We start from the raw sequence: 132,283 nt of genomic DNA, 5'->3' as shown, positions 1-132,283 counted from the left end.
ACATATTTGCAAATTGTTATCATGTCCCACCTCAGCCATCTCGTCTGTGGACAACACATGCCCAGTTCTTTCAACCTTTCCTCACACGTCATGTTTTCTAAACCTCTGATCATTTCTGGTGATCTCCTCTGGAATCCGTACAATTTGTCCTCATCCTTCTTAAGCGCAGCACCCAAACCTGGACACAGTTCTCCTGCGACGAGTAGAGGAGAACAGTCACCTCCCATCTCTGACCCACCCAACCCCTGTCAATACATCCCAGAATGTATCACACTGCAGACTCACTCCATTTGTGGTCCACCAGAAACCTCACACCCTTTTCTGCAGTGCTGCTGCCGAGCAGTGAGTCCCCATACCTCTCCTGTAAGTAAGGACTTCCAACTTCGCACCTTCCTTGTGGTAGCTTCATCTAATCCATATTTCCTAATTTGAGTAGGAAAATGTCATGAGGGACTGTGTCCAAAGACTTACTAAATTCAAGATACATCACACCCACCTCTTCCCCACATCCACGAAACTGGGTACCCAATCAAAGAAGGAAATTATGTTTGTTTGGCATGACTTGTTCTTGACAAATCCATGTTGGTTATTACTTATCACCTATTATTCTCTAGATTTTAATAAATTTGGTAGTTTAATAATTTGTTCCAGTATCTTTCTGGGTATTGAAGTTAGGTTCTCTGGTCTATACTTCCCTAAGAGTTCCTTTGTACCTTTTTTTGGAGTTTGCCCTTGTTATGAACCTCACCCATCCTCCATGAGTTCTGGAAGATAATCACTAATGGTTCAGAGATTGCTTCAGCTAGTTTCTTAAGTACTCTAGCGTGAATTTTATCTGGCCCTGCCAAGTTGCATAGATCTAACTTAGCTAAATATTCTTTATCTGTTATTTCCCTATTCTGGCCAGTGTTCCTTCCCTCTTGTTAAAATTAACTCATGTGAAGTATCTGGTCACAACTAACCTTTTTAATCCTGCATTCAGTAAAACGTAAGAGGTGCCCATACTGAGTGGCTGGTTGCTAACATAATGGTCAGAGATGTCAGTGCCACTGAGGTTGTTAATGAGTCTTGCTGTAAATAGTCATCTAAGGTGGTGCAGCTGTAATGCCGAAGTCACTTTCTGAGCAGTAGCTCTTCTTAACAAAAACCAAACAGAAGAACAGATCTTCATCCAGATCACAGTGCGGCTCCCTATGCATAAGATGGTGTTGTCCAAGTCTCAGCTGTGATTATAGCTCTTGTCTGCAGCTGTCGTCTTGGAGACGCAGACAGAACATCAGTCCTGGTCCAGGTGGTGCCGTAGTAACAGGGTTAACACAGGAAGAAGATGACAGAGGCAGCTAATGACTATCCATGCTTGACGGTGTCAGAGAGCAGGATGTGGGGGGTCAGGTCTAGGGGTCAGAGCAGGACCTGGTATCCAAGAACCAGAGCCACAGGTCAGACCCAGGAGCCAAATTCCAGCCCCAAGGGTCAGAGCCAGGGTCAGGAGCCAGGAGTCGGAACCCAGGGTCAGAATCGGGGTCGGAGCCAAAGTTGGAGATGAGGAATCGGAGCTGAGGGTCAGAACCAGGTTACCTGGAGAGAGGCCAGGCAGGAGCAGGGCTGGACCAAGGCCGGAGCTAACATAGCTGTGAGCAAAAGCTTTGAGCAGCTACTGAACTGCTACTGCTGGGCTTAAAAGCCTGTCTACTGACCCTTCCCACCAATCAGGCAGCTTGGTACAGGCCAGCTGCACTCGTTAGGTTACCTGGAGACTGGCTCTGCTGCAAGCTCTGATTCCTGACAAATGGTCCTTGTCAATGGTCCCATACAGGTTCTTCAAGGGAGTGACTGCTCAGGATTTGGGGCCCTCCAGTCCTCCCATCCAGTTGTCTGTGAGCTCAAGGTGAAGAGAGGCAAAGAAATACACTCAGGCTCCTCCTCCTATGATCACTCTCATGTGTGGGTCTTACCAGGTCCCCTTTTCTTGGAGCCCCCTCCTAGAGGAACAGCTCTGGTCCAATCAGTGTCACAAACATGCTTCTTCCAAATATATCAACCTTCCACTGAGAAAAAACCACTGCACACACATGTGGGTTTTACCCATATAAAGTCAGTTTCTGCTCAGTGAATTCCCCTTTCTCAGATGTTTCCTGGTGGTTCGCTCTGTCCTGTCTAGATTGTGGTGAGCAGTGGGGAATGGTTCACCTGCCTTATTTCCTCCTCTGTCTGCATTAGAACAACACATTCCCAGTGGCTAAAGAAATGTCTTTGCTCTCCTGTTTGTCATTGGCCAGCGGAGTATATCATAGAATCATAGATTATCAGGGTTGGAAGGGACCTCAGGAGGTCATCTAGTCCAACCCTCTGCTCAAAGCAGGACCAATTCCCAACTAAATCATCCCAGCCAGGGCTTTGTCAAGCCTGACCTTAAAAACCTCTAAGGAAGGAGATTCCACCACCTCCCTAGGTAACCCATTCCAGTGCTTCACCACCCTCCTAGTGAAAAAGTTTTTCCTAATATCCAACCTAAACCTCCCCCCGCCCTGTAACGTGAGACCATTACTCCTCGCTATCACTGAGAACAGTCCAGATCTTAGGCGCCAACTTTCTCCAGCGCCGGTGGGTGCTTGCGTCCCCGCGCCCCGACTCCACCCTACCCCCAAACCTGCCTCGCCCCCATTCCAACCCCTTCCCCAAATCCCCACCCAGCCCCTCCTCTTCCCCGAGCGCGCCGCGTTCCTCCTCCTGCCCCCTTCCTCCCATCCCTGTTAAACAGCTGTTTCGCGGTGCAAGCACTTGGAGCTAGGGAGAAAAAGTGGGCACGCAGCACGCTCAGGGTAGGAGGTGGTAGTGGAGGTGTGCAGAGCAGGGAGCTGCCAGTGGGTGCTGAGCCAGATTTCTACCCATCTTATAGTCCATTCATCCACCCCATACTTCTTTAACTTGGCGGCAAGAATACTGTGGGAGACCCTATCGAAAGTTTTGCTAAAGTCAAGGAATAACATGTCCACTGCTTTCCCCTCATCCACCGAGGCAGTTATCTCCTCATAGAAGGCAATTAGGTTCCAGGGACTGAGGTGAAACTGACTGTCCTCTAGTTCCCTGGATCCTCCTTCTTCCTTTTTTTAAAGATGGGCACTACATTAGCCTTTTTCCAGTCATCCGGGACCTCCCCCGATCGCCAGGAGTTTTCAAAGATAGTGGCCAATGGCTCTGCAATCACATCCGCCAATTCCTTTAACACCCTCGGATGCAGCACATCCAGCCCCATGGACTTGTGCTCTTCCAGCTTTTCATAATAGTCCTGAACCACTTCTTTCTCCACAGAGAGCTGGTCACCTCCTCTCCATACTGTGCTGCCCAGTGCAGCAGTCTGGGAGCTGACCTTGTTTGTGAAGACCGAGGCAAAAAAAATCATTGAGTACATTAGCTTTTTCCACATCCTCTGTCACTAGGTTGCCTCCCTCATTCAGTAAGGGGGCCACACTTTCCTTGACCTTTTTCTTGTTGCTAACATACTGTGGTGGGGCAAGTGCCCCACCCCCCTGTGAAAGTGGACTAAGACAGGCCAGAGAGGCTGCCCAAAGCGGCAGCCAATCAGGGAGGGCCTGTTAGGGAGCCAACCAGGGCTGGGCAGGAGGCGGCCAATCAGGGCCAGGCTCAGCCCTATATAAAGGCTGCCCATGAGAGGCTCAGTTAGTCTCTCCCAGACCTCCAACAGGGAAGGTCTGTCTCCTGAGCTAGGAGACTAGCACCTGGGACAGCGCAGTGCTGCGCAGGCTCAGGGGAGCCAAAGGGAACTCCAGCCTGCTACCTGCCAGGCTGCAGGCCCTGAGGGAAGGGCCTAAAGGGTGCAAAGGGTCAGAGGGGAAGTGACCGAGGGAGAGTGGAGAGCAAGGGAGGGGAGAGGAGGAGGAGGAGGGCAGGGAGGCTGCCATGCAGGAGCGGTGCCAGGGTTTTTGCTGCTCTAGGTGGCAGTGCTCCTCCTCTGAGTATAATAAATAATATATGGGGATATACCTATCTCATAGAACTGGAAAGGACTGTGAAAGGTTATTGAGTCCAGCCCCCTGCTTTCACTAACAGGACCAAGGACTGGTTTTGCCCCAGATCTCTAAGTGGCTCCTTCAAGAATTGAACTCACAACCCTGGGTTTAGCAGGCTAATGCTCAAACCACTGAGTTATCCGTCCCCTTTGTGTCTTTGGGGCACTTCGGTGGTGGGTCCTGGAGCGAGTGAAGGACCCGCCACCGAATTTCCACCAAAGACCCGGAGCGGAAGTATCCCCCGCTGCCAAATTTCCACTGAGGGCGGCAAAATGTCGCCCCCCAAATCCTACCGCCCTAGGTGTCCGCTTAGGGTCGCCTAGTGGAAGCGCCAGCCCTGCACTTGAGGGTCCCTGGGTCAGGACCCCGAGTAGCGGGTGGGCCTGGGTCCCCCCTTCCCCTTTATATTGCAACTGGCCATGAGAAGTGGCCATATTGGACTGCACCATACCCCTGAGGGAAGGGGTTAGACTTTGGGAGTTTCTTTTGTGCGTTTCATTTCCAAAGTGTTTTTCATGTTTCACTGGAGGTTGCAGTGGGGGAGGGGGAGAAGAACAGCTGTTGATGGAGAATGCTTGATCCAGCAGCTGCACGAGCTCTTCTCTGCTGGAGGAGACACTGGCAGGAAAGCCCCGAACAGATTTTATATCCCCATCCCCATCCCCACAATCAGGCTTGGGTGAACCCGCTTCCCCCATCAATCAGGTTTTGAGCACCCAGCGTCCAATCACCCAGTGACGTTTGTGCAGCCTGGCCTCCATCCGTAAGGTTTCCATGTACAGTTCCTGTTACAGCCAGTGAGAGTGAACAGGGAATAGCTACCATGATGTTTGCAATATGCCCTGTGGTCTGAGCCTCTGATCCACTCAGCTCCCTTTGTACGGACACTGACTGCATGTCCCCGAGGGAGGGGAGGCCCCAGAAGGGTGGAGCCAGCGTATGTAGCCCCTGAGCCATATTACATTAAAGTCACCTCCTTCTTCCTCCCTCCCTCTAGCTGCTGGCTCAGCCTGGAGAGCGGCTTTCATTGGAGCTTCCTTTGTCCAGTCTGCGCCATAATCCTGGTGGGTACCTCACAGAACCACAGGGCCCCATTCTCCTCTCACCTCTGCCACCCCATTGATTTCAGTGAAGCAGGGAGGAGAATGTGTCCCATAAAACACAAGCAAAGACCTAGTTATGTCTCACTTGGCTCATCTGCTGTGGTCAGTCCCGGGATTAATCCCTGTGCTGTATCCCCAGACCTACAGCCTTTACTCGGGCACAGCTCCCATGGAAGTCAATAGGAGTTTTGCCAAGTGAAGACAGCAAGAGTTAATGACCGAAGGAATGAGGAATGGAGAGAGCTGCACTCTGCAGCGTTTTTTGTAGGGAGGGAAACAAATGTCCCTACATGTTCCTCCCTACCCCTTGGGGAAGTTGAGCGGGGTAAGGAATTTCTAACAGCCTAAAAGTGGCAGGAAGTATTCTAGAGGCAGGATCTGGAATCTCTGAGCCAGATCCTGCTCTCAGTTACCAGTGTAAACCCAAAATAACTCCTGACTCCACTGGAGAGGCTCCATATTTAACTCTGAGCAGCATGTGGGCTCTGTGATCCCATTGATCCATCTCAGCCCTGGCTGTGCTGTCAGCTCCACGCATGGGGAGGGACCGAGAGCTGCCAGGGGATATTACAGGAGAGGGGATGATTCCCACCCGAAATGAGCAGTTCCCGGTTCTGCAGTGTTCGGCTCGGTCCCCTGGGATCGGTCTCTGCCTCATCTGGAGTCACCGGCCCCGGATGGGATGTTTTACAGGAAATATTTCCCACTCATCCCACAGATAAATATAACGTTCTTTGCCCTGACCCTGTGGATCCTGAGAAACAGACTCTCCTCCCTCAATGCAGATGTGTCCACCCTCAGAGACCACAGGTGAGAAGGCACAAAACAATCCTGGAGGGTCAGATGTCTTGGTTTGGAGGGTACTTGGCACCGGGAGGGTGTGAGGGATTGCAGGAGGGGAACAACATATCTAGGATCCATAGGAATGAATTCCCAGTGTGTTTGCATTGACAGTAACCCTGTCCCACACAGGAAAGCCAGGGCCGGTAGCTCCACCCCACTCTGCCCAGATCCTCCTGACCCAATTGCTCTCAATACGGTTATTGTAACAGGATCTCTCCATCTGCCTTTATCCAGGTTACTGACCTTTAAAGCCATCGCCCAGCTCTTCATTCTGGGCTGCACATGGAGCCTTGGTCTCCTCCAAGTCGGCCCAGCAGCCACGTTCATGGCGTATTTCTTCACCATCGTCAACAGCCTGCAGGGAGCCTTCATCTTCCTGGTGCACTGTCTCCTCCTGTCCATGACCTCTGTGACATAATCGTAGCCTTAGCCGTGAGCAAACTCCCATCCCAGAATATATTGGGCAGTGTCCTTTGCCTCAGTTTATTCCCTTGTGGTGTGAAAGCATAACATATGCTCCTTTTATCTGCCTTTGCCCTTGCCCTCCCTTGCACCCCACTCACAGTTGCTGTCCTTGTCCGGTGAAGACCCAGAGTTCAGAGCCTTCATGTGATTTCTACTCCCACCAGAGGGGGGGAGATGGGGTTGAGAAATGCCTTGGCTGCGGCTACCACCACCACGTACACAACTGAGGTCTGGTCTGAACTACAGACCTATATATGTATAACTACGTCGCTCAGAGGGGTGAAAAATCCCCACACCCCTGCCCCCCATGTGATGTAGTTATACCAACCTGACCCCCTGTGTAGACACCATGTGTTGGCAGGAGAGCTTCCCCCATAAACAGAGCTACCACCTTTCGCGCAGGTGGATTAACTACACCGATGGGAGAAGCTCTCTCCTGTCAGCGTAGAGCGTCTCCATTAAAGCGCCACAGTGGCACAGTTGCCTCAGAGCAGTTGTGCCGATGCAGCGTGTTAAGCGTAGACGTGCCCTAAGGCTCAGCGGCTAGACCTGGTTCTCAGTGATTTCAGCTCTAGCGATCACTTAACAAAACAAGGACTCTCCAGTGTGTCTGATCAGCTCTGCCTTTACACAGTGGTGAGGGAGAGGGTCAAATGGCATCTGGGACGCTTTAGGCAGAGCCCACACCCCTGGATACAGACATCTGCCCCCACCCTCTTTCTCTCTCACTCTCACGGGGATTTGGCATCCCCACCCCCCTGCTTAGCGAGTGAGCGTCAATTAGGACAGTCTAAGCACCGTTCTTCTGCCCTTTCCTCACACAGTCAGGGTGACAACATGCCATTCCCCTGCACTCCCCACTAAAGTGATTTGTAACCCAACACCCGCCGAAAGGGATCACTTTGCCAAAACAGTTCTATCCGCTGAGTTCCTAGGCACAGTAGGGTGATTAGGCAAACAGAGTCTGTTCCTGAAGTCTGTTTCTCCAGTTCATCTCTCCCCGTCAGAGGGGAGCTCAGTCCAACCCCACTTACACAGCAATGAAGAACATGGAGGAAAAGGGGAGCATGTCTGAAACATCTCCTGCCCATCACCAGACACTGCAGCCTTCGCATGGGAGAGGAAGCTGCTGGTTCATTACAAACAGCTGATTGGTGCTCCTCGAGGTCGGAGAAGGGAGCAGGTTCAGTCTTTCCTGGGTGTGGGAATCCTGTTAGAACCACCACCAGCAGCTGGAATATTCCACAGAAAAATCAGGAGAAACCCCACTGAGTTCAGTAGAGTTACTCCTGCCCTGCACCCGGGTAAATGAGAGCAGTAGCTGGCCCACCTCAGCACCACACTGGTGTCCCGCAGCTCTGACTCATCTCTCAAAACCCTGGGAAGTGGCCAGTCTCCAATCTTAACGGTGGATTCTCAGGGGAAGGAATAACCGACATCCTGGTCAGGAACCCAGAGGGGCATTGTCCCTAGGACATTACAGGGCCTGGAGGTTGAGGAGATACCAAGAGCCTTTCATCTCCAGAGCAGCAGCTGACCCCTTGTTGAGGAGAGGGGCCAGACCAGCCTGTGTTGGACTTGCGCCCTAAGACCACCTACCTCTTCTGTAGCTCATTTCCTCAGAAGGTCTCAATGTCCTTTACAAAGGAGGCCATTATCAGTATCCCCATGTTACATAAGATTCCTGGGAAGCAAGTGGCAAGTTTTGGAATTGAAGGGCTAGGAAGCGCAGTCCCTGGGGATTGTTAGATAGTGTTTGCAGATTCTCCACACCCGAGTCTGGTGACATGGAGCTGAGCTGCATCCACACTACAAAGCATTTGGGCTCTGACTTGCATCACAGTGGGGCTTCGGCTCTGACCCCACCCCCTAGCAGGCTGTGCAAGCCTGAGTCAAACTAACTTCTGTGTGGACAGAAGTGGGGCTTGGTCTTAAGCCTGAGTCACAGCTCTGGCTTAGTATGCTGTGTAGACATACCACTGGGATCTACCCTCCAGCAGGGCCGGATTTCCAAATAGGCATAATAGGCACATGTCTAGGAGCACCGGGCGTTCTAGGGGCACTTTACCTGTCTAAAATTGTGCAACACAAAGGTCAGTTGTAGGTGGGGGGAGGGGGGGGGCACTGAAGATGCTGTGCCTAGGGCTGCATAAGGTGTAAATCCGGCCCTGCCCTCTGGGGTTTGAGATTCGCCATTTTAAAGTTACAAACAGAGGTGGAAACACATCTCAGGTGCCTGAGTCACTGTGATTGTCCCTGCATTTTAAGTGCAAAGCTTGTAAGTTTTTTTCCACTGCTGCCTCCATTGCTGTTGCTCAGTCTGTTGCTTTGGACCAAGTTACGTCCCCTTCTGCCAGCAATCGGCTTTGAATTCCCTCATTGGTTTGTGGTGTTACTAATCTGCCCTGCAGCACATAGGACATTTCCAACCGAGCGCTAGTCAGCTAATAGTTTAACTCTTCCACGTACACAGCTACGGTTTCACCTCCTCACTGTGCGATGACACTTGAAATGTTCTACAATAACGCTTGGCTGTGGTGTCTGTGCTTGCTCTGTTCAGATCTCTTCCAGATCTTCTGAAGTTTTACCTCCTGTTTCCAGGGAGTGCAACAAACTCCTGAAGAGAGAGTAGGTTGATTTAAGCAGCCACTGAGGAATATCCCTCCATTTGTCTTTTATTTATAATCTCATTTACAAGGAAATCACTGGCTTTCCATAGATTAATGCCAATCATCACTTTCTACAGGAAACTTCAATTTTCCCATAAGTCACCAGTCTTAGGTTTTTCCACATTGCCAATGTTGTAAAGTGACTGCTCAGTGCAATGAAAATAAGTGCTCAAGAGTGCCCGCTGGGAACTCGCTGCTTCACTTAACTGCATCCTCACAGAATGTGTGTACGGGCCCTGGAAGCCCCGTGGATCAGTGCCTCCCCCACCCTCCCAGTGCTTCCTGCCCTCGGTGATCAGCAGCATGCAGGAGGCGCTGGTGGGGAGAGGGTGGAGGGGGAGGGAAGGGGTGGGAGGGGGTGGGGTGGGTGCAGGAAGAGTCGGGGCAGGGGTGCGTGCTTGGGGAAACAGGTGGAGTGGGGCAGGTCCTGGGGCAGAGCTGGGCTGGGAAGAGGAGTGGGTGGGGGTGGAGGTTTGGAGGAAAGGGTGGAGGGGGGTTGAGCACCCCTCCAGGAACTGAGGAAGTTGTCACCTGTGTGTGTGTGAATTCCAATGGGGGGTGTAGTGTTGTATGGTGTGTGTGTGTGTGTGGGGGGGGTTCCCCCTGACTAAAACAGGAAGTAAGTGGCACAGGCTGTGATCTAGTAATTCAAGGCAGATTAGGGCAAGGTTATATCCCATAATATTCTGGGCAACTCTGCCAAGACCACTTTACTACACCCCCTCCTCCTGCCCCAGAGTGATGGGGAAGAGTCGTGGGCCCCTCTTTCCCGCCTCCAGGAGCAGCAGCAGCAGCGTCCCTTTTCTCCCACAGAGCTCGCAGTAGGGCCCTGCCCATATTTACCTCAGCAGCCTGGGTGTCTCTGGGGCTGAGCTCTTACCCTCCTGCCCCCACCCCACAAAACCCCCTGCCGGGGAGGGCTGGCAGATCCCCTGCTGCAGGGCTCAGAGTTAATGCCCCAGTGAGAGGAACCGTGCAGCTCTCCCCTCTCTGAGCGATTGTCTCACAGCCTGGACGAAGGGTGGCTGTCACATGCACCAATGTCAATAATGTCTGGCGCAGGCCAGAGCACCCTCACCCCTTGGCAGGGCCCACCACGATCCCCTCCCCCCACGGTTCTCTCCCACCTGGGCAGGGCCCACCACGAGACCAAGCGCCTCCCACTCCCTCCCTGAGCCCACCACAAGGACAAGCCCTTCCCCCCCTCCGAGCAGGGTGGTCAAGCCCAAGGCTGCCAACTTAAGCCCCTCCCTGATCTGTCACACCAGGCAGGACCCAGCACAACCCCCCTACTGACCCCTCTGGCCTGCTTAGAGCCCAGAATGGGACTGAGGGCCCCTTGCCCCTGCACAGGGTGTTCTGCTCACAGCCTATGCACAGAGCAATAGGGAAAGGAAAAAAACTCTTCCTGGCAGGTTGTCACGTAAACCAGAAATCTAACTGTGACCCAAGTCCCTGCTGATGCCAACTGGTCGAGGGCACAGGGGCACGCCAGGGTTACATGGATCCCCTTGGACATACTAATATATCAAAGCATGTCACATGATTAATCCTATTTATGTCCCTATGCCATGCTACAAGGTCATATTACATGTTTGCTCCGTAACAGTAAAATATTTGTTTTGAATAACTCACCAACCAGGGAAAAAGCTTCATCTAATGTAAAATGCTGAATCCTTACAAAAGGTGTTATCTCCTGCCCATTAGGAAGGACAATTGAATCCAAAGGGGCCATTGTGGGACATCACAACACAAAGGCTTTGTTAATGACCCCATCACACCTCTGGAGGGGCTCCATGCAAAAGGGCTCGACCCATCAGCTTGAATTGTGGAAGAAGGAAATAAAACAAGATGACAAAAAACTTTTTCATCTCTCTCTCTCTCTCTCTGGTGTTTGGACTCTCACAGGGCTGGAGCTAGGAAACAGGAGCTGAGATCCCCTGAGTCAACCTGGGTTAGCCCTAAAAGACATTCAGTGCTGACAGGTTGCTACAACTCTGTCACCTTTCGGAACCACAGAGTGTAACTCATTTGCATATGCAGCTGCCTGCTTTAACTCTCTTATTTCATTTGCTAGTTAATAAACCTTTAGTTAGTTTATTACAGGATTGGCTACAAGCGTTGTCTTTGGTGTGTGATCTAAGGTCCAGCTTGCCTGGCAAGATAGACTGGAATGCCCACAGGGACTGTGACTCCGCGGTAAGACTGTTATAGTGCTTCAGGAATTCACTCTTTTTACTGGGTTAGTGAAAGCTAATCATAGAGCAACATAGCACCAGTTTGGGGTCTCTGCCGAGGTTGGCACTCAGAGTTGTGGGCCGCTCCAGACAGCCTGACAGTGACCATTTCTTTCCAATATTCTCACTCTCAATTATGGGAATCTCTGTTTGATGATAAACTTATTCTTGTTTTCAGCAGAACCTCAGAGCGGTTAACCACACACCTCATTTGGAAGCAGAAATACGCAATCAGGAAGCAACAGAGTTCATGCCTTTGCTAGTGGTTGTGAGATTGCTTCAGCAGCTAGTTCCTTAAGTAGGACAAATTGCACTGGGCCCTGGCATCATAACTTATCGAACTATTCCTTAACCTGGTCATTCCCTAGTTTGGCTTGTGTTCCTTCCCCCTGGTTGTTAATATTAATTCTGCTGAGTACCTGGTCTCTGTTAACCATTAACCTGAAGACTGAAATAAAATAGGCACTGAGTCAATGTTTGGGGGAAGGGGGCTGTACCCCCTCACATTTTTCCAGGAATGGTGATTGCATGAACGTTCCCTGCTGCTGGGGGAGACCTGACAGGGACACGGATCTCTGCAGTTCTGAAGAGAGGAAGGATGACTGGGTGCACGTGTTTCCTTTTCAAGGAAAGCTGCTCGGAGGCTCAGCAGATATAAAACCCACTGGCGCAGAGTCGGGAGACGGAGTGTCACAACCCAATTGCCCTCTCCCTCAGGGAGTCCCTGGGAAGGCAGATCATCACTGTATATTGCTAACGCGGTTGCAAGCATTGCAAAGCATTTTGGGGAGGGTCAAAGGCGTGTGAGTGGGGAGTGGAAGTTTCCTTTGCAGGTACGAGACACCGGGAGGAGGGGGGAAGGAGAAGAAGAAGAGAGCAAAGTACGGGTTAACTCAAAATTTCAGCTTGCTCAGTCTCAGGTTGAAGATAAGACGCCGGCCCCCACCCAAGGCCAGAGCTCACAGCCGGCACTGGCTGTCAGCTGAGTAAGACGGCGGCTTGAAAGTTTTCTGAGCGGCCGTGAGAGAAAAATCCAACTACACAAACCTGCACCTGCAGGACAGTAAGGCCAGCGGAGAAGATAACAAAGCCCAGGGCTACAGTGTCTGAAAACACAGAGGAGACAACAAGAGGGAGAGCCGAAACAGGGATCCCTGAAACTGGGAAGTTTTGGGAAAGGGAAAGAAACCACAGAAAGCGGTTTGGACTGGCACAAAGAGCACCAGAAACAGAGGTCACAGAATGGAACACCCCCAAAGGAGCCCAAGACTTAAAACCCTCCTGAGAGCTGGAGCAATTTGGAGAGCACAGCAGATCCTTGGACGACCTGGGCCCAGGACAGCACTCCTGTCCATCCTTCCCCCCTCTTCTTCTGACATTACACCCAGGCCTGGCCAGTCTTGGGTCGTGCGTGTGTGACTATGAACGTGGGTTGGGGCTTGGGGCACTAACGCTTTCTTTCTTCCCCTGAGTGACATGGGAACGGCCCCAGCACCCTCTGCTGTTATTTTATTATTTTTATTAATAAAGCTTTAAAGTTCAGACACTTGGTGTGCCTCGTCATCTCCTCCCCAAAAAGATCTTGTGGTCCCAGCCTGATCAACTGTGGGCCCAGGCAGATTGGTATTGAAAATCTGTCACAGGAGAAGCTCAGAGTGATGGCTTTAGACCGCATTTACCAGAAGTGTGAAGAGTCCGACCGAGTGGAGCTCAAGGAACAAGAGGGAGAAATAGTGTCTGGAAGAGCAGGTAACACCCGGGCTGCAGTAGTGGGAGATCCCACCATCGCTTCCTCCCAATCAGCTGAGTCCTTAATAACAGGCCCCGATCCCGCAGACCCCACACACCACTGAAACCAAGGGCTGGGCAGTTTGAGTGAGCTCTGTGGAATTGGGCTCAAGATACAGAGCTGTGCGGTGCTCACCCGCGAAGGGGCCCCTGTTCTCTGGAAGGGGATGGGGTGGGAACTGAGCAGGTTTCTACTCTGGCATGTGGCTTTTCAGACATTGCAGCTGGAGGGCGCTGGACAGAACCAGGCCGAGACTTCCCAACTTGGTGCAGCAACATTTTGTCACATGTTTGTGTTTGGTGCTTGGGTAGTATAGCAACGAGGGATCTAAAAGTAGATAGATAGATAGATAGATCTGTATCTGTATTGGTCCGAGGATGTGTGAGAGACAAGGCGGGTGACAACACTACCTCTAACCCTTTTCTTGGACCAACTTCTCTTGGTGCAAGGGACAAGCTTTTGAGCTTCACTGGGCTCGTCTTCAAGTCTGGGGAAGGTAAACAGAGTGTCCAATACTTCACTCTAATCACCATCCAGTCCGGCTGTCTGGCTGCAGGTGTTGGCTGGGGTGGGCACAGCTACAGGTGTCCGGGGGAGTTGTTTTTCAGGGTCCTCCTTCTCCTCTCTCAGCCTAATTCAGTCCCTTTTTCCCCCAGCACACTTTCACCTCCTCATTTCTCTCTCTCTCTCGCTGATTCATTCCTTTCTTTTCCTAACATGCTTCCCTCACCCCAATTCCATGGGGCACTGAATCCCCCCCCAAAAATTACAAGGGCTTGTGTGATTTAATTTAATGAAAAGAAAAAAAAAATTAGGTAGATAGATGGGGTGTGTTGGAAGGAGAGGGGAGGTGAATGGGGATGGCTAAGGAGAGAGAGATTTGGCACCTATCCTGCACTCAGCAGTATTGCTGCTGATACACAATTTGCTAGGCAATGGAGCCCGTTATACACATTAGAGCCCTGCAGAGGGGCTGGGATCCCACAGGAACCCCTGCCATAATGGCAGGAGCGGGTAAAATGTATTGTGTTGTGGGCGGAATTGGGCGGGTAAAAAATACAGCCTGCGGGAATTTATGGGAAAACACAAAATCTCTCGTCGGTTTGCAATGAATAGAATGTCAGCAATGGAAAGCAAGATGGATTTTTTTAACTGAAGGTTTTAAAGTGATATTTAAGCAAGGGCTAGAAAGAGATTTGATGTCTGTTATAACAGGAGTTAAAATATTTTTTACACGGTTTAAGCAAGATTTGTTTTAGTCTTTTAGTGCTAAAAATTGTATCTCAAGGCACGGCTACACTTGAGGATGTAGAGCGCTTTGAGTTAAACCCGCCTTCAGAGAGTGCAGTAGGGAAAGCACTGCAGTCTGTCCACACTGACAGCTGCTTGGGCACTGGCGTGGCCACATTTGCGGCACTTGCAGCGGCATTGGGAGCGGTGCATTATTGGCAGCTATCCCAGCATGCAAGTGACTGCAACGTGCTTTTCAAATGGGGGGTGGGGGTGGGGTGGAGTGTGACAGGGAGTGTGTTGTGTGTATGTGGGGGGAAAGAGAGTGGGTTTTGGGGGGGCTGAGAGCATGTCAGCAGGCTGTCTTGTAAGTTCAGACAGCAGCAGACCCCCCTTTCCCTCTTCTCTCTCTCACACACAGCTTTCCACGGTAATGGTTGCTTTGTCTCGAAGCAGATAAGCAGCCGGCTGTCAGAAACGGAGCTTTGAAAGGGCATATCCGCATTCCTGCAGCGATTCGAAAACAATGCCAAGAGTGGCCACTCGACTTAAGGGGATTATGGGACGTTTCCGAGGCCTATCAGAGCGCAGTAATGCAACACCTCGTTCACAATGATGCCCAGGTGTTGTAGCCAAGGCGCAGCAAACGTTATTCCACTCGCCGAGGTGGAGTATGAGGAGCGCTCTAGCTCCGGAGTCAGCGCGCTCTACGTACCTTACCAGTGTGGACGGGGAGTGAGCTAGGGCACCCGGGGCTGCTTTAATGCACTTTAATTCGCAAGTGTAGCCAAGCCCTGAACTTCATTTATATATATATATAAAACCTGACTGTTATTTTTGTTTGTTTGTATTTTTATAAGCATGGGGAGATCTGTGTCTCTTGTGGGATTTGCGGGATCTAAGGTTTTTACGGGTCGGAGTGGGATAAAAACACAAGAAACAATATGGGAGCGGGTGGGCCTGCGTATTGCAGAGCAGGACTAGAGTGGGATTAAAATAATAGTCCCACGCAGGGCTCCCATACACATCCCAGGTCGTGCCATCAGCAACCTTGTCCCCAATGGCTTTCCCAGGCCCAGACATACATGTCTTGCCTGACGTGTTTCAGCTCCGGAGTCCTGCTGACCAGGCAGCACGTCCCTGGGTTGTGCAATGGGAAGATGTCACGTGCTCCCTGGGTACAAACAATTCTGCATTTACAGCAGATTTTCAGTTCTTCCTCTTTTTTATTTTCATTCCTGGGAAGCGAAGCGGGGGGATGTGTGGGATGGGGCTGATGTGGGGGTTGGGGACACAGCTGCTTCCTTCCCCTCCCCAGCCCCACGCTGACAGGAGCACAGTGGGCTGAGGCTGGGGGGTGGCTGGGGTGCACAGGGCACTGTGCAGAGAACAACCTTCTGAGCCAATGACTGGTCCCTGCCTGTAGGAGGCTACAGCAGAGGGGACAGCACAGAGCTGGGGGCAGCCTCCCTGGCTGGGGGTCTTCATGGCACATGAGTTTTTGGCACGATGGGGAGGATTCTTGGGGGACAGTGCCGGGGAAGCTCAGGGCACTGGGAGAGGAGGCCAGGGCTGGGGGATCACAGGTCCAGCAGGCAATGGGGCCGGGGGAGATGTACGCAGAGAACTGAGCCATGGAGCTGGATTCTGATGGTGGAAGCTAGTCAAAGGGGACAGAGGAGACGGGGCAGGGGCGGAGAGTGAAACACCTGGGAATCCTCACAGCATCTCACATGCTCTGCCCAGCCCGGATCCCCGAAGGATCCTTGGGAAAACACAGGGGACTCCCAGGAAATGGGGTTCTCTTACTGCTAGGGCAACAGGAGTGATGGAAGCCTGAGACGGTGGATGGACTCTAGATATCCTGGAGACAGAGAGATTAGATAGAACGGAGATGGCTGGATGGAAATACACAAAATCATGTTCCAAATCCTACTTGATGTCCCTCCCGAGCTCTCGGTGTCAATTGCACTTTGGTGCCCAGAGGTACCTGACCCCAGAGGCACATCCATCACTCTGAGTTAGTGAAGGCTAATAACAGTGACTGCTGATTTCCCTAATGCCTTCCCCATGGGACAGGGATTCATGCTCTAACCGCCCTGTCTCTGCTGTTCCCTTCCAGGGAGTGCCTGGCTGCAGTTTCCCAGTGGCCGGAAGGGGGCAGCAAAGTCCATATTAACCCTTTATGCCCTGCATGCCGTGTCGTTCGTGCTGTGGGCCGTGCTCCTCGCTGTGGCGATTGCGAAGTGTAAGTATCCCGGAGAGTGTTTAGGACCATGACAGAGGAACCGGCCCAGTGGAAAAGCCCAGGAGTGCAATCCTGGCTCCATTAAGTCAATGGTCAAACTCTCATTGGCTTCAATGAGGCCAAGATATCACCCCACATGTCCCTCCCAAGCCGAGCCGTGTCTCTGTCAATGGCCAGCGTGGGGTGTTGCAGGGGTTGGGGTATAATCCCCCATAATGCACTTCACTGTTCCCTAATACTGCTAATTGTAAGACAAAACTCATTAAGTCAGGTCACCCGACCTCCAGCTCACAGCAGTGGGGCCGATAGGCGCTGACTCTGTGGATGCTCTGGGGCTGGAGCGCCCATGGAAAAAAAATAGTGGTTGCTCAGCAACCACCAGCAGCCCCACCAATCAGCTCCTCCCCATCCCTCCCAGCGCCTCCTGCCTGCCATGACCAGCTGTTCAGCTACCTGCAGGAGGCACTGGGGGGAGGGGGAGGAGTGGGGGCAGGAAGGGGTGGGGTGGGGGTGGGTAGAGGCGAGGCAGGGCCTTGGTGAAAGGGGTGGAGTGAGGCCCACACTTTGAGCAGGGACACACTGGGGTTTGATGCTTGAATGTATCCCCATGTGCGACAAGCTAGTACAGTGTGTGTTGGGACCCCCTCTGGCAGCTGCTCCACATAGGATGACAGCCCAACTACTGCTGCCAGCTAAAGAGTTACTCCTTTAGCTCAAGCGGTTAGAGGTCTTTGCTGCAGGGGTCAGCTATTCAAACCCTGCTGATGACAGCTGGTGGGAGATTACACACAGCTGCAGCGTTGCCAACTCTAGGTGGTTGAATTAAAGCCCCAGCTCCTGGAGTCATGTGAGACTAGGTGAGACTCTCAGCTTTCATTTAAAAAATTGAGACAGTTTCTAGTTGCAAAGAAAAGCCTGAGAAAGTGACGTGACAGCTCAGGAACGAGAAGGCAAAGAAAAGGATCAAACATTTATTATTTTTTACAAAGCTAATGATTTTTAACCCAATATCATGGGTTTTTTTAAACATTTGGGTTGGCCAGACTGCGCCAGGACAGGGGTGGCTCAGAGAGGACTGGGAGATTGTCTCCCCTAGACACATGTGAGCAGTGGGAAGCTGGGAAATGGAAATGCAGCATTCCTCCCTGGGCCGTGACTCCAAACTGAAAACCCATCCCTACTCGGAGTCCCCCAAACCATATAAACAACAGCTGACGTCAGCCCCGCTTTCTAGATGCAGAGATGTCGGAGGAGCTGCAGGAGATGTGGACTGATCAATCCGTGCTCAGAGCCAATGGTAAGAATTCAGCTTACTCCCAGGTGTCCATTTGTTGGTATTACTGTTGTTACGCTTTTGGCCCAAGGCAAAATCTGAGACCTTGCTGGGTTTGTTCCCGTTAGGGGGAGCAAACGCTGCTCCCAGGCAGGTCTGTTCTCACTGTGATCTTGTTTAGTTACTCGGGGTCCTGTTCCACTGGGCAGGACAGGAACTAACAGAAGCAGCTAGGTTCCTTGCTCAGAAATCCCCACACCTGCCCCTCCAGCGAGCTCTGTGCCCGGGGAGCTCTGTCTCCGCTTCCTCCCAGGGTCCCACTCACAGCTCCTTCAGAAGTGAGGGCAGGCGGGGGTGTGGAGCAGGGCTCTGGCGGAGGAAGTGGGGGGGAAACAGCAGCGGGAAGCTGAGATGGGGCTGCAGAATCCCAGCCCTGGGTGGTCATGGCAACCTGGGATCCCCCCCACACTCCCCTCAGCCTGAGCGAGCGACATTTGTGATTCGTTCCCTGAGATGGAGGCACCAATGCAGGAAACCCAGGGCCAAGCCCCACCCTTGTGGACCCCAGCGGGGATGCAGCCAATACCCCCAGAGCCTGCGCTCAGGGCTCTGTGTGCACCAGGGCCCCATTCTGAATGGGGGGAAGCCAATTAACCCTTTAGTGCCAGGGATTCTCACCCCAGTGTGTTCCCAGTCTGGCCTTCAGGGAACAGTCTCGGCTGGGCTGCTATTGACCACTAGTGTGGACTGGTCAGAGTTTCAGGAGTCTATTCCTATAAAGGGAGTTGAATCCCCCATTGAAATGCAATGTTTAGGTACAATACCAAAATGCAATTTAGGATACTGCCCAGCCCTGATCTTACCCATTAGGCTCCTCTCGGGTGTGGGACTGGGGACCACCGGTGTAACTGAGCAGACCCCCAGTGTCAGCCTCGGGGATGTCACTGCAGATGTGGCACGCTTCGACAAGCAGCACCTCGGTTTGGTCCATTATTGTTGTTGCTGTAGTTGGGATTGGGGCAGGAATCCCATTATGTGTGTGGGGGGGGGAGGAGGGGGCTCTCCATGGCCCATCTGGGCTCTAGACAAGGGGGGGGCTCTTGCCTCCTTGGGGCAGGAAAGAACAGGATTTGGGGAGGAGGGGATGTCACCTCAGATCCCTGCACCCCATAATAATCTCTAGCTTTTCACTTCATGTTGCAAAGGTGGCCTGGTCTCATGAAGTCCCCACCCTTCACCAGAACATCTCGAAATCCTGGCTCATGCTGGACCCTCACGGACGAGGAGACCCAGGACTGTTGGACGCAATTTGGTGGCCATGATGACCGGGGTGAGGCTCACAGGTGGCCAGTTCATGAGCAGGAGGGATCTGGAAAGGGGGGAATGGTTCTGATAACCCTGTCCTGGCCACACCCTGGCTCTTAACCCCAACCCCTCAACACTGAGCGGGATGACTTTGGATCAAGCCTGACTATAATTAAAGGGGCAGAGATCTGTGTGTAGCAGCTTTAGCTAAAAGAGTTTTTCTCCCCGCTGTGTCTCAGGCATTTGAGTTAAATGGGCATCCACAAAAATGAAAAGGATGATGCTAAAGGGCCAAACTCTGCTCCCAGTTACACCCGTGTAAATCTAGTGTGAAGGCAACAGTGTGACTCAGGATTTACACGGGTGTAACTGGGAGCAGATATTGGATCAAATAGGTTCAAAAATGTTGTCGGCAAATAATCATGTCCCCTGCCAGGTAGTGAGGTTTCTCTTGCACCGGGTGTGATGCTGTCAGTCCTGCCAGCTCCTCAGTCACCCCCAGGCTTCCAGGGATGGCAGGGTAGGTGAGACCCCCATTTCTGATCTGTTTTTGAAAAGAGGAAAAACCAAACTGCTTTTTGAGCTTTCCCCCAGCACCACAAAGGAGCAAAAAGGGAAGGAACCCGACTGCTACCCCCAGAGAATGAGCAACACACGGAGCAGCAGGTTCCTCATTAGCCAGCAAAGGAGCTGACTTGTTTCACCGCTGGGAGTGGACAGTCCCCAGCCCATGTTCCTGGGTCCTCCTCGTCCTGCTGAGGTTCTCCAGGTGGGTTGGGCATCTGCTCTGGATCCCCTCGGATATCTCACTCATGCAGGCGTCTTCCTCTCTGGGGCCAAGGGTAGCGGGCTGGGTGGGTGCCCCGTGTGCTCTGCTGTTAGCGCCACTGGGCTTCCTGCCCCATAAGGGGGTGTCTTATACACGCAGTGACTCAGGTGCTCCCGTGGTGCAGCCTGCGTGGGCAATGCCCCATCACCCTGCCTCCTGCGCTGGGCAGTGGTGACCCAGAATGAGTCACAGTGTCAAAGAGGGAAGAGCCCTGCTAGATCCATCTGGTCCATTGTCCCAGAGCAGGACTGTTCTCCCCAGGCTAGTTTTAAATATAGCATAACCGGGTCGGTTGTCGGGATCAGGGATTGAACCCTGGACCTCTGGGATGAGCTGCTACCACCTGAGCTAAAAGAGCCACCACAGTAGCAGGTTCATAACCATCTCTCTGGGGTCCCACCACTGCAGGGAGACAGGGTCTGGCCATAGGGGTTAGGTAAATGTCCCTAGCCATGCAGCTCCCAGTCTGCCCCGAGGGAAGTGACTCCCAGTTGGCAGCATCACAGAGTATTTCCTGGTGTGCGAATAGGGGGTGAACAGTGAGGTGGCAACATTTGAAGACAATACAAAACTACTCAAGATAGTTAAGGCCAAAGCTGACTGCAAAGAGATACAAAAGGGTCTCAGGAAACTGGGTGACTGGGCAACAAGATGGCAGATGACATTCAGTGGTGACAAGTGCAGAGTAATGCACATTGGCAAACATAATCCCAGCTACACACACCAACTGGTGGGGTCTAAGCTAGATGTTACTACACAAGAAAGGGATCTTGGAGTCATGGTGGAGAATTCTCCGAAAACATCCGCTCAATGTGCAGCGGCTGTCGAAAAAGCCAATAAAGTGTTAGAAACCACAAGGAAAGAGCTAGATAATGAAACAGAAAATATCATTATGCCTCTCTATAGAGCCAGGGTATGGCCGCACCTTGAATACGGCATGCAATTCTGGGTGCCCAATCTCTAAAAGGATATATTAGAATTGGAAAAGATGCAGAGAAGGGCAATGAAAATGATTAGGGAGCTGAAACAGCTTCCATATGATGACAGATTACAAAGATTTGGACTGTTCAGCTTAGAAAAGAGACAGGGGGGCTATGATAGAGGGCTGTGACATCATGGGAAAGTGACTAGGGAAGTGTTATTTACCCCTTCACACACTGCAACAACCAGGGGTGATCCAAGGAAATTATTAAGCAGCAGGTTTAAAACTCACAAAGGGAATTGTGAAGCCCCAAAGCATAACAGGGTTCAAAAAAGAATGAGAGAAGTTCCTGGAGGATAGATCCAGCAATGGCTATTAGCCAAGATGCTCAGGGACACAATCCCATGCTCCGGGTGTCCCTAAACCTCCACCTGCCAGAAGCATCGGACACTGACCACTGTCAGAGACATGACACTGGGCCATTGGTCTGACCCAATGTGGCTGTTGGCCTGTTCCTCCTAATCCTCCCCCTATATGAGGCCCGTGACAGGATGAAGGCCTAGGTGCTACAAGCCCCTGCCTAGGGCCTCAGCTCCTGGAATCATGTCAGGATGGAGGGATTTAGACCGTTATCCCTTCTCACCCCTGGGCAGGGCCCAGCATGAGAGCTAGGCACCATTTTTATTCCACTTCAGCCCAATGTGAGCCCCAGTGGCCCCAGCAGATCATGGGGTCGCCACCAGCCTCTGGCTGCAGATGAGAAGAGACCTCCAGTGGTCCCAGCACAGCCCATCTGTGTGTGTGTGTGTGTGTGTGTGTGTGTGTACGCACACCTCAGCCCTCTTGTCAGTGCACACCTAGAATTACACAAAGAAATGAGTCTGTTTACACCGACACACGTTCTGAGTCCAAGGCAGCTGTATTCCACACAAGGTCACCCTCCGCATCTCGTGTAGCTCTGAGGGCCCTCTCCACTTACATGGCCACAACCACACAAACATCTCAAGGTGGGTCTAAAGCCTCCATTCACCAGGCCGCCCGGCCCACGGCTGGAGGAGGCATTCTCAGCCCCATTTCACAGCAGGGTCAGCAGAGCACAGCCGGGAGCAGCGTCACCCGGAGCTGAGACCTGATTCCCAGCCCCCTGTTTTAATCACTTCCCCCCGCTGCCTCCTCCCCCATAAGGCACCAAAACCAGCACTGCTGGGTTCACACAGCGAAAATGGTTCAGAGCGGGTGGGAGACATGGGGGCCTGATGCAGGCGGCGGGGATCGCAAGGGAGAAGGTGCTTGTACTGCGAACAGCAAGTTTGTAAATATGAAGCAGTGTGGGGAGGGGGCAAGGTGGCACAGGCAGAGTGTGGAGCATCTCCGGTGGGTGGTCTCTGCGGGAGAAATTCGCCCCATGTGGAGAGGGAGCACACGAGCCCTTTGGGCTGTAGGGTTGCCACGTGTCCGGTTTTCGACTGGAACGCCCGGTCGAAAAGAGACGCTGGCGGGTCCAGTCAGCCCCACTGACCGGGCCACTAAAAGTCCAGTCTGTGACACAGTGGGGCAGAAGCAGGCTCCCTGGCTCCACGTGGCTCCTGGAAGCAGCCGGCATATCCGGCTCCCAGGCGTAGGGGCACTGCCCCGTCCCGAGCACCAGCTCCACAGGTCCCATTTGCCAGGAACTGTGGCCAATGGGAGCTGCGAGGGTGGTGCCCACGTGTGCAGGCAGCATGCTGAGACTCTTTGCCTAGGGACCAGACCTGCCGGCCACTTCTGGAAGCCGCCTGAGGCAAGCACTGCTTGGCTGAAGCTCACACCCCAAACTTCCTCCCAGAGCCCGCACTACTTCCTGCACCCCAGCTCCCTGTCCTAGCCCTGATCCCCCTCCTGCACCCCAAATCACTCATCCCTGGCCCCACCCCAGAGCCCACACCTCCAACCGAAGCCTCCACCCACTCCCACACCCCAACCCCCTCGGCCACAGCCTGGAGCTCGCACCCCCACCCAGAGCCTGCAGCCCCATCCGCACTCCAACCCCCTGCTCCAGCCCTGCGCCCCCTCCTGCATTCTGAATACCTCAGCCCCAGCCTGGAGCCCGCATCCTCAGCAGAAGCCCTCACCCCCCTCCCACACCCCAACCCCCTGCCCCAGCCTGGTGAAAGTGAGTGAAGATGGGGGAGAGCAAGCAATGGAGGTGGGGGTTGTGTGAGTGGGACCTCAGGGCTGGGGCAGTGCAAGGGTGTTCAGTTTGTGCTGTTAGAAAGCTGGTAACCCTAATGGACTGGTGTGGGGCTGGAATGGTTCACAGTCCTCGTGGGCCGGGTACATTTCAGCCGGTGCTCAGAGCAAGGGCGGGACTCCGGCCATTTACACAGAAGCAGCTTTTTCGCAGATCCACCTGTAGTGCAAGTTGCAGGGCTCGTCGTTCCACCGGCCGTTCTCGTGCAGGTGGGCGCAGTCCTCCTCTCTGACGTGAAAACTGTACATGTTATTGGGCTCCCCTGTGGCCCAAAACCTGAAAGGGAAGGAAGAGAAGATCCCTCAAGCCACTGGGCCACCGGTTCCGGCTGAGATGCTCCCATCTATGTGCTGCCTGGTAACCGGGTCCCCCCTCAGCATAACCTAGAGCAGCCTCAGGGTTGGTCTAACTTATGCTCAGGCCCCTGCGGCATTGTGGACAGCCAAAAATAGCCAAAGCCCAGCTGTGCTCCAGCCCCACCCCTACGTATGGGGCTTTTCTGCTCTTCTCCAGGCCCTTGAGCCTGGGCAAGTGTGCGTGTGGGAGATTACATTCCCTTTATGGCCCCTTGATGGGACCGGAGCTGCATAAAGGGGCCTCAGGAAAAGGAGTGAACAACATGGCCTCCAAGGAAGTCAGGCTGCCCTCTCCCTGAAAGGGGGTTTGTGGCATTTTCACCCCAAAACCCAAGGGTTTATTATATCCCCCCACAAACAGTGGAGGATGTCACGTAATCAGTGGTAGAAGCTGCCATCTATATGGGCTATGGCAGCACAAACTTCTCCTTGCCATGGTGTTTCAGACCTGCCCTGCTTTGGAGAGACCCCTCTGTAGGCTGAGAGGGGCGCTCCATCTCCTTGGCCCATTCAATCCTCGGCCCCCCGGCTGTAATGGCCAACAAGCCCCCAGTGCAATATGTGGATGCTTTCCCCACTGGGAACTGGGCTGAGACCCACCAAGGTTGTTTCATACCGAGGGCACCCAGCAGCAACGCCATGTAGTTGCTACAGACTTGGGCCAGATTTGAACCAGTGACCTGCGGGGGACTGATAAAGGCTCGAGTCGGTCAGTTGTCAGGGCATGAAATCAAACGTGAGTGGTGCTGTCCCAGGCCTCAGCCTCGGAGCTACTGAAGTGGAAACAGGGGCAGCTGGGGAAGGCCGGGGCAGGAAGGGGAGAGTGGAGGATCTCCCCATGCTTACGTAAATGCTGCAGGAGTGTTGTCCACCCAGTGCCAGACGCCTTCAGTCCCTTGGTCTGTGAAGCCGATCCAGTGACGAACAGAATCAGCTTTAATGGCCAAGTAATTCTAGAGTGGATGACACAGAGGATTGGGTGGTTAGAACTGGAGCATAAGCTAGGCCTCATGGCGGCCCTCTGCATGGGTACATTTTACCCAATGGGGGAAGACAGGGGGTTGTACCTGCTCTGTTTGATCGTTGATCACCACCAGGTCGGCAGTCTGGCTCAAACAGGATTTTCTGGCCGCCTGCCAGCGCTGGGCAGACGAGGAGAAAAGGTAGCACCTCCCTCGGTACTGCTCCCAGCCAGGCTGGCACCGGGAAGTGCCTGTCGGAGAGAACACAGCAGAGCCAGCGCGTGACTAGGGAGGTATGGGCAGGAGGGGCTCCCCACCTTGGATAAACCCAGCGAATGCCTTCAGCGGCTGCCAGGTACCGCGGGAGCTTCCTTCAAGCAGGCCCTGCCCCTGGAAAGCATTTCAGCAAGTGCTCAGCTGAAAGGTCACTGGGAGAATGTTATTCACCCACTTTATGCTTCCTCTAAATATGGAGGAAATCCTGAGTCACTTCCTGATGGAACAAAATCACTATTTACTCTGAGCTTGCCAGCAGGGTTTTAGACACTTAGCTAATCAGAAGAGAGAGATGGATGGGTAGATATGATAGAGACTTTGCTTAATATGCAGCTGGAAACATTAAACGGACTCTTACAGCCCAATCCTTCATATAACTCCGAGGGAAGAGCGCCCCCTAGGATCACGCTGGGGGATTGAGGTCAGCATTGACAGTGAGGGAAGAGCGCCCCCTACAGACTCCCCTCCCTATGGCTTCGATGAATATGAAGGCCCCCAACGTTCGCGAAGGGCTTAGTATTACTCAGTGTTATTATCTCTATTGCCATAGCCCCCCCCAATCTGGCCCCGTTGTGCCAGGCGCTGTACAGACGCAGAACAGAAAACGGTCCCCCTGCCGGAAAGAGCGAGCCGAGGCTGGCGTGTATCTCACCATTCCCTTTCTGTGCGGCATCCAGGATCTTGTAGGTCTCGGCCCTGATGTCATCTCTGTCTTGTTTTGCTTTGGCTAGATCCCTGAACACTGGAAACACAACACGCCATCGTGTATGGGAATGGGGTCCCATCCCTTTAAATAGTTTGGGAGCCTCAAGTGGCGCTCACCATGTTCTGTGTGTCCAAAGCCGCCAGACGTTAGCCTGGGCCACAGGTGTGTGCAGCTCGGCCTGGCGTGTCTGTGTACAGACCGTAAACACCGGGATTTGGGGCCTGGCTGTGACACTGAAACAGGGCCCCTTTCTCAGCAGCGGGAGGCACTGAGCTTGTTACAGTCGGTCCGATACAGTCTTTAGGGACTGGAGACCCGGCCGAACACTCCAGCAGGATCCCAACTTTTCACCAGGGTCAAATTTATTCAGCTCAACCCTGCCCCTTCTCTCTCCTTAAACCCCAGCAGGACCTCTGCCCTTTTCCCCACTGCCCTGCCCCCCCAGTTCCCTACCCCTGGCTCCCCAACACCCCGAGCTTATTACACGAGGGTCTCCTCTTTCTGCCATGCCCTTGAATCTACCTGCCTCACCTCGGCCCCTAATGGGTCCCCATCCCCCATCTCCTCCCAGCTTTTCCCCAAATAATTTTGGGGAGCAAGAAATAGCCTCTCTGTAGCAGCCCAGCCCAGACTGTTCCCTGAAGGCCAAAATGGGAACACACTGGGGTGAGAATCCCCGGCACCAAAGGGTTAATCAGCTTCCCCCCCCCATTCAGAATGGGGCCCTGGTGCACACAGAGCCCAGAGCACAGGCTCCGGGGGTATTGGCTGCGTCCCCGCTGGGGTCCACAAGGGTGGGGCTTGGCCCTGGGTTTCCTGCCTTGGTGCCTTCATCTCAGGGAATGAATCACAAATGTCACTCGCTCAGGCTGGATCCGATGTGGGGGGGATCCCAGATTGCCATGGCCACCCAGGGCTGGGATTCTGCAGCCCCATCTCAGCTTCCCGCTGCTGTTTCCCCCCCACTTCCTCCGCCTGAGCCCTGCTCCACACCCCTGCCTGCCCTCACCTTCCGCTCTCAGCGTGGCCTGGTCCAACTGCAGCCTCTCCAGCTCCTTGGCCAGCTCCTCCCCTGAGAGACAGAAACAAAGCCCATCACACTCCTGGGGAATCTCGGGGACTGGGGCTGAGCGGGAGCAGGGAAGGGTGGAGATTGGGCAGGAAATGGGGAATGGGGTAGGGAGGGGCTTGTGAGGAGGAGAAGGGAGGAAGGCCAAAGGGGTGAGATGAGAGGTGCAGGGGAGTCATAGAGGGGACATCAGGCTGTGGATCATGAGGACTCGGGTACATACCAGTGTTGCGCATGGTGGATTGATTGAAATGAAGCGTCCCCAGTTGCTTCGACATCTCGGAGCCTGGAAGAGACAGAGCCTGGTGAGCTGGGAACCATCTGTCTCCCCCTCACTTGTCTCGTGGGGAAGGACCGTGTTCCCCAGCAGAGCGAGTCTACGAGGGCCGCCCAGGCTGGTTTCCTTCCCTGAAGGAGGTTGCATGTGGGTGGATTTGCCCTGATGGTCATTAAGGTGGGAGTGAATTGCCCCAGGCCAGGCAGTGAGGCAAGGTTAGAACTCAGGGCCCCCTGACTCCCTGCCCTGTGCTCATTCCCCCAGACCCACGGCTGTCGACCAGCCCTGCCTAGGGGAGAGCCAGCTAGTGGGATTAGTTAGGGTCCCCCCTAGACTAGTGAGTAATGGGGCACCTCATCAAGAACGTCCTTTGCAAACGGAACGCCCTGAAAAGTCGAGAGACGAAGCTGAGTCTCTACAGAGCGGCGGTGCCACTGGGACTGAAATGTGGCCCCGCACCATCAAGACTGGCAAGAAATTGGACACCATTCAGATGAAGCGTCTTCAAATGATCAAAAGCATCAAGTGCCTGGGATGCAAGTCGAATGAAGGGATCTGCTTTCTAACGAATCAGGTCCTGCTCTACTAGACGGTCGCCCAATCCTCTCTCAGGCGCCATGGCCATCTGCTCCGAAGTCCTGCCAACTTCCCTGAGAGACTCTCTGTGACTCGAGGAAAGCTGGATGGGAGACCTAAAACACGACAGCTGGACGGTGTCAGAGACCCGTCCCTTACCGGTATCCTACCTCGTAAAGTGCAGCTTTGGCTCAGGGCAGAACATCAGGGAGGCCCAGAATGCCTTCAGTCACCTCTATGCTGTCCGAGCAACAGCAAGAGAACTGACCAGCCCTCTAGCCTAGGGACATTTGCACTAGTGTCTCCATACCCTGGTGCAAATCTCTAGTGTCGGCACACGGCACGGGGCTTGCAGAATGCCATTCCCTTTTGTAATTCGCCAGCATGAGACGCACTGCAGTGAGTCCTGTTTTGCACCAATGAAGCGCGTCTACATGAACGGGTTTGTATCACCGTTTAACCATCGGGACAAAGTCTCCAGCGACAGGGCGGATTTTCCATCAGTCGGAGCCTTTAACAGATTGGGCCTCTCTCCCGTAAAGCACCGCTATACTCAACCACCCAATATGGAATCGCTGGGTGGCCTCCTCTGGTCTGGGTTCTGCAGGAGGTCAGAACAGATGCTCCGAACAGTCTCTTCTGGCCCTAACATTCCCGGGTTTGTGAGCTACCAGGTGTACATTTCCCTGCTGCAGACGGGCTCTTAGCTAAATAAAGCCTGATCCAAACGCCAGTCACGATCATGGGAGTCTTTCCTTCATGCTCAACAGGCTCAGATCATTAATCAGTGAATTGGAGTGCAACCAAAACACTCAGAGGCTTGGTACGGTCCTGTTCCCTTGTGCTCCCCCATCTGTTTGCCTGTCTCCACCTCTTGTCCCTGGTCTAATACTTAGGTCGGAAGCTCTTTGGGGCAGAGACTGTAGATTTGTTCTGTATTTGTGCAGGGCCCAGCACAATGGGTGTCTGGGCTGTGATTGGGGCTCCTAGCTGCTACCGTAATACACCTAATAGTGTTATGCTGGAGGGTGCTGTTGACTGCCCTCATGTGGGATCCACAGACAATGACAGACCTCGTTAAAGCCAATGGGTACCAAGTGCGAGAGGAGCAATCAAGCCCCTGTATGCCGTGAAATAGATGCAGACAGTGGAGGTGACTGCCCAAAGCACCAGGCTGCATGGCAGGTCAGAGCTGAGGTGGGCCGGCCTGAGGGTGTCACTGGTTGCAGCCCCAGGTGCTAGGAAACCGGCTGCCAGCTGTATGGGTGGAAGGCCGAAGGAACTGTGAGTGGGACCCTGGGAGGAAGTGGAGACAGAGCTCCCTGTGCACAGAGCTCACTGGAGGGGCAGCTGTGGGGATTTCTGAGCAAGGAACCTGGCTGCTGCTGTTAGTTCCTGTCCTGCTCAGTGGAACAGGACCCCAGGCAACTAAACAAAGTCACGATGAGAACAAACCTGCCTGAGAGCAGCGTTTGCTCCACCTAATGGGAAGAAACCCAGCAAGTCCTCAGCTTTTCTCTTGGGCCAAAAGGGTAACAAAAGTAATACCAACAAACAGACATCTGGGAGTAAGCTGAATTCTTACCATTGGCTCTGAGCACGGATTGATCAGTCCGCATCTGCTCCAGCTCCTTGGACATCTCTGCGTCTAGAAAGAGGGGCCAACGTCAGCTGTTTTTTATATGGTTTGGGGGACTCCGAGTAGGGATGGGTTTTCAGTTTGGAGTCATGGCCCAGGGAGGAATGTTGCATTTCTATTTCCCAGCTTCCCACTGCTCACTTGTGTCTGGGGGAGACAATCTCCCAGTCCTCTCTGAGCCACCCCTGCCCTGGTGCCGTCTGGCCAACCCCAAATGTTTAAAAACCATGATATTGGGTTAAATATCATGAGCTTTGTAAAAAATAATAAATTTTGGATCCTTTTCTTTGCCTTCTGGTTCCTGAGCTGTCATGTCACTTTCTCAGGCTTTTCTCTGCAACTAGAAACTGTCTCGATTTTTTAAATGAAAGCTGAGAGTCTCAACTAATCACATGACTCCAGGACTCACATGACTCCAGGAGCTGGGGCTTTAATTCAACCACCTAGAGTTTTCAACACTGAAGCTGTGTGTAATCTCCCATCAGGGGTCATCACAAGATTTGAATATCTGACCCCTGCAGCATAGACCTCTAACCACTTGAGCTAAAGGAGTAACTCTGTTAGCCGGCAGCAGTAGTTGGGCTGTCATCCAATGTGGAGCAGCTGCCAGAGGGGGTCCCAACATGCACTGTACTAGCTTGTCGAACATGGGGATACATTCAAGCATCACACCCCAGTATGTTCCTGCTCAGATTGCGGGTCCTGGGAAGGGGTCCCGCCAGAGGCGCTGTGATTTCCCTGGGGCTGCTGGACCTCCTCTCTGACTCAGGCCCCACCCTCACTCCACCCCTTTCACCAAGGCTGCACCCCGCGTCTTCCTGCCCCCACTCCTCCCCCTCCCCCCAGTGCCTCCTGCAGGCCGCTGAACAGCTGATCATGCTGGGAGGGATGGGGAGGAGCTGATTGACGGGGCTGCTGGTGGGTGCTGAGCACCCACGCTATTTTTTTTCCATGGGCACTCCAGCCCCAGAGCACCCACAGAGTCAGCGCCTATCGGTCCCACTGCTGTGAGCTGGAGGTCGGGTGACCTGACTTAATGAGCCTTGTCTTACAATTAGCAGTACTAGGGCACAGTGAAGTGCATTATGGGGGATTATACTCCAACCCCTGCAACACCCCACGCTGGCCATTGACAGAGACACGGCTCGGGCTGAGAGGGACATGTGGGGTGATATCTTGGCCTCGTTGAAGCCAATGAGAGTTTGACCATTGACTTAATGGAGCCAGGATTGCACCCCTGGACTTTTCCACTGGGCCTGTTTCTCTGTCATGGTCCTAAACACTCTCTGGGATACTTACACTTCGCAATCGCCACGGCGAGGAGCACGGCCCATAGCACGAACGACACGGCATGCAGGGCGTAAAGGGTTAATATGGACTTTGCCGCCCCCTTTGGGCCCCTAGGAAACTGCAGCCAGGCACTGCCTGGAAGGGAACAGCAGAGACAGGGCGGTTAGAGCACGAATCCCTGCCCCATGGGGAAGGCACTAGGGAAATCAGCAGTCACTGTTATTAGCCGTCACTAACTCAGAGTGATGGCTGCGCCTCTCGGGTCAGGCACCTCTGGGCACTGCAGGGCAATTCACACCGAGAGCTCGGGAGAGACATCAAGTAGGAATTGGAACATGATTTTGTGTATTTCCATCCAGCCATCCCCGTTCTATCTAATCTCTCTGTCTCCAGGACATCTAGATTCCATCCACCGTCTCAGGCTTCCATCACTCCTGTTGCCCTAGCAGTAAGAGAACCCCATTTCCTGGGAGTCCCCTGTGTTTTCCCAAGGATCCTTCAGGGAACCGGGCTGGGCGGAGCATGTGAGATGCTGTGAGGATTCCCAGGTGTTTCACTCTCCGCCCCTGCCCCGTCTCCTCTGTCCCCTTTGACTATCTTCCACCATCAGAATCCAGCTACATGACTCAGGTCTCTGCGTACATCTCCCCCCGCCCCATTGCCTGCTCGACCTGTGATCCCCTCTTGATGGCTGCCTGTGTCCCAGCCCTGGCCTCCTCTCCCAGTGCCCTGAGCTTCCCCGGCACTGTCCCCCAAGAATCCTCAACATCGTGCCAAAAACTCATGTGCCATGAAGACCCCCAGCCAGGGAGGCTCCCCCAGCTCTGTGCTGTCCCCTCTGCTGTAGGCTCCTACAGGCAGGGACCAGTCATTGGCTCAGAAGGTTGTTCTCTGCACAGTGCCCTGTGCACCCCAGCCACCCCCCAGCCTCAGCCCACTGTGCTCCTGTCAGCGGGGGCGGGAGAGAGGAAGGAAGCAACTGTGTCCCCAACCCCCACAACAGCCCCATCCCACACGTCACCCCCTTCGCTTCCCAGGAATGAAAATAAAAAAGAGGAAGAAAAGAACCGAAAATCCGCTGTAAATGCAGAATTGTTTGTACCCAGGAAGCACACGACATCTTCCCATTGCACAACCCAGGGTCATGATGCCTGGTCAGCAGGACTCCGTAGCTGAAACTCATCAGAGAGGACATGTATGTCTGGGCCTAGGAAAGGCATTGGGGACAAGGCTGCTGATGGCACGACCTGGGATGTGTCTGAGAGCCCTGCATGGAACTATTATTTTTATCCCGCTCTAGTCTCGCTCTGCAATACACAGGCCCACCCGCTCCCATATTGTTACTTGTGTTTTTATCCCACCCCCACCCGTAATAACCTTAGATCCTGCAAATCCCACAAGAAACACAGAACCCCCCATGCTACTAAAAATAAAAACTGAAAAACAACAGTCAGGTTATATATATATATAAATGAAGTTCAGATACAATTTTTAGCACTAAAAGAATAAAACAAACCTGGCTTAAATCATGTAAAAATACTTTAACTTCTGTTATTTCTAGCCCTTGCTTAAATTTCACTATTAAAACCTTTAGTTAAAAAACCCAACTTGCTTTCCATTGCTGACATTCGATTCATTGCAAACCGACAAGAGAGTTCGTGTTTTCCTGCAAATTCCCGCAGGCTGGTTTTTTTGCCCACCCAATCCCGCCCGCAACACAGTACATTTTACCCGCTCCTGCTATTATGGCAGGGGTTCCTGTGGGATCCCAGCCCCTCTGCAGGGCTCTAATGTGTATAATGGGCTCCATTGCCCGGCAACTTGTGCATCAGCAGCAGTAGTGCTGAGTGCAGGGTGGGTGCCAAATCTTCTCTCTCTCCTTAGCCATCCCCATTCACCTCCCCTCTCCTTCCAACACACCCCATCTCTCTACCTATTTTTTTTCTTTTCATTAAAATTAAATCACACAAGTCCCTGTAATTTTTTGGGGGGGATTCAGTGCCCCATGGAATTGGGGGGAGGGAAGCATGTTAGGAAAAGAAAGGAATGAATCAGTGAGAGAGAGAGAAATGAGGAGGTGAAAGTGTGCTGGGGGAAAAAGGGAATGAATCAGGCTGAGAGAGGAGGAGGATGATCCTGAAAAACAACTCCCCCGACACCTGTATCTGTGCCCACCCCAGCCAACACCTGCAGCCAGACAGCCGGACTGGATGGTGATTAGATTGCGCTCTTGGACACTGTGTTTACCTTCCCCAGACCTGAAGACGAGCCCAGTGAAGCTCAAAAGTTTGTCCCTTGCACCAAGAGAAGTGGGTCCAAGAGAAGATATTACCTCACCTGCCTCTTCTCTCACACATCCAGGGACCAATATCTTTACAAGACTATCTATCTATCTATCTATCTATCTATCTATCTATCTATCTATCTATCTATCTACTTTTAGATCCCTCATGGCTGTACTACCCAAACACCAAACACGTGACAAAATGCTGTCGAAGCAAGTTTGGAAGTCTCAGCCTGGTTCTGTCTAGCGCCCTCCAGCTGCGATGGCTGAAAAGCCACATGCCGGAGTAGAAACCTGTTCAGTTCCCACCCCATCCCCTTCCAGAGAACAGGGGCCCAATTCCACAGAGCTCACTCAAACTGCCCAGCCCTCGGCTTCAGTGGTGTGTGAGGTCTGCGGGATCGGGGCCTGTTATTAAGGAGTCAGCTGATTGGGAGGAAGCGATGGTGGGATCTCCCACTATTGCAGCCCGGGTGTTACCTGATCTTCCAGACACCATTTCTGCCTCTTGTTCCTTGAGCTGCACTCGGTCGGACTCTTCACACTTCTGGTAAATACTGTTTAAAGCCATCGCTCTGAGCTTCTCCCTCTCCCGACTTTGCGCCGCTGGGTTTTATAGCTGCTGAGCCTCTGAGCAGCTTGACTTGAAAAGGAAACACGTGCACCCAGTCACCCTTCCTCTCTTCAGAACTGCAGAGATCTGTGTCCCTGCCACTTCTCCCCCAGCGGCTGGGAACCTTCGTACAATCACCGTTCCTGGAAAAATGTGAGATGGTACAGCTCCCCTCCCCCAACAGTGACTCAGTGCCTATTTTGCTTTAGTCTTCAGTTAATGGAGACCAGATACTCAGCACAATTAATATTAACAACCAGGGGGAAGGAACACAAGCCAAACTAGGGAATGATCAGGTTAAGGAATAGTTTGATAAGTTAGATTATTCAAGATGCCAGGGCCCAATGCAATTCGTCCTACTTAAGGAACTAGCTGCTGAAGCAATCTCACAAAGGAATGGTCTCTGTTGCTTCTTGACTGCGTATTTCTGGTTCCAAATGAGGTGTGTGGTTAACCGCTCTGAGGTTCTACTGTAGTGAAAACAAGAATACGTTTATCATCAAACAGAGATTCCCATAATCGAGAGTGAGAATATTGGAGACAAATGGTCACTGTCAGGCTGTCTGGAGCGGCCCACAACCCTGAGTGCCAACCTCAGGGCAGAGACCCCAAACTGGTGGTATGTTTGATGATTAGCTTTCACTAACCCAGTAAGAAGAGTGAATTCCTGAAGCACTATAACAGTCTTACTGCGGAGTCACAGTCCCTGTGGGCATCCCAGTCTATCTTGCCAGGCAACCTGGACCTTAGATCACACACCAAAGACAACACTTGTAGCCAATCCTGTAATAAACTAACTAAAGGTTTATTAACTAGCAAATGAAATAAGAGATTTAAAGCAGGCAGCTGCATACGCAAATGAGTTACACTCTGTCAGTCCCAAAGTTGACAGAGTTGTAGCAACCTGTCAGCACTGAATGTCTTTTAGGGCTAACCCAGGTTGACCCAGGGGATCTCAACTCCTGTTTCCTAGCTCCAGCCCTGTGAGAGTCCAAACACCAGAGAGAGAGAGAGAGATGAAAAAGTTTCTTGTCATCTTGTTTTATTTCCTTCTTCCACAATTCAAGCTGATGGGTCGAGCCCTTTTGCATGGAGCCCCTCCATGGGTGTGATGGGGTCATTAACAAAGCCTTTGTGTTGTGATGTCCCACAGTGGCCCATTTGGATTCAATAGTCCCTCCTGATGGGCAGGAGATAACACCTTCTGTAAGGATTCAGCATTTTACATTAGGGCCTGGTCCCCACTAAGCCCCCACTTCGGACTAAGGTACGCAAATTCAGCTACGTTAATAACGTAGCTGAATTCGAAGTACCTTAGTCCGAACTTACCGTGGGTCCAGACGCGGCAGGAAGGCTCCCCCGTCGATGCCGTGTACTCCTCTCGGCGAGCTGGAGTACCGGCGTCGACGGCGGGCACTTCCGGGATCGATCCGGGATCGATTTATCGCATCTTAACCAGACGCGATAAATCGATTCCAGAACATCGATTGCCTGCCGCCGGACCCTCCGGTAAGTGAAGACGTACCCTAGGTGAAGCTTTTTCCCTGGTTGGTGAGTTATTCAGAACATTACCTTGTGGCATGGCATAGGGACAGAAATAGGATTAATCCATGCAGCAATTTACAGGCATTTCATAAAGTCTAAACACTAAACACATTGTCATAAGTCCAGTACCCATCTAGAACCATGCTAACACATAGGTAAGTGGGCTGGTTGTTAGCAGTGAATTTGTCAGTGCTCAGCTGAGGCCTAAAGCCTGGCAGAGCTGACAGCTGGTTTGCCAGCGTCACAGTTACATATAGAGAACAAAATCATAACACACTTTCTAGAGCCTAAGCTTAACTACCAAGCCATTCCCCTGGCTCCTACAAGATAACTTAGCCCGAGGGCTTTTCCTGGCTCTTTCAACCAGTCGGGCAGAGATCTTTTCTCATAAGATCAGGCCTGCTGGTGACTTGTCCACACAGATTGAAGGAATCACTGGGGGTTCATCCATACCCCAGATATAGCTCCAAACATTCATTCTCTGACTCCTAAACAGGATCACCCCTTTGACTTTGGTATTTCCTGCAACCTCAGAAGCTGGGAATAGGTGACAGGGCATGGATCATTTGATGATTACCTGATCTGTTCATTCCCTCTGGGGCACCTGGCATTGGCCACTGTCGGAAGACAGGATACTGGGCTAGATGGATCTTTGGTCTGATCCAGTCTGGCCGTTCTTATGTTCTTATATTCTCTGCAGGCTAACGACTAGCATTGCGCTCAGACTGTAAATGGACGCCCGTTGTGAACCATCCAGTCCTTCATTCCCACATGACAAACCCAAGTGAGATAAGTATCTCTCCCCACATCCCATACCCGGAGTACGTGGATTACTGTTTGGTGACCTGCCTTAACTCACAGCCCTAGAGACAATAATTGCCAGGATCTGTACATACCTGTTCTCCTATTTTTCACACAGATGTCTCACAATGATCACGGCAACCGGTGTGACTCAGGCTTTCATTAGCACCCTCACATGGCATGCTTCAATGGACTACTACTATTCCTGTAACCCTGATGTGCCCCTGTGCCCTCTACCAGTTGACATTAGCAGGGACTTGGGTCACAGTTCTATTTCTGGATTACGTGGCAACCTGGCAGGAAGAATTTTTTTTCCTTTCTCTATCTCGCTGTGCGTAGGCTGTGAGCAGAACACCCTGCGCAGGGCTGAGGGGTCAGTGGAGAGTGGGACGGGCCCAAACCCGCTCTCGGCGGCCCTGCCTGTACCCCCAAGCACGCACTCCGGCCCTGCCTCATCCTGTCCCCACCGCACCCCCTCCTCCCTTCCTTCCCCCCCCCCACAGCGTCTCCTGCATGCAGCTGAACAGCTGATCGCAGTGGGTGGGAGGCGCTGGGAGGGAGGGGGAGGCGCTGATCCATGGGGCTTCCAGTGCCCGTACACATGTTCTGTGAGGATGCATTTCAGTGAAGCAGCGAGTTCCCAGCGGGCACTCTTGCGCACTTATTTTGGTTGCACTGAGTAGTCACTTTACAACATTGGTGATGAGGAAAAACGTAAGACTGGCAAGTGATGGGAAAATGGAAGTTTCCTGTAGAAAGTGAAGCTCGGCGTTAATCTATGGAAAGCCAGAGCCAGTGATTTCCTTGCAAATGAGATTATAAATAAAAGACAAACAGAGTGATATTCCTCAGGGGCTGCTTAAATAAAACCTACACCTTCTTCAGGAGTTTGTTGCATTCCCAGGAAGCAGGCGTGTAGGGCGGGGGTTACTCACTGCTGCAGCGCCTCTTGCTGGTCAATCCAGGAATTAGCTCATTCCAACCTCAGAGCGCCTCCTGCTGCCCACTGTCTCTCTACCGGTCCCTGCTTTCTGGTCTCCAACACTGTACACGTACCCTGGCCCAAAGCAACAGACTGAGTAACAGCAATGGAAGCAGCAGTGAAAAAACTTTCAAGGTTTGCACTTAAAATGCAGGGACAATCTCAGTGACTTAGGCGCCTGAGAGGTGTTTCCACATCAGTTTGTACCTTTAAAATGGCAGCATCTCAAGCCCCAGAGGGCAGGGCCGGATTTACACCTTATGCGACCCTAGGCACAGCATCTCCAGCGCACCCCACCTACAACTGACCTTCATGTTGCACACGGTTTTAGAGAGGTAAAGTGCCCCTAGAATGCCCGGTGCCCCTAGACATGTGCCTCCAATGCCTATAGACCCCCTATGGTACGTCTACACAGCATCCTAAGCCAGGGCTCTGAGTCAGGTTTAAGACCAAGTCCCGCTTCTGTCCACACAGAAGTTAGTTTGACTCAGGCTTGCACAGCCTGCTAGGGGGTGGGGTCAGAGCCGAAGCCCCACTGTGATGCAAGTCAGAGCCCAAACGCTTTGTAGTGTGGATGCAGCTCAGCTCCATGTCACCTGACTTGGGTGCGGAGAGTCTGGCAACATTATCTAACAATCCCCAGGGACTGCACTTCCCAGCCCTTCAATTCCCAAACTTGCCACTCCTTCCCAGGAACCTTATGTAACATGGGGATACTGATAATGGCCTCCTTTGTAAAGGACATTGAGACCTTCTGAGGAAATGAGCTACAGAAGAGGTAGATAGTCTTAGGGTGCAGGTCCAACACAGGCTGGTCTGGCCCCTCTCCTCAACAAGGGGTCAGCTGCTGCTCTGGAGGTGAAAGTCCCTTGGTATGTCCTCAGCCACAAGGCCTTGTCATGTCCTAGGGATGATCCCCCATTGGGTTCCTGACCAGGGTGTCAGTTATTCCTTCTCCTGAGAATCCACCCTTAAGATTGGAGACTTTTCCTCCATGTTCTTCATTGCTGTGTAAGTGGGGTTGGACTGAGCTCCCCTCTGACATGGAGAGATGAGCTGGGGGAACAGACTCCAGGAACAGACGGTGTTTCCGGAAGCACCTACTGTGCCTAGGAACTCAGCAGAGGGAAGTGCTTTGCCAAAGTGACCCCTTTTGGCAGCTGTTGGGTTACAGATGAATTTAGTACAGAGTGCAGGGGAATGGCATGTTTTGTCACCCTAATTGTGTGAGTATCTGAGTGTCTGTTGCGGGGCCAGTTTGACTGTGTGCTTGATTGTTTGAAAAGTGTGAATTGGGGGTGCTTTGTTCCAGGTGGGTCTGACTGTTATAAAAAGACAGCCAGTTGCAAACCAGTTGAGTGGCGAACAGCAGAGAGGCTAACAGAGGGAGTTTGACTGGGGAGAGCCCACTGAGACTTTCATCTTGCAGGCTTTTCTGAGTAGTTACTGCAACAGCTGAGGAAGCTCTTAGAAGGAAGGTAATATGGATGGTGAGTGATCAGCTGTTGTGACCTATACAGGATGTGCCATGTTTGTCTTTCTTCCACTGGACAGAAGCGACTTTGTCTGTACAAAGTGCAAGCTGGTCTCCGTATTGGAAGAGAAGGTTCAAGGTCTGGAGAAACAAGTATCAACCCTGCGTTGCATAAGAGAAAATGAAGATTTCCTGAACAGACGTCAGGATATGCTTCTACAGGCACAACATTCTGAAGAATCAGAGCACGCTGCACAACGGGGACAGAAGGATGGTGAAGAAAATTGGCAGCATGTGACCTCCAGAAGAAGAAAAAGGAGCGTCCATGTACCAGCAATGCAGATACAGGTGAGCAACCATTTTCATGTTCTCTCCACAGGTACTAATGTGGAGAGTGGACTAGATGATAGAGAAGAGAGCAGAAGGAGACTCCACCGATTGGAAGGCATGAGATGCATTGTCCTAGGGATGGGGGTTCCACGACCACAACTCCCAAAAGAAGGAGGCAGGTGGTGGTAGTCTGGGACTCCCTCCTCAGGGGGACTGAGTCATCTATCTGCCGTCCCCACCGGGAAAACTGAGAAGTGTGCTGCTTGCCAGGAGCTAGGATTTATGATGTGACAGAGAGACTGCTGAGATTCATCAAGCCCTCGGATCGCTACCCCTTCCTTCTTCTCCACGTAGGCACCAATGATACTGCCAAGAATGACCTTGAGCAGATCACTGCAGACTACATGGATCTGGGAAGAAGGATAAAGGAGTTTGAGGTGCAAGTTGTGGTCTCGTCCATCCTCCCTGTGGAAGGAAAAGGCCCAGGTAGAGACTGTTGAATCCTGGAAGTCAGAGAATGGCTATGCAGGTGGTGTCGGAGAGAAGGCTTTGGATTCTTTGACAATGGGGTGGTGTTCCAAGGAGGAGGATTGCTAGGCAGAAACGGACTCCACCTAACGAAGAAAGGGAGGAGCATCTTCTCAAGCAAGCTAGGTAACCTAGTGAGGAGGTATCATAAATATAAAGGGAAGGGTAACAACCTTTATGTATACAGTAACATCAAATCATTCCTGGCCAGAGGTACAGAATCACTTACCTGTAAGGGGTTAATCAGTTCAATTAACCTAATTGGCACCTGACCAGAAGGACCAATGGGGAAAGAAGATACTTTCAAATCAGGGGGGGAGGACGGGAGGAAGGTTTTGTTTGTGCTATTTGTTTTGTGAGAGAGGGACCAGGGCAGGAAAAATCATTTCCTAAAAAGATCCTGAAATGATACATCTAAAATTACAGAAATTGTAAGTAATAGCAAGGAAATGTGTTAGATTATCTTTTGTTTTAGCTTGTGAATTTTCCCTATGCTAAGAGGGAGGTTTATTCCTGTTTCTGTAACTTTGAAGTTGAGCCTAGAGGGGAATCCTCTGTGTTTTAAATCTTTTTACTGCCCTGTAAAATTACCTTTCATCCTGATTTTACAGAGGTGCTTCTTTTACTTTTTTTTAATAATAAAGTTCTTCTTATAAGAACCTGATTGGTTTTTAGTGTCCTAAAAACCCAAAGATGTGGTCTGTGTTCACTTTGTTACACTATCAGTTGGTTTATTATTCTCAAGCTCCCCAGAATGTTTGTTTAAATCACTTGGTGGTGGCAGCAATACCATCCAAGGACAAGGAAAGGAATTTGTGCCTTGGGGAAGTTTTTAACCTAAGCTGCTGGACTATATGCTCAGGGGGTCTTTCATGCAGATCTCCACATCTGTACCCCAGAGTTCAGAGTGTGTAGGGAACCCTGACAGGAGGGCTTTAAACTAGATTCACCAGGAGAAGGAGACCAAAGCCCTGAAGTAAGTGGGGAAGTGGGATACCAGGAGGAAGCACGAGCAGGAGACCGGAAGAGGGGAGGACTCCTGCCTCATACTGAGAAAGCAGGACAATCAATGAGTTATCTTAAGTGCCTATACACAAATGCAGGAAGCTTGGGAAACAAGCAGGGAGAAGTGGAAGTCCTAGTACAGTCAAGGAACTATGATGTGATTTGAATACCAGAGACTTGGTGGGATAACTCACATGACTGGAGTACTGTCATGGATGGATATAAATGGTTCAGGAAATATTTGCTGATCTTAAACACAAAAAAGAAGCTTACAAGAAGTGGAAGATTGGACCAATGACCAGGAAGGAATATAAAAATATTGCTCAGGCATGCAGGAGTGAAATCAGGAAGGCCAAATCGCTCTTGGAGTTGCAGCTAGCAAGGGATGTTAAAAGTAACAAGAAGGGTTTCTTCAGGTATATTAGCAACAATAAGAAGGACAGGGAAAGTGTTGGCCCCTTACTGAATGAGGGAGGTAACCTAGTGACAGAGGATATGGAAAAAGCTAATGTACTCAATGTTTTTTCTGCCTCTGTCTTCACGAACATGGTCAACTCCAAGGCCTGGTTCACACTAACCCCCCATTTTGAACTAAGGTACGCAAATTCAGCTATGTTAATAATGTGGCAGGCAGGCTCCCCCGTCGATGCCGCATACTCCTCTCACTGAGCTGGAGTACCGGTGTTGACGGCGAGCACTACCGGGATCGATCCGGGATCGATTTATCGCGTCTAGACAGGACGCGATAAATCGATCCCAGAAGATCGATTGCTTACCGCCGGACCCGGAGGTAAGTATAGACCTACCCCAAGACTACTGAACTTGGCAGCACAGTATGGGGAGGAGGTGACCAGCCCTCTGTGGAGAAAGAAGCGGTTCAGGACTATTTAAAAAAACTGGACGAGCACAAGTCCATGGGGCCGGATGTACTGCATCCGAGGGTGCTAAAGGAGTCAGCGGATGTCATTGCAGAGCCATTGGCCATTATCTTTGAAAACTCATGGTGATCAGGGGAGGTCCTGGCTGACTTGAAAAAGGCTAATGTAGTGCCCATCTTTAAAAAAGGGAAGAAGGAGGATCTGGGGAATGACAGGCCAGTCAGCCTCACCTCAGTCCCTGGAAAAATCATGGAGCAGGTCCTCAAGGAATCAATTCTGAAGCACTTAGAGGAGAGGAAAGTGATCAGGAACAGTCACAATGGATTCACAAAGGGCAAGTCATGCCTGAACAACCTGATTGCCTTCTATGATGAGATAACTGGCTCTGTGGATGAGGGGAAAACAGTGGACGTGTTATTCCTTGACATTAGCAAGGCTTTTGATATGGTCTCCCACAGTATTCTTGCCAGCAAGTTAAAGAAGTATGGGCTGGATGAATGGACGATAAGGTGGATAGAAAGCTGGCTAGATCGTCGGGCTCAACGGGTAGTGACCAATGGCTCCATGTCTAGTTGGCAGCCGGTTTCAAGTGGAGTGCCCCAAGAGTTGGTCCTGGGGCCGGTTTTGTTCAGTATCTTCATTAATGATCTGGAGGATGGCATGGATTGCACCCTCAGCAAGTTTGCAGATGACACTAAACTGGGAGGAGAGGTAGATACGCTGGAGGGTAGGGATAGGATAAACAGAGACCTAGACAAATTAGAGGATTGGGCCAAAAGAAATCTGATGCGGTTCAACAGGGACAAGTGCAGAGTCCTGCATGCAGGACAGAAGAATCCCATGCACTGCTACAGACTAGGGACCGAATGGGTAGGCAGGAGTTCGGCAGAAAAGGACCTAGGGGTTACAGTGGACGATAAGCTGGATATGAGTAAACAGTGTGCCCTTGTTGCCAAGAAGGCTAACGGCATTTTGGGCTGTATAAGTAGGGGCATTGCCAGCAGATCGAGGAACGTGATCGTTCACCTCTATTTGACATTGGTGAGGCCTCATCTGGAGTACTGTGTCTAGTTTTGGGCCCCACACTACAAGAAGGATGTGGAAAAATTGGAAAGAGTCCAGCGGAGGGCAACAAAAATGTTTAGGGGGCTGGAGCACATGACTTATGAGGAGAGGCTGAGGGAACTGGGATTGTTTAGTCTGTAGAAGAGAAGAATGAGGGGAGATTTGATAGCTGCTTTCCACTACCTGAAAGGGGATTCCAAAGAGGATGGATCTAGACTGTTCTCAGTGGTACCAGATGACAGAATGAGGAGTAAAGGTCACAAGTTGCAGTGGGTGAGATTTAGGTTGGATATTAGGAAAAACTTTTTCACTAGGAGGGTGGTGAAGCACTGGAATGGGTTACCTAGGGAGGTGGTGGAATCTCCTTCCTTAGAGGTTTTTAAGGTCAGGCTTGACAAAGCCCTGGCTGGGATGATTTAGTTGGGGATTGGTCCTGCTTTGAGCAGGGGGTTGGACTAGATGACCTCCTGAGGTCCCTTCAAACTCTGATATTCTATGATTCTATGAAAGGGCAGCAGAATTGTGCTTAGTCTGCCCTGATTGACACTCACTCGCTAAGCAGGTGGGTAGGGATGCCAAATCCCTGTGAGAGTGAGAGAGAAAGAGGGTCGGAACAGGTGTTTAAAGGCAGAGCTGATTACACACACTGGAGAGTCTTTGTTTTAAGTGATCGCTAGAGTTGAAATCACTGAGAACCAGGTCTAGCTGCCGAGCCTTAAGGCACTGAGGCAACTGTGCCACTGTGGATCTTTAATGGAGATGCTGTAAGCTGGGGGGAGAGAGCTTCTCCCATCGGTGTAGTTAATCCACCTCCCCAAGAGGCGGTAGCTGTGTTGATGGGAGAAGCTCTCCTGCCAACACAGCGGTGTCTACACAGGGGGTCAGGTTAGCATAACTATGTGACACAGAGGGCAGGGGTGAGGGGATTTTTCACCCCCCTGAGTGATGTAGTTACACCAGTATAGGTCTGTAGTTCAGACCAGACCTCGGTTGTATATGTGGTGGTGGCAGCTGCAGCCGAGGTATTTCTCGACGCCATCTCCCCACCTCCCACCCCTCCAGCACGAGTTGAATTCACATGAGTGCTCTGAACTCTGGGCCTTTACCCACCAAAGGCAGCAGCTGTGAGTGGGGTGCAGGGGAGGGAAAGGGCAAAGGCAGGTTAAAGGATAATTTGTGGGACTTTCACACCGCAAGTGGAGAAACTGAGGCAAAGGGCATTGCCCAATATATTCTGGGGTAGGAGTTTGCTCACGGCTAAGGCTACGATTATATCATGGATGTCATGGACATGAGGCGTTTCCCCTCCAATTAGCTCTGCCCCCCAATAACCCCCATCCTAGAACTTATCGGGGGGCAGGGAGCTCCCTAGCCTGATGGGGGAGAAAGGCTACCAGGCACCTCTCCCGTCACCAACTGCGCTGGGCTCTACCTGGCAAGGCCCCACTCCCTGGGCCAGTCTCCTCCCCGAGAGAATCAGCCGCGATTCTGATCTTCTTGACACCGTTGAAGGGGGTGGCATGGGGCATGGTGGGTGGCACGGGACCTTCTGCAGTTGCCCAGCCATGGCGGGAAGAGGGGGGACCCTCTGGAGCTCTCAGTCGCTGGGGGGGGGGAAGAACCCTGCAGCAGCCCATCCCCATGGGCAGTGGGGGACCCTCGACCTCCCACTTGTCGCAGGTGGCAGGGAATGGGTGCTCCCTGCTGCTGCAGGCGGAGGTATTCCCCCACAACTGCTCAGCTGCCATGGGGAGCGGGGGACTTCGAAGCTCCCACTCACCACAGTGGCGTGCGGGACCCCACAGGTCCAGCAGCAGTAGGCGCAGAGCTGAACCCGCCTCCCCGTTTTGGCAGTATATTTTTAGTGAAAGTCAGTACAAGTCACAGGCTTTCGTGAATTTTTTATTGCCTGCGAGCTGTCTGTGATTTTTACTAAAAATATCTTAGCCTTAGGCAGGGTCCCAAGCTTTCGAATCATGGCTGTGGGGTTTCTCAGATTAATGTCAGATTCCTTTCCCCTTTTTATTAAAAGTTCTCTTCGTTTTACACAGACTCAGTGCTTGTGGCAGGGAATGTATTGCCTCTTAGAGGTGCCTGGGGTGGTCTGACGTTTTCCCAGATTACTGGCTGGGGCTGTGACAGGTTCGGTCACAGAGATCCCCTTGGGACTGTCACCTGATGTGCTGAAATTACCTCTGAGCCCATTTTCCCTGCCAGCTTGGGACTCCAGAACCCTGCCTTGTTGAGCCAGACACACTAACCTGCTGCAACACAGACCCAGGTCTGGTCCACGCCGCCAAAGCTGCAGACTTGAACTAAAAACAGCTCAGCAGGTTACCTATCTCCAGCACCCAGACACCCAGCTTCCAATGGGATCCAAACCCCAAATACATCTCTTTTACTCTGTATAAAGCTTATACAGGATACATTTGTAAATTGTTCGCCCTCTGTATCACTGATAGAGAGATATGCTCAGCTGTTTGCTCCCCCAGGTATTAATCACTTACTCTGGGTTTATTAATAAACAAAAGTAATTTATTAAGTATAAAGAATAGGATTTAAGTGGTTTCAAGTAAGAGCCAGAACAAAGTAAGTCACAAAGGGTATGTCTACACTATGAAATTAGTTCGAATTTATAGAAGCCGGTTTTATTGAAATCGGTTGTATACAGCCGATTGTGTGTGTCCACACATAAAATGCTCTAGGTGCTCTAGTCGGCGGACCGCGTCCACAGTACAAGGCTAGCGTCGACTTCCGGAGCATTGCACTATGGGTAGCTATCCCACAGCTATCCCACAGTTCCCGCAGTCTCCGCCGCCCCTTGGAATTCTGGGTTGAGATCCCAATGCCCGGATGATGCAAAACAGTGTCGCGGGCGGTTCTGGGTACATGTCGTCAGGCCCCTCCCTCCCCCGTCACAGCAACGGCAGACAATAGATTCGCGCCTTTTTACCTGGGTTACCTGGGTTACCTGTGCAGACAACATGGAGCCCGCTCAGCTCAGCTGAGCTCACCGTCACCATATGTCCTCTGGGTGCTGACAGACGTGGGACTGCATTGCTACACAGCAGCAGCTGCTAACTGCCTTTTGGCGGTAGACGGTGCAGTAGACTGGTAGCCTTCATCGGCGATCTGGGTGCTGGCAGCCGTGGGGCTTGCCTTTTGGCAGTAGATGGTGTATTACGACTGTTAACCGGCCTATTACAAGTCGGGTCATCGCACGTTAGCAGAGTCTTCCCTGAGCAGCCGATTGTGCAATAGGCCTGAAGACCATCGTCATACACCGCCCCGTATTGGCTGCCAAGGACCCAGAAAGATGCCGAGGGCTATCAGTCACGCTGCACCTCGTCTTAAGATGTAAAAAATAGATTTGCTCTGTATTCATTTGCTTCCCCCTCCCTCCGTCAAATCAACGGCCTGCTAAGCCCAGGGTTTTCACTTTAAACTTTGGGGGGGGACAATTCTGTGTGACAGTTGTTTGTGTCTCTCCCTGATGCACAGCCACCGTTCTTGATTTTAATTCCCTGTGCCTGTACACCATGTCGTCACTCGGCCCGCCCTCCCTCCTTCCCCTAGTCCGTCAGATACTACGTTTGCGCCACAGCTCAGAGAGCCGAGAAGCGGTTCGCGCCTTTTCTTTGAATTCTGGGTTGAGATCCCAATGCCCGGATGATGCGAAACAGTGTCGCGGGCGGTTCTGGGTACATGTCGTCAGGCCCCTCTCCCCTCGTCACAGCAACGGCAGACAATAGATTCGCGCCTTTTTACCTGGGTTACCTGTGCAGACAACATACCACGGCAAGCATGGAGCCCGCTCAGCTCAGCTGAGCTCACCGTCACCATATGTCCTCTGGGTGCCGGCAGACGTGGGACTGCATTGCTACACAGCAGCAGCTGCTAACTGCCTTTTGGCGGTAGACGGTGTAGCATGAGTGATAGCTGTGGGGCTGGCAGCCGTAGGGCTGCATTGCACCAGCCCCTTGCCCTTTGGTAGGAGATGGTATATTATGACTGGTACCCGTCGTCGTCGTACTGGAGTGGCTGTCAATCATGGCCACCTCGGCAGACATGTTTTGATGATGATGGCTACCAATCGTAATATACTGTTTTCTGCCAATTGCCCATTGCCCAGTATTGTCTGCTAAGCACCCAGAAGAGGCCGAGGGCGATGCTGGGTGCTGGCGGACGTGGGGCTGGCAGATGTGGGGCTGCATTGCTACACAGCAGCAGCCCCTTGCCTTTTGGCAGATGATGGTATATTATGATTGGTATCCATCATCATCGTACTGGAGAGGCTATCACTCATGCTGCACCGTCGGCTGCCAGCTTAAGATGTAAAAAATAGATTTGTTCTGTATTCATTTGCTTCCCCTTCCTCCGTGAAATAAATGGCCTGCTAAGCCCAGGGTTTTCAGTTTAATCTTTGGGGGGACCATTCTGTGTGACAGTTGTTTGTGTTTCTCCCTGTTCCTGTACCTGTACGCCATGTCGTCACTCGGCCCTCCCTCCCTCCTTCTCCTGGTCCATCAGATACTACTTTCGTGCCTTTTTTCTGACCAGGCGCCATAGCTAGCACTGGGATCATGGAGCCCGCTCAGATCACCGCGGCAATTATGAGCACTATGAACACCACGCGCATTGTCCTGGAGTATATGCAGAGCCAGGACATGCCAAGGCGAAACCCGGACCAGCCGAGGAGGTGATTGCAGCGCGGCGACGAGAGTGATGAGGAAATTGACATGGACATAGACCTCTCACAAGGCACAGGCCCCAGCAATGTGGAAATCATGGTGTCACTGGGGCAGGTTCATGCCGTGGAATGCCGATTCTGGGCCCGGGAAACAAGCACAGACTGGTGGGACCGCATCGTGCTGCAGGTATGGGACGATTCCCAGTGGCTGCGAAACTTTCGCATGCGTAAGGGCACTTTCATGGAACTTTGTGACTTGCTTTCCCCTGCCCTGAAACGCCAGGATACCAAGATGAGAGCAGCCCTCACAGTTGAGAAGCGAGTGGCGATAGCCCTGTGGAAGCTTGCAACGCCAGACAGCTACCGGTCAGTCGGGAATCAATTTGGAGTGGGCAAATCTACGGTGGGGGCTGCTGTGATCCAATTTGCCAGGGCAATGAAAGACCTGGTGATAGCAAGGGTAGTGACTCTGGGCAACGTGCAGTCAATAGTGGATGGTTTTGCTGAAATGGGATTCCCAAACTGTGGCGGGGCCATAGACGGAACCCATATCCCTATCTTGTCACCGGAGCACCAAGCCACCGACTACGTAAACCGCAAGGGGTACTTTTCAATGCTGCTGCAAGCCCTGGTGGATCACAAGGGACGTTTCACCAACATCAACGTGGGATGGCCGGGAAAGGTACATGATGCTCGTGTCTTCAGGAATTCTGCTCCGTTTCGAAAGCTGGAGGAAGGGACTTTCTTCCCGGACCAGAAAGTGACCATTGGGGATGTTGAAATGCCTATCGTGATCCTTGGGGACCCAGCCTACCCCTTAATGCCATGGCTCATGAAGCCGTACACAGGCAGCCTGGACAGGAGTCAGGACCTGTTCAACTACAGGCTGAGCAAGTGCCGAATGGTGGTGGAATGTGCATTTGGCCGTTTAAAAGCGCGCTGGCGCAGCTTACTGACTCGCTCAGACCTCAGCGAAAAGAATATCCCCATTGTTATTGCTGCTTGCTGTGCGCTCCACAATATCTGTGAGAGTAAGGGGGAGACCTTTATGGCGGGGTGGGAGGTTGAGGCAACTCGCCTGGCCGCTGATTACGCGCAGCCAGACACCAGGGCGGTTAGAGGAGCACAGCAGGGCGTGGTGCGCATCAGAGAAGCTTTGAAAATGAGTTTTGTGACTGGCCAGGCTACTGTGTGAAACTTCTGTTTGTTTCTCCTTGATGAACCCTCCAACCCCCCCCGACCCAGTTCACTCTACTTCCCTGTAAACCAACCACCCCACCCCACCCTCCCCTCCCCAATTCGAGCACCACTTGCAGAGGGAATAAAGTCATTGTTTTTTCACATTCATGCATTCTTTATTAGTTCCTCACAGAAGTAGGGGGATAATTGCCAAGGTAGCCTGGGATGGGTGGGGGAGGAGGGATGGAAAAGGACACACTGCATTTTAAAACTTTAACTCTTATTGAAGGCCAGCCTTCTGATCCTTGGGCGATCATCTGGGGTGGAGTGACTGGGTGGACGGAGGCCCCCCCACCGTGTTCTTGGGCGTCTTGGTGAGGAGGCTATGGAACTTGGGGAGGAGGGCTGTTGGTTACACAGGGGCTGTAGCAGCGGTCTCTGCTCCTGCTGCCTTTCCTGCAACTCAACCATACGCTCAAGCATATCAGTTTGATGCTCCAGCAGACGGAGCATTGCCTCTTGCCGTCTGTCTGCAAGCTGACGCCACCTATCGTCTTCAGCCCGCCACTTGCTCTGTTCATCCCGCGATTCAGCCCGCCACCTCTCCTCTCGTTCATATTGGGCTTTTCTCATCTCCGACATTGACTACCTCCACGCATTCTGCTGTGCTCTATCAGCGTGGGAGGACATCTGCAGCTCCATGAACATATCGTCCCTCGTCCTACGTTTTCTCTTTCTAATGTTCACGAGCCTCTGCGAAGGAGAAACATTTGCAGCTGGTGGAGGAGAAGGGAGAGGTGGTTAAAAAAAGACACCTTTTAGAGAACAATGGGTACACTCTTTCATTACAAGGTCGCATATTTCGGTTTGCAGGCAGCCATGGTAGGCCACAGTGTTTTGGCTTTTTTAACCTTCTTAACATGCGGGAAAGGTTGCAAACAGCAGCGCATTTCCCATATCAAGGATGAATTGGGTTGTCCATTTAAAATGGGGTTTCAATGTAAAAGGAGGGGCTGCGGTTTCCCGGTTAACATGCGGCACAAACACATGTAAACCACCCCCCCCACACACACACACGATTCTCTGGGATGATCACTTCACCCCTCCCCCCACTGCGTGGTTAACAGCGGGGAACATTTCTGGTCAGAAGAGCAGGAACGGACGCCTCTGAATGTCCCCTTAATAAAATCACCCCATTTCAACCAGGAGAGCTTTCTGGAGATGTCCCTGGAGGATTTCCGCTCCATCCCCATACACGTTAACAGACTTTCCCAGTAGATGTACTGGCCGCGATTGCCAGGGAAAATTAATCATTAAACACGCTTGCTTTTTTTTTTGTAATGTTTACAAATATTTACAAAGTTACACTCACCAGAGGTCTCCTGTGTGCCCTGAGGGTCTTGGGTGAGTTCGGGGGTTACTAGTTCCAGGTCCAGGGTCACAAACATATCCTGGCTGTTGGGGAAACCGGTTTCTCTGCTTCCTTGCTGCTGTGAGCTACCTACAGTACCTCCATCCTCATCTTCCTCGTTCCCCGAACCGTCTTCCCTGTCTGTTTCTCCAGTGAGAGAGTCATAGCACACGGTTGGGGTAGTGGTGGCGGCACCCCTTAGGATCGCATGCAGCTCCGTGTAGTAGCGGCAAGTTTGCGGCTCTGCCCCGGACCTTCCGTTTGCTTCTCTGGCTTTGTGGTAAGCTTGCCGTAGCTCCTTAATTTTCACGCGGCACTGCTGTGTGTCCCTGTTATGGCCTCGGTCCTTCATGGCCTTGGAGATCTTTTCTAATACTTTTCCATTTCTTTTACTGCTACGGAGTTCAGCTATCACTGCTTCATCTCCCCATATGGCGAGCAGATCTCGTACCTCCCGTTCGGTCCATGCTGGAGCTCTTTTGCGATCCTGGGACTCCATCACGGTTACCTGCGCTGATGAGCTCTGCGTGGTCACCTGTGCTCTCCACGCTGGGCAAACAGGAAATGAAATTCAAACATTCGCGGGTCTTTTCCTGTCTACCTGGTCAGTGCATCTGAGTTGAGAGTGCTGTCCAGAGCGGTCACAATGAAGCACTGTGGGATAGCTCCCGGAGGCCAATAACGTCGAATTCCGTCCACACTACCCCAATTCCGACCCGCAAAGGCCGGTTTTATCGCTAATCCCCTCGTCGGAGGTGGTGTAAAGAAACCGGTTTAAAGGACCCTTTAAGTCGAAAGAAAGGGCTTCGTCGTGTGGACGTGTCCAGGCTTAATTCGGTTTAACGCTGATAAAGTCGACCTAAACCCGTAGTGTAGACCAGGAAAATAAAACAAAACACGCAAGTCTAAGCCTAATACATTCAGATACTGATTACAGGTTTCAAGTATCAGGCGGTAGCCGTGTTAGTCTGTGTCCACAAAAACAATGAGGAGTCCAGTGGCACCTTAAAGACTAATAGATTTATTTGGTGTCACGGACTCACAGATCGTGCCCACTCTTGGCCCCGTGCGGTCCGTGGGGGGAACCCCTTTCAGTGAGACAGCCCTTCTCGGGGGTCCACTCTCTCTCGGGGTCAGGCCCCTCCACTTCCTGGAGCCGCACCTCTGAGCCTTCGCACACCTGTGTCTCGACGTGGGTCCCCCCAGGGAGTCCACTCATTCTGGATCCCCCGGGCCTCCACCCTCAAAGAGGTTGATGCAACCCTGTTCTCTAGACCGGAGTGACTCTCAGCCAGTGTAAAACAGGAGTGTTTATTGAGAGTTGAACACAGCACAGGAAACTCAGGTCCTCAGGCCTGGCCTCCCTCAGCCCAACACATCCCAGTCTCCCCTGCATCCAGGTGGGCTCTGCCTGCTCCCCCTCTCCAGCCCCGAGCCCCCCTGCTCCCAGCTGGGCATCTGATATCCTCTGTCCATTGTCTTCTTTCCAGGTAAACAGGGTCGTACACTGGGGCCTCCTCTCCTCGCTTCTGTCTTCTGGCTGGAACCGGCTGGTTAGGTCACTGGGTCCTCTCTCTGCAGCCCATTGCCCTCCCACCAGCCAGAACTGGCTGCGACTCCTGAGATGGGTCTCGAGGTCATTAGGTCACCCGTCGCTGGGGTCTCCGTCCTCCAGGCCATTGGCTGGGGTCCCAAGTTCCCTGTCCGGTCCTCTGTAACCACAAACTCCCTCTCCCCTCCCCTCATTAAACCAGTAACACCCAGGGAAACTGAGTCCCACCCCCTCCGCATACAAACCATTGCAAACCCACAGAAAACAAGAAAATCCCCCACTTCGTCACATTTGGGCATAAGCTTTAGTGGGTAAAAAACCACTTGCATCTGAAGAAATGGGTTTTTTTACACACAAAAGCTTATGCCCAAATAAATCTTTTAGTCCTTAAGGTGCCACCAGACTCCTCATTGTTTTTGATTACAGGTAATATCTCACCCTCAAAAATTAGACTCCTTCCTAGTTTGGGCCCAATCCTTTCCTCGGTACAGTCTTTGTTATACCCAGCAGACATCTCAGGTGGTAAGCAGGGGTTTTCTCATGACTGGAAGCCCTTTGTCCTGCTCCACACCCTTTTATAGCTTTGGCACAAGGCAGGAATCTTTTGTCTCTCTGGGTCCCCACCCCTCCTTCTAAATAGGAAAGTACCAGGTTTAAGATGGATTTCATTATCAGGTGATATGGTCACATGTCACTGTAAGACCCCTAGTCTCCATTCCCCATGGGCTGGCCCACACGTACACAGGGAGGCTTTCAAAAGTAACTAAGGCCATTTACAACTGATTGTTTCTGGAGCACCCTTATTGGCCTCCACTTAATATGTTTACATCAGTGATACAAGTTTATATCTTATTCTCCAAACTCCAGATATAGAAATACTAAATGGAAACAAATAGGATGAACACACTTAGTAGATTACAATTTTCTAAAGACACTATACAGGGGTATTTAGGGTAAAGCATATTCCAGTGATGTCATATTCATGAGCATATTTCCGTAAAGCATATGAAGTGCAACGTCACAGGGGGTTCCAGCTGGTTCTGTTTTGTATTGGAACCCCTAGGTATTGAACCCGACTCTGGTGGCTGCCGACTCCACCTGGCAGAAGGGTTACTCCTGGCAAGAAAAGCAGAAAAATGACAATAGGTTCCAAGGCCACTGAGAGTATAATGTGCAAACTGGTGGGTTGTCTCTGGGAGGCGACACACAAACAGGGCCGGTGCAAGGATATTTTGCACCCTAGGCGAAACCTCCACCTTGTGCCCCCCTTCCCACTCCTCCTGGAGCATGTATACTGTTCTGTTCATTCCCTCTGAAGCACCTGACAATTCTTTGTTAATAATTGTACTGGGCCACAAACCAGGGCAGTCTGTAGGGTACAAGGGGAGACAGGTAGCTGGAGGGGGGTTACCATATTTCAGCAAGCAAAAAAGAGGACAGAAGGAGCCCCGCCCTAGCCCTGCCCCCATCCTGCCCTAGCCCCGCCCCATCCTGCCCTAGCCCCGCCCCTATCCCTCCTACTTCCCCCCCCCCAGGACACCCAACCCTCCACCTGCTCCTTTGTCCCCTGACTGCCCCCTCCGGGGACCCCTGCCCCTAACTGCCCCCCAGGACTCCACCCCCTACCTAAGCCTCCCTGCCTCTTGTCCCCTGACTGCCCCAACCCTTATCCACCCCCCCACCCCCACACAGACCCCTGGGACTCCCACGCCCCATCCAACCATTCTCCACCCCCTGACAGCCCCCCCCAGAACTCCCGACCCATCTAAACCCCTCTGCTCCCTGTCCCCTGACTGCTCCGATCCCTCTCCCCACCCCTGCCCCCTGACAGCCCCCCCCAGAACTCCCAACCCCCTCCCCGCTCCTTGTCCCCTGACTGACCCCTCCTGGGACCCCTGCTCCTAACTGCCCTCCAGAACCCCACCCCCTACCTAAGCCTCCCTGTTCCTTGTCCCCTGACTGCCCCCTCTTAAGACCCCCCCCAAATGCCCCTCAGGACCCTACCCCCTACCATTTACCCTGACTGCCCAAAACCTTATCCACATCCCCACCCCCAGAAAGCCCTCCAAACTCCCGACCCCCCCGTCTCTTGACTGCCCCATCCAGAACCTCCCTGCCCCTTCTCCGACCCCCTGGCTCCCTTGTTGTTGGCCTTCACCTAATGTCTCTGTGAACTTGCTTAGGAACGGCCGGAGCCGTTAGTTCCGGCACGCTGGGCAGCGGGGGAGGAGCTCCAGACTGCCGGAGGCGATCTGCGAATGCAGGGAGGGAGGGAGGGAGGAAGTGATCTCTGCTGCAGGGGAGAGGAGGAGGGGCTCTGTCTGGCTGTCAGAGCCCCACGTAAGTGACACCATCCGGCCGGCCGCCCTGTTAGATAATGCCTGCCTAGTCCAAAGTGAGTGACCCCTGGAGCTCCCAGGATAGTCAAGGGAAGGGAATGCGGAGGTGCCAGGACAGGACATTCTGTTCTGGTGCCTAAGACATCTAGGATACCCCTCGATAGTGACCGACTCTCACTAACACTTGCAGTGACGTTCCCACCTGGCTCATAACCAATCCTGCATCATTCAGGGGGCAAATCACCTTTACAGCATTAATGAGCCCCAGATAGAGATGACTGTTTCACAGACTAGTATTAGAACAGAGCAGAGGACCTCTTACCGTCTTGGTGCTGGTGGTGGGGACAGCAGACATGGATATATCGATTGACTGAGATTTCGTACAGAACATTCGGAATCCCTTGATCCATCTCCTGTACTCCTCTCTCACCTGGAGAGTGAGGGACACGGTCACTGCACTATGTAACTAATGCTGAGAAGATCAGACATGGCCGGCGCGAGGCCAGTAAAGGTGCTGTGTGGGTGCTGACAGGCCGTGGGCATTACCTGGCGATTGAGGAGACAGTGCACCAGGAAGATGAAGGCTCCCTGCAGGCTGTTGACGATGGTGAATAAATACGCCATGACCGTGGCTGCTGGGCCGATTTGGAGGAGACCAAGGCTCCATGTGCAGCCCAGAATGAAGAGCTGGGCGATGGCTTTAAAGGTCAGTAACCTGGATAAAGGCAGATGGAGAGATCCCGTTACAATAACCCTACGGAGAGCAATTGGTCAGGAGGATCTGGGCAGAGTGGGGTGGAGCTACCGGCCCCTGTTTTCCTATGTGGGACAGGGTTCCTGTCAATGAAAACACTATGGGAATTCATTCCTATGCATCCTAGATATGTGTTCCCCTCCTGCAATCCCTCACTTCCTCCCGGTACCAAGGACGTTCGATACCAAGGAATCTGACCCTCCAGGACTGTTTTGTTGCCATCTCACCTGTGGTTTTTGAGGGTGGACACATCTGCATTGAGGGAGGAGAGTTTGTTTCTCAGGATCCACAGTGTCAGCGCAAAGAACGTTATATTTATCTGTGGGAACATTGGGAAATATTTCCTGTAAAACATCCCATCCGGGGCCGGTGACTCCAGCAGAGGCAGAGAACGATCCCAGGAGACTGATCCGAACACTGCAGAACCGGGGACTGCTCATTTCCTATGGGAATCATCCCCTCTCCTGTAATATCTCCTGGCAGCTCTCGGTCCCTCCCCATGCGTGGAGCTGACAGCACAGCCAGGGCTGAGATGGATCAATGGGATCACAGAGGCTAGATGTTGCTCAGAATTAAATATGGAGCCTCTCCAGTGGAGTCAGGAGTTATTTCGGGTTTACACTGGTAACTGAGAGCAGGATCTGGCTCAAAGATTCCAAATCCTGCCTCTAGAATACTTCCTGCCACTTTCAGGCTGTTACAACCCCCCCCCGCCCCCAACTTCCCCAGGGGGTAGGGAGGAATACATAGGGACATTTGTTTCTGCCACTACAAAAACGACTCCAGAGTATAGTCCCCTCCCTTCCTCATTCACTGGACAAGACCAAACTCTTCTGTCTTCACTTGGCAAAACTCCTACTGACGTCCATGGGAGCTGTGCCTGAGTAAAGGCTGTAGGCCCGGTGATACAGCAAAGGGATTGACCACAGCAGATGATCCAGGTGGGAGCTAACTGGGTCTTTCCTTGTGTTTTATGGGCCGCATTCTCCTCCCTGCTTCACTGAAATCAAAGGGGTCGCAGAGGTGAGAGGATAATGGGGCCCTGTGGTTCTGTGAGGTACCCACCAGGATTATGGCACAGACTGGACCCAGGAAGCTCCAATGAAAACCTCTGACCTGGCTGAGCCAGCATCTACAAGCAGGAAGGAAGAAGAAGGTGACTTTAATGGGATTACAACCCCACAAACCCAGCCTGGGACATGGGAGTCAAGCTGGGATCTTTCTGGCTTGTTCTTCCGCATCATCCGTTGGTTGAGAAATGTAGATGTCTGACAGGTGGGCAACTCAACTACAGCGCTCGGGCCAGCTTAGTGTCCCTGGGGATGGGAAGGGTCCCAGGGGGACATTCAGCTCCCAGGCAGGGTGAGCAGGGAAATCTAGGTTCAAGTCAGACCTGGGGTGAGCTGGACAAGCGCATGGAAGCCACATCCCAGCTCCCCTTCGGGATGGGCGCTGCACGTACTGTTTGGAAGTTCCGTAGCCATCAGGATTCACCGCTGCAGAAATAGCCACCACCAGGGCTGGGAATCCGTAGCCGAACGGGTACATGAATCTCTTCTTGAACCGGCTGGCGCTGGTGTAATTCATGACCTTCAGGTTCCTGACGGTGAGGAAGAGGTGCAGCCCCTCCAGGAACATCCAGGAGAAGCAGGCCAGGAAGAGGTAGTGTAGGAGCCCAGCAATGACAGCACACCCCACCTGGGGGAGACAGAGAGCCCAGGGACACTGCGGTGGGGAAGGGAAATGCTGAGTATGGGGAAGACCTGCCTGGGGGGTCACACCGGGATTCTTGTTAGCACAGCTCTCCAGTTATAGCACTCCGTGACCCAGAGACGGCAGGTTCCTCGGTCTATGGAGGGTCCTGCGGGTGCACATTGCTCATGTGGGAAGGGAGCAGAGATTAGTGGTTACAGCAGGGGAGCAGGGCTCAGGGGATCCATGTTCTGTTCCCAGCCCTACCACAAAGTCTCTGGGTGACCATGGGCAAGTCACTTAGGAGGGAAATCTCAACATAGGGAGATTCTGACATAGGGATAGAACTGGCTGACCTCCACGGGTTGGGGACACTCAGACCCTGTGCCAGTGTGAAGGGGCCTAACAGGGGGTGGAAACATTCCCCCAGGAATTCCCCGTGTCCTGCACAGCCCAGAATCCAGGAAGCACAAAGGGGTTCAAATCCACACACCCCAGCCCTCCTGAGAATGGAGGAACAGAGCAGGGGAGAGTCGGGCCGTACCTCACTGCCGATGGGGGTAACCACAGTGAGGAAGAGCAGGTCAGCCAGAAAGAGGCAGAGGCAGAGCTGCAGGTGGAGGGAGGTGCTGACGTTGCGGATGGAGCGGCACAGGAGGAAGGTGAGGATGGCGAGGAAGAGGCACGGCAGGGAGAGGGTCAGTCCCACGTAGGTGATGATGGTCAGTGGCTCACTCTCCTGTAACACAGCAAAGGGAGAATAAACAGTGAGCCCAGCCCAGCCCCCTCGGCTCCGACTCAGCCTTTTCCCAAGCAAAGCCTCCAGTCGCTCCCGGGAGAACTTTGCCCACGGCTGAGTGTGGAGCTCAGGGTCCTGCGCTGTGATCTGAGTCTCATGGTGAGATACCGTCACTGTGGTGGGAGCCATTAGGATGGTGAATCTGGAGAGATGGTCACAGCTGCAGTTGGTGTGAGTGCTGTTTATGTGCACGGTGGTGCAGCCGTCCGGAGACCAGCTGCCGCTCTCGGCCACTACTTTCCAGTAGACGCAGAGAGCCTCTTCCTCCTCTTTTTTGACCTGGAAATACAACAGAATCATCCTCATCCTCATGGGACCACGGAACGTCATTTCTGTTATCACATGTCTATAGCAAACCCAAGGCCACCTACAGCTCCACGGCTCTCCCCATGCAGCCCCCAGTGCCCACTGGGGCCATCCCGGTGACAGCGGAGAGAGAACGGAGAACCCACTGCTCCAAAAGCACAGGCCCTGCTATTGGAGCAAAAGGGAAATAAATCCTTGCTAGCTGTTAGCACTATAAGGAACGTGGCACATGGCTGAGCAGTTCTGACTGCATCCAGCAGAGGGCAGTGCCGTGTGCACACATACACATATGCACCCTAACCACTTCATTACTGTATCAAAGTGTTTCATGCTGATTCCCTGAACCCCAATCTCTACAGAAAGCGGCTTTCCAGTTATTCCGGCTCAGGGCTGATCTAGGCGGAGCTGTTACCCTAGAGCACTTTGCACAGCCATGTGTCGTGATGTGACCCCCGGGAACCTCCTCCAGGAAAACAGCCCCAACTCATCAGGAATAAGGAGGCCTCCTCTTCTCAGGACCATCGATAGCCAGAAAGGCAGCACGGTCCAAATGCCCGGCAGGAGATGGTGCCGTCTATAGGCCCCTCTGGAGCCCTAGATATGGAGCAAAGCGAGAGGCTCTTCCTTCACGCACCTGTCTGTGGCTCAGGGTGAAGTTTGCAGGTCTGGAGAGGTTAATGGGTCTCCCGTCTCCGACGGCCCCACTCACCACCCTGGAGTTGAGATGACTCTTCTCCAGCTTCCCACCAGCCGGTAGATTTCCCTCGCTGAGACGTCTCGCACTGATGATGGAGTTCAGGGTGGAGTAGGAAATAAAAGCAGCAGCCCCCAAACCTGCTGGGAGAGGAGATGATCCCTCGTTAGGGAGCTGGGGACGCTATGGCAAAGATGAGCCGGCCGGGTGCCCAGGGGTCACAGTGAGTCTGGGGCAGATCTGGGAATGGAACCCAGGATCCTGGCCACAACTCTTAAGGTTTAACCACTGGACTGTGCTACCTCCTCCCTCGGAGCCCCCAGGAACGCGTCCGGCTGGAAACGTCGAGCTGCAGGATGCAGAGATGAAGAATCAGTTTTTCTCAGTGAGACCAGGAGAGGGGCTGGCCAGGGATGAGCTTCCCCTGGTGCTGGAGGATTCGGGGCCCTGAATATGGCAGCTGAGGTACACGTTACCCTGGTCCCCACATCTCCATTTGGGGGTCTGGCTAGACCAGGCCGTCCCTGCCCTTTCCATTCTCTGGGCCCACTTCATACCAGAGTCCCTCTCATGAGCCGTCTCCCCTCTGCCCCCAACTCCTCACTGCTCGGGGCTCAAGCTGTGGGACAGGCAGGAACCTCTCTGTGCAGTGGTTTGGGCCCTGGGTGTCTCCATCCCCAGGATGGTACCTTGTGTGGCTGCCCCGGTGACTGTATCACAGTCCATGTCCATCGTCTCCTCGTGAGCGGTCAGCGTGAAGTCTTTGCTCTGGTGGCTGCAGTTCCCTGTGATGAGCCGCGTCTGGATAGCTGCAGGGGGGTGGAGGTGAGGAATGACAGAGCCCCTCACTGTGAAACCCCTTCCCTGGGAATCTGTCCATTGTGGGCCAGATCCACCCCCCTCCCACTCCACATGGAGCCAGGGGGGCTTCAGGGCTCTTCCGCACTATGGGAGTGGGAAGTTTGGAACCTCCCTGAGTTCCATTAATCAGCCCCCCATATCCTCTCCCCCCATTCTGTCTCTGTCTCCCTGGGGATCCTGCATCCCCAGCAGGGAGAGTAGTGAGCGTGGGGGGAGGCGCCTGGCTCAGCGTGGCAGCCCCTAGTGCTGGAATGCCAAATATTACATTTAAACCCTTCTCGGGCATTGCTGTTGCTCCTGGGGGCACTGGCGGGGCTGGGTTATATTTCCTGGGGCAGGGGCAGTGCTGGTCTGTGTCTGTACTGAACACAGGCTCACATCCACAATGGTATATAGGCTCTAACTTCCAGTGGATTTGGGGCACAGTGTATAATCCCATATCTCACGGCACCCAGCAGGTGGCGCCAAGAGCCACACGTCCCCCCTCACCCATAGACTCTGTCGTCACATTCTGTGTTGTCCACCCTGGAGACCGGAGCGCAGTGGCCAGCGTGGCCAGTTCCACGCTCTGCAGCAGGACCGTCACGGCCGACACCACGTCCCTCTTGTCTCCGCCATCCCAGAAGGAGGTGCTGTTCAGGAGGGCACTGAAACGGAGAGTCACGTTCTGGGGACAGGAAAGTAAAAGCCCTGGGAGCGAGGAGTCTGGGGGTTCAGGTGCCATGTCCCATGTGTTTCCAGGGGGCATCGGGCATCACAGTCAATACCAGTTCAGGGGGCTGCAGTGCTCTCAGAGTGGGAGCCCTTTACAAAGGGGATCCACTGAGGCTGACTTGGGGCTCCAATGGGACCTGAAGCCAAGTGGGACTAGAACCCTTTGTCCTTCCTTCTTCGCTCCTGTTCCCCCATCCCTCCATTACAGATGCCAGGGAACAACATTGTCAGAAGCCCACGGCTTCCTAGGCTGTCTCTATGCTCCATCCAGCAGCTGCTCAGAAATGTCTGTCAGGGCAGGAATACAGCCCAGATCCTGCTGCCTGAAAAACTCAGGTCACTGACAGATGAGCTGAAGGAGAATCCCCATTAACTGTTAGCAGTATAGCACCTCTGTTCTGAACACTAGAGGGCGCATGTGGGTGGACAAACCACAAACGTGCACTCGCACCACTAGAGGGCGTGTGCACACAGACACAGACAAACACCACTAGAGGGTGCACCCCCACTCCCCACAGCAGTGGAGGGCATAGATCTTGTCTGAAGAGTATCTACACGTCTCCCTCCCCCACAATCCAGTGAGACTCCTAACCCAGCACAGCACCACACAGGGCTCTGGGGCACACGCAGGGGCACTAGTCTGCAGGGCACATTCCAGGGACGGAGCCTCTCACCTCCAGTGATAATGCCGCACTCCCGTCTCCGCAGGTGGACATCAAAATCTCTAAGGTCGAATTAAAGAAAGAGGAAAAACTGCTGCTTCTGCCGCTCCGCTTTCCCTGCAGAGAGACCCAGGGCAGAGGGTGAGTTCTGCAGGCGCTGAAGGGCGACCGACATTGGTGTTTGCCTAATGCCTGATCCTGACACCCCTCATTGAGTGAATAAAGCTTTTATATGAGACGTGTCCAGGACATGTACGATGGTGCTGTTGCCACAGCGCGAGGTTCATGTGGCGAAAGGGAACAGTTTCTAGTAACAGCTGGAATTCATCAAGGCTTGGGACTAATCCCTTTTTGTTCATGTCGGTGCTGGATGAATTGACAGAAAGCAGCCAGAGAGTGGCCCCCGGCACATGCCTTTTGCAGATGACATAGTGCTCGTGGAGAGAGAGGAAAGAGGAAGTGAAAGAACACGCAGAGAGACATGGAGATGCATATTGGAAAGAAACAGCATGAAAATCACCAGAAGAAATCAGAGTATATGGTCTGTAGATTCAATGCTCTCCTGCTGGAAGACACTGAGCGTGTAAGTCTGGGACCAGCCACTAGCAAAGCTACAGAAGTTTTATAAAGTTTGATAACAATTTGCAAACACCTAGAAGATAATAAGGTGATAAGTAACAGTCAGCATGGATTTCTCAAGAACAAATCCTGTGAAATCAACCTGATAGCTTTCTTTGGCAGGGTAACAAACCTTGTGGATGGGGGGAAGCGGTAGACATGGTATATCTTGACGTTAGTGAGGCTTTTGACACTGTCCCACGTGACCTCATAAACAAACTAGGGAAATACAACCTATATGGATCCACTCTAAGGTAGGTGCATAACTAGTTGGAAAACCGTTCGTAGAGTGTAGTTATCAGTGGTTCACAGTCAAGCTGGAAGGGGATATCGAGTGGGGTCCCGCAGGGATCAGTGCTGGGTCTGGTTCTGTTCAATATCGTCATCAATGATTTAGATAATGGCATAGAGAGGACACTTATAAGGTTTGCGGACGATACCAAGCTGGGAGGGGTTGCAAGTGCTTTGGAGGATAGGAATACAATTGAAAGTTATCCTGACAAACTGGAAAATGGTCTGATGTAAATAGGATGAAATTAAAAAAAGACAAATACGAAGTTCTCCATTTAGAAAGGAACAATCAGTTGCACACATACAAAATGGGAAATGAATGTCTAGGAAGGAGTATTGCAGAAAAGGATCTGGGGGTCATAATGGACCACAAGCTCAATATGAGTCAACATTGTAATGCTGTTGCAAAAAAAGCGAACCTCATTCTGGGATGTATTAGCAGAAACATTGTAAGCAAGACACGAGAAGTAATTCTTCCACTCTACTGTGCCTAGTAGGATGAGAAGGATCGAATCCCAGCGCGGAAAGGAACAAACACAGTATTGCCCTGATCTTGGATGGGGTTTACAGGGGTCTCCGTAATACCAACAGCAAAGGTTTTTGTTTGGGAATTTCCATATTGGTGGTACAAAACACAAGGCCAAATTCCCGACAAATGAATGATGGGTTCGAACGTACCTGCAGAGAGAAATTCCTGCACGTCTCTTTGATTCTCTCAAACTCAGCGCTGGAGTTAATGCTGGGGACTTGGAACAATGGGAAGAGAGGAGCAGACGTTAGAGCTTTCATATCAGATTTTCATATCAACTCACTCCTGCCTGGGTGAAAATCCCCTTCTCTTCCCAGTCCCGATGGCTGCTCTCTGTCCACATGCCAGTCCTGCACTGCCAAGAGTTTAACATGCGGCTGCTACAAAACTCCCTCCCTTCCCCCCGTCTCACTCTGTCTCTCTCCCCTCCCTCGTGCTCCTGTCTCCAAGGCTTCTAGACGTGTTTCCATCTTCTCTGCAGAGAGACCTGCTGGGTACAGACACCTCTGCCCGCTGGGGAGACGCACCTTTACTAGGGTTACCATATTTTGAGTGTCCAAAAAGAGGACACTCCACGGGGCCCTGGCCCCGCCCCAGCCCCGCCCATGACCCAACTCCACCCCTTCCCCAAAGTCCCCGCCCCAACTCCGCCCCCTCCCCTGCTTCCCGCGAACATTTGATTCGCGGGAAGACCCATGCCCCACCCTCCAGGGGCAGCAGGAACCTACCGGCTACTTCCTGCCTTAGCACCACTGCACAGCCAACCAGGAGCTGCCCGAGGTAAGCGCCACCTGGCTGGAGCCCACACCCTTCACCCCTTCCCACACCCCAACACCCTGCCCCAGCCCTGAGCCCCTTCCCAGAGCCCACACCCCCTCCCAAACTCCAACCCCCTACCTGAGCCCTGAGCTTCCTCCCGCACCCAAACTCCTTCCCAGAGTCTGCATCCCGCACCCCTCTGCACCGCAATCCCCTGCCGCAGACCTGAGCCTCCATCTGTAGCCTGCACTCCAGCCCCCTACCCCAGCCCTAAGTTCCCTCCCGCACTGAAACTCCCTCCCAGAGCCTGCACCCCATACTCCCAACTGCACCCCAGCCCCCTTCCCCAGGATCAGCCTGGAGCCTGCACCCTCTCCCATACCTCAACTCCCTACCCCAGCCTGGTAAATGTGAGTGAAGATGGGAGAAAGCGAGCAAGGGAGAGAGGCGGAGGGAGAGGGATGCAGTAGGTGGGGTGGGGCCTCAGAGAATGGGCGGGGAAAGGTGTTTGGGTTTGTGTGATTAGACAGTTGGCAACCCTAGGGTAGAGATGCCTGGCCCCTGGCAGCCCTGCTCACCCACGCCCCAACCTTACTCCAGCGCAGATCAGTCTCACCCCGGCCTGGCCCTGGCACGGTCCCTGCTCTGCTCCCCAAGCCACACCTGGGCACACTGGTGGCTATGGCTCCGAGACAACAGGAAACACCCTGGTGGACAGACAGGCTGGGCTGGGAGAAGGTGAGAGCCATGAGGCTCAGCCTTCCACTCCTAGGGTTCAGACACAGGAGGGACCCCGTCCATGTGACCATTTCACATACAGAAGCACTGAGTTGGTGGCGATGCATGGGGGATGGGCGCATCGTCAGTCATTCCTGCGGGTTGGGGGAAGCGGTTGAGCGGCTGCGGAAATGGCCGTGACTGATTCTCCCGGAAATCCCAGCCAGGAATAAGTGCTGGAAATCGACATTTGCCTGTTTATTAACCCAACATTTCAGCTGTCCAATCAGGAAGCAGAGAAAGACCATGGGACCAAGGCAACCAATTTACAACATCACTGACAAATTTTCAGAGCAAACAGTTTGCCAATAAAATCACAGACATTTAGCTTTCCAAACAGCCAAAGGGTCGGCTGGTTAATGAGCAGGTTTGGATCAGCATGCAGAGCTGTTCTGCTGACTCCCCCTGGCGTTCAGATCCGCAGTGGCTTATCAGTCACCATCCCTGGGGACAGATGGGTGGCGACCCTTCCTGAGGACGTAGGGGCAGAATCACAGAAGAAAACTAAGCTCTCCCTGATATTTATTCATAATGCTTTTGCTTCTCACTGAAATCCTTCTGGCTAAAATCCCCTTCGCCTGGACATCAGCAAACAAGTCAATCAGCGGGGACAGTCAAGAGCACTCACAGAGCATTCCCTTGGGCCGTGTTCCAGCAGCTCTGTCTCAGACTCCCCTTCTCTCTCTTTCCCGTGACAGCGTTTTGCTATTTCCCGCTACGCCCCTTCCCCTCGGTCGTTATTTGCATAAAGGCAGCACCCAGCGCGCTGCACACACACTGCCATAAAGAGCTTCTAGTGTAAATAGACAAGAGGTGGGAGAGAAAACTGAGGCAGGGAATTGCCCAAGGACACCCAGCAGTGACAGAGCTGGGACTAGAACTCAAGTCGCCTCAGTTCCAATCTCACACCCAACCCACTAGACCTGTCTCTTTCAGCTTGTTTCCGCCAGAGAAGGCCAAGAATGTGTCTCCCCTGCCTCACCAGGCAGATTTTACCTTCTGCTCTCCCTCACTGAGAGGAGCTTTGTGTCTCCTGACTCACGACCGGGAGTGCATCAGAGCTGGATAAAATCCCTTGTTCCTTTGGCAGGAAGCTTTTTGCTCCATTGTTAAACCTCTTCGAAGGCAACAGGCCTATGCCATGCCTGTGAGGGGGCTTGTATTTGCCAGCCGCTAGCAAAGGCCGCTGAGCCACCGAACAAGGAAAGAGCAAGTTTGTCCTGCTCTAGTGGCTGGTTCCCATAACTAGATAACAGCCTGCTATAATGACCAACAAATGGAGTTACTCCCTTAGCTCCAGCAGTTGAGCTTTCAGCACACAGGTCCTGGGTTTGATTCCTACTAAATGACCCAAGCTGGTTCCTTTGTGATGAAAGCTCCTTCCCCAGCCTTAGCAGTTGCTGAGGGTTCGGTTAATGGGGTTCCAGATTCTAATGGGCTTTTTGAGCCCAAGCTGTATTAAAGGTTGATCCAACACAGAGTCCTCGGCTCCGTCTCAGCCCAGTTTGCTTTGCAAAGACCTGACCTGCCCCCACTTCAAAGCTCTGCTACGAAAGAGCATCTTGGGCTCTGATTGCAGCTGCAAGTTTGGGGGGATGTTGCAGCTTCTAATGACATCCCCAATGCCCTACGCTGGTGCCGCGGTGGAATTAAGCACCATGGCAAGAGACATGGTGATCTTCAGTCCCAGGGCTCAGTTTCCAATGTGTAAGACAGGCTGGGAGTCAGAACAGACACTGCCCGGGTGTGGCGCAGAGAAAGAGCGAGACCTCAGGGCAACCTGGTTAGTTTCATCATCCATGTATGCGGGTTAGTTTCAGAGATCCTGGGTCAGCTCAGTGGCCGGGAATTAAAAGCATCGCCAACGCCAAGCAATCAATAAAAGCCCCAAACCGTGAGCCAGGCTGCCCAAAAAGCCCTGGCATGTTGATGCAGTTCCCGTGGGGCTCACAGATTGTGGTGTTTCGCCGGCACTCGTCAATGTCTGCAAGGAGGGAGAAAGCACTAGGTCAGGCTGATCTAGGAGCTGTACCTTGGGCATTGCGGTGATGCTGCTGGGGGATAATCCAGGCGTCCGAAATGCACCGTGCTCTGGGGAACGGGGCTGGTTAGAGCCAGGAGTTCAGTTACTGGGTCAGCGACTGGGAGCGAGTTGGCTATTGTCCGGAATGAGCCGCTCCAGCTGGGAAGGGAAAAGCAGCCCTGCCAGGACACGCGCCTGCTGCTTGCTAAAGCTACCAAGCGGATCTGGCAATGCCCAGTGCCGCAATATCAGTGCAGACGGCAATGCCTGAATGAGCCGCCTGCCCCTGGAAGGGACAAATGGGGAGCTGCTTTAGAGGAAGGGGCTAGAGAATAACATGAGGGCTAGTCTAATGCCTGGATATCAGTCAATGGGGTGACCTCCTCTGCAACCCATGAGCTGCCCAGGGCTCCCCCTTGCACACAGGACAGTGCAGAACCAGAGGGGTTCAGAGACAGGCAATGAGAATGATCAGGGTCCTGGGAAAACCCTCTATGGAGAGAGACTGAAAAGACTGGTACTGTCACCTGAGAGTGAACGTAAGAGGGGACATGTTAAGAGTCTATAAATGACTGACGGGGATAGAGAAGGGAGATGGGGAACTTCCGTTCTCCCCACCTCGTAACATGAGAGCAAGGGCCAGTCAGGGAAGTGAGAAGAGGGGAAATTCGAAACTGAGCCCAGGAAAGGCTGTTTCGTGCAATGTGCGATTAGCCTGTGGAACTCCCCACCACAGGAGTCACTGAGGTCAAGAATTTAGCAAGTTTCAAGGAGCGACTGGACATTCCTACGGATGATGAGAACAGCCAGAGTGATCATAGTTAAAGGCCACAGACATTCGGGAAGAGAGAGAAAACTTCCTGCTGTGGGGCTTCAGCCCAGCTGAGTATTAGAGACAGGAAGTGAGGGCAGATTATCCCCCGGCTGCCACTGCAGGGCTCTTCCACCGTCCTCTGCAGCATCTGGCTCTGGCCCGTTGGAGCCGGGATACCAGGCTAGATGGGCCCCAGCTCTGATCCCGTCTGTGCTGTGCAAGTGCCAGCGTGACTTGTGTCTCAGCCTGGCCGGCGCCACCATTTTGCCTCTTCATTGACTGAGCTGCTCCCGGTGCAGACTGACCCTGTAAGAACCGACCGGCTGCATCCTGCCAAGTGCTGCCTCCTCCGCCCCTCCACCCTGCGACACTCGCGGGTTCTCCTGACAGCACCAAGGCGGCTCCGTGTTTCCAGAACCTGCTTTATTCCGGAAATGACGTACAATCGAGTTCAGCCCCCGAAGGCTTCCAAGAGTCCATGCGGGATGGGAACGGAGCTTCCAGCGTCCTTATCCACCCGTGCTGGTTCCATTGGGATCTTTATAGTGGGTAGCGCTGCAGCAAGGGCCCCGTGGTGCCAGGCGCTGTACACACAACCAGCCTCAGCACAGCCGCTGCTCCAAAGCGCTTTCCCCAGCTCCGACGCTCTGTCTGCTGGAAAAGGGGCACCATGCGCTGGGTTCTCGGTGGTGTGGTCAGAGCTCTCCTCCCTCAGGCACACGGGTGTCCAGAGGCTTCCAAACTCGCTCCGAGTTGCAGGGAGCTCTGAGATTGGGTGTCTCTAGGGGCTTAAGTCCATGGGGAAATTGATGGTAACAGCTCCTGTGGAATAGCTCCCCATTCGGATACTCTGGTCTGGAATAATCAATGGACTTCCAAAGAGAACAGCGATCACCATCAATTCCCCCCGGGGACAAGCCCTAGGGATTCTCCGCACGGCTCCCGATACCAGCTCTCCCCGGACAATCCCCGGGGCACTGGCTGAGATACCTGCGGTGCTGATTTCTCCTTGTGCCTAGACCCGCCCCAGGACACTGGCTGGGGTTATCCCACGCGGCCGGGGGCTGGGCACAGGAACGGCTGGGCGAGGTCTCTGCCAGGGGAAGCGTTTGAACGAATGGGCTCCTGAGTTCTCCCAGTTCGACGGGCCCGGTGCTCTGCACCCCCCAAACGGGGGTGTAAAGGGCGGTTTCCATGGGAACGGCCGGCTAGGACTTGATACAAGCTCTAACTACCGGCTGAACGTCGCAAACAAGGGCCTGGAGCGCCCCGGCCCCTTCTCCGGTCAGGCCGTCCTGGCCGCCTAAGGGGGCATAATGGCCCCCTAGGAAACACCCTCCCATCCAGGGGGCTCCCTGTCAGTGTGGGGCTGGAAAAGGCTCCGCTCCCAGCCCTGAGGGATGGGGCAGATTGGGGGCGTGGCCGGGGTGCCCTGCACTGGGGCTATTCCCTGCTCCCCAGGGCCCATAGGGGGCAGAGCGCACTGTGCTGTATGTGGACCATCCACGAGGCCCCTTCCCAGGCTCGGGGGCACTAGCAGCCTGGATTCTGTGTGCTGGGGACAGCGAAGCTCCCCACCCATCTCCCTGGTGCTTCTCTGCAAACCTGGGGGTTTATTCCCAATCCAAACACCGAGGCAGGGGAGATCCTGGCCCCCACGCGCTGGGGCAGCAGTTCAGGGTCACGGCTGATCACAGCCCTGGTGAGTGGATCAGGTGCCTTTGCTGAAGCCGGCAGCAGTGTCTGGCGCAGCACCAGGCCTGGAATGAGCCCTGGGGTGTGTGTATGCGGGACGGGGGGGACTGAGCAGGGTGCAGTGGGGGCCAGGGGAGAGCTCACCCTGGCAGGTGTTCTCACTCGCGTGCGTGAAGTTTTCCCAGAGCTGGGCTTGTAGCCATCGACACAGGTGCACTAGTAACTCCCAGCCACATTGGTTCAGTTTGTGTGGGGTCCGCAGTTACTCCAGGGAGCAGGGCTGTCCCTAGCTCTTTTGGTGCCCTACACAGCCCCCGCACGGGGGGACTGTATGGGGCCCCGCCCCAGGCCTCTGTGGGGGTGAGTGGGGAGGCTGTCCCCAGGCCTCCACGGGGGGGCTGTGTGGGGCCCTGCCCCAGGCCTCGACAGGAGGGGGGGCTGACCCCAGGCCTCTGTGGGCAATGGGCGGGGGAGCGGGACAGGCCACTTTCTGTGGGAAGTGGAGTGACCTATCCCTAGTGTTCTTTGCTCCCCTGGCTCCCAGGCTTGGGGGGAGGGGGGAACCGCCCCCCAGCACTCACCGGTGGGACCCCACACAACCCCCCAGCTGATGTAGGGGCTGAGCCAGGGTGCCCAGCACTGCAGCTATTCCCTGCCACCCAGGACTCATGGGGGAGGATCGGTGGCATGGCTGGGGCACACTGTGCTGTGGCTATTCTCTCCTCCCCAGGGCCCAGAGGGGGCGGAGCGCACTGTGCTATTTACATGGCCCAGACACGAGACCTCTGCCCAGGCTCAGGGGGACACTAGCAGCCCAGATGCTGCGTGCTGGGGCCAGCGAGGGTCCCCTCCCCTCTCCCCAGCACATCTCTGCAGCACAAGGAGTTTGCTCTGTGGGTCTGTTTATTCCCCTTCCAAGCACCGAGCACAGGGGTGTGCCTGGCCCCATGCTCTGCAGGAGCAGGTGAGGGTCACATCTCATCACAGCCTTGCTGACAGCCTCAGGCCACTGCCAAAGCCGGCATCAGCCCCAGTGCGGCCCCTTGCTGGGAGTGGGCACGTGAGGTGGGGGTCTCAGCAAGTGGGGGCCAGGGGAGAGCTCACCCTGGCAGGTGTTCTCACTCGCGTGTGTGAACTTGGCTTTCCCATAGCTGGACTCGTAGCCATCGATGCAGCGGCAGGAGTAACTTCCAGGCACATTGGTGCAGTTTGCGTGGCCCTGACACTCGTCAATATCTGCAACACAAGAGGAGATGCTCTGTACAGTCCTGGCAGGGAGATGTTCCTGTATCACCCACCTGTACTGAGCTGGGTGACGGGACTGAGGTGATCAGGCCCCTGGAAGCTTAACAAACACAGGCCTGATTCTCAGCTACGCTCAGGCCACTCTAGGATGCTCTGGCAGAGGAATGGCCACTTGAGAATATGGTGTATTGAAAAATGTGTTAGCATCACAAGCTCTCATTTTACATCTATAAGGGGCTTTCCTGGACCAACTTGCGGAGTAGGGGGCTTGGGTGAGAAGCATGTGATCTGGGGTTTTCAGCTGTGTATCTGCCAAAGAGCCCAGCCTAGAGGAAAGTGGGGTTAGCTGTGCCCGTCTGCCTTTAAGAGCAGCCTGCTTTGTCTCTCTCTGTTTGGGGTTCTTGTGTGCTGGGGTTCTGGACTCTAAGAATAACCCTGCGTTTAGCTGCAGCCTGCCAGCAAGAGGATGTTTCTAACTGTCTGTGTGTGTGCTGTGAACATTACAGAGGGAAGGGGACCTTCCGACCCCAGAACAGCCACTGTGGCCTCTATGAGCCAAGCCCCAATGGGGCCAAGATTTGGGTAGATTTGGGTCCAAGTTTGAAGCTGAGTTGCCCAAGGGATGGGGACACTGGGACTTGGCAGAAATCCCCCTCAGGTTCCTATCACAGAGGAACACACAGGCATTGCCAGCCTGGGTCAGCCCCAAGGCCCCTCTACCCAGGTATCCCATCTGCGACAGGTGCTACAGAGGAAGTTGTAAGAGCCGAGCGATAATCTGCCCCCATGAAGGTCTCCTCCTGGTCTTTAATAGTTGGAAGTCGGTTTAAGCCCTGACGTGGGAGCTTTTCCCTCCCTCCCAGAATTATTGTCCATTAACTAGCACAGCTCCAGGCATTGTCGTTCCCCAGAGAAACAGCCAGTCCCTCTTCAAAACTCAACACATTCACAGCCTTTATTCCGCGGTAGCAGTGAGTTCCAGAGGCTACTGCTGCCCCGGGTGGAGGAGTATTTCCTTGTATCTGATTTGAATTTGCCCCTTTTCAATACAATTCACTCCACACAGTGCCCCTTGCTCATTGGTCTTTCTAAAGCTCATGATTTTCTAAGGTAATCTGATTTTTTTTTTTTAATGCTTGGGATTGTCATCATGTGCTCAACCATGCATTTAATACCCACTGGACCCGAGTTAAGTGCGTAACTGGGCAGGGCTGGAGCCAACCATGTGCTTTGCTGACTCGGGGGGCTCAGGGAGCACAGACAGGGACCAGCACAAAGCGATTTAGCAGCGGGCAGCTGTGACGTGGCACTCCATATGATTCTATTCAAATATGCTAATGAGTGTGAATATAATGTAACTGGAATATGCTTCATGCAAAAGGTTTCTGGTAAGGGATCATTACAAAGCTTATAATCTACGGAGTGTGGTCATCCTATTTGTATAAATGTATCACTCTTGTATCTGAAACTAGAAATATGAAATATCACTCTGAGGTCCTATTGTAATTATGCAAAGTGTGGGCCATTAATGATGGTTTGGAAACTTGATGGCTCCCATCAACCAGGACAATTGCCTGTAGATAGCTCGGTTTACTTGCAACCCTTCCTGTGAGTCAGGCTGGGAAGAATTAAGGCTATGTGAACATGGCACCTAGTACTGTAATTCATCTTAAACCTGCGGCTTTACCAGTTAGAAGTTGGGGTGGGGACCCAAAGAGACAAAAGATTCCCACCTTGTGCCAAAGGTATATAAGGGGGTGGAACAGAACAAAGGGGGCTGCCGTCATGAAAAATCCCCTAGCTACCACCGGAGCTGGAACAAGGACTATACCAGGGAAAAATATTGGGCCCAGACTAGGAAGGCATCCAGTCTGTGAAAGAAGCTTATTGAAACATCTCCGAAGGTGAGATTTTATCTGTATTCAGTTGTATTACTGTATTAGAAATAGATTTGCGTGCTTTATTTTATTTTACTTGGTAATTCACTTCGTTCTGTCTGTTATTACTTGGAACCACTTTAATCCTACTTTTTATATTTAATAAAATCATTTTTTACTTATTAATTAACCCAGAGCAAGAATTAATTCCTGGGGGAGCAGACAGCTGTGCATATCTAATTATCAGTGTTATAGAGGGTGAACAATTTATGAGTTTACCCTGTATAAGCGTTATACAGGATAAAATGGAATTATTTGGGGTTTGGACCCCATTGGGAGCTGGGTACCAGAGTGCTGGAGACAGGAGCACTTTTTAAGCTGTTTTCAGTTAAGCCTGTAGCTTGTGGGGGACGTGGTTCAGACTTGGATCTCTGTTTGCAGCAGGCAAGCGTGTCTGGCTCAAACAAGACAAGGTACTGAAGTCCCAAGCTGCCAGGGGAAATGGGCTCAGAGGTAGTCTCAGCACATCAGGTGGCTGTCCCAAGGGGGTTTCTGTGATCTAACCCATCACAGCATCTTCCAGCGTCGCCTTGTGGAGACACCAGCATGTGGATATCCTCTGCCAGGGGACTGGCATTGGTACATGCGTCAGCTTCACCAGCACAAAGGGGTCTCCAAATCCACTGGACTGCGAACCCAGAGAGACCTCTCGGTCTGTGCCCTGGGCAAACTCCCTGCCCTGGGGGAGCGACACAGAGCTGGCCAGCCCGTGTGTCCCTGTGCCATGATGCTGGAAGCCAGGGTGTCTGAGGGAAGCCTGGGGCTGGGCTGGCAATGCCAGTCACAGCACATGGCCCCTCACAGCGCTGCCTATGCAGGTAACTTGGGCAGGGGGAGGTCCCTTGAACTAGCAGCTGCGCCCCCTAGAGGCCAGAGGAGAGCATGGCTGCCTGCCCCCAGCGGAAGCTCAAGCAATAGGGGACGGGGGCGAATTCAAGAACACTTTAGCCCAATTACCAGAGCCGTTCCCAGAGCCACTTCCCAGGCTCAGTGGAGCCAGCGAGGGTCCCCTCCCCTCTCCCCAGTGCATCTCTGCAGCACAGGGAGTTTGCTCTGTGGGTCTGTTTCTAGCCCCGAGGGTTTATTCCCTGTCCAAGCACTGGGCACAGGGGTGAGCCCAGCCCCATGCTCTGCGGGAGCAGGTGAGGGTCACGTCTCATCACAGCATCGCTGATGGCCTGGGGCCACAGCCAAAGCCGGCAGCAGCCCCAATGCAGTGCCAGGCCTGGAACGAGTATTTATGTGTGCGAGGGGGGGGAGGGGTCTCAGCAGGTGGGGGCAAGGGGAGAGCTCACCTTGGCAGGTGTCCCATCTCACATTCGTGAAGTTGGTTTTCCCAGAGCTGGGCTCGTAGCCATCGATGCAGGTGCAGTAGTAACTCCCAGCCACGTTGATGCACTTTGCATTGAGTCCGCAACCTGGCGGGCTCAGCCCCAGACACTCATCAATATCTGTAATGCAAGAGGGGACACTCTGTACAGTCCTGGCAGGAAGACGTTCCCCATATCATGCCCCCCAACCCCCTACAATGAGCTGGGTGATGGAAACCAGGTCATCGGGGCCCTGAGCGGTTAGTGACTCCAAGTTACCAATTTATGCTACTGGAATGTTGGAAACAGCCATCTGAGCCTCCTGTCCCAGGTACGGGGGGGTTCAGCCCCAGAAACACCCAGATCCCCCATGTGAGGGGATGGGGGGAGACATCCCCCTGGGGCTCCAGGCTCCCTGTGTGTTGGGGGGGATGACAAACTGCCTCTCCTCCACCCCCTCCCTCCTTGGATCCCTGCGGGGTGGAGGGGGGAAATATAGCGCAGGGCTGCCGCATTCTGCTCCTCTGAGCAGGGATCCGTGGGGCCCCTCTGCCCCAGGACACCCAGGGGCTGATTAGGGCCCAGGCTGGGATTCAGACGGGTCAGTGTGATGAGCCCCCCCACCCTGTGCCCAATTCACAGAGCCCAACGCTCCTGGCTCCTGCTGCAGCCGCTCCTGCTGCTCACTCTGGAGGCCCCGGCTCAATCCCCAGGAGGGCGGCGCTCACCCGTGCTGCTGCCCCCCTCATTCCCCAGCCGGGCTGAGCCCCCCCAACAGGCCCTGCAGTCAGTGGAGTTGGCTGCTCTTGCCTTTATTTCCCTGCTCTGTCCCAGCCCCCCCAGGACAACATGGGAACCCCGCTACCATCACAGGTCTCTGTTGTGTCGGTGAAGAAGACGGGGTGATTCTCTCTTGTCTGGTATCCATCCAGGCAGGTGCAGTGGGTGTTGTTCACACACCTGGCGTTTGCTGGGCATTGCATATGGTTGTTACAGTTCTCAGTGGTACCTGCAGGGACGGGAACAGCTGGGCAGGGTCAGCCAGTGCAGAGCAGCTCCCCCCCTCCCCCGCCACGCACACTGGGATCAACTCCTTTCACACACCCCATTCACTGATTCTCGTCCCTGGGCGCCTGGCAAACAGCTCCGACGCCATCCACCGCCTGGCAACAAGCTGCCCTCGGCTGCACAGGGGCCTTGGCTCCCCGGGGAGCCCCCGGCACAGACAGGCAGAGCCGCCGGAGCTGGGCGTCGGTTCAAGTGAAACGTTTTCGATCTCACCCTTTTTTTCTCCTTTTTGTTCCTGTCATCGTTACTCTCATTAGTGTCAATTTCAAACCGAAACCTCGCTTCCAACCGGAAAATGGGAATTTTTGGTTTTGAAAATTATTTCATCTCCCCCACTCCACCCCCGCACAATTTTTCCCAGAATAAAACCAACATTTTCTGTCAATAAATGGTTCCTTGGGAAATTCCTGCCCGGCTCTGCTCTGGATTGACTGAGAGCGGAGTTGGGCGTGAGGCTAGTTTGGATCCTGAGCTGCCTCCCATGACCCAGACTGTGACCTGCCTACGGGGGCTCCTGGATCCTTTAGCTGCCTGGTGTCTGGGGCTCCGCTGGGATCCGTCCCTCTGGCCAGCATGAGGGGAAGGATCCCAGCGCAGCTTAGCCGGCTGCAGGGCTTGGGATGGGAGCAGACGGAGCAGGGTGGGAGTAGCACTGGGGGACCCCGGTGAGTCAATGGGAATATGCCCGAATCCCATCTTGGGATTTACAGCAGAGCTGGGCTCAGGGCGCAGAGTCCGGATCCCAAACACCCCCCAGCTGGGCACGTGGGTCCCAGGTTTCAGTTCAGCCTGATTTTGGAGGGAAGGGGACACATACAAATGCCACTTCTAGTGTCTGAGCCATTAGGGGCTTTGATTTGAGCTGGTCAATAACATGGCCCTTGTCTAAAAAGGGGAGCTACGCCTGCTGCCCGAAAGCTCTTAGCTGCCACAGGTGGTGGGGGAACCCCACCACTTTTAACTTTGAGTGCCCTGTCGCCCTGTGGACCCTCCACCCACTGCCCAGCGCTCCCCACCCCCTCTGCACACAGCTGCCTCATGAACTCCTCCAGAGACCCACTCTCCCAAGCCCTGCCCCCCAGCCCGCATTCACTGGCCCCCGGGAGGTGACGCTGTCTGCCGTGCAGAGGAAGGAGCACTCCAGCAGCAGGGCTCCGTGGGGCTGTCTCCCTCTCAGCCAGCCCTGTCCCCTGTTGGGACCTGAGAGCAGCAAAATTTGAATTTTTAGACATCCATAGAATGCTGGTTCCCCTAAGCACATGCCTAGTGTGCCTAATTGGAAATCCGGCCTTGCTCATTGTGCCAGGTGGCGCCCAGAACCCACCAAAATCAGGGCCCCCATTGTGCCAGTGGCTGCCCAGAGCCGACGGAGATCAGGGCCACATCACGCTCAGTGTTGCATAGACACACAGTGAGCCAGTCTGTAACCCAAAAGGCTCATGGCAATAGGGAAAGGGAGGAGCATTCTCTCCACTTTACAGATGGGGAAACTGAGGCACAGTGACGGTAATGTCTTACCCAAGGTCACCCAGTGCGTCCATGCAATGGACAAACCTACTTGGAAAGGGGAAGCACCGAGGGGGGATGGGGCGAAAAGACAACACAGGCTGCTGTTGATCTGATTTTCACTCAGTTATTGGCCCAGATCCGCCCCCTCCTGCTGGTGTTTATTTATAGCCTGTTGCTCTGAATCATTAACCACAAGCCTGTGCGAAGAAGCAGGTGATAAAGGACCCGGGGCCGAGTGCCCGAGGTGATGTGAAAAGGGGAAGCACAGCGGGCTGTGGAACCCCATTCTGCTTTCCTAGGAAGGGAGCTAGAAAGGGGGTGCAGCTTTGAAATTCAGCTCCAATCGATCTCCCCCCGGGAGACTCCATGGAGGACGAGGGAGCTGGGGAGATGACGGCATCACAGTTCCCCTTGGAGCGAAGGCCGAGCCATTTATTCAGAGATTCTAAGGCCAGGAAGGGAGCAGGCTGATCTGGCCTCTTGTACTGCACGAGCCAGAGAATGACCCAGGGATTCCTGCATCCAGCCCATAGGTGGGGATGGAGCTAGCAGAGCTTGAGAGAGGACAGCTCGTCTGTTCAACTCCACATGATGGAAACCGCTGTTTTGTGTTCACACTGTCAGCTGCCTGCGCAATAGCGTGTTCACACTTGTGGCACTTGCAGCGGTATTCAGAGTGGTGCACTCTGGGCATCTATCCCACAGAACACCTCTTTCTCTTCTGCCATTAAGAGATGTGGGAAGGTAGAGGGGGTCGCGGGGCATCCTGGGTCAAAGCAGTGGAGAGAGCTAGGTTGATTGGAACACCTGAAGCCAATCAAGGGCTGGCTGGAACTCGTTAAAAGCCTCCCAGTTAGTCAGTTAGGGGCATGTGTCAGGGGCTGTAGGAGGAAGCCGTGCTGCTAGGGAAATGGGGCAGTACAAACCCTATCAGGCACAAGGAAGGAGATCCTAAGGTAAGGGTGAAGTGGATATTTAGGAACTGGGGACTGCTGTGGGGAAGTCGTCCAGGGAATTGTTCTCATCCTGTTTCAAAAAGTCAGCTACCAATAGCTGCTACTATTAGAGTCCCTGGGCTGGAGCCTGGAGTAGAGGATGGGTGGGGGCTCCTCCACTGCACTCTCCCTGATTAATCACAGAGACGGTGATAACAGAGACTGTGCAAGGGAGGGTTGATTCTTCCCACCTTCCTTACTGGCTTATGATGAAAATGGCTCAGTAGGCTGTGACCTTTGCCTCTAGAGAGAGAAGGGCTACGTGGAGGGTCACAGTGAGCCTCTGAGGCTAGCATAAACCGCCTGGAAGTGTGGGACCAACTGAGAAAAGATTGGAGCTTTGTCACAATAGTCAATATACCTAACTTCATATATAGAATTGATACATGCATACAAATAGAATAATCATATTCAGTAAATCATAACCTTTCCGATGATACATCACATGACCCATCTTGCATAGAATACCTCTGTTATGCCATATTCATATCATAACAATATCTCCATGAAGAATATGGGGTGTAGTGTCACATTTGGGTTTTTGCTTGTGTTGGTAAAACGTACAGTCAATTGCTTGACCACACTTTGGTTCGTTATGCAGTATGCCCAAGAGACCAAATAACCAATATCGGTCTGGTTTATTGCTAAAAGTCAGTAATAGCTAAGGCTGTGCATCTGTCACAGAAGTCATAGATTCCATAACTTTCCATGACTTCTGGTGTGGTTGGCCCTGGGCGGCCGCTGCTGGAGAAGTCTTGGACCACCACACCTCCAGCTCCCAACATCAGCAGTAGTTTGGGAGTGGGAGGGGGCTCAGGGCTGGGGCAGGGGGTTAGGGGGCAGGAGGCTGGGATGCGGGGTGGTGCTTATCTTGTGGGGGGCTCCCTGGAAGCAGCCGGCATGTCCCTGCAGTTCCTAGGCAGAGGGGCCAGGGGGCTCTGTGCGCTGCCCCTGCCTGCAGGCACAGACACTGCAGCTCCCATTAGCTGCAGTTCCCAGCCAACGGGAGCTGTGGAGCCGGTGCTCATGGCAGGGGCAGTGCACTGAGCCCCTCTGGCCTTCCCGCCCCCTAGCAGCTGCAGGGACAACCCTTCCCTCCCCCAACACCAGCAGGGGTCCTGCGCCATGTGCCACCACCTCCCACCCTCAGCACTTCAGAAATTGATTTAACCCCCTAAACAAGGGATTTAACCTAACCTAAACAAGGAATCTAGTCCTAATGACCCAGATCCAATGACCCCACCCGTCATTACAGGGCCAATAACCCCTTTGAGAGCAGCCACGCCTGTGTCAACTTCATGGCAGAGACACATTCTGTGTGGGACTCTCATGATGGGCACAAACGTGGCACATACAGCATTACATTCTGCCAGCCTGGGAACTTACCGGATGACACTTGAGTGCTCCCTCGTGGTAGAGAGGAGAACAGGACAACAAGGAGAAATACTTGAGAGAAATAAAAAATAAATGTGTTTTTAAAAATGTTATACACAGAAATCAGTAACAGAAACACAGAGAGAGAGGGGTCTCCTGGCCCCTGTCTATGGATCAAATTTTGCTATTTACCCCACTGTGATTCTGGTATATATCCAATGAAATCAATTCTTTCATTAATAAATATTATTACTGCAGTAATATTTCGGAACCCCAGCTTTGTGCCACCACCTGGACATTCCCCTGGTGCACTGGCTCTATGTTACAGCCCCAGGCTCAGTGGGCATTCCCAGAGGTGAGTGTTATGGCCAATGTACTCCTCCACTCTGGCTATTGCCAGCTGCTGGAATGGTCCCTTGAGGCTATGGACAGTTGAGGATGAATCAGGGAAGGTTTTGGGCTGCTCTGCTTCCAGGGACCAGACTGATCCGCAGTTATCCCCTGGGATTCAGTAGCTGTGAAAGTGGTGGAAAGCCATCTGGGACCCCTCCACGCTCTGGTCTCCTAGTGAGCCCATCTCAGATGAGCCCATCTCAGCCAGCCCCAGGAATCTGGCCCAGTAAATCTAAGGGTGTTCCAGTGAGTCTGGATGGAGTCTCAGTTGGTGCAATGTGAACATTGGAGGGAGCAGAGGAAATTGCACATTACACTAATGCAGGGTATGCCTAGGTGTAACTTCTAGGTCGAGGAGACATACCCGGGCTTCCTCTGACCCAGCTGGCATGCTAAAAGTAGAAACATGGCCACATTTTGGCAAGTAACAGGAGAGACTCCCTGCCCCAACTATGATCCCATCCAAGATCACAGGTACAAAACCAGAGCAGCCAGCCCCTCTTGCCCCCATGACAACACTTCTATTTCTAGCTAAATGAGAACTAGTGTGACCATGTCTTCTCGAGCTGAAACATTCACCTTCCAGCCCCAGCGCAGATAGACCCATGGGCCCCTCTGGACTCTCCTAACCCCACCTGAGTTCAGCCCATGGACTTTGTTCACTCACCCAATGGATACACGTCACCTCGGGTTCTCATGGTGGCTCAGATGCTGTCATGGCAGGTTGAGTTCTGAGGAGTCTGAGCTTTGCAGCCTCCTTATCTTGGAGAAATTAGACAGGAAACCAAGTCGACTCATGTCCTGTTGCATTATATCGTATTTACTCACAGCACTGCACACAGGAAAGCACTGTCTTCTCAGAATGCCCCGCTCTCCTTCCCTTCTGCCCTACCACTTCTCCCAGCCCCATAATAATTTACTTTGCTGAGTACCTATGGGGAAAACTGACCACAGTGCAGAGGGCCTAGTACCATTTCACAGAATCAGACATGTGGAGTTGCAAGGGAGGTGAGGAGGTCAAACAATCCATCCCCATGCACTGAGGCAGGACCAAGTGCACCTAGCCCATCCCTGGCAGGTGTTTGTCCAACCTGTTCTTACAACCCCACAATAACAGGGATTCCACAGACTCCCTAGGTCACCTGTTCCTGAGCTGAACCATCCTTAGAGTTAGAAAGTTTTTATAAATATCTAACCTAAATCTCCCTTGCTACTAACTAAGGCAATTCCTTCTGTCCCACCCTTGGTGGACATGGGCACCAATTGATCACAGTCCTCTTTATAACAACCTTTTGCATATTTGCAGATCATTGTCATGTCCCTCCTCAGCTGTCTCTTCTCTGGACAAAACATGCCCAATTCTTTCAACCTTTCCTCACAGGTCATGTTTTCTAAACCTCTGATCATTTCTGTTGCTTTGTACAAGTTGTCCTCATCCTTCTTGAAGCACAGCTCCCAAACCTGGAAACGGTACTCCCATGACGAATAGAGGAGAACAGTCACCTCCCATTTCTGACCCACCCCACTCCTGTTAATACATCTCAGAATGACGTTTGCCTTTTTTTCCCAACACCATCACACTGCAGACTCCTACTCCATTTGTGGTCCACCAGAAACCTCACAGCTGTTTCTGCAGTGCTTCTTCCAAGCCAGTGAGTCCCCATACCTCCCCTGTGAGTAAGGACTGACAACTAGCTTTGCACCCACCTTGTGTTAGTTTCATCTAGTCTATATTTCTTTAGTTTGAATAGGAAAATGTCAATTGGGACTGTGTCAAAAGACTTACTAAATTCAAGATACATTATGTTCACCTCTTCCTCCCAGAAAGGGTCTCCTTGTATAAGAGTCCCCCCTTCTAAAACAAACCTGGACTTATTAGAAGAACTGAAAGGCTGTGGGTCGTTCTGTCCTGCCCTCCAAGCTCCCTTGAGTCTCTCATCTGCCTCCTGCTCTGCCTGGAACTGCTCCCTTCATGCTGGAGACATTAGTTCCTTGCTGGGTTGTGGACTTGGGCTTGGTCCCACTGGAAGCAATGCAGGCTGGGGTTGTTTCTATTAACTGTGATTTGCTCTCCGCTGGTGCACTAGGTGATATTTCAGGCTCCGGTTGAGCCTCCTACACCAGTTTAGCTGCTGCTGCAGGTGCAGGCTCTGTGGCGCCCCTGGGTGCTGGCTCCTTTGACACTGGTGGGGTTGCAAGCACAGGTTCTGGTGCTGACTGCTCCACCCGTTCCGATCCTTGGGCTGGTTCTCGCTGGGTTCCAGGACCTGGATCTACAACTACTGCCCTAGACTCTGGTTTGGGGTCTGGTTCCACCACCTCTGGCTGGGTTGCTGTAGGAGGCTCAGGAATGGAGTTAGGTGTGGAGGCCTGTTTAGCCTGGCTGTAGGTGTCCATTCCCACCCTTTTTGTTAGCCTGACACGGTTGGCTAAGTCTTCTCCCAGCAGCATGGGAATGGGGTAATCCTCATAGACTGCAAAAGTCCATATTCCTGACCAGCCCATGTACTGAACAGGCAACATGGTTGTAGGCAATTTAAAAGAGTTGGTCTTAATGGGTCACACTGTCACTTGGGCCTCTGGTTCAATGAATTTGAGGTCCACCAGGGACTGGTGGATAGCTGACACCTGTGCTCCAGTGTCTCTCCATGCAGTAATCTTCCTCCCGCCCACACTCAGTTTCCCAGCATTCTCAGTGGGACTCTGGGGTGATGAGTTGCAGTCAGCTGGTGCTCTTGGGAAGTTGGCCTTCACATGCTCCAGCTCATTACATTTGAAGCATCGCCCAGTGGACTGGGCTGGGCGAGGTGTATGGTTGGAGAGTGGGGTGGTGGGATGAGAGGGCATCTTGGGTCTCCCTGGCTGTGTGGAGGGATCCTCCTTGTGAGGTGGGGCCTTGGGCTGACCCCGATGGTGGGGTATTGTCTCGGGTTGCCCCTTCTGGTATCCACACCAACTGCTACCAGCTTTTTTCTTTGCCACATCCACCCATTTGGTTCTGATCTCCCCTGCCTCGATTTTACAGTTTTGGGTTTCCCATATAGGATGTACCTTTCTATTTACTCAGGAACAACCTCTAATAATTGCTCCATTTGCATTTGGAGAGACAGGTCTTCCAGAGTTTTAACATTTGCTCCTGAGAGCCAGGTATCCCGATTTTTTACAATCTAGTAGGTGTGTCGGGAAAATGCCATGTCTGGTTTCCACCTAAGGGCTCTGAACCGCTGACTGGCATGCTTGGGTGTTAGCCCCATTGTAATTATGGCCTTTTGTTTAAAAAGTTAAAAAGTACTTGTTCATGTGTTCCTTAGGCATTTCAGCTGCCACCTCTGCTAAGGGTCCACTGAGTTGTGGCCTCAGCTCCACCATATACTGGTCTGTAGAGATGCTGTACCCATGGCAGGCCCTTTCAAAATTTTCTAAGAAGGCCTCTGTATCATTGCCTTCTTTGTATGTGGGGAATTTCTTGGAATGGGGAGCAGTACCTGAAGAAGGACAGTTAGGGTTACCTGGTGGACCCAGCTTAGCCCTTTCTACCTTCAAGCACTTCACCTCTCTTTCCACTTCCGCCTCCAAGTGCTTCGCCTCTCTTTTGTCCTCCACTGTAGGACACCATGTGCACCATGTGTAGGAAGAAATCTGTCTTCTGCAGTCAGAACTCAGTTTGTGTTAAGAGCATCCCTCCATCTTGGCACCAGAATCTCGGTTCGGGGATGGCTGACCCTTCCCTCCTGGGAAGTCCCCCTTCTCTGATCCACTCCTTTCATTTTAGTCATGGAGCTGGAGGTGTCGGTTTGATCTGGGTAGGTCTTCTCCATGGCGTGCTGCTTTGGAGAGACTGGTTTTTCTAAGGTTTCGGTGCCTGACCTCAATGTCATGCACAGGCTGTCCTACTCTAGCCTAGCTCTTTTATTACAGTGAAGCTAGAAAAGAAAAAATAAACTACTTGTTGGACTCCCTGGCTTGGCAAGCTGAACCCTTTGCTTGCCTGTTTCCCTCTTGGGCAGCAAAGAAAATAAAAGAGAAAAAAACCCTTCCTGACTTTCAAGCAGCTAAAATCCCGAGGCCTGTTTTTCTGCTTCAAAATGATTCCACCACTGTGCCACCATGTCAAGGCTGATTCCTCACTCTGGCACTTTGAGTGCAGAAGATGGGGGCCCGCAAGGATTCTAAAACAATTAATACTGGCCACTCCAGGCTGGCATCAAACTCCTAAGGTCACAGTTTCTCTCTGACCTTGGATGAGTAGATGCTGCCACCACCCAAGTGCAAAAAAGACAATCCCCTTTTGAGAACCCAGGAAGGAAGAGTTGGGAATTCCTTCCTATGGGGTTGTTACCCAGGATTCTTTCAACCCCAAGTTCTTGGTAACTTTTACTCTGTGTGAGGTGGTGTCAGGAAATAAACCGGGGAGACAAGGCCATCCAACCGATAGCTGGCTGGCACAAACAGGACAACACACGAGTGCTTTCACTTAAAGCTAAACTATACTTAGTCTCAAGCACTTACACATGTCTGCAACAGGTTAGTAAAACACCCCCAACTAGGGTGACCAGATGTCCTGATTTTATAGGGACAGACCTGATTTTTGGGTCTTTTTCTTATATAGGCTCCTATTATCCCCACCCCCGTCCCGATTTTTCACATTTGCTGTCTGGTCACCCTAGATGAATCCAGAGGGAGAGTCCCCCTACCTCAAACTTTCCCCCTTATTTATACATAAGTAACACAATGACATGGCACTTAAAGAAAACTTCTTAAGCAAGCAGTTTCAATGGTCAAGCAAGAGGTTTGCTTCTGATTATTGATTATCCAACTATGGTTTTTTTCAGAGTTTGCAGCCTTGACAGACACATTCCTGAGGGCACATAGACAAGCGTCCTGTTCTTCTAAAATGCCTGTATCAGGAATTTCAACACAATTCCTATCAGGGAGGACACAGGTCAAGTTCCCTTTTCTGTGGCACCCCCACCCCTCTGCCTTGGTTAAACTAAGTCTGCTTTTAGTAATAAGCAATAGTGGTTTCAGGCACTTTACTGGTTTACCAAAATCTTCCCATACAGAGTACTCTCAAGTCCCCCTGGGGAAGAGCTGAGAAAGAAAATAAATTGGCCAGTGGCAACAGCTACTGTCCTTTAACAACATAAGCACAAACCTCTTAGGATACCAAAAAAATCCAACCCTGTTCTTAAAAATGGTAAATATTACTAAAAACAAAAAGAAAGAAAATACATCTGTAACGTGGGCTTCTGCTAGATTTTCAAAGAGGAATTCCAAAAACTAAGCACCCAAAATAGCTTTCTTGGGGGTTCAGCTTAAAGGTTCCAAGAACACAAAAGCATCTGGGGTTAGCACAGAGGAGTCCACACGCCTCACAGAAAATAAAAGAAATAACCCTAATTGCGTTTATCTAACATTCCCTGTCCCAGTGAATTCTTCTAGGTATGAACGATGAATTTTCATACCTGCTCCAAACTTTACACAGGGTTCCAGCTGCCCTCATCTCTTCATCCCAGAGAGGCAAAGGGAAAGTTCCCCCCCATTTAAAAAAGTTCTAGCCTTCCCATTGGCTCTTTTGGTCAGGTGCCCACTCCCTTTTCTTTACCTGGGGACTTTTTAACCCTTTACAGATAAAGCAAGCAGCCACTATGAGGGACTTTATAGCTAACTGGCTGGGTGTCCATAAAAGGGAGCTCTCCCCCCTTCATTTATCGCACACACACAGACCCACTAGGCTGGGTACCTGATCAAAGAAGGAAATTATGTTTGTTTGGCATGACTTGTTCTTGACAAATCCATGTTGGTTATTACTTATTACCCATTATCCTCCAGGTTTTAATAAATTGGTAGTTTAATCATTGGTTACAGTATCTTTCTGGATATTGAAGTTAAGCTGTCTGGTCTATACTTCCCTAAGAGCTCCTTTATATATATATATATATAGATGCCCTTTTTATGAACCTGAGTTTTGGAAGATAATTGCTAATGGTTCAGAGATTGCTTCAGCCAGTTTCTTAGTACTCTAGGGTGAATTTCATCAGGCCCTGCCGAGTTGCATAGATCTAACTTAGCTAAAGATTCTTTATCTGTTAACTTATCTGTTATTTCCCTATTCTGGCCAGTGTTCCTTCCCTCTCATTACAATTAACTGGTGTGAAATATATGGTCACAACTAACCTTTTTAATCCTGCATTCAGTAAAACTTAAGAGATGCCCATACTGAGTGGTTGGTTGCTAACATAATGGTCAGAGATGTCAGTGTCACTGGGGTTGTTAATGAGTCTTGCTGTAAGTAGTCATCTAAGGTGGTGCAGCTGTAATGCCGAAGTCACTTTCTGAGCAGTAGCTCTTCTTAACAAAAACCAAACAGAAGAACAGATCTTCATCCAGATCACAGTGTGGCTGCTTATGCGTGAGAAGATGTTGTCCAAGGACTTGGCTACACTTGCAGATGTAGAGCACTGGGTGTTAAACCAGCCTTCGGAGACCGCCGCACAGAAAACAGTGCCGTGTGTTTACACTGTCAACTGCAAGCGCACTGGCGTAGCCACAAAGAAAAGTGCATTGTGGTAGCTATCCCAGCATGCAAGTGGCTGCAGCATGCTTTTCATTTGTTGAGGGGGGGCTGGAGTGTGACAAGGAATATGTTGTGTGTATGTGTGCGGGGGAGACAGTGTGTTTTGGGAGGTAGAGAGTGTGTCAGCATCTTGTAAGTTCAAACAGCAGCAGACCCCCCTCTCCCCTGGCTCTCTCTCTCTCACACACACACTCACAGCAGCAGCATTTCACAGGAATGGTTTGCTTTGTCCCGGAGCAGATAAGCACTGGCTGTCAGAAACAGAGCTTTGAAAGGGGATATCCCCATTCCTGCAGCGATTCAAAAACAAGGACAAAAGTGGCCACTTGACTTCAGGGGATTATGAGACGTTTCTGGAGGCCAATCACAGCGCAGTAATGCAACACGTCGTCCACACTGACACAAGGGTGTTTCAGCCGGGGCACAGCAAGCTTTATGCTTCTCATGGAGGTGGATTACCAGGAGCGCTCCAGCTGCAGAGTCCAGGCGCTCTAAGTACCTTGCCAGTCTGGACACCTCAGGAGTTAGGGCGCCCCAGACTGATTTTATGCGCTCTAACTTGTAAGTGTAGCCAAGTATCAGCTGTGATTGTAGCTCTTGCCTGCAGCTGTCGTCTTGGAGATGCAGACAGAACATCAGTCCTGTTCCAGATGGTGCCCTAGTAACAGGGTTAACACAGGAAGAAGATGAGGCGGCTAATGACTAGACATACTTGATGGTGTCAGACAGCGGGACGTGGGCATCACATCTAGTGGTCACAGCAGGACCTGGCAGCCAAGAAATGGATCCACTGGTCAGAGCCAGGGGCCAAATGCCAGCACCAAGGGTCAGAGCAATGGGCAGAAGCCAGAAGTCAGAACCCAGGGTCAGAATCAGGGTCAGAGCCAAAGTTGGAGATGAGGAATTGGAGCGGAGGATCAGAACCAGGTTACCTGGAGAGAGGCCAGGCAGGAGCAGGGCTGCACCAAGGCCAGAGCTATCATAGCTGTGGGCAAAAGCTTTCAGAGCTACTGAACTGCTACTGCTGGGCTTAAGAGCCTGTCTGCTGACCCTACCCACCAATCTGGCAGCTTGGTACAGGCCAGCTGCGCTCGTTAGGTTACCTGGAGACTGGCTCTGCTGCAAGCCCTGATTCCCGACAGATGGTCCTTGTCAATGGTCCCATACGGCAGGTTCCTCTAGAGAGTGACTCCTCAGGACTTGGGGCTCTCCAGTCCTCCCATCCAATTGTCCGTAAGCTCAAGGTGAAAAGAGGCAAAGAAAAAAACTCAAGCTTCTTCTCCTATGATCACTCTCATGCATGGGTCTTACCAGGTCCCCTTTTCATGTGGCCCCCTCCTAGAGGAACAGCTCTGGTCCAATCAGTGTCACAAATGTGCTTCTTCCAAATAGATCAACCTTCCACTGAGAAAAAACACTGCACACACGTGGGTTTTGCCCATATAAAGTCAGTTTCTGCTCAGTGACTTCCCCTTTCTCAGATGTTTCCTGGTGGTTCGCTCTGTCCTCTCCAGATTGTGGTGAGCAGTGGGGTGTGGTTCACCTCCTTATTTCCTCCTCTCTCTGCTTTAGACCAACACATTTCCCAGTGGTTAAACAAATGTCTTTGCTCTCCCGTTTGCCATTGGCCCACGGAGTCTTTGATGACATGTGTCCTGGGGACATTAATTGGGGCCCCATTATGTTGTCCAGCCAACCAAGACTTCATTCTCCAAAGCTTCCTCATTCGAGTACCTTCCTGAAGACAAGCGTAAACTCAGCTGTCCCTGCCTGAATGAGTGTCAGCAAAGCTGTTCTGAGCAGGCGCCCTTAAGGGTTAGATTCACAAACACAAGTTACCAGTGTAGAACTACAGATATTCCCAGATCCCCAACTGGTGCAAATCGGCATCGGTCCAAAGGAGTCCACACCCCAATTTACACCAATTGAGGATCCGGCCTTATTTTATGAACTGCCACCTGCTCTGGGGTGGAGTCATGCTGAAAACTAGCTCAGACTCAGTGCGGAGGCTGCTGGAACCAGACTACCAAGCCAAGGCGGGAGGCAAAGCCCAGACACCAAGAGCTAGCGAGGCTCCCTGCTTACCCCTGGCTGAGTTACACATCCCCATACGCCACAGACTGCGACCTGCGACCTGACCTCTGCTCCCCTCCCCAGCTCAGTTCTTCCCCACCTCTAGTGGCTGTGGCTGGTTGGGGCAGTAGCTGGTGCTGTTGGCAGAGTCACTTGGCGAAGGGCTGAGCGCACACGGCTGAGGAAAGGCTGGTGTTCCTGGGGGGCAGCGCTAAGCTTGCAGTGTGTGGCGCAGTAGCGAGGGTGACAGTGCAGCCTGCCTGGAGTGGAGACGTTGAGGGCATGTGCTGGTTGCTGGCCCAACTTTTTATTTCCTTTCTTTTATGAGTTTCATTTCCTAAGTGTTTTTCATGTTTCACTGGAGGTTGCAGTGGGGGAGGGGGAGAAGAACAGCTGTTGATGGAGAATGTTTGATCCAGCAGCTGCACGAGCTCTTCTCTGCTGGAGGAGACACTGGCAGAAAAGCCCTGAACAGATTTTATATCCCCCATCCCCATCCCCACAATCAGGCTGGGTGAACCCGCTTCCCCCATCAATCACCCAGTGATGTTTGTGCAGCCTGGCACCATCCATAAGGTTTCCGTGCACAGTTCCTGTTACAGCCAGTGAGAGTGAACAGGGAATAGCTACCATGATATTTGCAATATGCCCTGACGGTCTGAGCCTCTGACCCACTCAGCTCCCTTGGTACGGACACTGACTGCATGTCCCTGAGGGAGGGGAGGCCCCAGGAGGGTGGAGTTAGCGTATCTGGCCCCTGAGCCAGCCTCCCCTCCAGTTCCAGCATAGGAGACAGGCAGGGACGGACTGTAGGGACCATTATCAGCCATTGAGGTTTAAATCAGCCCCCCCGCCCCAGGCTGCTCCAGCCCCCAACAAGGCTGGTGTAGTATCTGCCAGTGAGGTTCCCTGAGGGCCCCATTCCCAGACGGGGCACAGAAGAGAATGGGGGCCAAAGCTGGTTAATTACATTTCAGCCTGAAATTTACCAACCGTTTCAAACCTGGATAAATGCTCTAGTCGCTTTCTGAGCAACTGGGGGATGGAAACAAAGCAATGGGATTAGACATATAGATTGACCACGGGAAAATACTCACTTGGGTTTGACAAGCATCTAAGCAGTTTGTACAAATCCATCCATTTAGTGGGGTCCTTAGGCCTGCTGGAGGATTCCAGGGACACGGTAGAACGGTCCCACCCCCAGTCCAACAGCCATGAGACGATGGCGTAGGGACGAGGGGGTTAGATTTATTCAGCACTGGGAAACATTTTGGGAAAGGGAGAGGCTATACAGGAAGGATGGGCTCCACCTAAACCAAAATGGAACCAGATTGCTGGCACTTAAAATTAAAGAGGTCATAGAGCAGTTTTTAAACTAAACTAAAGACTGAGGGAAAGCCGACATGTGAAGAGGAGCATGTGGTTCAGACAGAGACATCCCTTAGGGGAGGATCTATTAATCGAGATTCTCAATGTCCTAGTAAGGAGGAGAGGATGCAAGATGATAAAATATGAGTAGGATCTGATGAGAAACAGCTAAATGAAAGAATCCCATTCAAAAACATCATGTCATGGCAGACAGCTAAAAGGCGACAGGTTTTTAAAGTGCTCATATACCAATGCTAGAAGTCTATATAGTAAGATAGGTGAACTAGAGTGCCCCATATTAAATGAGGATATGGCTATAATAGGCCTCACAGAAACTTGGTGGAATGAGGATAATCCATGGGACACAGTAATACCAGGGTACAAAATATATCGGAAGCACAGACCAGGTCATGCTGGTGCGGGAGTGGCACTAGAAAGCGTTGAGTCAAACGAAGTAAAAATCTTAAATGAACGAAACTCCATGATGGAATCTCTATGGACAGTAATCCCATGCTCAGATAATAATATAGCAGTAGGGGTATACGACCGACCACCTGACCAGGGTGGTGATAGTGACTGTGAAATGCTCAGGAAGATTAGAGAGGTTATAACAATAAACTCAGTAATAATGGGGGATTTCAACGAGCCCCATATTGACTGGGTACATGTCGCCTCAGGACGGGATGCAGAGATAAAGTTTCGCTCCCCCGAGATGAGACTCCTAACCCAGCACAGCAGCACGCAGGGCTCTGGGGCACACACAGGGGCACTAGTTTGCAGGGCACATTCAGGGGGAAGCAATATTCTCAGAGGGGAGCCTTTTACAAAGGGGGTCCACTGAGGCTGACTCAGGGCCCCTTGATACCTTAAATGACTAGGTTTTGGTACAGCTGGTCCTGGAGCCCACAAGAGGAGAGGCAATTCTTGATTTAGTCCTAAGTGGGAGCACAGGATCTGGTCCAAGAGGTGAATATAGCTGATAGTAGTAAAAGTGACCATAATATAATGAAATTTAACTCCCTGGGAGGGGGGAACACCATAGCTGCCCACCATGGGAGCATTTAGTTTCAGAAAGGGGAACTACACCAAAACGAGGAAGTTAGTTAAAGAGAAATTAAAAGGTACAATGCCGAAAGTGAAACCCCTACAAGCTACATGGAAACTTTTTAAAGACACCGTAATAGAGGCTCAATCTAAATTTATAAATTACGTTAAATTAAAAAAACATAGTAAGAGAACCATAATAGTGCCACCATGACTAAACAACAAAGTAAAAGAAGCAGTGAGAGGCAAAAAGGCGTCCTTTAAAAAGTGTAAGTTAAATCCTATTGAGGAAAATAGAAAGGAGCATAAACTCTGGCAAGTGACATGTAAAAATATGATCAGGAATTTTAAATTCTAAAAAAGAATCTTGCCAAAGACGCAGAAAGTAAGAGCAAAACATTTTTAAATACATCAGAAGCAGGAAAATTGCTAAACAATCAGTGGGGCCACTGGATGATAGAGATGCTAAAGTATCAGAGGGGTAGCCGTGTTAGTCTGAATCTGTAAAAAGCAACAGAGGGTCCTGTGGTACCTTTAAGACTAACAGAAGTATTGGGAGCATAAGCTTTCGTGGGTAAGAACCTCACTTCTTCAGATGCAAGAAGTGAGGTTCTTACCCACGAAAGCTTATGCTCCCAATACTTCTGTTAGTCTTAAAGGTGCCACAGAGATGCTAAAGGAGCCCTCAAGGATGATAAGGCCATTGTGAAGAAACTAAATGAATTCTTTGAATTGGTCTTCACAGCTGAGGATGTGAGGGAGATTCCCAAACCTGAGCCAGTCTGTTTAGATGACAAATCTGAGGAACTGTTCCAGATCGAGGTGTCATTAGAGGAGGTTTTGAAACATATTGATAAATTAAACCATAATAAATCACCAAGACCAGATGCTATTCACCCAAGAGTTCTGAGGGAACTCAAATGTGAAATTGCAGAATGACTAATTGTAATTTGTAACCTATCATTTAAATCAGCTTCTGTACCGAATGACTGGAGGATCGCTAATGGGATGCCAATTTTTAAAAAGAGCTCCAGAGGTGATCCTGGCAATTACAGGCCAATAAGCCTGACTTCAGCACTGGGCAAACAGGTGGAAACTATAGTAAAGAACAAAATTGTCAGTCACTTAGATGAACATAATTTGTTGGTGAAGAGTCAACATAGTTTTTGTAAAGGGAAATCATGCCTCACAAATCTACTAGAATTCTTTGAGGGGGTCAACAAGTATGTAGACAAGGGGGAACCAGTGGCTATAGTGTACTTAGATTTTCAGAAAGCCTTTGACAAGGTCCCTCGCTTAAGGCTCTTAAGCAAAGTAAGCTGTCATGGGATAAGAGGAAAGGTCCTCTCATGGACTGGTAACTAGTTAAATGATAGGAAACAAAGGGTAAGAATAAATGGTCAGTTTTCAGAATGGGGGAGGTAAATAGTGATGTCTCCCAGGGGTCTGTACAGGTGTTTAAAGACAGAGCTGATTAGACACACTAGAGAGTCTTTCTTTTGTTAAATGATCGCTAGAGCTGAAATCACTGATAACAAGGTCTAGCCGCTGAGCCTTAGGGCACATCTACGCTTAACACGCTGCAACAGCACAGCTGCACCAATGCAAAGCTGCCAAGCTGGCACTGTGGCTCTTTAATGGAGACGTTCTTAGCTGATGGGAGAAGCTCTCCCATCCACCTCCCCCAGAGGTGGTAGCTGTGTCGATGGGAGAAGCTCTCCTGCCAACACAGTGCTGTCTATCCAGGGAGTCAGGTTGGTATAATTACATCACACAGTGAGTGGGAGCATGTTGATTTTTCACCCCCCTGAGTGACATAGTTATACGAATATAGGTCTGTAGTTCAGACCAGACCTCAGTTGTATATGTAGTGGTGGCAGCAGCAGCTGAGGCATTTCTCGACGCCATCTCCCCACCTCGCACCCCTCTAGTGGGAGTTGAACTCACATGAACGGTCTGAACTCTGGGCCTTCGCCAACCAAGGACAGCAGCGATGAGTGGGGTGCAGTGGAGGGAAAGGGCAAAGGCAGGTTAAAGAAGAATATATTGGACTTTCACACCGCAAGGGAAGAAACTGAGGCATAGGACACTGCCCAATATATTCTGGGATAGGCGTTTGCTCACGTCTAAGGCTATGAGTATGTCAAGGAGGTCAGGGACATGAGGCCTTTCCCCTCCAATTAGCTCTGTTCCCTAATAATCCCCACCCTAGAACTGACTAAAGGGCAGGGAGTTCCCTAACCTCGGCTGGGCCCTACCTGACAAGGCCCTGCTGCCCGCCACTATGCTGATCTTCTTGACGCCGTGGAAGGGAGTGGCATGGGGCATGGTGGCATGGATGGGGAAGGCCTTTTCCACTACCAAGCGTCTCCTGCTCCCCTGTGATGGGTGGCAGGGGACCCTCTTCAGTTGCCCAGCCATGGTGGGCAGAAGGGGAACACCCCGGTGCTCTCAGCCACTGCGGTGGGTGAGGGGACCCCACAGCATCCCATCCCCTGTTGGGAGTGGGGGACCCTAGACCTCCCACTTCCCGCAGGTGGCGGAGAACCAGAGCTCCCTGCTGCCGCAGGCAGTGGGACCCTTCACAACTGCTCAGCTGCCGTGGGTGCAGAGGACCTCCAAGCTCCCACTCACCGCAGTGGCGGTGGGGGACTCCGGAGCTCCAGTGGGTGCTGAGCTGAACCCGCCTCCCAATTTTGTCAGGATATTTTTAGTGGAAGTCAGGACAGGCCACAGACTTCCATGAAGTTTTGTTTATTGCCCCTGACCAGTCAATGATTTTTGCTAAAAATATCTTAGCCTTAATCATGGTTAGAATTGTGGTTGTGGAGTTTCCTAGATTACTGCCAGGTTCTTTTCCCCTTTTATTAAAAGTTCTCTTTGTTATACACAGACTCAGTACTTGTGGCAGGGAATGTATTGCCTCTTAGAAGCACCTGGGGTGGTCTGAAGTTTTCCCACATTACTGGGTGGGAGTGTGACAGGCTCAGTCACAGAGATCCCCTTGGGACTGTCACCTGATGTGCTGAAATTACCTCTGAGCCAGTCTTCACTGCCAGCTTGGGTCTCCAGAAACTTGCCTTGTTGAGCCAGACGTGCTAGTGTGCTGAAACACACACACAGGGTCTTGGCCACGCCCCCAAAGTTGCAGACTTTAACTAAAAACAGCTCAGCAGGTTACCTGTCTCCAGCACCCAAACACCCAGCTCCCAATGAGATCCAAACCTCAAATACATCCATTTTACTCTGTATAAAGCTTATACAGGGTAAATTCATAAATTGTTCGCCCTCAATATCACTTATAGAGAGATATGCACAGCTGTTTGCTCCCCCAGGTATTAATCACTTGCTCTGGGTTTATTAATAAACAAAAGGGATTTTATTAAGTATAAAGAGTAAGTCATAAAGCAAAATAAAACAAAACACGCAAGTCTAAGCCAAATACATTAAGAAACTGATTGCCGGTAATATTTCACCCTCAAAGATGTTCCAATAAGCTTCTTTCACAGACTAGACTCCTTCCTACTCCAGGCCCAATCCTTTCCCCAGGTACAGTCTTTGTTGGATCCAGCAGACATCTCAAGTGGTAAGCAGTGGTTTTCTCATGACTGGCAGCCCTTTGTCCTGCTCCACCCCCTTTTATAGCTTTGGCACAAGGCAGGAATCTTTTCTCTCTCTGGTTCCCCACCCCTCCTTCTAAATGGAAAAGCACCAGATTTAAGATGGATTTCATTATCAGGTGACATAGTCACATGTCACTGTAAGACCCCCAGTCTCCATTCCCCATGGGATGGCCCATACGTACACAGGAAGGCTTTCAAGTAACTAAGGCCGTTTACAATTATTTCTGGAGCACCCTTAAGGCCTCCACTTAATATGTTTACATGAGTGATACAAGTTTATACATTATTCTCTTAATTACAGATATAGAAATAATATATGCAAAGAAATATGATGAACACAGTAGAATACAAGGGGTATTTAGATTAAAGTATATTCCAGTTATATCATATTCATAAGCATATTTCCATAAAGCATATGGAGCTTAACATCACAGGGGGCTCCAGCCGGTTCTGTTTTGTATTGGAACCCCTACGTATTGAACCCGGCCCTGGTTGCTGCCGACTCCACCTGGCAAAAGGGTTAGTCCTGGCAAGAAAAGCAGAAAAATGACAATAGGTTCCAAGGCCACTGAGAGTGTAATGTGCAAACTGGTGGGTTGTCTCTGGGAGGAGACACACAAAGCCCCTGGATCCTTACCCATAGGGATAATGGAGCCAAGGGAAATTCTTCACGGTGCTGACTGCTCATTGGGGTGGATCCGTCTGCACTGACAAGGATTCAATCCCAGGGGACAATCTGATCTATTCAGATCATTACACTGCAAGAGCCAATGCCTGCCTAGCCCACAGTGAGTGACCCCTGGAGCTCCCAGGAGAGCCAAGGGAAGGGAACACGGAGGTGCCAGGACAGGACATTCTGTTCTGGTGCCTAAAACATCTAGGATACTCCTCGATAGTGACCGACTCTCACTAACATTTGCAGTGACGTTCACAGCTGACTCATAACCAATCCTGCGTCATTCGGGGAGAAAAGCACCTTTACAGCAGTAATGAGACCCAGTAGAGATGACTGTGTCACTGGCTGGTATTGGTACAGAGCAGAGGACCTCTTACCATCTTGGTGCTGGTGGTAGGGATACGAGACATGGATAATTCAGACATCTGAGATTTTGTGCTCGATGTTCGGAAACCCCTGATCCATCTCCTGTACTCCTCTCTCACCTGGAGAGTGAGGGACATAATCACTGCACTATGTAACTAACATTGAGAAGATCAGATATGGCCACCATGAGGCCGGTGAAGGTGCTGGGGGGTTGATGACAAGCACGGGCCTTACCTGGCGATTGAGGAGACAGTGCACCAGGAAGATGAAGACTCCCTGCAGGCTGTTGACGATGGTGAATAAATACTCCATGAACGTGGCTGCTGGGCCGATTTGGAGGAGACCAAGACTCCATGTGCAGCCCAGAATGAAGAGCTGGGCGATGGCTTTAAAGGTCAGTAACCTGGATAAAGGCAGATGGAGAGATCCCATTAAAATAACCCTATGGAGAGCAATTGGTAAAGATCTGGGCAAAGTTGGGTGGAACTACCATCCCCAGCTTCCCGGTGTGGAACAGGGTTACTGTCAATGCAAACACACTGGGAATTCATTCCAATGGATCCTAGATATGCTGTTCCCCTCCTGCAATCCCTCACACCCTCCAGTGCCAAGGACCCTCCAAACCAAGACATCTGACCCTCCAGGATTGTTTTGTTGCCTTCTCACCTGTGGTCTCTGAGGGTGGACACATCTGCATTGAGGGAGGAGAGACTGTTTCTCAGGATCCACAGGGTCAGGGCAAAGAACGTTATATTTATCTGTGGGAAGAGCGGGAAATATTTCCTGTAAAACATCCCATCCGGGGCCAGTGACTCCAGCAGAGGCAGAGAACGATCCCAGGAGACTGATCCGAACACTGCAGAACCGGGGACTGCTCATTTCCGGTGGGAATCATCCCCTCTCCTGTAATATCCCCTGGCAGCTCTCGGTCCCTCCCCATGCATGGAGTTGACAGCACAGCCAGGGCTGAAATGGATCGATGGGATCACAGATGCTGCTCACAGTTAAATATGGAGCCTCTACATTGGAGTTAGTAGTTATTTTTGGTTTCCACTGGTGTAACTGAGAGCAGGATCTGGCTCAGAGATTCCAGGTCCTGCCTCTAGAATACTTCCTGCCACTTTCACGCTGTAACAAATTCCCCAGGGGGTACGGAGGAATATGTAGGGACATTTGTTTCCCCCCCTACAAAAACCACTAGAGAGTGTAGCCCTCTTCCTTCCTCGTTCCTTGGGTCATTAACTAGAGTAGGCCAAACTCTTGTCTTCACTTTGCAAAACTCCTACTGACGTCCATGGGAGCTGTGCCTGAGTAAAGGCTGTAGGCCTGGGGATACAGCACAGGGACTAATCCCAGGACTGACCACAGCAGATGAGCCAGGTGGGACCTAACTGGGTCTTTCCTTGTGTTTTATGGGCCACGTTCTCCTCCCTGCTTCACTGAAATCAATGGGGTCGCAGAGGTGAGAGGAGAATGGGGTCCTGTGGTTCTGGGAGGTACCCACCAGGATTATGGCAGAGACTGGACCCAGGAAGCTCCAATTAAATCCTCTCTCCGGGCTGAGCCAGCAGCTAGAGGGAGGGAGGAAGAAGAAGGTGACATGAATGGGATTATTGACCTTTTTCAGCCCTGGGGGCAGAGAGGGGGTGTCACAGGGCAGCTGGCTCTCAAAAGCGAGATGGATCTCAGCCTGCCTGTGACATGGCCAACTCTCTTGTGGACAGCAAGCAAACAGCCCTTCCCATGTACCTCAGCATCTCCTGCTTTCAGCCACCACTTCCTCTTCCACCTCCTCAAATGACCCTTTCTGGTGGATGGGCGCAGTATTGCTGGAGGGCCAGACATGCAGCGGATGGACATTGGCCTCGCTGCACTGAAGGAAGTGGATCTGCCCTGATTTACACCAGCTGAGGATCTAGCCTGGGGTGTCTAGAACACTCCACACCCTGTTTTAGTGAGTCGCTCACTTTAGAGAGGGGATCCTCAGGGATTTGCACACAAGAAGAAGGTGCATTTGTTTCCTACCCACCAACCCCATAAACCGAGCCTGGGAGCTGGGAGTCAAGCTGGGATCTTTCTGGCTTGTTCTTCCACATCATCCGTTGGTTGAGAAATGTAGATGTCTGACAGGTGGGCAACTCAACTGCAGTGCTCGGGGCAGCTTAGTGTGAGTGGAGATGGGAAGGGTCCTGGGGGACATTCAGTTCCCAGGCAGGGTGAGCAGGGAACTCGAGGTTCAAGTCAGACCTGGGGTGAACCGGACAAGTTCATGGGAGTCACATCCCAGCTCCCCTTCGGGATGGGCGCTGCACGTACTGTTTGGAAGTTCCGTAGCCATCAGGATTCACCGCTGCAGAAATAGCCACCACCAGGGCTGGGAATCCATAGCCGAACGGGTACATGAATCTCCTCTTGAACCGGCTGGCGCTGGTGTAATTCACGACCTTCATGTTCCTGACGGTGAGGAAGAGGTGCAGCCCCTCCAGGAACATCCAGGAGAAGCAGGCCAGGAAGAGGTAGTGTAGGAGGCCAGCAATGACAGCACACGCCACCTGGGGGAGACAGAGAGACACTGCGGTGGGGAAGGGAAATGCTGAGTATGGGGGAGACCTGCCTGGGTGTGGTGGGGGGGTCACACCGGGATTCTTGTTAGCAGAGCTCTACAGTTATAGCGCTCTGTGACCCAGAGACGGCAGGTTCCTCGGTCTATGGAGGGTCCTGCGGGTGCACATTGCTGACGCCGGAAGGGAGCAGATATTAGTGGTTAGAGCAGGGGAGCAGGGTTCACGGGATCCAGGTTCTGTTCACAGCCGTGCTACAGAGTCCCTGGGTCACCATGGGCAAGTCACGTAGGAGAGGAATTGAGGCACAGGGAGACTGTGACATAGGGATAGAACTGGCTGAACTCCAGGGGTTGGGGACACTCAGACCCTGTGCCCAGTGTGAAGGGGCCTAAGGGGGTGGAAATATCCCCCCAGGAATCCCCTCTGTGTCGTGCACAGCCCAGAATCCAGGGAGCACAAAGGGGTTCATATGCACACACCCCAGCCCTGCTGCGAGTGAAAGAACAGAGCAGGGGAGAATCAGGCCATACCTTACTGCGGGTGCGGGTAACCACGGTGAGGAAGAGCAGGTCAGCCAGGAAGAGGCAGAGGCAGAGCTGCAGGTGGAGGGAGGTGCTGACGTTGCGGATGGAGCGGCACAGGAGGAAGGTGAGGATGGCGAGGAAGAGGCACGGCAGGGAGAGGGTCAGTCCCACGTAGGTGATGATGGTCAGTGGGTAACTCTCCTGTAACACAGCAAAGGGAGAATAACCAGTGAGCCCAGCCCAGCCCCCTCGGCTCCGACTCAGCCTTTTCCCCAGCAAAGCCTCCAATCACTCCAGGGAGAGCTTTGCCCACGGCTGAGTGCGGAGCTCAGGGTCCAACCCTATGACCCGAGTCTCACGGTGAGATACCGTCACTGTGGTGGGAGCCATTAAGATGGCAAAGCTGGAGAGATGGTCACAGCTGCAGTTGGTGTGAGTGCTGTTCGTGTACACGGCGGTGCAGCCGTCTTGAGACCAGCTGCCGTTCTCAGCCTCTACTTTCCAGTAGACGCAGTGAGCCTCTTCGTCCTCTTTTTTGGCCTGGAAACACAACAGAATCATCCTCATCCTCCCAGGACCACAGAACATCGTTTCTGTTATCACAAGTCTATAGCAAACCCGAGGCCACCTACAGCTCCACGGCTCTCCCCAAGCAGCCCCCAGTGCTCACTGGGGCCAGCCCGGTGACAGCAGAGAGAGAACACAGATCCTGATGTTGCAAAAGCACAGGCCCTGCTATTGGATCAAAAGGGAAATAAATTCTTGCTAGCCGTTAGCACTATAAGGATTGTGGCACGTGGCTGAGCAGTTCTGATTTCATGCTGCAGAGGGCAGTGCTGTGTACACACATACAAATATACACACTAACCACTTCATTACCGTATCCAAGTGTTTCATTACCGTATCCCATATTGACTAGATACATATCACCTCAGGAAGGGATGCTGAGATAAAGTTTCTTGACACCTTAAATGTCCTGGAATCCACAAGACGAGAGGCAATTCTTAATTTAGTCCTAAGTGGAGCACAGGATCAGGTCTGAGAGGTGAATATAACTAGACCACTTGGTAATAGTGACCATAATATAATAAAATTTAACATCCCTGTATTGGGGAAAACTCCACAGCAGCCCAACACCGTAGCATTTCATTTCAGAAAGGGGATCTACACAAAAATTTGGAGGTTAGTGAAACAGAAATTAAAAAGGTACAGTACCCAAACTAAAATCCCTGCAAGCTGCGTGGAAACGTTTTAAAGACACCATAATAGAGGCTCAACTTAAATGTATGCCGCAATTGAAAAAAACATAGTAAGAGAACCAAAAAAGATCCTCCGTGGTTAAACAACAAAGTAAAAGAAGGAGTGAGAGGCAAGAAGGCATCCTTTAAGTAGTGGAAGATAAATTTTTATGAGGAAAATAGAAAAGAGCATAAACTCTGTCAAATGAAGACTAAAAAAATAATTAGAAAGACCAAAAAAGAATTTGAAGAACAGCAGGCTGAATACTCCAAAAGTAAGAGCAAAAAATGTTTTAAATACATCAGAAGCAGAAAGCCTGCTAAACAACCAGTGGGGCCACTGGACGATCAAGATGCTAAAGGAGCACTCAAAGACAATGAGGCCATTGTGGAGAAACTAAATGAATTCTTTGAATCAGTCTTCACTGTTGAGGATGTGAGGGAGATTCCCAAACCTGAGCTATTCTTTTGGGGTGAAAGATCTGAGGAGCTGTCCCAAATTGAGATGTCATTAGAGGAGGTTTTGGAACAAAGTGATAAACTAAACAGTAATAAGTCTCCAGGGACCTTATGGGATTCACCCAAGAGTTCTGAAGGAACTCAAATGTGAAATTGCAGGACTACTAACTGTCCTCTGTAACCTATCAATTAAATCACCTTCTTTACCAAATGACTGGAGGATAGCTAATGTGATGCCAATTTTTAAAAATGGCTCCAGAGGCGACCCTGGCAACTACAGGCCAGTAAGCCTCACTTCAGTGCTGGGAAAATTGGTTGAAACTATCGTAAAGAACAAAATTGTCAGACACGTAGATGTACATAATTTGTTGGGAAATAGTCAACATGGTTTTTGTAAAGGGAAATCATGCTTCACCAATCTACTAGAATTCTTTGAGGGGGTCAACAAGCATGCAGACAAAGGAGATCCAGTGGATCTAGTGTATTTAGATTTTCAGAAAGCCTCTGATAAGGTCCCTCACCAAAAGCTCTTAAGCAAAAGATCTTAAGTAGTCCTGGGATAAGAGGGAAGGTTCTCTCATTGATTGATAACTGTTTAAATGATAGGCAACAAATAGCAGGAATAAATGGTCAGTTTTCAGAATGGAGAGAGGTAAATAGTGGTGTCCCTCAGGGATCTGTACTGGGCCCAGTGCTATTTAACATATTCATAAATGATCTGGAAAAAGGGGTAAACAGTGAGGTGGCAAAATTTGCAAATGATACGAAACTACTCAAGATAGTTAAGTCCCAGGCAGACTGTGAAGAGCTACAAAAGGATCTCACAAAACTGGGTGACTGGGCAACAAAAAAGGCAGATGAAATTTAAAGTTGATAAATGCAAAGTAATGCACATTGGAAAACAGAATCCTAACCATACATATAAAATGATGGGGTCTAAATTAGCTGTTACCACTCAAGAAAGAGATCTTGGAGTCATTGTGGATCGCTCTCTGAAATCATTCACTCAATGTGCAGTGGCAGTCAAAAAAGCGAACAGAATGTTGGGAATCATCAAGAAAGGGATAGATAATAAAGACAAAAAATATCATATTGCCTCTATATAAATCTATGGTACGCCCACATCCTGAACACTGCATGCAGATGTGGTCACCCCATCTCAGAAAAGATATATTGTAATTGGAAAAGGTTCAGAAAAGGGCAACAAAAATGATTAGGGGTATAGAATGGCTTCTGTGTGAGGAGAGATTAATAAGACTGGGACTTTTCAGCTTGGAAAAGAGGCAATTAAACAGGGATATGATAGAGGTCTATAAAATCATGAGTGGTAGAGAGAAAGTAAACAAGGAAGTGTTATTTACTCCTTCTCATAATACAAGAACAAGGGGGCACCAAATGAAATTAATAGGTAGCAGGTTTAAAACAAACACAAGAAAGCATTTTTTTCATGCAACGCACTGTTAAACTCTGGAACTCCTTGCCAGAGGGTGTTGCGAAGGCCAAGACTAACAGAGTTCAAAAGGGAGCCAGATAGGTCCATCAATGGCTTTTAACCAGGATGGGCAGGAATGGTGTCCCTAGCCTCTTTTTGACAGAAGCTGGGATTGGGTGACAGGGTATGGATCACTTGATGATAACCTGTCTGTTCATTCCCTTTGGGGCACCTGCCTTTGGCCACTGTCAGAGAACAGGATACTGGGCTTGATTGACCTTTGGTCTGACCCAGTATGGCCGTTCTTATATTCTTATGTTTCATGCTGATTCCCTGAACCCCAATCTCTACAGAAAGCGGCTTTCCAGATATTCCAGCTCAGGGGAGAGCTAAGCAAAGCTGTTACCCTAGAGCACTTTGCACAGCCATGTGTCGTGGTGTGACCCCCCCGGTAACCTCCTCCAATAAAACAGCCCCAACTCATCAGGAATAAGGAGGCCTCCTCTTCTCAGGACCATCAGGAGCCAGAAAGGCACCACGGTCCAAATGCCCTGCACGAGATGGTGCCTTCTATATGCGACTCTGATAGCCCAGATATAGAGCAAAGCAAGGGGATCTCCCTCCACGCACCTGTCTGTGGCGCAGGGTGAAGTTTGCGGGTCTGGAGAGGTTAATGGGTCTCCCGTCTCCGACGGCCCCACTCACCACCCTGGAGTTGAGATGACCGTTCTCCAGCTTCCCACCAGCCGGTAGATTTCCCTTGCTGAGACGTCTCGCACTGATGATGGAGTCCAGTGTGGAGTAGGAAATAAAAGCAGCAGCCCCCAAACCTGCTGGGAGAGGAGATGATCCCTCGTTAGGGAGCTGGGGACGCTATGGCAAAGAAGGAGCCGGCCGGGTGCCCAGGGGTCACAGTGAGTCTGTGGCAGATCTGGGAATGGAACCCAGGATCCTGGCCACAACTCTTAAGGTTTAACCACTGGACTGTGCTACCTCCTCCCTCGGAGCCCCCAGGAACGCGCCCGGCTGGAAACGTCGAGCTGCAGGATGCAGAGATGAAGATTCACTTTTTCTCAGCGAGACCAGGAGAGGGGCTGGCCAGGAATGAGCTTCTCCTGGTGCTGGAGCATTCGGGGCCCTGAATATGGCAGCTGAGGGTACCTGGTTCCCCACATCTCGATTTCGAGGTCTAGCTAGACCAGGCCGTCCCTGCCCTTTCCATTCTCTGGGCCCACTTCATACCAGAGATCCTCTCATGAGCCGTCTCCCCTCTGCGCCCCCAACTCCTCACTGCTCGGGGCTCAAGCTGTGGGACAGGCAGGAGCGAAGGTGTCAGCTCCATGGCCACAGCCTGAGAACCACTGGCTCAGCCCGCAAGGAGCCCTCCAGGGCTAGAGACAGAGGCCAGGGTGCGGCCTGGGGATCCAAGGGGAGGGAGGGAGGAACAGGGAACCCAGACTGGGGTTCAGTGCCCGGGAACCGCTCTGTGCAGTGGTTTGGGCCCTCAGTGTCTCCATCCCCAGGATGGTACCTTGTGTGGCTGCCCCGGTGACTGTATCACAGTGCACGACCATCGTCTCCTCGTGAGCGGTCAGCGTGAAGTCTTTGCTCTGGTGGCTGCAGGCCCCTGTGATGAGCCGCGTCTGGATAGCTGTGAGGGGTGGGGGTGAGGAATGACAGAGCCCCTCGCTGTGAAACCACTTCCCTGGGAATCTGTCCATTCTGGGCCTGATCCACCCCCCTCCCACTCCACTTGGAGCCGCGGGGCTTCAAGGCTCTTCCACACTGTGGGAACGGGAATTCTGGAACCCCCTATCCAAGTTGCAATGACCACCCCCCATATCCCCTCCCCCCATTCTGGCTCTGTCTCCCTTGGGATCCTGCATCCCCAGCAGGGGGCGTAGTGGGGGTGGGGGTGGGGGGAGGCACCTGGCTCAGCGTGGCAGCCCCGAGTGGTGAAATGCTAAATATTACATTTAAAGCCCTCTCGGTCATTGCTGTTGTTCCTGGGGGCACTGGCGGGGCTGGGTTATATTTCCTGGTGCAGGGGCAGAGCTGTTCTGAGTCTGTACTGAACACAGGCTCACATCCACAATGGTATATAGGCTCTAACTTCCAGTGGATTTGGCGCATGGTGTATAACCCCGTATTTCATGGCAGCCAGCAGGTGGTGCTGAGAACCACACGTCCCCCCTCACCCATAGACTCTGTCATCATGTTCTGTGTTGTCTTCTCCGGAGACTGGAGTGCAATAGCCAGCGTGGACAGTTCCATTGTCTGCAGGACTAATGTTACACCCGACACAACCTCCCCCTTGTCTCCGCCATCCCAGAGGGAGGTGCTGTTCAGGACGGAGTTGAAAGGGAGAGTCGCATTCTGGGGACAGGAAAGGAAAAGCCCTGGGAGCGAGGATTCCAAGGGTTCAGGTACCACGTCCTGTGTGTTCCTGGGGGCATTGGGTATCACAACCTCTCCCAGTTCAGGGGGTAGCAATACTTTCAGAGGGGGAGCCCTTTACAAAGGGGATCCACTGAGGCTGACTCGGGGCCCCACTGGAACCTGAAGCAAACTGGGCTAGAACCCTTTGTCATTCCTTCTTCCCTCCTCCTCCCCATCCCTCCGTTACAGATGCCAAGGAACAACATTGTCACAAGCCCATGGATTCCTAGGCTGTCTCTATGCTGCATCCGGCAGCTGCTCAGAAATGTCTGGCAGGGCAGGGACAGAACCCAGATCCTGCTGCCTGAAAAACTCAGGTCGCTGACAGATGAGCTGAAGGAGAATCCCCATTAACTGTCAGCAGTATAGCGCCTCTGATGAACAACAACAGTTCTGAACACTAGAGGGTGTATGTGGGTGTACAAACACAAACGTGCACTCACACCACTAGAGGGCGTGTGCACACAGACACAAACACCACTAGAGGGAGCACCCCCCTCCCCACAGCAGTGGAGGGCACAGATCTTGTCTGAAGAGCATCTACATGTCTCCCTCTCCCGCATCCCAGTGAGACTCCTAACCCAGCAGAGCAGCACGCAGGGCTCTGGGGCACACACAGGGGCACTAGTCTGCAGGGCACATTCAAGGGATGGAGCCTCTCACCTCCAGTGATATCGTCGCACTCCCGTCTCCAAACATGGACATCAAAATGTCTACGGTCGAATTAAAGAAAGAGGAAAAACTGCTGCTTTCGCCGCTCTGCTTTACCTGCAGAGAGACCCAGGGCAGAGGGTGAGTTCTGCAGGCGCTGAAGGGCGACCGAGATTGGTATTTGCCTTATGAAGGGCCTGATCCTGACACCCCTAATTGAATGAATAAAGCTTTTATATCAGACGTGTGCAGGACATGTACGATGGTGCTGTTGCCACAGCGCGAGGTTCATGTGGCGAAAGGGAACAGTTTCTAGTAACAGCTGGAATAGATCAAGGCTTGGGACTAAGCCCCTTTTTGTTCACGTCGGTGCTGGAGGCATTGACAGAAAGCAGCCAGAGAGTGGCTCCTGGCACATGCCTTTTGCAGATGACGTAGTGCTCCTGGGGGGAGAGGAAAGAGGAAGTGAAGGAAGATGCAGAGAGACATGGAGATGCATATTGGAAAGAAACGGCATGAAAATCAGCAGAAGAAATCAGAGTATATTGTCTGTAGATTCAATGCTATCCTGCGGGAAGACAATGGGCATGTAAGTCCGGGGCCAGCCACTAACAAAGCTACAGAAGTTTTAGAAGGTTCAATATCAATTTGCAAACACCTAGAATATAATAAGGTGAAAAGTTTGTTTTTGAGGTTTCATGAGACAGTGTCAAAAGCCTTACTAAGGTCAATATGATACATGCATCTGACAAGGTGGGCATTCACCTACAAAAGCTTATGGTCCAATACATCTGTTAGTCTATAAGGTGCCACAGGACTCTGTCGCTTTTTTCAGATCCAGACTAACACGGCTACCCCTCTGATACTTGACAAGGTAATAAGTAACAGTCAGCATGGATTTGTCAAGAACAAATCCTGTCAAATCAACCTGATAGCTTTCTTTGGCAGGGTAACAAGCCTTGTGGATAGGTGGGAAGCGGTAGACGTGGTATATCTTGACGTTAGTGAGGCTTTTCACTCTGTCTCACGTAACCTCATAAACAAACAAGGGAAATACAACCTATATGGAGCCACTCTAAGGTGGGTGAATAAGTACTTGGAAAAGCGTCCCCAGAGAGTAGTTATCAGTGGTTCATAATCAAGCTGGAAGGGCATATTGAGTGGGGTCCCGTAGGGATCAATTTTGGGTCCGGCTCTGTTCAATATCTTCATGAATGATTTAGATAATGGCATACAGACTACACTTATAAAGTTTGTGGATGATACCAAGCTGGGAGGGGTTGCAAGTGTTTTGGAAGATCAGATTAAAATTCAAAATTATCTGGACAAACAGGAGAAATGGTCTCAAGTAAACAGGATGAAATTCAACAAGGACAAATGCAAAGTACTCCATTTAGGAAGGAACAATCAGTTACACACATACAAAATGGGAAATGAATGTCTAGTAAGAAGTACTGTGGAAAAGGATCTATGGGTCATAGTGGACCAGAAGCTAAATATGAGTCAACAGTGTAATGCTGTTTAAAAAAAAGCAAATCTCATTCTGGGATGAATTAGCAGGAGTGTTGTAAGCAAGACACAAAAAGTCATTCTTCCGCTCTACTCCGCTCTGATTACGCCTCAACTGGAGTATTGTGTCCAGTTCTGGCACCACATTTCAGGAAGGATGTGGACAAGCTGCAGAAAGTCCAGAGAAGAGAGAGAAAAATGATTAATGGTCTAGAAAACATGACCAATGAGGGAAGATTGAAAAAACTCTGGAAAAAAGAAGATTGAGAAGGGACATGATAACGGTTTTCAAATAGATGAAGGGTTTTTACAAGGAGGAGGGAGAAGAATTGTTCTCCTTAACCTCTGACGATAGGACAAGAAGCAATGGGCTTAAAATGCAGCAAGGACATTTTAATTTGGACACTAGGAAAAGTTTCCTGTCAGGATAATTAAAAACTGGAATAAATTTCCTAGGGCGATTGTGGAATCTCCATCACTGGAGATTTTTAAGAGCAGGTTGGACAAAGACCTGTCAGGGATGGTCTAGATAATACTTATTCCTGCCATCACTCCAGAGAACTGGACTAGTTGTCCTCCCAAGGTCCCTTCCGTTCCTACAATTCTATGATAGTATCGGAAAACAATGAACTCGACAAAAAACTTATAAGCAGACTGGGAAAGTCATGGAGTAAAGGGAGAGAAGCAAGGGAGTGCTCTGCGATAGGAGAATGCTTGTCAAACAGAAAAGTAAGATCTAGAAGATGGTGATCAGGCCTCCACTTTTGTATGGTTCCAAAATCCAGGGACTGAGGAAGAGCCAGGAGCTATTCTTGAAGACAGAGGAAGTGAAAATGTTAAGATGGATGCTTGGCGGATTACAAGGATGGACCATGTTTGAAATGAGGGAATTAGGGCAAGAGTGAAAGTAGGACCAATGATAGAAAAGCTGAGGGAACCAGGCTCAGACGGCGTGGGTCTGTGACAAGAAGGTCAGAAGAACAAACAGGAAACAAGGTGCTAAACTTAGATACAGATGATAAGAGGATTGGGAGACTCCAGACTGGATGGGTGGCTGTCATATAAAAGGATGTGATGAGCTGTGGAGTTTCCGAGGAACTGCTTCAAGGCAAACTGGAATGGAGAAGAACTTGAATAGCTGATCGCATGTAGCTGGGACCAGCCTAGAAGGATGAGGAGGATCGAGTCCCAGTGATGAAAGGAACAAACACTGTATTGCTCTGATCTTGGATGGGGTTTATATGGGTCACCGTAATACCAACAGCAAAGGTTTTTGTCTGGGAATTTCCATATTGGTGGTACAAAACACAGAGCAAAATCCCCAACAAATGAATGATGGGTTCAAACATACCGGCAGAGAGAAATTCCTGAACGTCTCTTTGATGGCCTGGAACTGAACGCTGGAGTTAATGCTGGGGACTTGGAGCAATGGGAAGAGAGGAACAGACGTTAGAGCTTTCATATCAGATTTTCACATCAACTCACTCCTGCCTGGGGGGGAAATCCCCTTCTCTTCCCAGTCCCGATGGCTGCTTTCTGTCTACATGCCAGTCCTGTGCTGCTAAGAGTTTAACATGCGGCTGCTACAAAACTCCCTCCCTTCCTCCCCATCTCACTCTGTCTCTCTCTCCCCTCCATTTACACTCCCCTTTGCCTGTCCCTCCTGCTACTCTGGACTCAGCTCCCAGTGGACAGGAATTGGTCAGGTGGCCAGGCAGAATGGTAACTCCCGTCATTGTTGTTGTACTGGGCTCTCTCTGTCCCCTTCCCCCGCTCTCTGCCAACTCCATACCTGAAACAGCAGGCCTGGAAGGGGAGTGAAAACCCCCTGAGGCTGCGGGAGGAGCTGAGGTGTGCAGGGGGTGGGGGGTCAGAGGCAGATATGCGGGCTGCAGGGAGAAGAACTGATTGCTGGGCTGGGCGAGGGGCACAGAATGAATTAACCAGAATGTGGGGGGATTGGTGGAGAAGCAGGAGGCTCCGCGTCATCAGGAACCAGAGAGCTCCTGCCGTGTGGACAGAACCACTGTATCTTGCCCAGGGAAGAGGGGGCAGTGCGGGAACGGCCACTAGCAAATGGGGGGTGGTGGCTTCATAGGTCAAAATACAGACCCAACATGATGAGATCATCTTTTTCAAAGAAAAAAAAACGCACAGTTTTGGGGCCAATCTGCTGATTTTGGGTGTCTGACTCATGATCTCTCCACTCCTGGGGTTGGTGACTCTGAGATTCCCACCCAGAGGGCTTGGCCACTGTCCTCTCTGCTCCCTGCCAGCCAGTCCCTGCCTCTACAGATCCTCCGACAGTCCGTGAGCAGGAGCTGGGCCCGCTCTGAGTTCACATGGGAGGAGAGGGGAGCCACCAGAGCCTAACGGGCCTGGTCGGATGGTCACAGCTGCTGGGGACTGAAATCACTGGGGGCTGGGAACGACCAGCACATCTGGTAGCCAGGAGGGGATCCCACTCGAGAGAAAACTTTTTTTAATGGCTTAAGTTCACACACAAGGGCCCCCCACAGCCTAGGCCTCCTCCTGGTGGGTCCAGATTCTGCTCTCACATTGGGGTAAATCTGGAGATGCTCTGGAACTGGCCAATGGGAGCTGCGGAGGTGGTGCCTGCAGGTGGTGGCAGTGTGCGGAGCCTCCCGACCCACCCCCCATTAGCCGCAAGGACCTGCCGGCTACTTTCGGGAGCAGCGCGGGGCCAGGGTAGGCAGAAAGCCTGCCTTAGCCCTGTTTTGCTGTCGATCGGGAGCCACCGAGGTAAGCACCACCTGGCTGGACCCCATCCCCTTTACCCACTCCCACACCCCTCCCCCTGCCCCAGCCCTGAGCCCCCTCGCACCCCAACCCCCTGCCCTAGCCATGAGACGCCTCCCAGATCCCACACCCCTTACCACACTCCAACCCCTTTCCCCAGCCCTGAGCCCACTCCCTCACCCAAACTCCCTCCCAGATGCTGCACCCCTCACCCCCACCTTCACCTGACCCTCTTCCCCAGGCTCAGCCCAGAGGCTGCACCCCCTCCCACACCCCAAACCCCTGCCCCAGCCTGGTGAAAGTGACGGTGGGAGAGAGGGAGGGAGGGAGAGGAATGTAGTGGGCAGGGCGGGGCCTTGGCGAAAGGGAAGGACAAGGGTGTTTTGATTTGTGTGATTAGACAGTTGGCAACCCTAGGGAAAAGACGCCCAGCCCCTGGCGGCCCTGCTCACCCACTCCCCGGCCTAGCTCCAGCATAGATCAGTCTCATCTTGGCCTGCCCCTGATGCGGCCCCTACTCTACTCCCCAAGCCAGATGTGGGCACGCTGGTGGCTGTGGCTCTGAGACAACCGGAAACACCCCAGTGGACGGACAGGCTGGGCTGGGGGAAGGTGAGTGCCCCAGACCAGTTCCCAGCTCGCTGCCCCCTCAGGCAAGACCTCTTCCTGTGCAGCCCCAGACCCTGCTCAGCCCCCCAGATGCCTCCTCCATGTCCCCAGTGGCAGGACCCACCTTTGCACATGGTTGTGTTCACGTTGGAGGGGATGTAGCCGGCCTGGCACTCACACCGGTAGGTCCCATTGGTGTTGATACACGTGGCCTTGGGGCCACAGATATCTGGGGTCTTGCGGCACTCATCGATGTCTGAGAGGGGAAAGGGGGGGTGTCACACACAGCACGGCTAGGGGCGCATGGGGGTGAATGACCATAGAGCCCCTGATTTTAGGGGGCTTGGTCTGTCGGTCTGTCTGTCTGCTCCATCTAACCCCTCCCCCATTCAATTCTGCTTTGTTCCCTGCTATTTGGTGTTGATCCTTCCTGAGGAAATAGGGGCAGGGCCACAGAAGAAAGCTAAGCTCTCCCTGATATTTATCCATAACGCTTTTGCTTCACACAGAAATCCTTGTGGCTAAAATCCCCTTCACCTGGACATCAGCAAACATGTCAATCAGCGGGGAGCACTCACGGATCCTTCCCTTGGGATGTGCTCCAGCAGCTCTGTCTCAGACTCCCCTTCTCTCTCTTTCCCATGACAGCATTTTGCTATTTCCCACTACGCCCCTTCCCCTCGGTCGTTATTTGCATACAGGCAGCACCCAGCGCGCTGCACACACACTGCCATAAAGAGCTTCTAGTCTAAATGGACAAGAGGTGGGAGAGAAAACTGAGGTATGGAATTGCCCAAGGACACCCAGCAGTAACAGAGCTGGGACTGGAACCCAGTTCTCATACTCTACGCAGTAGACCTGTCCCTTTCAGCTTGTGTCCGCCATAGAAGGCCAAGAATGGGTCTCCCCTGCCTCACCATGTAGATTTTCTCTTCTGCTCTCCCGCACTGGGAGGAGCTTTGTGTCTCCATGGCTCCCGGCTGGGAGTACATCAGGGTTGGAAAAAATCCCTTGTTCCTTTGGCAGAAAATTTAACTTTTGCTCCATTGTAAAACCTCTTGGAAAGCAACAGGCCTAAGCCATGCCTGTGAGGGGGCTCGTATGTGCCAACCTCTTGATGATGAGGCTGTGCCTCAGAACAAGGAGAGAGCGAGTTTGTCCTGGTCTAGTGGCTGGTTCCCATAAGTAGATAACAGTCTGCTAGAATGACTAGTTAGTGGAATTACTCCCTTAGCTCTGGCAGCTGGATGTGTGTTTTCAGCGAGCAAGTCCTGGGTTTGATTTCTGATAATGACCCAAACTGGTTCCTTTGTGATGCCTGCTCCTTCCCCAACCTTAGCAGCTGCTGAAGGTTAGGTTAATGGGTTCCAGAAATCTGTGAGCTTTTTGAATCCAAGCTGTATTAAAGGTTTTCCAACACAGAGTCCTCGGCTCCGTCTCAGCCCAGTTTGCTTTGCAAAGACCTGACCTGCCCCCACTTCAAAGCTCTGCTACGAAAGAGCATCTTGGGCTCTGATTGCAGCGGCAGGTTTGGGGGGATGTTGCAGCTTCTAATGACATCTCCAGTGCCCTACGCTCCTGCCTTGGTGGAATTAAGCACCATGGCAAGAGACATGGCGACCTTCAGTCCCCGGGCTCAGTTTCCATTTTGTAAGACAGGCTGAGAGTCAGAACAGACACTTTGCCCCAGTGTGGCCCAGAGAAAGGGCGAGACCTCAGGGCAACCTGGTTAGTTTCACCCTCCATGAATGCGGGTTAGTTTCAGAGATCCTGGGTAAGCTCAGTGACCGTGAATTAACAGCGTCACCAACACCAAGCAATCAATAAAAGCCCCAAACTGAGCCAGGCTGCAAAAAAGTCATGAGATTGGTTAAAAATCACGAGATTTTTGTTTTAAAATCTATTTTGGCTACGTTTTGGTTGACTCTGGTTTGGGAGCTGTTGGTCACCCCAGCGTAATGTTTGGCAGTTTTCCCTCCACCATGTGGATCTGGCCCTAATTTTGATTTTAACCAAAAGTGGAATCATGTGACTCCAGGAGGTGGGGCTTTAAGGCAATGACACACGTTAGCAACACTGCAGAAAAGCCAGAAGCATCATGTCTTTGTCACGACTGTTTCCAGCTCCCATTGTAGCTGTGTAGATCTTAGATGTATCCTTTTGACTCTTCCCAAATCCCAAACTGCATTTACACATGTAACTCCCTGGCATGTTGTCATAAACATACAGCTAAGGGTAGCATAAAATCCCTCCTTTACCTGTAAGGGGTTAAGAAGCTCAAATAAACTGGTTGGCACCTGACCGAAAGGACCAATAAGAAATGAAGATACTTTCAAATCTGGGAGTGGGAGGTTTTCTTGGTGCTCTCTTCCTTGTGCTCTCTCAGGACAGAGAGAGGGACCAGGCAGGAAACAATCATCTCCTAAAACCTTACCTGAAATAAGCATCTAAGATTACAAAAATTGTAAGTAAAGCAAGGAAATGTGTTAGATTATCTTTTGTTGTAGCTTGTGAATTTTCCCTATGCTAAGAGGGAGGTTTATTCCTGTTTTTGGAACTTTGAAGTTGAGCCTAGAGGGGAATCCTCTGTGTTTTAAATCTTTTATTATCCTGTAAAATTACCTTCCATCCTGATTTTACAGAGGTGCTTCTTTTACCTTTTTCTTTATAGTAAAGTTCTTCTTTTAAGAACCAGATTGATGTTAGTGTCCTAAAGATAAAGGGTCTGCTCTACACTTTTATTAAAGGCAATTGGTTAGGATATTATTCTCAAGCCTCCCCAGGAAAGGGGGTGAAGGGGTTTGGGGGAATATTTGGGATAAACACAGACTCCAAGTGGCCCTTTTCCCTGGATGTTTGTCTAAATCCCTTGGTGGTGGCAGCAATACTGTCCAAGGACAAAGAAAGAATTTGTGCCTTGGGGAAGTTTTAATCTAAACTCATAGAAAGAAGCTTAGGGGGTCTTTCATGCGGGTCCCCACATCTGTACCCCAGAGTTCAGAGTGGGGAGGGAACCTTGACACATGTTGATGCAGTTCCCGTGGGGCTCACAGATTGTGGCGTTTCGCTGGCACTCATCAATGTCTGCAAGGAGAGAGAAAGCGCTAGGTCAGGCTGATCGAGGAGCTGTACCTTGGGCACTGGGGTGACACTGCTGGGGGATAATCCAGGCGTCCGACATGCACCGAGCTCTGGGGAGACGGGGCTGGTTAGAGCCAGGAGTTCAGTTACTGGGTCAGCGACCGGGAGCGAGTTGGCTATTGTCCGGAATGAGCCGCTCCAGCTGGGAAGGGAAAAGCAGCCCTGCCAGGACATGCACCTGCTGCCTGCTAAAGCTACCAAGCGGATCTGGCGCTGCCCAGTGCCGCAATACCAGTGCAGACGGCAATGCCTGAATGAGCCGTCTGCCCCGGAAGAGACAAATGGGGAGCTGCTTTGGAGGAAGGGGGATAGAAAATAACATGAGAGCTAGTCTAATGCCTTGATATCAGTCAATGGGGTGACCTCCTCTGCAACCCATGAGCTGCCCTGGGCACCCCTTGCACACAGGACAGTGCAGAACCAGAGGGGTTCAGAGACAGGCAATGAGAGTGGTCAGGGGCCTGGAAAAACCCTCTACGGAGAGAGATTGAAAGACTGGGACTGTCACCTTAGAGTGAACATAAGAGGGGACGTGTTAAGAGTCTATAAATGACTGACGGGGACAGAGAAGGGAGATGTGGAGCTTCTGTTCTCCCAACCTCATAACACGAGAGCAAGGGCCAGTCAGGGAAGTTAGAAGAGGAGAAATTCGAAACCGAGCCAAGGAAAGGCTGTTTCGCGCAATGTGCGATTAGCCTGTGGAACTCCCCACCACAGGAGTTACTGAGGCCAAGAATTTAGCAAGATTCCAGGAGCAACTGGACATTCATATGGATGATGAGAACAGCCAGAGTGATCATAGTTAAAGGGCACAAACGTTTGGGAAAAGAGAGAAAACCTCCTGCTGTGGGGCTTCAGCCCATCTGAGTATTAGAGACTAGGAAATGAGGGCAGATTATCCCCCGGCTGCCACTGCAGGGATCTTCCACCGTCCTCTGCAGCATCTGGCTCTGGCCCGTTGGAGCCGGGATACCAGGCTAGATGGGCCCCAGCTCTGATCCCGTCTGTGCTGTGCAAGTGCCAGCGTGACTTGTGTCTCAACCTGGCCTGCACCATGGTTTTGCCTCTTCAGAGGCTGAGCTACTCCCAGGGCAGAATGACCCCTGTAAGAATCATAGAATCATAGAATATCAGGGTTGGAAGGGACCTCAGGAGGTCATCTAGTCCAACCCCCTGCTCAAAGCAGGACCAATCCCCAACTAAATCATCCCAGCCAGGGCTTTCTCAAGCCTGACCTTAAAAACCTCTAAGGAAGGAGATTCCACCACCTCCCTAGGTAACCCATTCCATTGCTTCACCATCCTCCTAGTGAAAACGTTTTTTCCTAATATCCAACCTAAACCTCCCTCACTGCAACTTGAGACCATTACTCCTTGTTCTGTCATCTGGTACCACTAAGACCAGTCTAGATACAACCTCTTTGGAACCCCCTTTCAGGTAATTAAAAGCAGCTATCAAATCCCCCCTCAGTCTTCTCTTCTGCAGACTATATAATCCTAGTTCTCTCAGCCTCTCCTCATAAGTCATGTGCTCCAGCCCCCTAATCATTTTTGTTGCCCTCCGCTGGACTCTTTCCAATTTTCCCACATCCTTCTTGTAGTGTGGGGCCCAAAACTGGACACAGTACTCTAGATGAGGACTAAGCAATGCCGAACAGAGGGGAATGATCACGTCCCTTGATCTGCTGGCAATGTTCCTACTTATACAGCCCAAAATGCTGTTAGTCTTGGTAACAAGGGCAAACTGTTGACTCATATCCAGCTTCTCAACCACTTTAACCCCTAGGTCCTTTCTTGCAGAACTACTTCCTAGCCACTCGGTCCCTAGTCTGTAGCAGTGCATGGGATTCTTTCATGGACTCTGCACTTGTCCTTGTTGAACCTCATCAGATTTCTTTTGGCCCAATCCTATAATTTGTGTAGGTCCCTCTGTATCCTATCCCTACCCCTATCCCTACCATCCAGCGTATCTACCAGAGTCCATGCAGGATGGGAACGGAGCTTCCTGGACCGAGGCTGAGTTGCCCAACAGTGCAGCTATTCCCTGCTGCCCAGGACCCATGGGGAGGATCGGCGGGGTATCTGGGGCACACTGTGCTGTGGCTATTCTCTCCTCACCAGGCCTCATAGGGGGCAGAGAGCACTCCGCTATTTCCATGAGGCCCCTTCCCATGCTCAGGAGAACACTAGCAGCCCAGATGCTGTGTGCTGGGGCAAGTGAGAGTCCCCTCCCCTCTCTTCAGCTGATCACTGGAGCACAAGGCATTTGCTCCGAGGGTCTGTTTATTCCCCATCCAAGTGCCGGACATAGGGGTGAGCCCGGCCCCATGCTCTGCGGGAGCAGGCAAGGGTCATGTCTCATCACAGCTTTGCTGACGGCCTCTGGCCACTGCCAAAGCGAGCAGCAGCCCGGCTGCATCGCCAGGCTTAGAAACGAGCATTTGTGTGTGCAAGGAGGGTCTCAGCAGGTGGGGCCCAGAGGAGAGCTCACCCTGGCAGGTGTTCTCACTCGCGTGTGTGAAGTTGACTTTCCCAGATCTGGACTCGTAGCCATCGATGCAGGTGCAGGAGTAATTCCCAGGCACGTTGGTGCAGTTTGCGTGGGGTCCGCAGTGTTCCAGGCTTGGGCCCTGACACTCGTCAATATCTGCAACACAAGAGGGGACGTTCTGTACAGTCCAGCCAGAGAGACATACTCCATATCACCCAGCCCAGCCCCCGCACTGAGCTGGGTGATGGGAACAAGGACACCGGGCCCCTGGCAGCTTAACAATCACAGCCTGATTCCCAGCTACACTCAGGCGGCACTAGGCTGCTCTGGCAGCGGAACGGCCACTCGAGAATCCCCCACCCTGCAAAAGGGGCCACCCCAGCTGGTGTGGAGCTGCTGTAGGCATCCTGCACTCACCCTATTCCTAGCCCCCTATGTAGGGGCTGAGGTCGGGGTGCCCAGCACTGAAGCTATTCCCTGGCCCCCAGGGCCAAAAGGGGGAATATTAGGGATATCACCATAGTGCCTTGTATTTCAGCTATTCCCTGTGCCCAGGACCCATGGGGGAGAATCGGGGGCGTGGTTGGGGCACATTGTCCTGTGGCTATTCCCTCCTCAACAGGGCCCATAGGGGGCAGAGCGCACTGTGCTATTTCCATGGCCCAGACACAAGGCCCCTTCCCAGGCTCAGAGGGACACTAGCAGCCCAGATGCTGCATGTGGGGCCAGCGACTGTCCCCTCCCCTCTCCCCAGCACATCTCTGCAGCACAAGGAATTTTCTCCACAAGTCTTTATTCCCCATCCAAGTGCCGGACATAGGGGTGAGCCCGGCCCAATACTCTGCAGGAGCAGGTGAGAGTCACATCTCATCACAGCTTCGCTGATGGCCTCAGACCACTGCCAAAGCTGGAAAAAGCCCCAATGCAGCGCCAGGCCTAGAACGACCATTTGTGTGTCCAAGGGCGGGGGAGTCTTAGCAGGTGGGGGCCAGGGGAGAGCTCACCCTGGCAGGTGTTCTCACTCCCATGTGTGAAGTTGGTTTTCCCAGAGCTGGGCTCGTAGCCATCGATGCAGCTGCAGGAGTAATTCCCAGGCACATTGGTGCAGTTTGCGTGGGCTCCGCAGTCTGCCAGGCTTGCGCGCTGACACTCGTCAATATCTGCAACACAAGAGGGGATGTTCTGGACAGTCCTGGCAGGGAGACGTTCCCCGTATCACAAGGCCAAGCCCCCGCACTGAACTGGGTGATGGGACCCAGCAGGCGAACGTGCCAGTAGCAGCTTAACAATCACCGGCTTGGCACTCAGCTATGCTCAGGCGGCACTAGGCTGCTCCGGCAGTGTATCGGACACTGGAGAAACCCTCGCCCTGCACAAGGGGCCACCCCAGCTTGTGTGGAGCTGCTATAGGCATCCTGCACCCGCCCTACTTCTAATCCCTGATATAGGGGCTGAGGTCGGGGTGCCCAGCACTGCAGCTATGCCCTGCCCCCCAGGACTCATGGGGGAGGGTCAGGGGTGTGGCAGGGGCACACTGTGCTGTAACAATTCCCTGCCCCCCAAGACCATGGCGGGGGGATCAAGGGTGGGTCTGGGGCACACGGTGCTGTGGCTATCCTCTCCTCACCAGGGCCCATGGGGGCGGAGCGCACTGTGCTATTTCCATGGTTCATACACAACGCCCCGTCCCAGGCTCAGAGGGACACTAGTAGTGCAAATGCTGCCTCCTGGGGCCAGTGAGGGTCCCCTCCCCTCTCCCCAGCACATCGCTGCAGCACAAGGAGCTAGCTCTGTGGGTCTGTTTATTCCCCATCCAAGCGCCGGGCACAGGGGTGAGCCTGGCCCCATACTCTGCAGGAGCAGGCGAGGGTCACGTCTCATCACAACTTCACTGATGGCCTCAGGCCACTGCCAAAGCTGGAAAAAGCCCCGGTGCAGCGCCAGGCCTGGAACGAGCATTTGTGTATGCAAGGGGGGGGTCTCAGCAGACGGGGGCCAGAGGAGAGCTCACCCTGGCAGGTGTTCTCACTCGCGTGTGTGAATTTGGCTTTCCCAGAGGTGGACTCGTAGCCATCGATGCAGGTGCAGTAGTAACTCCCAGCTACATTGACGCAGTTTGTGTAGCGTCCGCAGTCTGCCGGGCTCGAGCCCTGACACTCGTCAATATCTGCAGCACAAGAGGGAATGCTCTGTACAGGCCTGGCAGGGAGACATTCCACTTATCACCCGTCCCAGCCCCCACACTGAGCTGAGTGATGGGACCCAGGCGACCTGGCCCCTAACAGCTTAACAATCACAAGCCTGATTCCCAGCTACACTCAGGCGGCACTAGGCTGCTCTGGCAGCAGAACGGCCACTGGAGAATCCCCCACCCTGCAAAAGGGGCCACCCCAGCTCGTGTGGAGCTGCTATAGGCATCCTGCACCCGCCCTACTCGTAGCCCCTGTTGTAGGGACTGAGGCCAGGGTGCTCAGCGCTGCAGCTATTCCCTGCAGCCCAGGAAGAAAAGAGGGAAGATTGGGGGTGTCGCCATGGTGCCCTGAACTTCAGCTATTCCCTGTCCCCCAGGACCCATGGGGGAGGATATGGGGTGTGGCAGGGCTCACTGCACTGTGGCTATTCCCTCCTCAGCAGGGCCCATGAGGGCAGAGCGCACTGTGCTATTTCCATGGTTCATACACGAAGCCCCATCCCAGGGTCAGGGGCACATGAGCAGCCCAGGAGCTGTGTGCTAGGGCCAGCGAGGGTCCCCTCTCCTCTCCCCAGCACATCTCTGCAGCACAAGGAGTTTGCTGCGTGGGTCTGTTTATTCCCCATACAAGCGCCGGGCACGGGGGTGAGCTCGGCCCCATGCTCTGAGGGAGCAGGTGAGGGTCACGTCTCTTCACAGCCTTGCTGACGGCCTTGGACCATGGCTAAAGCTGGCAGCAGCCCTGGTGCAGCGCCAGGCCTGGAACGAGCATTTGTGTGTGCGGGGGGAGGGGGGGCAGGGAGGGGACTCTTAGCAGATAGGGGCCAGGGGAGAGCTCACCCTGGCAGGTGTTCTCACTCGCGTGGGTGAAGTTGGTTTTCCCAGAGCTGAGATTGTAGCCATCAATGCAGCTGCAGGAGTAACTCCCAGGCACATTGGTGCAGATTGCGTGGGCTCCGCAGTCTGCCGGGCTCGGGCCCTGACACTCGTCAATATCTGCAGCACAAGAGGGGACGCTCTGTACAGTCCTGGCAGGGAGACGTTCCTGTATCACCCACCTGTACTGAGCTGGGTGATGGGACTCATACGATCGGGCCCCTGGGAGCTTAACAATCACAGGCCTGATTCCCACCTACGCTCAGGCGGCACTAGGCTGCTCTGGCAGCGGAACAGCCCCTTGAGAATACCCTGCCCTGCAAAAGGGGCCACCTCAGCTGGAGTGGAGCTGCTATAGGCATCCTTCCCCTATCATGCTCCTAGCCCCTGATGTAGGGGGCTGAGGCCTGGGTGCCAAGTATTGCAGCTATTCTCTGCACCGTAGGACCCAAAGAGGGAAGACTGGGGGTGTGGATGGGGTTCACAGTACTGCAGCTATTCCCTGATCCCCAGGACCTATAGGGAGGATCAGGGATGTGGCAGCAGTACTCTGTGCTGTGGCTATTCTCTCCTCACCAGGGCCCAAAGGGGGCAGAGAGCTCTGTGCTATTTCCATGGTTCATACACGAGGCACCATCCCAGGCTCACGGGGACACTAGCAGCCCAGATGCTGCGAGCTGGGGCCAGCGACTGTCCCCTCCCTCTCCCCAGCACATCTCTGCAGCACAAGGGTTATGTTAATCACTGTGGGTCTGTTAATTCCCTGTCCAAGCTCCAGGCACAGGGTGAGCCCGGCCCCATGCTGTGCGGGAGCAGGCGTGGGTCATGTCCCATCACAACCTTGCTGACGGCCTCGGCCCACAGTCAAAGCCGGCAGCAGCCCCGGCGCAGCACCAGGCCTGGAAGGAGCATTTGTGTGTGCGAGTGGGGGGGTCTCAGCAGGTGGGGGCCAGGGGAGAGCTCACCCTGGCAGGTGTTCTCTCTCACGTGGGTGAACTTTTCTTTCCCATAGCTGGACTTTGAGCCATTGATGCAGTTGCAGAAGTAATTCCCAGGCACATTGGGGCACTTTGCGTGTCCCTGACACTCGTCAAAATCTGCAACACAAGAGGGGATGTTCTGTACAGTCCTGCCAGGGAGACGTTCCTGTATCACCCACCTGTGCAGAGCTGAGTGATGTAACTGAGGAGACCAGACCCCTGGGAGCTTAGCAATCACAGGCCCGATTCTCAGCTATGCTCAGTCTACACTTAGCCATGAGTGGGGCTCCTGGATGTTACCATAATACACCTAATAATGTACAGCACCTAGCGCGATAGGGTCATAGAATCATAGAATATCAGTGTTGGAGGGGACCTCAGGAGGTATCTAGTCCAACCGCCTGCTCAAAACAGGACCAATTCCCAACTAAATCATCCCAGCCAGGGCTTTGTCAAGCCTGACCTTAAAAACCTCTAAGGAAGGAGATTCCACCACCTCCGTAGGGAACCCATTCCAGTTCTTCACCACCCTCCTAGTGAAAAAGTTTTTCTTAATATCCAACCTGGACCTCCCCCACTGCAACTTGAGACCATTACTCCTTGTTCTGTCAGTGGGGTTGGCTGCTCCGGCAGTGTAACGGCCACTCGAGAATATGGTGTATTGAAAACTGTGTTAGCATCACAAGCTCTCACTTTACATCTGCAAGGGGCTTTCCTGGACCTGCTTGTGGGCAGGGGGCTCACATGACAAGCTTAAGCACTGAAGTGGGAGCTTTTCCCTTCCTCCCATAATTATTGTCCATTAACTAGCACAGCTCCAGGCATTGTCATTCCCCTTAGAAACAGCCGGACCCTCTTTAAAACTCAACACATTCACAGGCTCCATGCCGTGGTGGCAGCCAGTTTCAGAAGTTAATGCTGCCCCGGGTGGAGGAGTATTTCCTTGTATCTGCTTTGAATTTGCCCCTTTTCAATACAATTCACTCCACACACTGCCCCTGGCTCATTGGTCTTTCTAAAGCTCGTGATTTTCTAAGCTAAGCTGACTTTTGTTTAATGCCTGGGATTGTCGTCACGAGCTCAGCCATGCACTTAAGACCTACTGGAGCCAAGTTAAGTGCGTAGCTGTGCCGGGATGGAGCCAACCATGTGCTTTGCTGACTCAGGGGGGCTCAGGGAGCACAGACAGGGACCATCACAAAGCAATTTAGCAGTTGGCAGCTTCCAGCATCCCCTGGTGGAGACACCCGCATGTGGGTATCCCCTGCCAGGGGACTGGCATTGGTACATGTGCCAGCTTCAGCAGCGCAAAGGGGTCTCCCAATCCACTGCACTGCGAGCCCAGAGAGACCTCTCGGTCTGTGCCCTGGGCTAACTCCCTGCCCTGGGGGAGCGATGCGGAGCTGGCCAGCGCATGTGTCCCCGTGCCATGCCGCTGGAAGCCAGGGTGTCTGAGGGAAGCCTGGGGCTGGTCCCAGCACATGTCCCTTCACAGCGCTGCCCTCTGGGAGTGACATGGAGCTGGAGTAGAGAGAGCCTGGAGCAGGGGCCTGGTACAAGGCCCGAACCAAAGTCAGCAGAAGTGATGCTCTGAGCAAAGTCCGGCCCTGTGGGACACTGAGCCAGAAAGGGTTAAGCTACTTGCCGGCTAAATGACCCAAATTCTCCCTTTAAAGCCATACTAGAATGTAGCCGGGAGCTGTGTTTCTGGCTTCTGGGTGAGCAGCACGGTATCGGAGCAGCTGTTTTGTTGCTGGCTTGGTGAATCGAAGTGTAAGCAGAGTCAGAATGAGCTCTCCCCTGACATCTGGTGGTGAGCTGTGGAAAAGGACGTCAGGGCTGATCTCGTTTGCATGGGCACCCCCACCCTGCCTAGCACGATGGGACTGCCTGCCCAAATGGTCACTTTGGCTGCTCTGGGATCCCCAGTCTCTTTGTTATTGGGGCAGGAGAAATAAAGGGTTGTTACCCTGGTTATGTGAATGAAGGACAGTAGAACTGTACTTGGCATTTTATGACTGAGGGACTTGCCCTCAAAAGTAGCACGCTCTAGGCAAGGGACATGGGTTCTAAACCCAGTGAATTGAGGGAGGATGGGTATTTGTGCTTGGTAGTGTGAGTGCTCTGAGGGTCCTGAACAGTACTTTGACTTCTCCACTGTGTAATTTTGGATCTATTAGGAGTCTTGTTGTATACTGCAGAGCTGAAATCACTGAGGCCTACTTTGGGTTAGTGATTCTGAGTGAACCAGCACTGAAGCTCCCCTATTAAAAGCTGAAATCACTAAGAGCTGAGTTAAGGGGGTGGGGGGCGCCTGAAGACATATTGGTAGATAGGTTGCAGGATGGCTGGTGGAGTTGAGCGGCCAGCTGGGCGGCTGGTGGAAAGGCGTGGTTGGCGATGAAGATTGCAGCAGAACCCCACGGAGAGACGTGGCAATCAGCCGTCAACCCAAATAACGGAGCATGTAAGGTGCCCCCGTACCTTCCACCCAGCCTGGGAGGTAAACTCTGCACATGAACTCTGGGCTGCACTGGCCAAGGACAGAGACTTTGGGAGAAGTGACTTTTGGGTTGCTGGACTCAAGAACCAAAGGGAAAGGACACGGCCCAGTCTTCTTGGGGGTGGGTCGTCTGGTTCATGGTTTGTATTTATGAACCCTAGTTGTGGTGTTTTCCCAACTTAATGCTGAGTTGTGTATCTCCTGTTATTAAAGATTTTAGCTACACCGAGACTCTGTGCTCGTGAGAGGGGAAGTATTGCATCTTTGAGGCACCCAGCGGTGTGTGTGTAATTTTCCCAGGTCACTGGGTGGGGGCTCAAACCAGTTTTGCATTGTATTGTTGAAAGGGAACCCCTATGTACTGACCCCTGCCCTTGTTGCTGTCAACTCTGCCTGGCAGAAGGGTTACATAAGTATCAGAACTAACCAGCCGTTTGGGGGATTGTCGGCCCCACTCTGCAATTTGCCCTGATGGAGCAATCTCCGTGTGCTCCCCCCCCCCCCTCGGCACCAACAGTCACATCCTGTCACAAAGCAGAGGGTTGTCTGCAAGTTCACCATCTGGTGCACGAACTCTGCACCGGCATTGCCGGCATTGCTACAACACAGTGACTGTGTAACTATATCCCAGCACAAGATTCCCCTGTCTAGCACACGATAAGATGGTTTGATGGGTGGGGAATGTTTTGTCTGAAGCATCAGGAGTAAAGTACAAAGCCAGGTGGTGTATAAAGGATGTTTTGTTTGAAGGAGCAGGAGAAAGGGAAAAGGGGGGGCGGTAACAAGCATGTTGTGAAACACACAAGCTGGTACGTAACTGTCGGGATCCATTGTCAGAGGCAGACGTGTGGCAGTGTCCCTGAGGCATCTATGGGCACTAGCACTGGGCTTCATTGGCGAGAAATCTGGCTGAGCACCTTTGCCACTGACCTGATTCTGTGGGTTGTCTGGGCACTTCGATGGAGGTCTGCCGGGCTGGCGACCCGCCCAGAGCCGGGACAGCACATGGAGCTGATGAACGCCAACCCTGTGTCCCCGCACCAGACTGCTGGAACTCAGGGTGCCCCAGGGAAGCCTGGGGCTGGGCTGGCAATGCCAGTCACAGCACATGTCCCCTCACAGCGCTGCCCATGCAGGGAGCTTGGGGCAGTGGGAGGGTCCCTCGAACTAGCGGCTGCGCCCCCTAGAGGCCAGAGGAATTCAAGAACACTTTTGCCCAATACACAGAGCCGTTCCCAGGGCCACTTCCCAGGCTCAGCCGGGCACTAGATGCCCAAATGCTGCGGGCTGGGGCCAGTCAGGGTCCGCTCCCCTCTCCCCAGCGCATCTCTGCAGCACAAAGAATTTGCTCTGTGCATCTGTTTCTAACCCCATGGGTTTATTCCCTGTCCAAACACTGGGCACAGGGGTGAGCCAGGCTCCATGCTCTGCGGGAGCAGGCGAGGGTCACGTCTCATCACAGCCTCGCTGACAGCCTTGGGCCATTGCCAAATCTGGCAACAGCCCCGGTGCAGTGCCAGGCCTGGAACTAGCATTTGTGTGTGCGGAGGGGGGGGGCGGGCGGGGGGTCTCAGCAGGTGGGGGCCAGGGGAGAACTCACCCTGGCAGGTGTCCCATCTCACGTTCGTGAATTTGGCTTTCCCAGAGCTGAGCTCGTAGCCATCGATGCAGGTGCAGTAGTAACTCCCAGCCACATTGATGCAGTTTGTGTGGGGTCCGCAGTTGACTCCAGTGAGTCCCAGACACTCGTCAATATCTGCAGCACAAGATGAGATGCTCTGTACAGGCCTGGCAGGGAGACCTTCCCCATATCACCCCCGCTCCAGGCCCCACGCTGAGCAGAGTGATAGGCCCCAGGCAACTAGGCCCCGAGCAGCTTAATAATCACAGGCCTGAATCTCAGCTACGCTCAGGCGGCACTAGGCTGCTCTGGCAGTGGCACGGCCCCTTGAGAATCCCCTGCCCTGCAAGAGGGGCCATCCCAGCTGGTGTGGAGCTGCTATAGGGGTCCTGTACCCATCCTGCTCTTAGCCACTGATGTAGGGGCCGAGGCCGGAATGCCCAGCACTGTAGCTATTCCCTGCCCCCCAGGACCCACGGGGGAATATCAGGACGTGTCTGGGGTACAGTGTGCAGTGGCTATTCCCTGGCCCACAGGACCCATGGTCGAGCATCAGGGGTGTGGCTTGGGCACACTGTGCTGTGGCTATTCCCTCCTTACCAGGCCGATAGGGGGCAGAGAGCACTGTCCTATTTCAATGGTTCATACACAAGGCCCCTTCCCATGCTCAGGGGGACACTAGTAGTGCAGATGCGGTGTGCTGGTGCCAGCGAGGTTCAGCTGCCAATCCGGCAGCAGCCCCGGTGCGGCACCTTCCTGGGAATGGGCACGTGTGGTGGGGGTGTCAGCAAGTAGGGGCCAGGGGAGAGCTCACCCTGGCAGGTGTTCTCACTCGTGTGTGTGAAGTTGGCACACACTGCCCTAGAGGGAGTGAGGGACCTGCCGCCCCCGAATTGCCGCAGGTGCCGCCCCTCTCCCTTGGCCGCCCCAAGCACCTGCTTGTTAAGCCGGTGCCTGGAGCCGGCCCTGGGAACGGCCATTGGAAAATCCCCCACCCTGGTAAAGGGGCCACCCCAGCTGGTGAGGATCTTCTTTAGGCATCCTGCATCCGCCCTATTCCTAGCCCCTGAGGTAGGGGCCGAGGCCAGGGTGCAGCAAAGAGCATTTGTGTGTGTGGCTGGGGGGACTCTCAGCAGAAGGCAGACAGGGGAGAGCTCACCTTGGCAGGTGTTCTCACTCGCGTGGGTGAACTTGGCTTTCCCATAGCTGGACTTTGAGCCATCGATGCAGTTGCAGAAGTAATTCCCGGGCACATTGGTGCATTTTGCGTTGCCCTGGCACTTGTCAATGTCTGGAACACAAGAGGGGATGTTCTGTACAGTCCTGGCAGGGAGACGTTCCTGTATCACGCACCTGTGCTGAGCTGGGTGATGTCACCCAGGTGACCAGTCCCCTGGGAGCTTAACAATCACAGGCCAAGACATATTGGTAGATAGATTGCAGGATGGCCGGTGGAGTTGAGCGGCCAGCTGGGCGGCTGGTGGAAAGGCGTGGTTGGCGATGAAGACCCCCACGGAGAATCGTGGCAATCAGCCGTCAACCCAAATAACGGAGCATGTAAGGTGCCCCCGTACCTTCCACCCAGCCTGGGAGGTAAACTCTGCACATGAACTTCTGAACTCTGGGCTGCACTGGCCAAGGACAGAGACTGTGGGAGAGGTGACTTTTGGGTTTCTGGACTCAAGAACCAAAGGGAAAGGACACAGCCCAATCTCCTTGGGGCGGGTTGTCTGATTCATGGTTTGTGTTTATGAACCCTAGTTGTGGTGTTTTCCCAATTTAATGCTGATTTGTGTACCTCCTGTTATTAAAGATTTTAGCTACACCGAGACTCTGTGCAGAGGGTTGCCTGCAAGTTCACTGTCCAGTGCATGAACTCGGCACTGGTATTGCCGGCATTGCCAAAACACAATGACTGTGTAACCACATTCCAGCCAAAGCCAACAGCAGCCCCTGTGCAGTGCCAGGCCTGGAACGAGCATTTGTGTGTGCGAGGGGGGGTCTCAGCAGGTGGGGGCCAGGGGAGAGCTCACCCTGGCAGGTTTTTTCACTCGCGTGCGTGAAGTTGGCTTTCCCAGAACTGGGCTCGTAGCCATCGATGCAGGTGCAGTAGTAACTCCCAGCCACATTGATGCAGATTGCGTTGCGTCCGCAGTCTGTCGGGCTCGGCCCCAGACACTCGTCAATATCTGTAATGCAAGAGGGGACACTCTGTACAGTCCTGGCAGAGAGACGTTCCCTGTATCACGCCCCCCAAGACCCTCACTGAGCTGGTGACAGGAACCAAACGACCGGGTCTCTGAGCGGTTAGCGATTAAGGGCCTGATTCTCAGTTACCCATTTCTGCTTCTGGAATGTCGGAAACACCCTTCCGAGCCTCCTGTCCCTGGTATTGGGGGTTCAGCCCCACAAACACCCAGATCCCCATGTGAGGGAATGGGGGGATACGTCTCTCTGGGGCTCTAGGCTCCCTGTGTGTTGCGGGGGATGACAAGCTGCCTCTCCTCTGTCCCCTCTCTCCTTGGATCCCTGCCGGCTGGGGGGATGGGGAAGTATAGCCAGGGCTGCTCCATTCTCTCCTCTGGGCAGGGATCAGTGGGGCCCCTCTGCCCCTGGACACCCAGGGGCTGATTAGGGCCCAGGCTGGGATTCAGCTGGGTCTGTGTGATGCCCCCCCCGCCCTGTGCCCAATTCACAGAGCCCAACGCTCCTGACTCCTGCTGCAGCCGCTCCTGCTGCTCACTCTGGAGGCCCCGGTTCGATCCCCAGGAGGGCAACTCTCACCCGTGCTGCTGCCCCCCATTATTCCCCAGCCGGGCTGAGCACCCCCAAGAGACCCTGGAATCAATGGAGTTGGCTGTTCCAGCCCTTAATCCCCTGCTCTGTCCCAGCCCCCCCCCCAGGACAAGGTGGGACCCCCGTTACCGTCACAGATCTCCGTTGTGTCGGTGAAGAAGGAGCGATTCCCATGTGACTGGTATCCATCCAGGCAGGTGCAGTGGGTGTTGTTCACACACTTGGCATTTGCTGGGCATAGCACATGGCTGTTGCAGTCCTCAGTGGTACCTGCAGGGGCGGGAACAGCTGGGCAGGGTCAGCCAGTGCAGAGCGGCTCCCCCCCCGCCCCACAGTGGGATTGTCTCCTTTCACACGCCCCATTCACTGATTTTTGTCCCTGGGTGCCTGGCAAACAGCTCCGACGCCATCCACCGCCTGCAACAAGCTGCCCTCGGCTGCACAGGGGCCTTGGCTCCCCAGGGTGCCCCCGGCACAGACAGGCAGAGTCGCCAGAGCCGGGCGTCGGTTCAAGTGAAACATTTTTTATCTCACCCAATTTTTCTCCTTTTTGTTGCTGTCGTCGTTACTCTCATTAGCATCAATTTCAAACCAAAACCTCGCTTCCAACCGGAAAACAGGAATTAATTTTGAAAATTATTGCATCTGCCTCTTGCCCATGCAATTTATCCCCGAGTAAAACCAAACATTCCTCTGAACCGAATCGGAATTTTCTGGCAAAAAATGGTTCCTTGGGAAGTTCCTGCCCGGCTCTGCTCTGGATTGACTGAGAGCGGAGTCGGGCCCGAGGCTAGTTTGGATCCTGAGCTGCCTCCCATGACCCAGACTGTGACCTGCCTACGGGGGCTCCTGGATCCTTTAGCTGCCCGGTGTCTGGGGCTCCGCTGGGACCCGTCCCTCTGGCCAGCGTGAGGGGAAGGATCCCAGCGCAGCTTAGCCGGCTGCAGGGTTGGGATGGGAGCAGACGGAGCAGGGTGGGAGCAGCACTGGGGGACCCCAGTGGGTCAATGGGAATTTGCCCAAATCCCATTTTGGGATTCGCAGCAGAGCTGGGCTCGGGGCGCAGAGTCCGGATCCCAAACACCCCCAGCTGGGCACATGGGTCCCAGGTTTCAGTTCAGTCCAATTTTAGAGTGGGGGGGGGCACCTACAAATGCCACTTCTAACGTCTGAGCCATCAGGGGTTTGATTCGGGCTGGTCAATAACACGGCCCTTGGCTACAAAGGGGATCTGCCCCTCACTCCAGCCCCCCAGTGTAGAGACCTGGGCCCCAGTGTCTATTCTCTGCTGGCCACGGGGCTGGGAAGGGAAGGGGAGGGCTACGCAGGGGTCTTCTCCTCTCCCCTGCACGCACCCACCGTGCTCTATAAACCCACCCCAAGACGCCCATGCTCCCGGCTCACCAGACCCTGACTCTGCTCTCCTCCCACAAGGGAACAGGAACGGAGGGGGCGGAGGCTGGAGACCCCGGGCAGCTGGGAGCGCTGGGGAAGGTTAGCCAGGAGGAGTCAGACTTACCTTGTACACCATGATTCTGGGCCATGGTGCCCCACAGGCACAGGGCGATGCAGAGCCCTGGAAGGCAGAGACAGGGTAAGGCACCATGGGCAGATGATAACCACCACTCAGCGCCCCCTCCGCCCAATGCCAGCACCCCTCACCCCCTCCTCCCAGAGCTGCTGCATGAACTCCCCCAGAGACCCACTCCCAAGCCCTCCCCCAGGCCCACACTCACTGGCCCCTGGGAGGTGATGCTGTTTGCCGGGCGGAGCAAGGAGAGCTCCAGCAGCAGGGCTGTGTGGTGCTATCACCCCCTTTGCTAGCCCTGTCCCCTGCTGGGACCTGAGAGTGGTAAAATTTGAATTTTTAGGTGCCCCATAGAATACCGGTGTCCCTAGGCATGTGCCTACTGTGCTTAATTTGAAATCCGGCCCTGCCCATTGTGCCGGGTGGCACCCAGAGCCCACCAAAATCAGGGTCCCCGTTATGCCAGGTGCTGCCCAGAGGTGACTGAGATCAGGGCCACATCACGCTCGGTGCTGCACAGACACACAGTGATCCAGTCTGTGACCCAAAAGGGTCATGGCAATAGGCAAAGGGAGGAGCATTCTCTCCACTTTACAGATGGGGAAACTGAGGCACAGTGAGGGGTAATGACTTACCCAAGGTCACCCAGTACGTCCATGCAATGGACACACCCACTTGGAAAGGGGAAGCACTGGCGAGGGCGGTGAAAAGACAACACAGTCTGCTTTTCACTCAGGTATCGGCCCAAATCCACCCCCTCCTGCTGGTGTTTATTTACAGCCTGTTGCTCTGAGTCATTAACCACTCCCCGGCGTGAAGAACCGGATGTTAAAGGACCCGTGGGCTGAGTGCCCGAGGTGATGTGCAAAGGGGAAGCACAGCGGGCTGTGGAAGCCCATTGTGCTTTCCTAGGAAGGGAACTAGAAACAGGGCACTTCTTTGAAATTCAGCTCCAGTCCATCTCCCCCAGGGAGACTCTGTGGAGGACGAGGGAGCTGGGGAGGTGACGGCATCACAGTTCCCCTGGGAGCGAAGGCCGAACCATTAATTCAGAGATTCTAAGGCCAGGAAGGGAGCAGGCTGATCGGGCCTCTCGCACTGCACGGGCTAGAAAATAACCCAGGGATTCCTGCATCCAGCCCGTAGCTGGGGATGGAGCTAGCGCAGAGCTTGAGAGAGGACAGCCCGTCTGTTCCACTCCACGTGATGGAAACCGCTGTTGTGTGTTCACACTGTCAGCTGTCTGCGCAATAGCATGTTCACACTTGCAGCATTTGCAGCAGTATTTGCAGCGGTGCACTCTGGGCATCTATCCCACAGAGCACCTCTTTCTCGTCTGCCGCTCAGAGTTGTGGGAAAGCAGAGAGGGTCTGGGGGAATCCTGGGTCCTGTCTAGGTACCCCGTTATGCATTGCTTTGCATCCCAGTATTTCCTGTGCTTCTGTCTGCATTTGGCGCCATCTTTCAACAGTTTGTGTATTGCGCATCCTGCCTCATCAGGCTGCAGGAATGGATCCCAAACTGTTGACCAGTATGCTGCTCGCTCTGACCAACATGTCACAAGTGGCACTGGAGTTATTCTTTAAACTACAAAGGCAAGAGGAGTGTGACATTGATTTCGCCATCGGTAGTAGCTACGATACGAGATTGCTTGTGGCATTCACGGAGGTGCTGACCACAATGGAACACCGCTTTTGGTCTCGGGAAACAAGCACTGAGTGGTTGGATCACATGGTGATGCACGTGTGGGATGAAGAGCAGTGGCTGCAGAATGTCTGATGAGGAAAGCCACATTCGTGGGACTATCTGATGAGGTCACCTCAGCCCAGCAGCACAAGGACAGGAGAATGAGAGCTGCCCTGCCGCTGGAGAAGCACGTGGCGATTTAACTGTGAAAGCTGGCTACTCCAGAACGCTACTGATCGGTCACTAACCAGTTTGGAGTGGGAAAGTTGACCGTTGGACTCCTGTTGACGGAAGTCTGCAGGGCCATTAATCGCATCCCACTCCGATAGACTTTGACTCTGGACAGTGTGGGTGACATTGTGGCTGGCTTTGCACAAATGGGCTTCCCTAACTGCAGATAGATGGCACACATATTTCAATTCTGGCAGCAGACTACCTAGACACTGAGTACATTAATCTCCAGGTGTATTTCTCAATGGTTCTCCCGGTGCTTGTGGATCATGGCTGCCATTTCACAGACATTACCGCAGGCTGGTCTGGAGAGGTCCATGACACACACATCTTTTGGAACACTGGCCTGTTCAGGAAGCCACAAGCAGGGACTTTCTTTCCAGACCAGAAGATCATCGTAGGGGAAGTTGAAATGCCCATTGTGATCCTGAGAGATCCCGCCTACACTTTAATGTCATGACTTATGAAACCATACACGGGGCAACTTGACAGCAGCAAGGAGTGATACCACAACAGGCTGAGCAAGTACAGAATAGCCATTGAATGTGCTTTTTTCCATTTAAAAGGCCGCTGGTGCTGCCTCTGTGGAAAGCTGGACCTGGTTGATGGCAATATTCCGATGCTTATCGGCGCATGCTGTATGATCAATAATATTTGTGAAGGGAAGGGTGAAAGCTTCACTCAGGGCTGGATCATAGAGGCTCAGCACTTGGAGGCTGAGTTTGAACAGCCAGAAACCAGGGCTATTAGAGGCTCTCAGCGCAGGGCCATAAGGATCAGGGATGCCTTGAGGCAGCAATTTGAAGCCGAAAGCCACTAGTATTTTTTGCTATGCTCAGGAGTGCAGTGCTTGCAATGCTAGGAGGTGGGTGCAGACGATGCAATATGTCGGTTTAACATAATGGTATGTTGCTTAGGAGGGCTCTTTTTCCTTTCAATTAATAGAATAAAGATTGCTTTCAAACCAACACAATTCTTTTATTAAAAAACAACAAGCGGAGGAGAGACAAACAAATAAAAAATATTAGCAGTGAGGGGGTTGGGGGAAAGGAAGGTCCCAGGAGAAGGAGGGGTCCTGGGATGGCTAAAGATTTGTGTATGTCCAGGGATCCTATCCAACCTTTTCCTTTGAAGTACAATGCAGTCGGTACTGTTCTTCAGCAGGGCCAAACTGCAGAGGGATGGGTGTTGTGTGCAACACTCCTTCCCCCAACAACTCACTTCAGCAATTCCCAAAATCAAATCCACTTATCGGGGCCTCCTCTCCTGTTTGCGCTTTGCCAACATCCAACAGCTGTGATTGGCTAGCCTCCACTGAGGTAGAAAAGAGCTCCTGGATGCTTGCATCTCTGACCTCCGAGTCATCCTCTGCCTCTGTGTCCCCTTCCCACTCCACATCCTCATCCAAGATTTCCTCCTCCTGGCTTGGTCAACTTTTGACTGGCATGTGAGCTACTGAAGTATCCACAGTGGCTTTGCAGTGGAGGTGGGGTCGCCACCAAGTATCGTGTCCAGCTCTTTGTAGAACCGGCAGCTTGTGAGTGCAGCACCAAAGTGGCGGTTTGCCTCCTCCATCTTGAGATAAGCGTTCCGCACTGCAATGTGTCCTGGCCCCTTTCTGTCATGCATCATGAAATCTGTCCGTAGGTATCATAATTCCTACGGCTGGAGCCCAGCTGGCACTGAACAGCCTCCTCCCCCCAAATGGTGATGAGGTTCAGCAGCTCGCATTGCTACAAGTGGGAGATCGCCTGGTGTGTGGAGCAGGCATGGGCACTTAGAAAGATGTGCTGAGACCACTGCACGCATCACCGACAGGGCCGGTGCAACCACTAGACGAACTAGGCGGCCACCTAGGGCTCCTAGTGGTTGAGGGCACCTAAAAGCCCGCTCAGGCAAGGAGGTGGAGTGGAGGCGAGCTGGGGCGGGGGGCACAGGGAGGGCCACCAGCAGTAACAGTGGGGGCGCACAGAGGAACCACTCCCTGCCCCAGATCACCTCCACTCTGCCTCCTCCGCTGAGCATACAGCCCCTGCTCTAATTCTCCTCCAATCGGCACCACAAGCCTGGGAGGGGAGGAGAATTAGAGCGGCACCGGCGTGCTCAGCGGAGGAGGTGGAGCGCATGTGAGCTGGGGCGGGCTCCACGGGCGGAGTTAGCTGCCGCGGGTGGGGTGAGCTGCCGTGGAGGGGGGATCCCCAGATGGGATTAGCTGCAGAGGTGGGGTAGCTGCTGCGGGGGGGGCGGGGGCTCCCTGGGTGGGAGGGCATGGTTAGCTGCCGCGGTGGGGCTGGGCTAGCTGGGGGGACGCAAGGTGGAAGTTTCGCCTAGGGCGCGAATATTCCTTGCACTGGCCCTGGTCACCGAGCAAACAGGAAGGGGATTTCATAAGGAATTTACGGGATGGGGATGACGGTTGGGGGGAAGTAGAGTTCAAACCAATGACCAGAGAGGCAAGAACGGGCATTGTGGGACACCTCCCGGAGGCCAATTGCAGCGCTGGAATCGACCAGGGTCTCTATACTGGCACTGCCGCAGATAGCCGTACGCCTCTCGTTGAGGTATTTTTTTTACAGTGCTACAACTGCACAGTTTCTGCGCACTAAGTGGCCTGGCAGTGTGGCTAGCCCTGGGAAGCTGCTGCTGGAGCACTTTGGGGCCACTGCACCTCCCAGCCGCTGAGAAGCAGCAGTAGTTTGGGCGTGGGAGGGGCTCAGGGCTGGAGCAGGGGGTTGGTGTGTGGGGCGGTGCTTGGGGAGGAGCTCCACGGAAGTGGCTGGCATATCCACAGGGTTGTGTCTGGGACCGGAGACATTGGCTAATGTCATTCAGTTGCACATCCAAGGAGCAGTTACATGCCAGAGGCTGTGCATGAACAGCCCAGGAGTGGGGGTTCTCACAGCAGATCAGAGTAAGACTGGCTCCCAGAGTCAAGGATTGGAGTGACCTAGATCACCGGTCTTGATAACACCAGAGGGGAATGTCACAACCGCTTAGCTCTTTGTTCCGGACACAGGAATTCCAGGTACCAAAAGCACAATGGCACCTCCTAGGCTTGTCCCGTATATATTGTCCTTATCTTTGGGACATTCTAGTGAGAGGAACTCCCTGTCTGTTACTACAGTAGAACACCCATATGTGCTGATCCTGACAGTTTTCCTGGCTAATGCAAGGTCTTATGGGATACTTAGCGTAGGTGAATAAGACTATAGGAAGACACAGGCCACCATTCCAGGCCATGTAACTGCAAGAGGTGTATATACAAATAATGTTATATGCATTAAGCACATACTATCCATATTAATATATGTAATGTGAATCATACCTATTGTTCATGTGGTATATTATATTAGCCCGGCATATATTGGTGAACACTTCAGAAATAGATTTAACCCCCACCTAAACAATTCAGCTAGTCCTAATGACCCAGATCCAATGACCGCACCCCTCATTACAGTGCCGATAACCCCATCGAGAGCTGCCAAGCCTGTTTCAGCTTCATGGCAGAGACACGTTCTGTGTGGGACTCTCATGATGGGCACAAACGCGGCACATACAGCATTACGTTCTGCCAGCCTGGGAACTTATCGGATGACACTTGAGTGCTCCCTGGTGGCAGAGAGGGGAACAGAATGAGGAGGAGAAATACTTGAGAGAAATAAAAAGTAAATATGCATTTAAAAAATGTTATACACAGAAATAAGCAACAGAGAAAGAGAAAGAGAGAGAGATGTCTCCTGGCCCCTGTCTATGAACCAAATTTTGCTTATTTACCCCATTGTGATTCTGGTGTAAATCTAATGAAGTCAATTCTTTCATTAATAACTGTTATTACTATCATAATATTTTGGAATCCCAGCTTTGTGCCCCTACAGAAATCTGGCTCAACCAGCTCCCTGGAAATTCCCCTGGTGCACTGGCTCTCTGTTACAGCCCCAGGCACAGTGGGCATTCCCAGAGGTGAGCGGTCTGGCCAATGTACTCCTCCACTCTGGCTATTGCCAGCTGCTGGAATGGTCCCTTGGGGCTTCGGACAGTTGAGGATGAATCGGGGAAGGATTTGGGCTGCTCTGCTTCCAGGGACCAGACTGACCCGCAGTTATACGCAGTTTCAGTAGCTGTGAAAGCAGTGGAAAGCCATCTGTGATAAATGAAGTGGGGGGTAGCCCCCTTTGATGGACACCCAGCCAGCCAGTCAGCTGTAAAATCCCTCTTGGTAGCTGTTCTCTACTTGCTTTACCTGTAAAAGGTTAAAAAGTCCCCAAAGTTAAAAAAGAAAAGTGGTCTCCTGACCAAAAGAGCCAATGGGAAGGCTAGAACTTTTTAAAATTGGGAAAGAAACTTTCCCTTTGTCTGTTGTTCTCCAGAGAAGGAGACACAGAGCAGCAATGCTGTGTAAGGCTTGAACCAGGTATGAAAATTCATCAGCGCATACCTAGAATTACTTATTTGAAACCCCCCAAATATGTAAGTAAATTAGGAATGTTTAGCTAGACGCGATCAGGTTTATTTCTGTTTATTTTGCCTTGTAGATCTCGTCTGGACTAACCCCAGATGCTTTTGGTTGCTTGTATCCTTTAAGCTGAACCCCCAAGAAAGCTATTTTGGGTGCTTCATTTTTGTAATTGTTTCTTCTAAAATCTAGCCAAAAAGCATAAGTCCCAGATGTATTTTTTTCCTTTTTGTTTTTAATAAAATTTACTTTTTTTAAGAACAGGATTGGATTTTTGGTGTTTTAAGAAGTTTGTGATTGTTGTTTGATTAGCTTATAGAATAAGAATATAACATTAGGGATCTATTGTCGACCACCTGACCAGGACAGTGATAGTGACGATGAAATGCTAAGGGAGATTAGAGAGGCTATCAAAATAAAGAACTCAATAATAGTGGGGGATTTCAATTATCCCCATATTGACTCTGTACATGTCAGCTCAGGACGAAATGCAGACACAACATTTCTCAATATTTTAAATGACTGCTTCATGGAGCAGCTGGTACGGGAACCCACAAGGGGAGAGGCAACTCTTGATTTAGTCCTGAGTGGGGCGCAGGAGCTGGTCCAAGAGGTAACTATAACAGGACCGCTTGGAAATAGTGACCATAATACAATAGCATTCAACATCCCTGTGGTGGGAAGAACATCTCAACAGCCCAACACTGTGGCATTTAATTTCAGAAAGGGGAACTATGCAAAAATGAGGGGGTTAGTTAAACAGAAATGAAAAGGTAAAGTGACTAGAGTGAAATCCCTGCAAGCTGCATGGACACTTTTTAAAAACACCATAATAGAGGCTCAACTTCAATGTATACCCCAAAATAAGAAACACAGTAAAAGAACTAAAAAAGAGCCACCGTGGCTTAACAACCATGTAAAAGAAGCAGTGAGAGATAAAAAGACTTCCTTTAAAAAGTGGAAGTCAAATCCTAGTGAGGTAAATGGAAAGGAGCATAAACACTGCCCAAATATGTGTAAAAATGTAATAAGAAAAGCCAAAGAGGAGTTTGAAG

At 52.3% G+C, this 132,283-nt stretch overlaps 4 protein-coding genes and 1 long non-coding RNA gene across 7 annotated transcripts; all 5 read right to left on the bottom strand.

Annotated features, from left to right (window-relative positions):
• Positions 1 to 21,840: 21,840 nt before the first annotated feature.
• On the bottom strand, positions 21,841 to 33,328 carry LOC101938457 (asialoglycoprotein receptor 1-like). Of its 2 annotated transcripts, XM_065576138.1 has the most exons (9): positions 33,090 to 33,325; positions 30,335 to 30,460; positions 28,982 to 29,044; positions 26,767 to 26,829; positions 26,484 to 26,546; positions 25,421 to 25,510; positions 24,598 to 24,743; positions 24,377 to 24,483; positions 21,841 to 23,450 (listed from the first exon to the last, which is right to left on the bottom strand). In XM_065576138.1, exons 1-9 carry the CDS (start codon positions 33,178 to 33,180, stop codon positions 23,303 to 23,305), a joined length of 897 nt encoding a protein of 298 aa, XP_065432210.1. In that variant the 5' UTR covers positions 33,181 to 33,325; the 3' UTR covers positions 21,841 to 23,302. The 2 variants fall into 2 exon arrangements, with proteins under 2 accessions (XP_065432210.1, XP_065432211.1); XM_065576139.1 differs by lacking the exon at positions 26,767 to 26,829 and having other exon boundaries at positions 33,090 to 33,328.
• Positions 33,329 to 47,874: 14,546 nt separating this feature from the next.
• LOC135977089 (myb/SANT-like DNA-binding domain-containing protein 2) lies at positions 47,875 to 50,578 on the bottom strand. The gene is made up of 2 exons (XM_065576140.1): positions 49,072 to 50,578; positions 47,875 to 48,475 (listed from the first exon to the last, which is right to left on the bottom strand). The coding sequence occupies exons 1-2, from the start codon at positions 49,607 to 49,609 to the stop codon at positions 48,345 to 48,347; spliced, it is 669 nt and encodes a 222-aa protein (XP_065432212.1). The 5' UTR covers positions 49,610 to 50,578; the 3' UTR covers positions 47,875 to 48,344.
• Positions 50,579 to 51,419: 841 nt separating this feature from the next.
• Positions 51,420 to 104,949, bottom strand: LOC122172854 (adhesion G protein-coupled receptor E3-like). 2 transcript variants are annotated; one of them, XM_065576116.1, is made up of 13 exons: positions 104,715 to 104,949; positions 101,867 to 101,971; positions 100,963 to 101,140; positions 100,296 to 100,415; positions 99,395 to 99,597; positions 56,355 to 56,525; positions 55,992 to 56,186; positions 55,218 to 55,453; positions 54,821 to 54,887; positions 53,983 to 54,074; positions 53,548 to 53,716; positions 53,324 to 53,431; positions 51,420 to 51,778 (listed from the first exon to the last, which is right to left on the bottom strand). In XM_065576116.1, the coding sequence occupies exons 1-13, from the start codon at positions 104,823 to 104,825 to the stop codon at positions 51,773 to 51,775; spliced, it is 1,761 nt and encodes a 586-aa protein (XP_065432188.1). In that variant the 5' UTR covers positions 104,826 to 104,949; the 3' UTR covers positions 51,420 to 51,772. The 2 variants fall into 2 exon arrangements, with proteins under 2 accessions (XP_065432188.1, XP_065432189.1); XM_065576117.1 differs by lacking the exons at positions 99,395 to 99,597; positions 100,296 to 100,415; positions 100,963 to 101,140; positions 101,867 to 101,971; positions 104,715 to 104,949 and adding exons at positions 57,187 to 57,389; positions 57,936 to 58,055; positions 58,597 to 59,042.
• LOC135977092 (uncharacterized) lies at positions 72,350 to 77,584 on the bottom strand. Its single transcript, XR_010594447.1, has 3 exons — positions 77,488 to 77,584; positions 76,440 to 76,499; positions 72,350 to 72,490 (listed from the first exon to the last, which is right to left on the bottom strand). It is a non-coding gene; the product is annotated as an uncharacterized LOC135977092 (long non-coding RNA).
• LOC101933225 (adhesion G protein-coupled receptor E4-like) lies at positions 92,026 to 96,202 on the bottom strand. Its single transcript, XM_065575987.1, has 8 exons — positions 96,005 to 96,202; positions 95,642 to 95,917; positions 94,864 to 95,099; positions 94,052 to 94,118; positions 93,214 to 93,305; positions 92,782 to 92,950; positions 92,559 to 92,666; positions 92,026 to 92,031 (listed from the first exon to the last, which is right to left on the bottom strand). The coding sequence occupies exons 1-8, from the start codon at positions 96,200 to 96,202 to the stop codon at positions 92,026 to 92,028; spliced, it is 1,152 nt and encodes a 383-aa protein (XP_065432059.1).
• Positions 104,950 to 132,283: the final 27,334 nt, after the last annotated feature.

This window comes from Chrysemys picta, chromosome 22, assembly GCF_011386835.1.
Source record: "Chrysemys picta bellii isolate R12L10 chromosome 22, ASM1138683v2, whole genome shotgun sequence".
Classification (NCBI taxonomy): Eukaryota; Metazoa; Chordata; order Testudines; family Emydidae; genus Chrysemys; species Chrysemys picta.
Note: the sequence above shows the minus strand (reverse complement) of the source record. Positions and strands in the feature narration are given on the sequence as shown.

What these genes read in the sequence shown, in the direction of transcription:
- LOC101938457 (XM_065576138.1), bottom strand. Translation starts at nt 33,180, where the DNA reads ATGGCTTTAAACAGTATTTACCAGAAGTGTGAAGAGTCCGACCGAGTG. An exon ending in ATCCACCATGCGCAACACTG is followed by an intron (nt 26,547 to 26,766) that starts GTATGTACCCGA and finishes TCTGTCTCTCAG; the next exon opens with GGGAGGAGCTGGCCAAGGAG. An exon ending in TCAACGATCAAACAGAGCAG is followed by an intron (nt 24,484 to 24,597) that starts GTACAACCCCCT and finishes CATCCACTCTAG; the next exon opens with AATTACTTGGCCATTAAAGC.
- LOC135977089 (XM_065576140.1), bottom strand. Translation starts at nt 49,609, where the DNA reads ATGGAGTCCCAGGATCGCAAAAGAGCTCCAGCATGGACCGAACGGGAG. An exon ending in GGGCACACAGGAGACCTCTG is followed by an intron (nt 48,476 to 49,071) that starts GTGAGTGTAACT and finishes CTCCTCCACCAG; the next exon opens with CTGCAAATGTTTCTCCTTCG.
- LOC101933225 (XM_065575987.1), bottom strand. Translation starts at nt 96,202, where the DNA reads ATGAGGATGATTCTGTTGTGTTTCCAGGCCAAAAAAGAGGACGAAGAG. An exon ending in TTACCCGCACCCGCAGTAAG is followed by an intron (nt 95,100 to 95,641) that starts GTATGGCCTGAT and finishes TGTCTCCCCCAG; the next exon opens with GTGGCGTGTGCTGTCATTGC. An exon ending in TCCACCCTCAGAGACCACAG is followed by an intron (nt 92,951 to 93,213) that starts GTGAGAAGGCAA and finishes GCCTTTATCCAG; the next exon opens with GTTACTGACCTTTAAAGCCA.
- LOC122172854 (XM_065576116.1), bottom strand. Translation starts at nt 104,825, where the DNA reads ATGAAAGCTCTAACGTCTGTTCCTCTCTTCCCATTGCTCCAAGTCCCC. An exon ending in GTGCGACGATATCACTGGAG is followed by an intron (nt 101,141 to 101,866) that starts GTGAGAGGCTCC and finishes TCCTGTCCCCAG; the next exon opens with AATGCGACTCTCCCTTTCAA. An exon ending in GGCTACGGAACTTCCAAACA is followed by an intron (nt 54,888 to 55,217) that starts GTACGTGCAGCG and finishes TCCTGCTTGTAG; the next exon opens with ATGCTGGCTCAGCCAGGTCA.